The sequence below is a fragment of the Ranitomeya imitator genome, chromosome 2 (genome assembly GCF_032444005.1).
Source record: "Ranitomeya imitator isolate aRanImi1 chromosome 2, aRanImi1.pri, whole genome shotgun sequence".
Classification (NCBI taxonomy): domain Eukaryota; kingdom Metazoa; phylum Chordata; class Amphibia; order Anura; family Dendrobatidae; genus Ranitomeya; species Ranitomeya imitator.
The window spans coordinates 161,291,333-161,435,511 of record NC_091283.1 but is presented as its reverse complement, the minus strand read 5'-3'; the positions used below and the strand labels follow the sequence as shown (position 1 = coordinate 161,435,511).

At 44.7% G+C, this 144,179-nt stretch overlaps 2 protein-coding genes across 4 annotated transcripts; both read left to right on the top strand.

Moving 5' to 3' along the window:
* Positions 1–22,783: 22,783 nt before the first annotated feature.
* LOC138662272 (ectonucleoside triphosphate diphosphohydrolase 8-like) lies at positions 22,784–84,049 on the top strand. Of its 2 annotated transcripts, XM_069747680.1 has the most exons (12): positions 22,878–22,915; positions 36,672–36,751; positions 36,850–36,891; positions 48,834–48,960; positions 53,043–53,160; positions 54,409–54,559; positions 71,278–71,437; positions 71,756–71,986; positions 72,819–73,088; positions 73,616–73,726; positions 73,809–73,946; positions 82,358–84,049. In XM_069747680.1, exons 4-12 carry the CDS (start codon positions 48,835–48,837, stop codon positions 82,535–82,537), a joined length of 1,485 nt encoding a protein of 494 aa, XP_069603781.1. In that variant the 5' UTR covers positions 22,878–22,915; positions 36,672–36,751; positions 36,850–36,891; position 48,834; the 3' UTR covers positions 82,538–84,049. The 2 variants fall into 2 exon arrangements, with proteins under 2 accessions (XP_069603782.1, XP_069603781.1); XM_069747681.1 differs by lacking the exons at positions 36,672–36,751; positions 36,850–36,891 and having other exon boundaries at positions 22,784–22,915; positions 82,358–82,671.
* Positions 84,050–97,096: 13,047 nt separating this feature from the next.
* Positions 97,097–140,089, top strand: LOC138662271 (ectonucleoside triphosphate diphosphohydrolase 8-like). 2 transcript variants are annotated; one of them, XM_069747678.1, is made up of 10 exons: positions 97,097–97,194; positions 97,597–97,734; positions 110,814–110,931; positions 122,717–122,867; positions 134,257–134,416; positions 134,495–134,725; positions 136,095–136,352; positions 136,436–136,546; positions 137,721–137,858; positions 139,533–140,089. In XM_069747678.1, the coding sequence occupies exons 2-10, from the start codon at positions 97,609–97,611 to the stop codon at positions 139,746–139,748; spliced, it is 1,509 nt and encodes a 502-aa protein (XP_069603779.1). In that variant the 5' UTR covers positions 97,097–97,194; positions 97,597–97,608; the 3' UTR covers positions 139,749–140,089. The 2 variants fall into 2 exon arrangements, with proteins under 2 accessions (XP_069603779.1, XP_069603780.1); XM_069747679.1 differs by lacking the exon at positions 97,597–97,734 and having other exon boundaries at positions 97,142–97,194.
* Positions 140,090–144,179: the final 4,090 nt, after the last annotated feature.

Genomic DNA, 144,179 nt, shown 5'->3' with positions numbered 1-144,179 from the left:
CCCAGGGGGGGCCACAGCACCGACAGAGGCAGCAGGGAGGAGGGGGGCCAGACCCTCCAAATCACAAGCACCAGTAGCGCAAGTGTCCTCCAGATAGGGGAACGCGGGGCCCAATTTTCCAAAGCACTCAGCGCTTGTCCCCTCAATATAGGATGCGTGCTCACCTCCCAGGCAGCGCTGCAAATGCAATGCTCAGCGCTGCCAGCACCGCCGACCAAGTTCCTCCAATTCCTGATGCACCAGAGCCCAGCCGCACACACCGTGTGTACCAGGGGGTTTTCAAGGCTCAAGGGGGAGTCCCAGCACTGATAAAAGCTGGCGCCGCTCTGTAGCTTATTAGAGTGTGCGCTTGTAAAATGGCCGCCATCTCACACTGGTCTCGTTGCTCCTGCAAGCTCCACCGGCTCTCAGCTCTCCTCCGGACCTCACAGCGTCTCCCGCAGCAGCCACGCACCTTCCAGGGTCCAAGGCGACTACAAATCAACATGCAGCCCACACTTTAAAGGGGTCTAAGTGGCAGGATACCGGTTGGATATTGGGAGCTCTCCCAGGGTACATCTTCTCTCTTCAGCTACATAGCCACGCCCCCCTGCTCTATGACATTTACACATGCAGTGGGGGAAATAAGTGTTTGATCCCTTGCTGATTTTGTAAGTTTGCCCACTGACAAGGACATGAACAGTCTATAATTTTAAAGGGTAGGTTAATATTAACTTTGAGAGATAGAATGTAAAAAAATAAAATCCAGAAAATCACATTGTATAAATTATATAAATTTATTTGCATTTTGAAGTGAGAAATAAGTATTTGATCCCCTACCAACCATTAAGAGTTCTGGCTCCTACAGACCAGGTAGACGCTACTAATCAACTCCTTACCTGCATTAAAGACAGCTGTCTTACATAGTCTCCTTTATAAAAGACTCCTGTCCACATACTCAATTAATGAAACAGACTCTAACCTCTACAACATGGACAAGACCAAAGAGCTTTATAAGGATGTCAGGGACAAGATCATAGACCTGCACAAAGCTGGAATGGGCTATAAAAACCATAAGTAAGGTGCTGGGTGAGAAGGAGACAACTGTTGATGCAATAGTAAGGAAATGGAAGAAATACAAAATGACTCAATTGACATCGATCTGAGGCGCTATGCAAAAATCTCACTCGGAGATCCCACCCTGTGTCGGGGGTTAATTAACCAGCGCACGCTGCACTTTGAACTCTTGGCTCATCAGTTCATCTCGGACCGAGCCAAAGTCACCTTCATCATGTCACATCTATCTGGTGAGGTCCTAGCTTGGCTCAATCCTCTGTGGGACCTTAACCAAATCATGGTAAAAAATAAGTACCCCTACCCCTGATCACTAAGCTGTTTGATAATCGGAAGGGTTCCAGAGCCTTCACGAAGCTTGGCCTATGAGGGGCATACAACCTGGTTTGAATTCGCCAGGGAGATGTGTGGAAGATGGCTTTCAACACCCGCAATGGTCATTACGGGTTTCTCTTATGCCATTTGAACTCGAACTCTGTAATGCCCCATCCGCCTTCCAAGAAATGGTGAACAACATCTTCTGTGACCTGCTCTATACGTGTGTGGTAGTATACCTGGACAACATCTTGGTATTCTCTCCTGATCTGCGGACACACAGGAGGGATGTTGGCCAGGTTCTACTAAGGTTAAGAACGAACCGTCTCTACACCAAAAATGAAAAGTGCGTCATCGAACAATCCTCCCTTCTGTTTCTGGGGTACATAGTTTCTGAGACCGGTCTAAAGATGGATCCTGAGAAGGTATCCACTGTCATGAAGTGGCCCATTCAGACGGTCTTAAGGCTATCCAGCGGTTTCTCGGGTTTGCAAATTATTATCGCCAATTTATTTAGCATTTTTCTTCCGGGACTGCTCCTATTTCTGCCCTGACCCGCAAAGGAGCCAATCCTAAGGAATGGACTCCTGAACCAGAAGACACCTTTGTATCCCTCAAGCAGGCATTCTCCTTGGCTCCAGTGCTGCATCACCCAAACCATAACAAGCAGTTCTTTCTGGAGACGGATGCATCTTCCACAGGGGCCGGAGCCGTCCTGACTCAGAAGTCTTCATCCAGTCGCATGGTATACTGCGGCTTTATCTCTAAACTCTTCTCGGCACCAGAACGTAATTACTCTATTGGCGATAGAGAACTACTCGCAATTCAGCTGGCTCTGGAGGAGTGGCAGTACTTGCTTGGAGGAGCATTGCTTCCTGTAGTAATTTACACTGACCAAAAGAATCTGGCTTATCTGCAATCTGCTCAGCGGCTTAACCCCCGTCAAGCCAGGTGGTATTTGTACTTCACTTGCTTCAACTTCACACTCCACTTTCTGCCAGCTGATAAAAACGTTAAGGCGGACGCGCTCTCCAGGTCCTTCCAGGCCTCCGACCAGGAGGAAGAGCTTAAACATATCATCAAACCCTTCAAAATAATCACAGTTGCTCCGCTAGACTTATCTCATCTACCCTCCAGTAAGACTTTCGCGGCTGAACCGGAAAGTAAGCGGATTCTTCTCTGAGGACATTCTTCTAAGGTGGCAGGCCATGCCGGACAGAAAAAGACTACTCTGCTTATCTCTCGACACTATTGGTGGCCGACTGAGCAGAGATGTTGCAAATTTAATTTCTGCTTGTCCTTCCTGTGCCTGAAATAAGACTCCCAAACAGCTTCCGACTGGTCGGTTGCTTCCCTTGCCTGTGCCGTCTGCTCAATAATTAATTCTTCAGATTTTTCATCTCCATGGTCTACCGCTTCACATAGTCTCCAATAGAGGTGTCCAGTTTACCTCTCGTTTCTGGAGGGCCACCTGTAAGTTACAGGATGTTACTTTGGATTTCTCATCTTCTTACCATCCTCAGAACAATGGCCAAGTGGAACGAGTCAATCAGATCCGGACTAATTTTCTCCGGCATTTTGTCAATGCTCATCACAGTGATTTGGCTGAGCTCCTTCCTTGGGCTGAATTCTCTTACAATAACCACGCGAGCAAGTCTTCAGCCAAATATCGGTGTGTTTTTTTTGTCTACGGTCAACACCACAAAGTGCCGTTCCCCGTGGCTGTCACCTCTGATATTCCTGCTGTTGATTCCCTCGTCATAAACTTTTCTAAAGGTACCTTCACACATAACGATATTGTTAACGATATCGTTGCTTTTTGTGACGTAGCAACGATATCGTTAATGAAATCGTTATGTGTGACAGCGACCAACGATCAGGCCCCTGCTGGGAGATCGTTGGTCGCTGAATAATGTCCAGAACTTTATTTCATCGCTGGACTCCTGCTGACATCGCTGGATCGGCGTGTGTGACACCGATCCAGCGATGTCTTCACTGGTAACCAGGGTAAACATCGGGTAACTAAGTGCAGGGCCGCGCTTAGTAACCCGATGTTTACCCTGGTTACCAGCGTAAAAGTTAAAAAAAACAAACAGTACATACTTACCTACCGCTGTCTGTCCCCGGCGCTCTGCTCTGCACTCCTCCTGTACTGGCTGTGAGCGTCGGTCAGCCGGAAAGCAGAGTGGTGACGTCACCGCTCTGCTTTCCGGCCGCTGTGCTCACAGACAGTACAGGAGGAGTGCAGAGCACAGCGCTGGAAGACAGACAGCGTTAGGTAAGTATGTACTGTTTGTTTTTTTTTACTTTTAGGATGGTAACCAGGGTAAACATCGGGTTAATAAGCGCGGCCCTGCGCTTAGTTACCAGATGTTTACCCTGGTTACCGGCATCGTTGGTCGCTGGAGAGCTGTCTGTGTGACAGCTCTCCAGCGACCAAACAGCGACGCTGCAGCGATCCGGATTGTTGTCGGTATCGCTGCAGCGTCGCTTAATGTGAAGGGGCCTTAAGATTTGGGAGGACACCAAAGCGTCTTTGGTAAAAATCCTCCAAATGGATGAAAAGACACGCAGGTAAGAGACGTCTGGATTCACCTCTGTTTCATCCTGGAGATAAGGCCTGGCTATCATCTAAGTATATCTGCCTCAAGATACCATCCTATAAAATGGGTCCTCGCTTCATTGGTCCCTTCGAGGTGTTGAAACGGATTAATCCAGTAGCCTACAAACTCAAACTCCTAGCCTCCTTGCGAATCTCCAATTCCTTCCATGTGTCTCTTCTCAAACCTGTTGTCCTGAGTTCTTTCTTCAAGAATCCTGGTGCAACTCCAACTCCTGTCAGCACTGAGGATGTTTTCCAGGTAGAGAACATTTTGGCCACCAAGAAGATAAGATCAACGACCTTCTTTTTTGTGGATTGGAAGGGGGTTGGTCCTGAATAGAAGTCCTGGGAGCAAAATCTGGGAGCTCCTGTCCTGCTCCTTCTGGGTCCACTGCTGCCCGAGGTGTGTGCACTCCTAGAAGGTCACCAGGCACCGTGCTTAGAGCGCATGTGCGCACACTTCCTCTTTTTTAAAGGGGCCGCGTGCATTCCTCTAAAGTGTCCCCAGCCAATAGCTGGAGGTCTCTTACTAATTAAAGCGCCTCCTCCATCATGGAGGTGCCTGTGCAATGTTGCGAGTTTGTTGCTAACATGCTTGTCAGTTCTCAGGTCCCATTACTGGTATCTTAGCCTGCTGCACCTGCCAGAGCTTTCCTCAACGGCAGCTGAGCCAGCTGCACCCGCCAGTGCTTTCCTCAACGGCAGCCGAGCCAGCTGCACCCGCAAGTGCTCATCTCTCCGTCAGACTGCCCTGTCTGCACCTGCGGTTCCTGTCATCTTCTCTTCCTGCGTCTGTTGGACATTTCCCTGGGCCATCCCAGCTATCCGTTCCTAGGGGTCAGCTGCCATCTACCCAAGGTCAGTCCTGGAGTAGCACCTGGATCACATCCCTTGTCTCACCACAGACCTCGGTGTCGTTAGCTGATGCAGGTCCGTGGTCAGATTGGGTGAGGCTCCTAGTCCCGCCCCTCCAGGTCTTCCTTGGGCTTTGGCACAGCCAGCCCATTACACCTAATAAAAACTTAAGTTTAGTATACAGTATATTAAAGGGACACTGTAAGTAAGTATGTACTGTTTGTTTTTTTTTACTTTTAGGATGGTAACCAGGGTAAACATCGGGTTAATAAGCGCGGCCCTGCGCTTAGTTACCAGATGTTTACCCTGGTTACCGGCATCGTTGGTCGCTGGAGAGCTGTCTGTGTGCCTGCGCAAGGCAATGTTGCCTTGCGCAGGCATGTACTATAGAGGACAGAGAATGAACTTCAATCCAATATTGCAGCCAGCATGCAGCCAGCGGGTAAGAAAAGGGTGAATCAAACACCCAAAAACCCCGCCTCCATGGCTGAAGATTGTTCCCTCCAAATTCAGGTGACAGTGTCCCTTTAACATGAGAATAAATGTATGTATTGTATAATATTCACAATCCATTATATTCAAAGAAATAAATCAGAATTAGCTAATAATAAATAAAATTGATAATTCACGATGCATAAAAAGACCTAATAAACAAGATGGAACAATAGAAGGTGACAAATCAATTTAAAAAGTGCAAAACGTGATGAAAAGTCAAGGAATTATCACTCAAATAATAACCCCAACAAAAGGAGTACTCAATAAGGTCCTCAATGCATAAGTCTAAAAAGGAATATACATACAGTGGGGCAAAAAAGTATTTAGTCAGTCAGCAATAGTGCAAGTTCCACCACTTAAAAAGATGAGAGGCGTCTGTAATTTACATCATAGGTAGACCTCAACTATGGGAGACAAACTGAGAAAAAAAAATCCAGAAAATCACATTTTCTGTTTTTTTATCATTTTATTTGCATATTATGGTGGAAAATAAGTATTTGGTCAGAAACAAACAATCAAGATTTCTGGCTCTCACAGACCTGTAACTTCTTCTTTAAGATTCTCCTCTTTCCTCCACTCATTACCTGTAGTAATGGCACCTGTTTAAACTTGTTATCAGTATAAAAAGACACCTGTGCACACCCTCAAACAGTCTGACTCCAAACTCCACTATGGTGAAGACCAAAGAGCTGTCAAAGGACACCAGAAACAAAATTGTAGCCCTGCACCAGGCTGGGAAGACTGAATCTGCAATAGCCAACCAGCTTGGAGTTAAAAAATCAACAGTGGGAGCAATAATTAGAAAATGGAAGACATACAAGACCACTGATAATCTCCCTCGATCTGGGGCTCCACGCAAAATCCCACCCCGTGGGGTCAGAATGATCACAAGAACGGTGAGCAAAAATCCCAGAACCACGCGGGGGGACCTAGTGAATGAACTGCAGAGAGCTGGGACCAATGTAACAAGGCCTACCATAAGTAACACACTACGCCACCATGGACTCAGATCCTGCAGTGCCAGACGTGTCCCACTGCTTAAGCCAGTACATGTCTGAGCCCGTCTGAAGTTTGCTGGAGAGCATTTGGATGATCCAGAGGAGTTTTGGGAGAATGTCCTATGGTCTGATGAAACCAAACTGGAACTGTTTGGTAGAAACACAACTTGTCGTGTTTGGAGGAAAAAGAATACTGAGTTGCATCCATCAAACACCATACCTACTGTAAAGCATGGTGGTGGAAACATCATGCTTTGGGGCTGTTTCTCTGCAAAGGGGCCAGGACGACTGATCCGGGTACATGAAAGAATGAATGGGGCTATGTATCGTGAGATTTTGAGTGCAAACCTCCTTCAATCAGCAAGGGCATTGAAGATGAAACGTGGCTGGGTCTTTCAACATGATAATGATCCAAAGCACACCGCCAGGGCAACGAAGGAGTGGCTTCGTAAGAAGCATTTCAAGGTCCTGGAGTGACCTAGCCAGTCTCCAGATCTCAACCCTATAGAAAACCTTTGGAGGGAGTTGAAAGTCCGTGTTGCCAAGCGAAAAGCCAAAAACATCACTGCTCTAGAGGAGATCTGCATGGAGGAATGGGCCAACATACCAACAACAGTGTGTGGCAACCTTGTGAAGACTTACAGAAAACGTTTGACCTCTGTCATTGCTAACAAAGGATATATTACAAAGTATTGAGATGAAATTTTGTTTCTGACCAAATACTTATTTTCCACCATAATATGCAAATAAAATGTTAAAAAAACAGACAATGTGATTTTCTGGATTTTTTTTTCTCAGTTTGTCTCCCATAGTTGAGGTCTACCTATGATGTAAATTACAGACGCCTCTCATCTTTTTAAGTGGGGGAACTTGCACTATTGCTGACTGACTAAATACTTTTTTGCCCCACTGTAAATATAATGAAATATCCTAATGATGTGAAACATCAGGGGGTAAAACAAGCAAACAAAAAAAAACAACATTTAAATAAAGTAGTGGAAGGGAGCGGCTATGGATATTTAATCCATGAAGAGATATGACAGTCTTAGATTAGAAGCCAATGTCATAACCATTTGATGCAAAAAAAATCAGACATTTGAAACACTTATGGTAGATACAGTTTATTCAATGAAAAACCCTCCGAGTCTTCATGGCCAATCGTGTGGATACACAGAGAATCAGTGAAATGGCTTCAAAGGGTTATCCACTATCTGGACAACCCCTTTTTAAATGAAGTGGCCCCCATGTAATAACAAACAAACAAACAAAAAAACAAACCAGATACTCCCCTCCAGTATATGTTATTTACCAATTCCAGTTATTTATTAAATCAATTTATTTCATCAGTCTCCATATTGTTACTTTTATTTCACAATTAAAAAGAGGTTCGCCGGGTAGTCGACAAACCCTTTCAATACTATAGAGAGCAAGTAGCACAAAATAAATATCAAACAATCTAAAAATAAATAACCCCTTAAGGATACCATTTACATTTAGTAGTTACAGAAATTACTAGAAATTTACAGTCTTATTTAACCTCTTAGTCCCATATGACGTACTATCCTGTAGAGGTCACCTGGGACTGAATTCCCAGGGATGGGATAGTACGTCACAGGCGATCGGCCGCACTCACGGGGGGAGTGCGGCCGATCGCCGCTGGGCGTCAGCTGATTATTACAGCTGACATCCGGCACTATGTGCCAGGAGCGGTCACGGACCGCTCCCGCCACATTAACCCCTGGAACACTGTGATCAAACATGATCGCAGCGTTCCGGCGGCATAGGGAAGCATCGCGCAGAGAGGGGGCCCCCTGCGTGCTTCCCTGAGACCCTCGGAACAACGCGATGTGATCGCGCTGTTCCGAGCGTCTCCTCCCTGCAGGCCCCGGATCCAAAATGGCTGCGGGATTCCTTCCGGGTCCTGCAGGGATGTGGCTCCGAGCAGGTGTCGGCAAGCCTGGAGCGCTGCCTGTCAGACTGCTGATCTGACACAGTGCTTTGTGTGATGTCCCACACTGGGACAAAGTAAAAAATTAAAAAATATTTACTTGTGTAAAAAAAAAATAAAAAAATTCTAAATAATGAAAAAAAAAATATTGTTCCAATAAATACATTTCTTTATCTAAATAAAAAAAACACACAATAAAAGTACACATATTTAGTATCGTCACGTCTGTAACAAGCCAACCTATAAAAATGTCCAACTAGTTAGCCCCTTCAGTGAACACCGTAAAAAAAGAGGCAAAAAACGCTTTATTATCATACCACCGAACAAAAAGTGGAGTAACACGCGATCAGAAAACGTATATAAATAACCATGGAACCGCTGAAAACGTCATCTTGTCCCGCAAAAAACGAGCCACGATACAGAATCATCAGCGAAAAAATAAAAAAGTTATAGTCCTCAGAATAAAGTGGTGCAAAAATAATTATTTTTTCTATAAAATAGTTTTTATTGCATAAAAGTGCCAAAACATAAAACATGATATAAATGAGATATCGCTGTAATCGTACTGACCCGAACAATAAGACTGCTTTATCAATTTTATCAAACATGGAATGGTATAAATGCCCCCCCCCCCCCCAAAAAAAAAAAAAAAAAAAAAAAGAAATTCATGAATAGCAGGTTTTTGGTCATTCTGCCTCACAAAAAGCGGAATAAAAAACGATCAAAAAATGTCACGTGTCCAAAAATGGTACCAATAAAAACATCAACTCGTCCCGTAAAAACAAGACCTCACATGACTCTGTGGACCAAAATATGGAAAAATTATAGCTCTCAAAATGTGGAGACGCAAAAACTATTTTTTACAATAAAAAGTGTCTTTTAGTGTGTGACAGCTGTCAATCATAAAAATCTGTTAAAAAAACCCGCTATAAAAATAAATCAAACCCCCCCTTAATCAATCCCTTACTTAGGGAAAAATAATACAATTAAAAAATGAATTTATTTACATTTTCCCATTAGGGTTAAGGTTAGGGTTAGGGATGGGGCTAAAGTTAGGGTTAGGGCTACAGTTAGGGTTGGGGCTGGGGCTAAAGTTAGAGTTAGGGTTGGAGCTAAAGCTAGGGCTAGGGTTGGGGTTAGAGTTAGGGCTAAATTTAGGGTTGGGGTAAGAGTTAGGGTTTGTTAGGTGTTGAGTTCCCGCCTCTGCACAGGGGGAATCTCGAACCATCTCTGCTGCGGTCTCCCATTCTTCTCCGGCCACAGTGGAGTCTGCTCAGCGGAGACGTTGTTCCCAGCGTCTTGCTCAGTCTCACTCTGTGCATAGGATTACTGCTGCTTTGCCTGCTTCTGCCATTGAAGCGAGTGCTGGGCAGCGGCGAGCAGACGCTTTTGGGATCTAGATCCTGCTTTTTCCCTTCTGAGCATGCCCAGGGTGAGATCTCCCATTGGAGATCGAGGGTCACATGCTCAGATGCTGCAGCGGTTCCCATTGGTCCTTTATTGGAAGGTCCTGAACGTGCTGCAGCTATATAAGCTGCGCAGGACCGCACGGCCATTAAAATCCCCTCCCTATTGGATGACTGTTCGCGGAAGGTGGGTGATTTCTATCTAGCGCCCGACTTAGCTACCAGCACGTTACACACCATACAGCGTCTAATTGCTGTGACCGCCAGTGCGGTGCCGTGCGCTTTCACAGCGCTTTCCTGACCCAAGCCTGGGTGGTTAGTGGCGCCCGCCAGTGCGGCACCGCATGCACTCTCGTGCATCTTTTATTATTACTTTGGTTACACTGACACCCCATTAGCGGTGTCGAGCGCAAGTAGTCTAGTCGGACTCGGATCCCAAGTCTTGGGACTGAGCTTTGTGACTCCTTGCTTGCGCTCTTGTGTGCGGTACCGCGGCCCTGTGACTTAACAGGGTTCGCTTCCTTCACACAGGGTGAAGTTAACCCATGTGTGTATTTACATTGTACCGCCATATAGTTCATCATTACTTGGCAGCAGGTTCCATCTCAGCACGGTGGACCCCGGGCTGTGAACGCACTTTAATCTATCTTATTATTTGGTGCGTTCCGCTAGCCCTAACAGGGTTGGGGCTAAAGTTTGGGTTTGGATTACATTTACTGTTGGGATTAGAGTTGGGATTAGGGTTAGGGTTATGGTTAGGATTAGGGTTAGGGATGTGTTGGAGTTAGGGGTGTGGTTAGGGTTGGGATTAGGGTTAGGGGTGTGTTGAGGTCAGGGGTGTGGTTGGGATTAGGGTTAGGGGCATGTTCGGGTTAGGGGTGTGGTTAGGGTTATGGTTAGGGTTGGGATTATTATTAGGGTGTGTTTGGGTTAGGGTTTCAGTTAAAATTAGGGGATTTCCACTGTTTAGGCACATCAGGGGCTCCAAACGCGACATGGTGTCCGATCTCAATTCCAGCCAATTCTGCGTTGAAAAAATAAAACGGTGCTCATTCCCTTCCGAGCTTCAACACACGGGTTTACCACAACATATGGGGTATCAGTGTACTCAGGACAAATTGGACAACAAATTTTGGGGTCCAATTTCTCTGGTTATCCTTGGGAAAATAAAAATTTTGGGGGCTAAAAAAAATAATGTTTGTGGAAAAAAAATGATTTTTTATTTTCACGGCTCTGCGTTATAAACTGTAGTGAAACACTTGGGGGTTCAAAGTTCTCACAACACATCTAGATAAGTTCCTTAGGGGGTCTACTTTCCAAAATGGTGTCACTTGTGGGGGGTTTCAATGTTTAGGCACATCAGGGGCTCTCCAAACGCAACATGGCGTCCCATCTCAATTCCTGTCAATTTTGCATTGAAAAGTCAAACGGCGCTCCTTCCCTTCTGAGCTCTTCCATGCGCCCAAACAGTGGTTTACCCCCACATATGGGGTATCGGTGTACTCAGAACAAATTGTACAACAACTTTTGGGGTCCACTTTCTCCTGTTACCCTTGGTAAAATAAAACAAATTGGAGTTGAATTAAATTTTTTGTGAAAAAACGTTAAATGTTCATTTTTATTTAAACATTCCAAAAATTCCTGTGAAGCACCAGAAGGGTTAATAAACTTCTTGAACATGGTTTTGAGCACCATGAGGGGTGCAGTTTTTAGAATGGTGTCACACTTGGGTATTTTCTATCATATAGACCCCTCAAAATGACTTCAAATGAGATGTGGTCCCTAAAAAAAAATGGTGTTGTAAAAATAAGAAATTGCTGGTCAACTTTTAACCCTTATAACTCCCTAACAAAAACAAATTTTGGTTCCAAAATTGTGCTGATGTAAAGCAGACATGTGGGAAATGTTACTTATTAAGTATTTTGTGTGACATATCTCTGTGATTTAATTGCATAAAAATTCAAAGTTGGAAAATTGCAAAACTTTGAAAATTTTCGCCAAATTTCCATTTTTTTCACAAATAAACGCAGGTAATATCAAATAAATTTTACCACTATCATGAAGTACAATATGTCATGAGAAAACATTGTCAGAATCACTGGGATCCATTGAAGCGTTCCAGAGTTATAACCTCATAAAGGGACAGTGGTCAGAATTGTAAAAATTGGCCCGGTCATTAACGTGCAAACCACCCTTGGGGGTAAAGGGGTTAAAATACTTACCCAGCTCCCTCGGCGCTTACATCCTTTCAGCGTCGCTGCTTGTCCTGTATGAGCGGTCACGTTGTGCCGCTTATTACAGTAATGAATATGCGGCTCCACCCCTATGGGAGGTGGGGCCGCATATTCATCACTGTAATGTGCGGCACCACGTGACCGCTCATACAGGACAAAAGGCTGAAAGGATGTAAGCGCAGAGGGAGCTGGGTAAGTATTTTAATGCCATTTTTTGGGTTATTCCTACTTTCTTAGAGATGCAGAATGGTTTACATATGACACTTTTTTTCCTGCCTTTTTTACTATTACACTTCAAAAAATGCTATAAAGCTGGAACAAAAAGACATTTTACAAAAGTAATAACAGATTTTTATTTTTTTTAAGAATCCAATGCACAAATGTGTGTGCCAAATAACTACTTTTTACAAGTGTGTGACCAAAGCCTAAGGGGCATGTTCACTTATGGTAGACAAGTGGAGGATTTTCTCTCCAGAGATAAAGGGGATGAGATGTAAATAATTTGTTCCATGATTTTGTCATCTGCTTTACAAAGCATGACATCTACAGTGCAGCACAAATTGATTTGTTGCAAATTTTAAACCTGCAGCCTTTCAGTTTATGCTGACTGCATGGATGGAACAGAAGTAGTGGTCGGTCAAGTAACTGATAATATTAAAACCACAGCTGGGCTGAAATAGTAATAGTAAAAGGATTGTGCAAAATGTGCAAGTACCAGAAGACCACCACTTAATACATGAATGGCAGACCATTCGGTGTACAGTCATGGACAAAAATTTTGAGAATGAGACAAATATTAATTTTTCCAAAGTCTACTGCTTCATTTTTTCTAATGGCAATTTGCATATACTCCTGAATGTCAGAGTGATCAGCTTAACAGCAATTACTCTACTTGCAAAGTCAATATTTGCCCAGAAAATGAACTTTAACCTCCAAAACACATTTCAACATCATTGCAGTCCTGCCTTAAAAGGAGCAGCTAACATCGTTTTAGTGATTGATCCATTAACACAGGTGTGGGTGTGTGTTGATGAGGACAGGGCTGGCTATCAATCAGTCATGATTAAGTAAGAATGACATCACTGGACACTTTAAAAGGAGGCTGGTGCTTGGTATCATTGTTTCTCTTCAGTTAACCATGGTTATCTCTAAAGAAACACGTGCAGCCATCATTGCACTGCACAAAAATGGCCTAACAGGGAAGAGTATCGCAGCTACAAAGATTGCACCTCAGTCAACAATCTATCGCATCATCAAGAACTTCAAGGAGAGAGCTTCCATTGTTGTCAAAAAGGCTCTGTCCGAAACGCACGTCGGGGTGCGCTGTACCTGGAGGACCAGACACTTAGTTGGCAGAGGTAATTATCTCTTGTGGCCGTATGGTATTCTCTGCATTGAGCAGCTTCTGTGATCTAGGGCTCATTTCTCACCACTCCTACACAGTGTACTTATGCCTGATCACTTAGCAGCCCTCCTTAACCCTTGTTCACACTAGCTTGAATTACTATTTCCTGCACTTTCATTTGCACCTTATTGCCATTGAGGACACCGTATACGTATTGTGTTTTTTAATATATTTACACGTTTTTTCGTATTATATTTTTTTATATTGCTCAGGTAGCCCTCATTTAGCTTGCTCAGTGCCCATTTCTCTCTTTTTTACGGCTATTTTTCTACATACGGATATTGAATAATTTATACTTATATTGCCATCTATATACATTGTATATATATATATTGCTCTTTATTTCTATAATATAATTTTTTATATTTCTCTTTTTTTATACACACCCAGCCCTCTCTGTGTCCGTTACAATATTGCTGCTATTTTTTGCTGCTATTTTTTATATATATATTCTGTCCTCCAGTTACAGGCACACTTTTGTGATTGCCTATTGTTGCCCTGTATAGTATACAATTATATATTTATGTAATAAAGGCATTTTAGTTTACCGTACCTTTCCTTGTTTTTACAATTTTATCTGGGTATTTTTTACACACCCACACAAGGTTTTATCATATATTTTGATTTCCATACTTTAGGTTCTTCATGACTGCATGGATGGCAGTCTTCACCCTTTGATGCAGAGGGTGAAAATTAGACAGACACACATCAAAATCTGCACTTAATGTGCATGTAAGAACACTTGCTGATTTTGTTGCAGATTTGCAGCAAAATCAACAGTTGATAAGAATGTGTATGTGTGAAGGTGCTCCATAGGCACTATGCAGCTGTATTCTAGAAATGTGAAGGCAAGCCTGCCTGATGCTGATGAGCCACAGATGACTCCATTGCTGAGAACATTTCTGACGTAGAAATAGTCCACTGTAAATAAATCCCTCTCTACATTGGACCGCACATTTACTGCCCTCCCGGAGACTGCAAAGTATTTATTTCACTGCCATTACTCCTACATTACAATGACTTGGCTCTGTATACTCAATTCTTAATGCCGGGATACACAATAGATGCAATTATTAACAATCTATTTGGGCGTCACGGTCTGCGAGTATGGCAACATCCACCCAAACTGAAAGAATACAAGAGTCACCAATCTTTGTATAATAGATATATTAGAGCTGCATATAAAATATTTTATAGTGAACCTACGGTTGGTCTTAAGACGGCCAGACACATTAGATGCATGTCGGTGTATTTCAGCAGCAACAGACAGCCATTTTATATTTATGGGATATCCCAAATATAGCTTGACAGCAAGTTAGGGGATAGGAGGATCAGATATGTTGGATAGCCGGTGCCAGAGGTCTCTCATCATACAAAAGGAATACACACTGGTCCAGAAATCGGGTCCTGGAGGCGGCCCTGCGCTTAGTAACCCGATGTTTACCCTGGTTACCAGTGAACACATCGTTGGATCGGCGTCACACACGCCAATCCAGCGATGACAGGTCCTGATCATTCCCAGCAACCAACGATCTCCCAGCAGGGGCCTGATCGTTGGTCGCTGTCAAGCATAATGATTTCGTTAACGATATCGCTGCTACGTCACAAAAAGCAATGATATCGTTAACGAAATCGTTACATAGTAACATAGTAACATAGTTAGTAAGGCCGAAAAAAGACATTTGTCCATCCAGTTCAGCCTATATTCCATTATAATAAATACCCAGATCTACGTCCTTCTACAGAACCTAATAATTGTATGATACAATATTGTTCTGCTCCAGGAAGACATCCAGGCCTCTCTTGAACCCCTCGACTGAGTTCGCCATCACCACCTCCTCAGGCAAGCAATTCCAGATTCTCACTGCCCTAACAGTAAAGAATCCTCTTCTATGTTGGTGGAAAAACCTTCTCTCCTCCAGACGCAAAGAATGCCCCCTTGTGCCCGTCACCTTCCTTGGTATAAACAGATCCTCAGCGAGATATTTGTATTGTCCCCTTATATACTTATACATGGTTATTAGATCGCCCCTCAGTCGTCTTTTTTCTAGACTAAATAATCCTAATTTCGCTAATCTATCTGGGTATTGTAGTTCTCCCATCCCCTTTATTAATTTTGTTGCCCTCCTTTGTACTCTCTCTAGTTCCATTATATCCTTCCTGAGCACCGGTGCCCAAAACTGGACACAGTACTCCATGTGCGGTCTAACTAGGGATTTGTACAGAGGCAGTATAATGCTCTCATCATGTGTATCCAGACCTCTTTTAATGCACCCCATGATCCTGTTTGCCTTGGCAGCTGCTGCCTGGCACTGGCTGCTCCAGGTAAGTTTATCATTAACTAGGATCCCCAAGTCCTTCTCCCTGTCAGATTTACCCAGTGGTTTCCCGTTCAGTGTGTAATGGTGATATTGATTCCCTCTTCCCATGTGTATAACCTTACATTTATCATTGTTAAACCTCATCTGCCACCTTTCAGCCCAAGTTTCCAACTTATCCAGATCCATCTGTAGCAGAATACTATCTTCTCTTGTATTAACTGCTTTACATAGTTTTGTATCATCTGCAAATATCGATATTTTACTGTGTAAACCTTCTACCAGATCATTAATGAATATGTTGAAGAGAACAGGTCCCAATACTGACTCCTGCGGTACCCCACTGGTCACAGCGACCCAGTTAGAGACTATACCATTTATAACCACCCTCTGCTTTCTATCACTAAGCCAGTTACTAACCCATTTACACACATTTTCCCCCAGACCAAGCATTCTCATTTTGTGTACCAACCTCTTGTGCGGCACGGTATCAAACGCTTTGGAAAAATCGAGATATACCACGTCCAATGACTCACCGTGGTCCAGCCTATAGCTTACCTCTTCATAAAAACTGATTAGATTGGTTTGACAGGAGCGATTTCTCATAAACCCATGCTGATATGGAGTTAAACAGTTATTCTCATTGAGATAATCCAGAATAACATCCCTCAGAAACCCTTCAAATATTTTACCAACAATAGAGGTTAGACTTACTGGCCTATAATTTCCAGGTTCACTTTTAGAGCCCTTTTTGAATATTGGCACCACATTTGCTATGCGCCAGTCCTGCGGAACAGACCCTGTCGCTATAGAGTCACTAAAAATAAGAAATAACGTGTGAAGGTACCGTGTGAAGGTACCTTTAGTCCATCGAGCATTTGTTAGACAGCTATCTTACTTCATCACCCTGTGGGACATCTGGAAATGGGAGATCTAAGAACCACAACCTAAGGAACCAACATGGAGTGGTGTACTGTTATGAAAGGTAATTCAGTACCACAATGGACATAGAGGTCAGTGCACATACAGTGACCTGGCAATAACCCAAAAAACAAGAACGAGCTCTGAGACGTGGGAACTCTGTTGACCGCAATCCCTAATCCTCTCCAACCACACTAAAGGCAGCCGTGGTTTGCGCCTAACGCTCCCTATGCAACTCGGCACGGCCTGAGAAACTAGCTAGCCTGAAGATAGAAAATAAGCCTACCTTGCCTCAGAGAAATACCCCAAAGGAAAAGGCAGCCCCCACATATAATGACTGTGAGTTAAGATGAAAAGACAAATGTAGAGATGAAATAGATTTAGCAAAGTGAGGCCCAACTTTCTGAACAGAGCGAGGATAGGAAAGGTAACTTTGCGGTCAACACAAAACCCTACAAAAACCACGCAAAGGGGGCAAAAAGACCCTCCGTACCGAACTAACGGCACGGAGGTACACCCTCTGCGTCCCAGAGCTTCCAGCAAGCAGTAAAAAACAAATTGACAAGCTGGACAGAAAAAAACAGCAAACAAATAGCAAAGAGGAACTTAGCTATGCAGAGCAGCAGGCCACAGGAACGATCCAGGAGGAAACAGGTCCAATACTAGAACATTGACTGGAGGCCAGGATCAAAGCACTAGGTGGAGTTAAATAGAGCAGCACCTAACGACTTCACCACATCACCTGAGGAAGGAAACTCAGAAGCCGCAGTACCACTTTCCTCCACCAACGGAAGCTCACAGAGAGAACCAGCCGAAGTACCACTTGTGACCACAGGAGGGAGCTCTGCCACAGAATTCACAACAGTACCCCCCCCTTGAGGAGGGGTCACCGAACCCTCACCAGAGCGACCAGGACGACCAGGATGAGCCATATGAAAGGCACGAACAAGATCAGGAGCATGGACATCAGAGGCAAAGACCCAGGAATTATCTTCCTGAGCATAACCCTTCCACTTAACCAGATACTGGAGTTTCCGCCTTGAAACACGAGAATCCAAAATCTTCTCCACAATATACTCCAACTCCCCCTCCACCAAAACCGGGGCAGGAGGATCAACAGATGGAACCATAGGTGCCACGTATCTCCGCAACAATGACCTATGGAATACGTTATGTATGGAAAAAGAATCTGGAAGGGTCAGACGAAAAGACACAGAATTAAGAACCTCAGAAATCCTATACGGACCAATAAAACGAGGTTTAAACTTAGGAGAGGAAACCTTCATAGGAATATGACGAGAAGATAACCAAACCAAGTCCCCAACCCGAAGTCGGGGACCCACACAGCGTCTGCGATTAGCGAAACGTTGAGCCTTCTCCTGGGACAAAGTCAAATTGTCCACTACATGAGTCCAAATCTGCTGCAACCTGTCCACCACAGTATCCACACCAGGACAGTCCGAAGACTCAACCTGCCCTGAAGAGAAACGAGGATGGAACCCAGAGTTGCAGAAAAACGGTGAATCCAAGGTAGCCGAGCTGGCCCGATTATTAAGGGCGAACTCAGCCAAAGGCAAAAAGGACACCCAGTCATCCTGATCAGCAGAAACAAAGCATCTCAGATATGTTTCCAAGGTCTGATTGGTTCGTTCGGTCTGGCCATTAGTCTGAGGATGGAAAGCCGAGGAAAAAGACAAGTCAATGCCCATCCTACCACAAAAGGCTCGCCAAAACCTCGAAACAAACTGGGAACCTCTGTCAGAAACGATATTCTCTGGAATGCCATGTAAACGAACCACATGCTGGAAAAACAATGGCACCAAATCAGAGGAGGAAGGCAATTTAGACAAGGGTACCAAATGGACCATCTTAGAGAAGCGATCACAGACCACCCAAATGACTGACATCTTTTGAGAGACGGGAAGATCTGAAATAATATCCATAGAGATATGTGTCCAAGGCCGCTTCGGGACCGGCAAGGGCAAAAGCAACCCACTGGCACGAGAACAGCAGGGCTTAGCCCGAGCACAAATCCCACAGGACTGCACAAAAGCACGCACAACCCGCAACAGAGATGGCCACCAAAAGGATCTAGCCACTAACTCTCTGGTACCAAAGATTCCAGGATGACCAGCCAACACCGAACAATGAACCTCGGAGATAACTTTATTCGTCCACCTATCAGGGACAAACAGTTTCTCCGCTGGGCAACGATCAGGTTTATTAGCCTGAAATTTTTACAGCACCCGCCGCAACTCAGGGATGATGGCAGACACAATTACTCCCTCTTTGAGGATACCCGCCGGCTCAGATACACCCGGAGAGTCGGGCACAAAACTCCTAGACAGAGCATCCGCCTTCATATTTTTAGAGCCCGGAAGGTATAAAATCACAAAGTCAAAACGGGCAAAAAACAACGACCAACGAGCATGTCTAGGATTCAACCGCTTGGCGGACTCGAGATAAGTCAAGTTCTTATGATCAGTCAAGACCACCACGCGATGCTTAGCTCCTTCAAGCCAATGACGCCACTCCTCGAATGCCCACTTCATGGCCAGCAGCTCTCGATTGCCCACATCATAATTTCGCTCAGCAGGCGAAAACTTCCTGGAAAAGAAGGCGCATGGTTTCATCACCGAGCAATCAAAACTTCTCTGCGACAAAACAGCCCCTGCTCCAATCTCAGAAGCATCAACCTCGACCTGGAACGGAAGCGAAACATCTGGTTGACACAACACAGGGGCAGAAGAAAAACGACGCTTCAACTCTTGAAAAGCTTCCACAGCAGCAGAAGACCAATTGACCAAATCAGCACCTTTCTTGGTCAAATCGGTCAATGGTTTAGCAATACTAGAAAAATTGCAGATGAAGCGACGATAAAAATTAGCAAAGCCCAGGAACTTTTGCAGACTTTTCAGAGATGTCGGCTGAGTCCAATTATGGATGGCTTGGACCTTAACAGGGTCCATCTCGATAGTAGAAGGGGAAAAGATGAACCCCAAAAATGAAACCTTCTGAACACCAAAGAGACACTTTGATCCCTTCACAAACAAAGAATTAGCACGCAGGACCTGAAGCACCGTTCTGACCTGCTTCACATGAGACTCCCAATCATCCGAGAAGATCAAAATGTCATCTAAGTACACAATCAGGAATTTATCCAGGTACTCTCGGAAGATGTCATGCATAAAGGACTGAAACACTGATGGAGCATTGGCAAGTCCGAATGGCATTACTAGATACTCAAAATGGCCCTCGGGCATATTAAATGCAGTTTTCCACTCATCGCCTCGCTTAATACGCACAAGATTATACGCACCACGAAGATCTATCTTGGTGAACCAACCAGCCCCCTTAATCCGAGCAAACAAATCAGATAACAATGGCAAGGGGTACTGAAATGTAACCGTGATCTTATTTAGAAGGCGGTAATCTATACAAGGTCTCAGTGAACCATCCTTCTTGGCTACAAAAAAGAACCCTGCTCCTAATGGCGACGATGACGGGCGAATATGCCCCTTCTCCAAAGACTCCTTCACATAACTCCGCATAGCGGCGTGCTCAGGCACAGATAAATTAAACAGTCGACCTTTTGGGAATTTACTACCAGGAATCAAATCGATAGCACAATCACAATCCCTATGCGGAGGTAGGGTATCGGACTTGGGCTCATCAAATAAATCCCGGTAATCAGACAAGAACTCAGGAACCTCAGAAGGGGTGGATGACGAAATAGTCAGAAATGGGACATCACCATGTACCCCCTGACAACCCCAGCTGGACACAGACATGGATTTCCAATCTAATACTGGATTATGGACTTGTAGCCATGGCAACCTCAACACGACCACATCATGCAGATTATGCAACACCAGAAAGCGAATAACCTCCTGATGTGCAGGAGCCATGCACATGGTCAGCTGGGTCCAGTACTGAGGCTTATTCTTGGCCAAAGGCGTAGCATCAATTCCTCTCAATGGAATAGGACACTGCAAGGGCTCCAAGAAAAACCCACAACGCCTAGCATACTCCAAGTCCATCAAATTCAGAGCAGCGCCTGAGTCCACAAATGCCATGACAGAATACGATGACAAAGAGCAGATCAAGGTAACAGACAGAAGAAATTTTGACTGTACCGTACCAATGGTGGCAGACCTAGCGAACCGCTTAGTGCGCTTAGGACAATCAGAGATAGCATGAGTGGAATCACCACAGTAGAAACACAGCCCATTCAGACTGTGTTCTTGCCGTTCAACTCTGGTCAAAGTCCTATGGCACTGCATAGGCTCAGGTTTAAGCTCAGGTAATACCGCCAAATGGTGCACAGATTTACTCTCGCGCAAGCGTCGACCGATCTGAATGGCCAAAGACATAGACTCATTCAGACCAGCAGGCATAGGAAATCCCACCATAACATCCTTAAGGGCTTCAGAGAGACCTTTTCTGAAAATAGCTGCGAGCGCACCTTCATTCCACTGAGTGAGTACGGACCACTTTCTAAATTTCTGACAATATACCTCTATTTCATCCTGACCCTGACACAGAGTCAGCAAATTCTTCTCTGCCTGATCCACAGAATTAGGCTCATCGTACAGCAATCCGAGCGCCAGGAAAAATGCATCGATATTACTTAATGCAGGATCTCCTGACGCAAGAGAAAATGCCCAGTCCTGAGGGTCGCCACGCAAAAAAGAAATAACGATCCTAACTTGTTGAACTGGGTCACCAGAGGAGAGAGGTTTCAAAGCCAGAAATAGTTTACAATTATTTTTGAAACTCAGAAATTTAGTTATATCTCCAAAAAACAAATCAGGAATAGGAATTCTCGGTTCTAACATAGAATTCTGAACCACAAAGTCTTGAATACTTTGTACTCTTGCCGTGAGCTGATCCACACATGAAGACAGACCTTTAATGTCCATTGCTACACCTGTGTCCTGAACCACCCAAATGTCTAGGGGAAAAAAAAGGCAAAACACAGTGCAAAGAAAAAAAAATGGTCTCAGAACTTCTTTTTTCCCTCTATTGGGAATCATTAGTACTTTTGGCCTCCAGTACTGTTATGAAAGGTAATTCAGTACCACAATGGATATAGAGGTCAGCGCACATACAGTGACCTGGCAATAACCCAAAAAACAAGAACGAGCTCTGAGACGTGGGAACTCTGTTGACCGCAATCCCTAATCCTCTCCAACCACACTAAAGGCAGCCGTGGATTGCGCCTAACGCTCCCTATGCAACTCGGCACGGCCTGAGAAACTAGCTAGCCTGAAGATAGAAAATAAGCCTACCTTGCCTCAGAGAAATACCCCAAAGGAAAAGGCAGCCCCCACATATAATGACTGTGAGTTAAGATGAAAAGACAAACGTAGAGATGAAATAGATTTAGCAAAGTGATGCCCAACTTTCTGAACAGAGCGAGGATAGGAAAGGTAACTTTGCGGTCAACACAAAACCCTACAAAAACCACGCAAAGGGGGCAAAAAGACCCTCCGTACCGAACTAACGGCACGGAGGTACACCCTCTGCGTCCCAGAGCTTCCAGCAAGCAGTAAAAAACAAATTGACAAGCTGGACAGAAAAAAACAGCAAACAAATAGCAAAGAGGAACTTAGCTATGCAGAGCAGCAGGCCACAGGAACGATCCAGGAGGAAACAGGTCCAATACTAGAACATTGACTGGAGGCCAGGATCAAAGCACTAGGTGGAGTTAAATAGAGCAGCACCTAACGACTTCACCACATCACCTGAGGAAGGAAACTCAGAAGCCGCAGTACCACTTTCCTCCACCAATGGAAGCTCACAGAGAGAACCAGCCGAAGTACCACTTGTGACCACAGGAGGGAGCTCTGCCACAGAATTCACAACAGTGTACCCATTCTACATGGGTCCTATGCCACATTTACCACTAGGTGTGGAGCCCACACTAAAAAATGTTTTGTATGAAAGATATATTTTTTAGTTGGAAGCAGAGTAAATGGAGAATGTCCCATATCATGGATCAGAACAGACCCGCCATACTGTTGCTGGGGTTTCATACCCACCACAAAGCCCTTGTTTACATTGGCGAGCTCTGCACAGGTTATTTAGCATCGGACCAACCAAGTCTGGGCACAGTTTATATGAAGATATTGTGTGCATGTGTAAGGAAGTGTCACACTCGCTGGTTAGACACAAAAAAAAGATTATAGATTTTAGTAGTGAAGGAAGCCAAGGTCATAGCCATTCTTGCACTGTAGATGTGGGCAGGTTGCTCGGCCGCTCCCTGCTCACTCAGAGGATTTCTTATAGAAAGATAAACAACTATGTGGAAGAGACGTCCGGATTCCTCAGGTGACTCACACTTGGTCTGAGACCCTTAAGGAGTAAGTGTGCTTCTTATCATTTTTTATTTTCCGAGGGGCTGGATTTGGGAGATGACGAACACACACAGCTGCCATTTCTCAGACTCTACCTGAGGATGGGAGCCCTTTACTGCCCAAGACTACCAGGGACTATAAAATTAATCTCTTTACTACCATAGAGTACAAGGAATTTACATTTACCCTAGTATCCAAAAAGGCTGAGCACGGGGTCACTACTTGACTTATTGCCCAGGACCCCTGCTGAATAGTGCTGCATGGATTTTGACCTTTTGGCATTGCAAGATGATTAATTAAAGAGTAACCGTCATTTTAATTTTTATATCCTAAATCAATAGAACACGTGAAAATAAGCAGCTTTGTAATTTATGTTATCAGAGAAAATGGCTTCTTGCTCCAACCTCTCTCAATTCAGGAATAAAATCTGACTTCAGTGAATACAGACTTTCCCTTTACAGAGGAGGAGACATTTTGTGCTTATAATGTTCAATGCAGAGGGAAGGAGGGAGGAGCAATAGGCAGGCAGACATGCTGCTACAAGTTCTCCGACAGTTAGGCTATGTGTACATGTATAATGGTCCGCAGCGGATTTGATAAATCTGCAGGGCAAAAACGCTGCGTTTTTGCTGCAGATTTATCGCGGATTTACTACAGTTTTTCTGCGGATTTCACTGCGGTTTTACAACTGCGGTTTTCTATAGGAGCAGCTGTAAAACCTCTACGGAATCCGCAGAAAGAAGTGACATGCTGCGGAATGTAAACCGCATGCAGCATGTGCACAGCGTTTTTTTGTTTCCCATAGGTCTATATTGTAATGTAAACTCATGGGAACCTGCTGCACATGGGAACCAGTGCACATACCCGAACTGTAAGGGTATGTGCACACGTAGAAAGCTCCTCTGCGGATTTTTCCTCAGCGGATTTGATAAATCCGCAGTGCAAAACTGCTGCGGTTTTCCCTGCGGATTTATTGCGTTTTCTATTGCGGATTCCGCTGCGGTTTTACATCTGCATTTTTCTATTGGAGCAGGTGTAAAAACGCTGCGGATTCTGCACAAAGAATTGACGTGCGTTTCCACGCGTTTTTTTCCGCAGCATGTGCACTGCGGATTTCGTTTCTCATAGGTTTACATTGTACTGTAAACTCATGAGAAACTGCTGCGGATCCGCAACATGTGCACATACCCTTACAGTTCTCCAAAGAAGTTTGCGAGCACCAACTGTCATCTCCTATCTAAGTAATGGGAAAGTTTGTATTCATGGTCAAGGAATGCACGGATCCAGGAAATGTTTTTTTAGTTGGAATCGGCAGGAGGAGGAAAGGGCTTGGATATGTGGCTTGAAAGAGAGGGTAGAGTCAAGGATCACCCCGAGGCACCGAGCGTGCGGGACCGGGGAAAGTGAGCAGCCATTGACATTGATGGATAGGTCTGGTGGAGGGGTAGAGTGAGGTGGGGGAAAGATGATGAATTCTGTTTTGTCCATGTTCAGTTTTAGAAAACGAGCAGAAAAGAAAGATGAAATAGCAGACAGACATTGCGGGATGTTAGTCAGTGAGGTCAGGTCCAGATAGGTAGATCTGCGTGTCATCAGTGTAGAGATGATATTGTAAACTGTGGGATTCTATGAGCTGTCCCAGGCCGAAGGTGTAGATGGAGAAGAGTAGTGGTCCTAGAATTGAGCCCTAGGCTAGGTTCACATTGCGTTAACAGCAGCCCGTTCAACACATGCGTTAACGGGCTGCTGTTAACGCAAGTGCCGAATTTCGCTTGCGCTAGCACAGATAGAGCTAGCAGATGCTCTATCTGCGCTAGCAGTGACGGACCCGGAAACTCTACAGCCCGCGTCCCAGGGTCCTTCACTGAATAGCCCATTGTGGGCGTGCGCTAGCGATGCGTCTGACATAGGGATTAATGGCGGCATTAACGGATTGCGTAACATCGCGTTATGCCGCGGTGTAACGCAGTCCGTCTAACGGACTGCCAAAATGAAATGTGAACCCAGCCTTAGGGAACACCGACAGACAGGGGGTGAGATGAGGAGGTGGTTGGGAGAGGGAGACACTGAATGTTTGGTCTGTTAGATATGATGAGATCCAGGCTAGGGACAAGTCTGTGATGCCAAGAGATGAGAGGGTCTGTAACAGGAGGGAGTGGTCCACAGTGTCGAATGCAGAAGACAGGTCCAGGAGGAGGAGGACAGAGTAGTGTCGCTTGCTCTTGGCGGTTAGTAGGTCGTTGGTCACTTTAGTTAGGGCAGTTTCAGTTGAGTGATGTGGTCGTAAGCCAGATTGCAACCAGTCAAGGAGGGAGCAGCAGGAGAGGTGGGAGGACAGTTCAAGATGGACATGCTGTTCCAGTAGTTTAGAGGAAAAAGGAAGAAGTGATATCGGGTGATAGCTGGACACAGAGGATGGGTTGAGGGAGGTTTTTTGAGGATAGGTGTGACTGATGCATGTTTGAAGGATGAGGGAAAGACACTGTTTGTAAGTGAGAGGTTAAAGAGTTGTGTTAGGGTTGGGATGAAGACTTTGCAAGGTTAGGGATGAGGTGGGACGGGAGCTGGTCAAGCGTGCAAGTGGTGAGATGTGATCTTGACAGAAGGGTGGAGATCTGATCGTCTGTCATGGTGGAGAACTGGCTTTGGAACAACAGGGCTGAGAAGTCAAGAGGAGAGGCATAGAGGGCTGCGGGCCAAAGGTTTGTCTGATGTTATCAGTCTTCTGCTTAAAGAAAGAGGCAAAGTCTTCAGCAGAAATGAGATGAGAGGGAGGAGGTGCTGGGGACAGAGTAGAGAATTGAAAATGTTGAAGATCTATTTAGGGTTGTGAGTCAGGGAGAATATGAGAGTTGAGAAGTAGGTTTGTTTTGCGGCAGTGAGAGTGGACTTAAAGCTGGTGAGGGACTGCTTGCATGCAATAAAGTGCTCAGCAGAACGAGATCTCTTCCATCTCCGCTCAGTGACCCTGGAAGCCCGTCTCAGTACTTTGGTCAGGCTGGTCAGCCAGGGCTGCCTGTTGATTGTACAAGTTTTGCTATGTGTGAGGGGGCGGCCAAATCAAGTGTAGCTGTTATTGTGGTGTTATAAAAAGTGGTAGCAGCATCTGTGTCATGGAAGGAAGCTATGTCTGTAAGAGGGAGAAGGGACTCAGAGAGTGAGTGTAAATTGAGCTGTTTGAGATTTCTGTGAGGATGAGTGAGTTTGTGGAGTGGGGGTTGCGCACTAGAAAAGGAGAGGGAAGAAAATGTCAGTAGGTTGTGGTCAGACAGGGGGAGGGTGAGTTAGTGAGATTAGTAAGATAACAGAGGCGGGTGAAGATGAGGTCCAGTGTGTGGCCATCTTTCTGGGTGGCTGCGGATGACCATTGAGTGAGACCAAAGGAGGCAGTGAGCATTAAAAGTTTAGAGGCGGCTGAGGTGGAAGTGTCAATAGTTGACTCCAAGTGTAGCAAACTACTACTCCCATCATGTCTAACAGCAGGAGATTGAAGATCACGGAGCTAGGAACCATTTACAATATATTTTAGATTTGTACAGTGTTAAAGTAGTCACAGGAGGCGAGAAGATGTGAGCCCTTGAAAACAGGAATACCCCTTAAATGTAGGTTATGTAGACAGCTGAATGGCAGAGGTGTTACAGAGGAGGACAACGTGTAATTTCAGGTGTGTAACTGCGCCCTTAGTTCAGTTTGTCAGGCTGTCTAGTGGTGGGGCAATTCCTAACGGTCATAATAAATAGTTCACAGAAGGCATCATTGTGTGTACTGCCCTAATCCCATACTTTCATTACTATCATATGGCCCCCATGAATACGTCACCATGCATATAATATATAGCAAGGTCTAGTCCACTAAAGAGGGAGCCAGTTCTACTAACTAAACAGGGGACTGCCTTGACCACGTCGCAAACGGATAAGCACATATTGTTTTTACCAGGTAATCATACCTGTGGCCAACACCCTGTACTTCTGGGTCTCCTGAGTGCATCCTGGCAATACCTACAGACACTGAGATTCATGGCAGATGAATTTACTCTTAGGCAATATTTGGCATTGATTTCAGTATAACGTGTGGCTAATAAAACATCCTATTACACAATGTCTGCGTCACTATTAATATGTGTCGTTACTGAAGTATTCTTGTACAACATGAACTAAATGAGACCTCGGGATCTGGGGTCCTTCTGATGAATATATCTGTTCCAAACACCAGCACAGGTCCCATTAGATCAGGTTATTGGGCGCAAATACATTCATTAAAGAAGCAAAACCATGAACATTTTTATTCTCTTAATATATTACACATTATATAGCACTGTGTACTTACAATTGCTCAGTTTGCCTTTCTACCCAGTAATTCTCTGTTTCATTAGGTCAATGACATCATGTGATTATAAACTGACCAGCTGAATCCTTCTATGTAGAAACAGGAGGAGAAGTTTCCTTGTATGAGTCATAAGTCACTGCAAAACTCCCTGGGAGGGAGGAGCGGAGCAGATTGGTTAGGAGTTGAAGAGGGGGGTGATAATTACAGGGTAAAGAGATTTCCTTATCCTACATAAAGCAGAGAAAAGAGAAGAATTAGCTGCGCAGAAAGGCAAAATGAGCAATTGTGAGTACACAGTGCCATATACTATGATTGCAATTAAAGACACACTCCCTTCAAAGTTTTTATTCTCTTAAATACATGCTCCCCTTTCCCTTCTTGCACAAGACATATGGCAATAAGATAACCTCAGTTTTTGCAATGAACTGAGTAAAAGTGAAAGCAAAAGAATGCAATATGGTGTCAATGTGCAAACTTTTCCATAAGCACCATCTATTCCACAAGCTTTTCAAGCCATGCAGCATTAACAGAAGGTTATAGTTGTTACCGTACATAGCCCTAAAAATGGTTGGCTGCATGATTGGACATGGGGAGGAAATTTCTAGCTCCACATAGAAAAAAATCCCATAAAAACAATCAGAGCAAGGATGTGGTCATAAAAATTGCTTTATTAATTACATAAAACTCAGACTATACCATACAATAACAAAAAAATGCATATATATAAAAAAATGTATCACAATTATATATAAAAAAATGTATAAGTGCCTGTAGTTAACTGATGTCCATATATGTAAATCCTGTGTCCGTTATAACATGTCAATATGGCCCATAAAAAATACAAAAGATGAGAGGAAACACAACTATGAAAAAAAGTGTCACCCCCTGACGAAGGATTGTGCGTCCGAAACGCGCGTCGGGGTGCCCTGGATAGTGACTGGTGGTCCCTGGAATCGGATTTATATATATAGTAAGTGTCCCCTTATATTGCCCATTGGCTCATGCACTTTATTGTTTGCTGCCGCTTGCAGTGTTTGGTTGCTTCACATATATGCACTATTTGCACATTAGATTGAGTATCGTTTACACTCCCATTATCGCAGATTTCTGCTTTTATCTGACACTTTTTTTCATAGTTGTGTTTCCTCTCATCTTTTGTATTTTTTATGGGCCATATTGACATGTTATAACGGACACAGGATTTACATATATGGACATCAGTTAACTACAGGCACTTATACATTTTTTTATATATAATTGTGATACATTTTTTTATATATATGCATTTTTTTGTTATTGTATGGTATAGTCTGAGTTTTATGTAATTAATAAAGCAATTTTTATGACCACATCCTTGCTCTGATTGTTTTTATGGGATTTTTTTCTATGTGGAGCTAGAAATTTCCTCTTCATTATATGTAGTGTCCCACTGCGATACTTACACACTGGATGTCCTTGGGGTAGTTTTATTTATTTATTTATTAATATATATTGATATATATATATATATATATATATATTTTGGTTAATTTTTACCCTGTGTGCACTAGTGTGTTTTTTAATTTTTTAAATGATTGGACATGATATAGTTGGCATCCTATAAAGTGATGGCAAGATGCTTAGACCCCCACTGATTCTGAGAATCAGGGGCTGTTGTAATGCTTCAGCACTTTGTCCCATTAATTGCTTTTTCTTTGCAGAAATCCTAGCGACCTTTTGCTACCTGCAAAGTTGGTGACGCCACCACAATGGTAGAACTTAAAAGGGGGATACAGCACTATACCAGGCCTTGGCCCTTTAATTCTTAGGATCGGTGGGGGTATGGCAGTATGCTATTACAATTAAGATTTTACTGTTTAGTAAAGCACATTTGTGCACATTTCACTTCAGCTTTCATCACCTTCATTTTTTTGGCATGTGTCTGGAATCTTTTATAATATTCAATAAAGGGCTGGGCCATGGCTTACAATATTACTTTATTTTTTTTGTGCAATGTACTATTTGTGTGTTTATGTCTTCACTCTCCTGCAACCTCTGGGGCTTCTGTTTCTGGAGGATAATTTTGATGAGACAGTCAAAAAAATAGCAGAAATCTGGATGTGGAAATACTCCTTGAACTTCATCAGAACTTCATCAAAGGGGTGCTAGTATTTGCCCCTAATTCTGGCCCTCTAACAGTTTGGAGACAGGGTCCAGGGGTAAAACTCATGTCTTCTCAGCCCCAATAAAAAAATCTGTTATCAGGCCCCAATACACCCATATAGGTGAAAGCAACTTCTACATCTATAGCTTGCAATCAGAGAGTTTGCCATAGACCACATCCTGTTGACACCAAGTGTGAATCACTTTGAGCATAAAGTAAAAAGTATAATCTTTAGGGCATTGTGCATTTGTGTCTGATACTTGTGATATCCCTGGAGTTGGCACCAGTGCCTGAATTGGTGCTTACATAGCCATTGCTTGTGCTATGGTTTATCTCTGTGACATAGATGCACACTAGTGATGAGCACATGTGCTCGGATAACGTATTATCCGAGCATGCTCTGGTGTTATCCGAGTATCTTGGGCGTGCTTGTATATTATGTTCAAGTTCCAGTGGCTGCATGTCTCACAGCTGTTAGACAGCCTCAACACATGTGTTTGCAGTGCCCCAGAGTCCTGGTCGTTGCAGTAATGTCGCTCTTCCACCAGGGGGAGTGATGTTACGTCTGATGGCACCAAAGGAGTTCACAGCCACACACACACTTCACACTCCAGTCCACCAGGGGGAGCTAAGGGTTCTATCCACTAGGCCACTCCTCACATAGGGTAAAACTGGTGGGTTGGTTAGGAAGTTAGTGAGTTGGAGGAGAGAAGAGTTCCTGGCTGCGGACCGACAAGGAAAGGTCTCCCGGTCGAGTTGGCTGGGGTGATCCCTGGTCAGATCCAGACTGAAGTCTGAGGAGGAAGGAAAGAAGGACACGGAGCTGCGCCTGCAACCCATGCGGCAGCATCCTAAGAAAGGACAAGAAAGGAATTGTGCTGTAGTGAGTGAGAAAAGAAGTCATAGCAACAGGAGTGAAACATCAGTGGCAGACCAGCTATAAGCAGGCTGCCTCCATCTGAAGCGCAGATCCGGTGGCCAGAACACCGAGGGAGTAATAGACTCTACGCTTTACTTCAGAGACCGGCAGGGCAGTGAATTCCAAGTTGGCTGTCCGACCTAAACACCTAAGCAGACACGGTAGCAATTGTGGAGGAGGGGCGTCTCTAGGGTCCCTATAAAATAGCCTCTGGCCATCAGTCATACGGGTTTGTCCTATCCATCTGGAGGACAGAGAGAGAGAAGTAACAACAGTGAGGACCTTATGGTAGCTAATGCAAGTAGGGACCTACTGTATTACTGTGCGCAAGGGGAAGGCTACTGATTTCCACCTGGATAAGGGGACTCTGGAATTGCCATCAGACCGGCCGGACTCTGCCTACCCTGTCATCCGGCACTCTGGACTGTGGATGCTGAAGCCTTCAGTAAAGGTAAAGAGACTGCACCCATTGTGTCCTTGTTATTCACTGCGCCGTGCACCACCCACCATCACCATCTACACTTCTGGGAAGCATTGGGGATATACTTCACCTGTGGGAAGGTATACCATGTAGCTGCCATAACATCACCCCAGCGGACCCCTGAGCAGCGTCGGTCACTCTGACCGAATACCACAGGTGGCGTCATGAAGACTACCGTTATCTACGAACTCTGCCTTTTATTGGGCGCCCCTCATAGGGCCACGGTCCGGGTCGGGCCACCATGACATCCTCGCTGAGGGAACTGAAGGACCCGGTACCGAGTACCCCATTGCCCTTACGTGGGGGGGTCCATGTTCACTGAACCGTGCGGATTCACTGCGTGCAGTACATTCTATCGGTGAAATTTCTCTTGCGGAGACGCAAAAGAAATTGACATGCTGCGGTCTGGAGAGACGCGTCATATGTCTGTCTAAAATCCCATCCATTATGCTGTAACAGCTGGACGCTGTGGGTTGGACACTGCGCAAATACGCAGCGTCTACTGATTGTCTGCACATAACCTAACAGCCGCAAATCACACGGCCGTAGAGACTCGACTCAAACATAATATACGAACACGTCCAAGATACGCGGATAACGCGTTATCCAAGCACATTCGCTCATCACTAATGCACACGCTTCCATATTGCTTCGATGTTTCATTATATTGGCAAAGCTACTGAGCTGACACTTCTCCAAGCAGCTATAGAGATGGTTGGAGGGATAACGGTTTGTTTGGAATTTTAGGGACAAAAATAAACAATAAACTCTGGAATCTACAGATTATAGGAGATGTCTGAATATTTGGAGCCTTGAGGAGTGATCTGATAGCTTAGCAAGGTGAAATTACAGCTCAGAATTCCACAACCTGAACTTAGCTTGCTCCTGACCTTCCCATTGAATTCATTGAAATCATTTAGAACTTTCTGTCTCCCGCCTCTAAAAGTCATTGTATCGCAATAAATTTCCTGCAACACTCGATTAATGACATTAAATAATAAACACAAGCTTCTAATAGGGACATGGGGTAAAGAGCATAATAAAACAAGTTAGGAGTCCAGACGGGACGAGATTATAAATGTACCTCTGTAATGGCTCCAAGTATCCTATACAGACAACATACCCCTTGTTATAGGGATGGAGGCTTTGCTATTTTACAACAAAGGGATTACTTGGGGGGAACTGAAATTTATGTATAAAAAGACTTACAGTAATTGCAACTGTAAAAATGCCATTAACTTATAATAGTGCAATAGCATAATAAGAGGAGCTTATATCAGTCACATAGGGATGTCAGCATTTCTGGAGGCTCTTAAGACTGGTGATATGTGACAAGAATTGGTGTTCATGGCAGGGTGGGGAGCACTACTGTGAACCTCTCCCCAGTCTGAAATTGCTGATAACAAATAGAAATAGATTGCACTAAACCGCACAGAAAACTTTAAATAAGATAGATCTTATTTTGTGTTCAGAGTTAGAGTTGGATTCAGTATTATGGAAGTGGTGCTGTATAGCAGTCCCATACAGCGACACATAAAGTGCTTACAGCACCCAGTACAGAACTGCAGGGACTCCGTTTGCCTAAATACAGCCTCTAAGTGTACAGCTCAGTCATATGTATGATGTCTTAAAAGAATCTGTCAGTAAAATCAACCCTTCTAGCCTTCTATTTGGCCATGCAGGTCATAGAAAGTTGAATAAAATGATACCTTGATTCTTGGAGAGATCTATGCCCAGACCATAGGTCTTAATAGCTCATTTGTATATAAGAAAATTTCTCTGGAAAAAAAAAATATTTAGAATTGAGAGTCCTCAGTGGTTGATATTGAGTGTCCTCAGTGGTTGATATTGAGGGTCCTCAGTGGTTTATATTGAAGGTCCTCAGTGGTTGATATTGAGGGTCCTCAGTGGTTGATATTGAGGGTCCTCAGTGGTTGATATTGAGGGTCCTCAGTGGGTGATATTGAGAGTCCTCAGTGGTTGATATTGAGGGTCCTCAGTGGTTGATATTGATGGTCCTCAGTGGTTGATATTGAGGGTCCTCAGTGGTTGATATTGAGAGTCCTCGGTGGTTGATATTGAGGGTCCTCGGTGGTTGATATTGAGGGTCCTCGGTGGTTGATATTGAGGGTCCTCAATGGTTGATATTGAGAGTCCTCAGTGGTTGATATTGAGAGTCCTCAGTGGTTGATATTGAGAGTCCTCAGTGGTTGATATTGAGAGTCCTCAGTGGTTGATATTGAGAGTCCTCAGTGGTTGATATTGAGAGTCCTCAGTGGTTGATATTGAGGGTCCTCAGTGGTTGATATTGAGGGTCCTCAGTGGTTGATGTTGAGGGTCCTCAGTGGTTGATGTTGAGAGTCCTCAGTGGTTGATATTGAGAGTCCTCAGTGGTTGATATTGAGGGTCCTCAGTGGTTGATATTGAGGGTCCTCAGTGGTTGATATTGAGGGTCCTCAGTGGTTGATATTGAGAGTCCTCAGGGGTTGATATTGAGAGTCCTCAGTGGTTGATACCTTTTAATGGCTAACTGAATAGATGGTAACAAATTGCAGGCTTTTGAGACTCCTCGGGACTCTTCATCAGACATAGACTAATAGAAATTCTGAAGAATCACATATTTATGCACAACACAGCCCAGAAAAATGCCATAGATAAGAAAGGTGACGTGAAGCATCTCTGGAATAAGACATTGGATCGCACATATCAAGGTATCATTTTATTCAGCTTCCTATGGCCTATATGGCCATATACAGTGGGGCAAAAAAGTATTTAGTCAGTCAGCAATAGTGCAAGTTCCACCACTTAAAAAAATGAGAGGCGTCTGTAATTTACATCATAGGTAGACCTCAACTATGGGAGACAAACTGAGAAAAAAAAATCCAGAAAATCACATTGTCTGTTTTTTTTTAACATTTTATTTGCATATTATGGTGGAAAATAAGTATTTGGTCAGAAACAAAATTTCATCTCAATACTTTGTAATATATCCTTTGTTGGCAATGACAGAGGTCAAACGTTTTCTGTAAGTCTTCGCAAGGTTGCCACACACTGTTGTTGGTATGTTGGCCCATTCCTCCATGCAGATCTCCTCTAGAGCAGTGATGTTTTTGGCTTTTCGCTTGGCAACACGGACTTTCAACTCCCTCCAAAGGTTTTCTATAGGGTTGAGATCTGGAGACTGGCTAGGCCACTCCAGGACCTTGAAATGCTTCTTACGAAGCCACTCCTTCGTTGCCCTGGCGGTGTGCTTTGGATCATTGTCATGTTGAAAGACCCAGCCACGTTTCATCTTCAATGCCCTTGCTGATGAAAGGAGGTTTGCACTCAATCTCACGATACATGGCCCCATTCATTCTTTCATGTACCCGGATCAGTCGTCCTGGCCCCTTTGCAGAGAAACAGCCCCAAAGCATGATGTTTCCACCATCATGCTTTACAGTAGGTATGGTGTTTGATGGATGCAACTCAGTATTCTTTTTCCTCCAAACACGACAAATTGTGTTTCTACCAAACAGTTCCAGTTTGGTTTCATCAGACCATAGGACATTCTCCCAAAACTCCTCTGGATCATCCAAATGCTCTCTAGCAAACTTCAGACGGGCCCGGACATGTACTGGCTTAAGCAGTGGGACACGTCTAGCACTGCAGGATCTGAGTCCATGGTGGCGTAGTGTGTTACTTATGGTAGGCCTTGTTACATTGGTCCCAGCTCTCTGCAGTTCATTCACTAGGTCCCCCCGCGTGGTTCTGGGATTTTTGCTCACCGTTCTTGTGATCATTCTGACCCCACGGGGTGGGATTTTGCATGGAGCCCCAGATCGAGGGAGATTATCAGTGGTCTTGTACGTCTTCCATTTTCTATTTATTGCTCCCACTGTTGATTTCTTCACTCCAAGCTGGTTGGCTATTGCAGATTCAGTCTTCCCAGCCTGGTGCAGGGCTACAATTTTGTTTCTGGTGTCCTTTGACAGCTCTTTGGTCTTCACCATAGTGGAATTTGGAGTCAGACTGTTTGAGGGTGTGCACAGGTGTCTTTTTATACTGATAACAAGTTTAAACAGGTGCCATTACTACAGGTAATGAGTGGAGGAAAGAGGAGACTCTTAAAGAAGAAGTTACAGGTCTGTGAGAGCCAGAAATCTTGATTGTTTGTTTCTGACCAAATACTTATTTTCCACCATAATATGCAAAAAAAAATGATAAAAAAAAACAGACAATGTGATTTTCTGGATTTTTGTTTTCTCAGTTTGTCTCCCATAGTTGAGGTCTACCTGTGATGTAAATTACAGACGCCTCTCATCTTTTTAAGTGGTGGAACTTGCACTATTGCTGACTGACTAAATACTTTTTTGCCCCACTGTAGAAGGCTCCAGAAGGTTCATCCTACTGACAGATTTCCTTCAAGGTTCACACTTGCACATTAGATGAAAATAGTCTGAACCCTACGATTTTTACAGGACTGACAAACTGTGTAATATGTAAGTGTACGGCGTGCTTCCGACTCTTTCCTGACAAATGATTAAAGAGGGAGAGAAGGATCAGGGAGTTGCAATTTCAACAACTGATCATTTTGTTTTCAGGTGAGATGAGCCACTGTCAGCACTGTCACAAAACACACAATTGCCAAACTGAGAGTTCATGTGTAAGGGGGAGAAGGAGAGATGGAACTAATGTTTTACAGACACCGGAAGTAATGTGTCTGCAACTGTGTACATGGCCAGCTTAAGAGTTGTTAGCCGCCATTGAGGTACATCTTACTGACAGGGGTATCCAAACATGGGCAACATAGGGGCTTAGTGGTTAGCAGTGCATAATCTGAGGCTTGGGTGCCCCAATGCAAAATCTACAACAGGTCCCCTAATTACCACAGCATTGCGCTTCTCCTGTGCCCTAAAGAGAACTTTTGGTCTGAACTGTGCTCCAGGATCCAGTGTGGCTGCAACCCCTGTCCCCACTAAAGTTACACCCAGTTACTATGCATGGAGTTTGCATGTTCACTCCCTATTTGTGTGGGTTTCCTCCAGGTTCTCCACTCCCACTAAAAATTGGATTGTTGTGGGGCCCACTAGAGAAAATTAGTGATCACATCTATGTAAAATGCTGCGGAAAATATTGTTGCTATACAGTACAGACCAAAAGTTTGGACGCACCTTCTCATTTAAAGATTTTTCTGTATTTTCTTGACTATGAAAATTGTACACCGAAGGCATCAAAACTATGGATTAACACATGTGGAATGATATACTTAACAAAAAAGTGTGAAACAACTGAAATTATGTCTTATATTCTAGGTTCTTCAAAGTAGCTGCTTTTTTCTTGCCATAATACAAATTGTAACAGTCTATTCAGTAGGACTATCAGCTGTGTATCCACCAGACTTCTGCACAACACAACTGATGGTCCCAACACCATTTATAAGGCAAGAAATCCCACTTATTAAACCTGACCGGGCACACCTGTGATGTGAAAACCATTTCCGGTGACTACCTCTTGAAGCTCATCAAGAGAATGCCAAGAGTGTGCAAAGCAGTCATCAAAGCAAAAGGTGGCTACTTTGAAGAACCTAGACTATAAGACATAATTTCAGTTGTTTCACACTTTTTTGTTAAGTATATAATTCCACATGTGTTAATTCATAGTTTTGATGCTTTCAGTGTGAATTTACAATTTTCATGGTCACGAAAATACAGAAACATCTTTAAATGAGAAGGTGTGTCCAAACTTTTGGTCTGTACTGTATATGCAACAGAAATAAATAATAGAGAAATTACACTGCTTATGGCAATATCAAAATAAGAAATGCTAGTAAAACTGCTCCTTGCAGTATCTGCCTGTGAGAGATAGCACAGGCTGGGGCCTCTCACCCTTTTGCAACTTGTGTTTTTAATAGGCTAAAATGAAACAGGGAAGAAAGGAGTTAACTGTCTTTACCTAAGTGAAATCCCACTTGTAGTGACTGAACAGCACTAGGTATGGCCAAACTTTCGCTGCGCAAAGTGGGAGGGGAAGTGGAGAATTTAAATTGGGATTTGGAGAACCAGCCTCTCACTTGTCTTCTGCCTCCTCAGCATCTCAGGAAGGAGCGACTCTGGGTCTGTTCCAGGTTCCAGGTATGTGGTAATGAGATCTACAAACACTCCTTGTTTGATCTCAGATTTATTCTTCAGATTATAGCTTATTTTCTCAGCTATGCAGCAACGGCGAAGTAAAGCTACGTTCACACTAGCGTCGGGCGACGCAGCGGCGACGCACGCGTCATGCGCCCCTATGTTTAACATGGGGGACGCATGCGTTTTTGCTTGTTGCGTTTTCCGACACGTGCGTCTTTTTTGACGCTAGCGTCGGACCAAGAAAACGCAACAAGTTGTATTTTTCTTGCGTCCGATTTTCGTCAAAAAACGACGCACGCGTCGAAAAACGCAGCGTTTTTGCGTGCGTTTGCACGCGTTTTTCGGTGCGTTGTGCGTCGCGTCGCCGACGCAGCGGCGCACAACGCTAGTGTGAACGTAGCCTAATATGGGTGCAATATTATCTACCTCCCTCCTCAATAATAATAATAATATTGTCTTAGGGATCGGAAACTTTACCAATGAAGAAGCTGCATTTCATTACTTTCTTAATCTATTTTACACTGGTTCGCCCCATGGGTTCCTGTGTCAGCAGAGCTTACAGTCTAATTTCCCATGTTTCACATTAGTCCAAGGGTTATCAATGTGTTGAGACTGGTAAGAAACGCACAATAGGAAAAAAAAACAAAACTCCATAAAGATGTAACAATGGGCTGGATTTTAACTTCGGAACCTGGTGGATCATGTTTTGAGAGACAAATAAGCTTTTATACCATAACTTCTATTACCTTACTGTTAATGTTATTGGATTATACATTTTATGTAAAACCACTCCATGCTGCTGAAAGGCTTTCTGGCAGACTCAGTCACTAGTCACTACACAAAGAATCAATATATAATATGAAGAAGTCCTGTTTCTGGTCCTACACAATAAATAATAGGGAGCCCCACAATGGATTTGTCTCAGTCTTGTTAGAAAATGAAGTTTAACTTATTGGATTCTTTCCCATAGTAAATCTGGCACTTTTCTGTGAAGGTTATGTGTTTTATGAGATACATTGTTTCATAGTGCAAATATTGTGTTAGTGACGTTTACAGGTGCTTGGATTCCCATGGAAAAGTCCTGTTCTACCAGACTGCAGCCCTGTGTTAGCCATGTGGAGGTGGCCATGACAGCTGTGTGCATGATAATCTGTATATTAGTAAATATGATACTTTACAGAAGATACCCAGGTTACACCAGCATGCTCCATATCACTAGATAAAGAAGAGATATACAACTTATACCAGCTGTACAGAAGATACCCAGGTTACACCAGCATGCTCCATATCACTAGATAAAGACGAGATATAAAACGTATACCAGCTGTACAGAAGATACCCAGGTTATACCAGCATGCTCCATATCACTAGATAAAGAAGAGATATACAACTTATACCAGCTGTACAGAAGATACCCAGGTTACACCAGCATGCTCCATATCACTAGATAAAGACGAGATATAAAACGTATACCAGCTGTACAGAAGATACCCAGGTTATACCAGCATGCTCCATATCACTAGATAAAGAAGAGATATACAACTTATACCAGCTGTACAGAAGATACACAGGTTATACCAGCATGCTCCATATCACTAGATAAAGAAGAGATATACAACTTATACCAGCTGTACAGAAGATACCCAGGTTACACCAGCATGCTCCATATCACTAGATAAAGAAGAGATATACAACTTATACCAGCTGTACAGAAGATACCCAGGTTACACCAGCATGCTCCATATCACTAGATAAAGACGAGATATAAAACGTATACCAGCTGTACAGAAGATACCCAGGTTATACCAGCATGCTCCATATCACTAGATAAAGAAGAGATATACAACTTATACCAGCTGTACAGAAGATACACAGGTTATACCAGCATGCTCCATATCACTGTATACAATAGGATGTATGACATACCAGCTGTACACATATAATTATATACAGAAGCCACCAGGTTAAACCAGCTGTACATATATAATTATATGCAGGAGATGCCCAGGTTATACCAGCTGTACATATATAATTATATGCAGGAGATGCCTAGGTTATACCAGCTGTACACATATAATTATATACAGAAGCCACCAGGTTAAACCAGCTGTACATATATAATTATATGCAGGAGATGCCCAGGTTAAACCAGCTGTACATATATAATTATATGCAGGAGATGCCTAGGTTATACCAGCTGTACACATATAATTATATACAGAAGCCACCAGGTTGAACCAGCTGTACATATATAATTATATGTAGGAGATGCCCAGGTTATACCAGCTGTACATATATAATTATATAAAGAAGCTACCCAGGTTATACCAGCTGTACATATATAATTATATACAGGAGATGTCCAGGTTATACCAGCTGTACATATATAAATATATACAGGAGATGCCCAGGTTATACCAGCTGTACATGCATAATTATATACAGGAGATGCCCTGGTTATACCAGCTGTACATATATAATTATATACAGGAGATGTCCAGGTTATACCAGCTGTACATATATAAATATATACAGGAGATGCCCAGGTTATACCAGCTGTACATGCATAATTATATACAGGAGATGCCCTGGTTATACCAGCTGTACATATATAATTATATACGGGAGATACCCAGGTTATACCAGCTGTACATATATAATTATATACAGGAGATGCCCAGGTTATACCAGCTGTACATGCATAATTATATACAGAAGATGCCCAGGTTATACCAGCTGTACATATATAAATTATATACAGGAGATGCCCAGGTTAAACCAACTGTAAATGTATAGTTATATACAGGAGATGCCCAGATTATACCAGCTGTACATAAATAATTGTGTACAGTTGATGCCCAGGTTATACGAGCTGTACATATATAATTATATACAGAAGTCACAAGGTTATACCAGCTGTATATATATAATTATATACATGACATGCCCAGGTTATACCAGCTGTACATATATAATTATATATGGGAGATCCCCAGGTTAGACCAGCTGTACATATATAATTATATACAGGAAATGCCCAGGTTATACCAGCTGTACATATATAATTATATACAGGAAATACCCAGGTTATACCAGCTGTACATATATAATTATACACAGAAGTCACAAGGTTATACCAGCTGTACATATATAATTATATAAAAGACATGCCCAGGTTATACCAGCTGCACATATATAATTATATATGGGAGATGGCCAGGTTATACCAGCTGTACATATATAATTACGGTATATATAGATGATGCCCAGGTTATACCAGCTGTACATATATAATTATATATAGACGATGCCCAGGTTATACCAGCTGTACATATATAATTATATACAGGACATGCCCAGATTATACTGGCTGTACATACTGTATACTGTAGGGAAACTAAGTACCAGTAGTTGATCCCTTGCTGATTTTGTAAGTTTGCCCACTGACAAAGACATGAACAGTCTATAATTTTAAGGGTAGGTTAATTTTACTATTGAGAGATAGAATATCAAAAATAAAATCCAGAAAATCACATTGTATGAAATATATACATTTATTTGCATTTTGCAGTGAGAAATAAGTATTTGATCCCTCTGGCAAACAAGACTTAATACTTGGTGGCAAAACCCTTGTTGGCAAGCACAGCAGTTAGACGCTTTTTGTAGTTGATGAGGTTTGCACATGTCAGGAGGAATTTTGGTCCACTCCTCTTTGCAGATCATCTCTAAATCATTAAGATTTTGAGTCAGTCGCTTGGAAACTCAGAGCTATAACTCCATCCATAAGTTTTCTATAGGATTAAGATTTGGAGACTGGCTAGGCCACTCCATGACCTTAATGTGTTTCTTTTTGAGCCACTCCTTTGTTGCCTTGGTTGTATGTTTTGGGTCAGTCTTGCTGGAAGACCCAGCCATTACTCATTTTTAACCCATTTCTGACCTCGGATGGGATAGTATGTCCGAGGTCAGAACCCCCAGCTTTGATGCGCGCTCCGACGGTGAGCCCGCATCAAAGCCGGGACATGTCAGCTATTTTGTACAGCTGACATGTGCCCGCAATAGCGGTGGGTGGAATCACAATCCACCCGCTGCTATTAACTAGTTAAATATTGCTGTCAAATGCTGACAGCGGCATTTAACAAGTGCTTCCGGCCATCGGGCCGGAAATGAGCACATCACTGACCCCCGTCACGTGATCGGGGGTCAGCGATGCATCGGCATGACAAGCAGAGGTCTATTGAAGACCTCTATAATTGTTGATGCCGGATCGCTGTGAGCGCCACCCTGTGGTTGGCGCTCATAGTAATGCAGTAAATCTACTACATAGGAGCGATCTGAGCATCGCACCTATGTTTCAAAGCCGATCAGGCTATGCCAGCCTCTAGCCTCCCATGGAGGCTATTGAAGCATGGCAAAATTAAAAAAAAAGATGTTTTAAAAAATATGAAAGAAAAATATCTAAAAGTTTAAATCACCCCCCTTTCACCCCAATCAAAATAAAAAAAAAATCAAACCTACACATATTTGGTATCGCTGCTTTCAGAATCGCCCGATCTATCAATAAAAAAACGGATTAACCTGATCGCGGAACGGCGTAGTGAGAAAAAAATCGAAATGCAATATCGGGCGATCAAAAGAACGTATCTGCACCAAAATGGTATAATTAAAAACATCAGCTCAGCACGCAAAAAATAAGCCCTCGCCCAACCCAAGAACATGAAAAATGGAGACGCTACAGGTATTGAAAAATTACGCAATTTTTTTTTTTTTTAGAAAAGTTTTGAATTTTTTTTTTACCACTTAGGTAAAAAATAATCTAGACATGTTTGGTGCTTATGAACTCGTAATGATCTGGAGAATCAAAATGGCAGGTCAGTTTTAGCATTTAGTGAACCTAGCAAAAAAGCCAAACAAAAAACAAGTGTAGGATTGCACTTTTTTTGCAATTTCACCGCACTTGGAATTTTTTTCCCCATTTTCTAGTACATGACATGCTAAAACCAATGGTGGCGCTCAAAAGTACAACTTGTCCTGCAAAAAATAAGTCCTCAGGAGGGTGTCACTCAGGATTTTACGGTACATGGCTCCATCCATTCTCCTATTGATGCTGTGAAGTAGACTTGTGCCCTTAGCAGAGAAACACCCCCAAAACATGTTTCCACCTCCATGCTTGACAGTGGGGATGGTGTTCTTTGGGTCATAGGCAGCATTTCTCTTCCTCCAAACATGGCAAGTTGAGTTAATGCCAAAGAACTCAATTTTTGTCTCATCTGCCAACAGCACCTTCTCCAATCACTCACAGAATCATCCAGATGTTCATTGGCAAACTTCAGATGGGAATGCACATGTGACTTCTTGAGCAGGGGGACACTGCAGGATTTTAAACATTTACAGCGTAATGTGTTACCAATGGTTTTCTTGGTGACTGTAGTCCCAGCTGCCTTGAGATCATTAACAAGTTCCCCCTATGTAGTTTTAGGCTGATCTCTCACCTTCCTCAAGATCAAGGATACCCCACAAGGTGAGATTTTGCATGATGCCCCAGATCGATATCGATTGACAGTCATTTTGTATATCTTCCATATTCTTACTATTGCACCAACAGTTGTCTTCTTGTCACCCAGCGTCGTACTTATGGTTTTGTAGCCCATTCCAGCTTTGTGCAGGTCTATGATATTGTCCCTGACATCCTTATAAAGCTTTTTGATCTTGCCCATGTTGTAGAGGTTACAGTCTGACTGATTAATTGAGTCTGTGGACAGGAGTCTTTTATAAAGGTGGTTATGTAAGACAGCTGTCTTTAATGCAGGTAATGAGTTGATTGGGAGGGTCTAACTGGTCTGTAGGAGCCAGACTCTTAATGGTTGGTAGGGGATCAAATACTTATTTCTCACTGCAAAATGCAAATAAATGTATATAATTTATACAATGTGATTTTCTGGATTTTATTTTTGATATTCTATCTCTCAATGTTAAAATTAACCTACCCTTAAAATTATAGACTGGTCATGTCTTTGTCAGTGGGCAAACTTACAAAATCAGCAAGGGATCAGATACTTATTTCCCCACTGTATAATTATATACAGGAGATGTCCAGCTGTACATCTATAATTACTTGCGAAAGTATTCACCCCTTTGGCTTTTTTCATTATATTACAACCTGTATTTAAATATTTTTGTAATCCGATTTGTGTGTGATGCATCAGCACTAAATAGTCTAAGTTTGTGAAGTGAAGTGAGAAAAATAGGCATAAATTACATTTATGGGATCAAATAACTAAAATTTGGCATGCATATATATTTTTACACCTTTTGCTATGAAGCCCCTATAAATTTCTGGTGCAAGTAATTACCTTCATAAGTCCCATGCTTAGTGACAGGACATTCCCATGAGCAATCTGTGTCACACGTCTGTCAGTATATACACTTTACCTTTTCTGAACACCATTAAACACTAACCACTAACACCATGAAGACCAAGGAGATCTCCAAACAAGTCACGGACAGAGTTGTTGAGAAGTACAGGGTTGGGTTATAAAAGGAAATTCCAGTCTCTGAACCTACCAAGAGAGAGTCACCCATCAAAACTCTCAGCCAGGCAAAGTGGGCATGAATCAGAGAGGCAGCACAGAGACCAAAGGTAACCCTGAAGGAGCTGCAGAGTTCCCAAGCAGAAATTGGAGTAATGTGTCGATACGACCACAATAAGCCATACACTCCATGGAGTTGGCCTATGTGCAAGAGTGGACAGAAAAAACCCTTACACACAAAAAATGTAAGGCTCGTTTTGAGCTTGCCAAAAGACATGTGGGAGACTCACCAAATGTATGGATGAAGGTGCTGTGGTCAGATGAGACCAAAATTTTACTTTTTGGCTACAAAGGTAAACGTTATGTCTGTTGCCAAACCAACACAGTTCATCACCCCGAGAACACCATCCCCACAGTGAAACATGGTGGTGGCAGCATCATGCTGTGGGGAAGTTTTTCGGCAGCAGGGACAAGGAAAATGGTCTGAGTTGAGAGGAGGATGAATGCTGCAAAATACAGGGATATTCTTGAGCAAAACCTGTTTCTGTCTGTCAGTGATTTGAGACTGGGATGGAGGTTCACCTTCCAACAAGTCAATGACCGAAAGCATACTGCTAAAGGCACACTCAAGTGGTTTAAGGGGAAACATGTAAATCTTCTGGGGTGGCCTAGTCAAAGCCCAGACCTTAGTCCAATTGGGAATCTGTGATCAGACTTGAAGATTGCTGTTCACTAGAGGAAACCATCTACCTTGAATGAGCTAGAACAGTTTTGCCTTGATGAATGGGCAAAAATCCCAGTGGCAAGATGTGGAAAGCTCATAGAGACTTATCCAAAATGAACTGCAGCTGTAATTGACACAAAAGGAGGCTCTACAAAGTACTGACTTTAGATGGGGGGATGGAAGGGGAAATAGGAGAAAATAGCTGAAAACTTCAGTGTGCATAACTATTTGTGGTTTGCTTCACAATAAGAAGAAAACCAAATGTTCACAGTTACAGGCATGTTCTTTACGTGAACTGATGCAAACCTTCAAAACAAAAAAAACAAACAAAAAAATGTGAAATTCCAGGTTGTGAGATAGCAAAACACGAAAAAAAAATGCCATGGGGTGAATACTTTCCCCAGCCACTGTATACAATTATATATAGAAGATGCCCAGGTTATACCTGCTGGACATATAGAGTTATATAGAGATGATGTCCAGGTTATACCTGCATGGTGCTTATATCATTGCATGGATAGTTCTACACCTGCTGATACTTTGTGCTTATTATGGTTATGTATAGGATGTATATTTTGTCTTGTTTAGTATTGCTGCAGTCGGGAGTTGTTTCTTTTCTATATAAGATTGATTAATCTTGTTCCAGCTACATGGTAACACCTCTATTCGGCCCAACCAAACAACACAGACTTGTAAATAGGTCACACTTTGCAGCGCTCACAGGCACGTGCAAATTCGCCACGTGTAACAGAAATACCTGCCCTGGAATCTCATAGATTTCAGTGGATTGATTACGACATGTACATGGTATGGTTACACATACTGTAATGTGGGCTTGGTTTATAAGGCTTAGGGCTCATACTCATCTGCGTTTAAACCGGACGAGTGCAATCCGAGAACAAAAATTGGATTGCACTTGTACCAATGTTATTCAGTAGTGTTATAGTGCTGATCTGTGAGGTCTTTCTCACCTGGAATCTGGATAAGAAAAAAAAATGGCAGCATACCTACCGGGAGTGACTGTGTATATCGGATGAGACTCACCAATGCAAGTGTCAATGGGTGCAAGAAAACAATGGATGGCACACAGACCAATGTTTCTCTATGGTGCCGCTCACATCTGCATATGCCAATTCAGCATGTGAAAACTACTGCAGCATGCTGAGATTGCATCCGAGAATAGGATTGCACCACCCATAAAAGTCTTTGGGTACATGTGGAACATCGCAGGGCACGCTGATATCACCCGAATGCAGTGCGATTTCCGCAGACTCCAGCAATGGAGTAGATGGAGAAATTACTTTCTCAGTCTCCTCCGTGCCTGTGCTCCAATTCTCGCATGTGATCGGAGCATAGAGCGCTGACACTCGGATCACGCATCCGGCAGAGCTGGAGCCGAGTGTCATTAGCATATCACATCAGGTTCTTTTGCATTGGATGCCATACACTAGTGTGACTCCAGCCTAATCCTGCAGTCTTATATTCATACATTGGGTTGATTAGCCATAACTAGAGGAAAGATAGAAGGTAACATGACCGCAACATCTGACTATAAAAAGTTTGCTTGATGTCTGTTACCATGGAGAAGCGTAGTCTTCAAAAGGAATTGTAGACACAACATTACAAAAAAAGGCTAATTAATTTATTATATATTGTAAAAAAAATAAAAATCTATTTCCCAAGGAGGAGAGAGACTGTCCAGAGAGGTCCACACACACAATACTTATTTACTGAGGCATCTTAAGAACTGATACATCTTCCTGGATCTGCCTCACAGAAGCCATTAAAGTTTTTGTCCCCCGACAGCAGCTGTTTGCAAAATCTTCCTAGTACTTTTATCTCACTTGCAAATGCTGTCTGTGCTGGGTGGGTGTACTGGATCTGGTATTTACATGGCTTATTTCTGAATTACGCAGCGTTAATCTCACTTCCTTCTGTTACTTCTTTGCAATATGCTAAGAATCAGGATACTATATGTGGAAAGGCTAATATTAGTTCTCCAGTTTCAGCAAATAACACTGGTTCAATCTGTTATGTAAAGTTGCTCAATTTTGTCACATACTCTAAATACTGTATATTACTAAGGATTTTTCATGACCGCTGCTTGTGGTAAGTGAATAGGTGAAAATCTGTCCTGGCCATGTTGTGACGATCGCACAAGTTCTTGGTTTACTGAATATTATTATGAGGTGTGGAGACGATCATCTGATGAACAGGACAGAATTTTATCCTTTTGCAGACACAAGTAAAGAATTTCTCTAATTCCAGTAGGCAGAGATCTCGACCAAGTAAATTAGAAAATTGCACAGTTGTCTGCAAAATTTAAGAATCAGCTGTACCGCCACTGCAAATACAGTCAGCTGTGGGGTTTCTGCTGTTGTCATGGAATATGATGGGCACGATTAACTAATTAATTACACACTAAACCAAGATCTCACCCAATATCCTGGTGCTGGCAATACCTTAGTTTTACTCCACACTTGTGCACTTAGTAGCTCCTGCAGGCAGGCATGATTTTTGCCCAAATACGGTGGTGAATGTACAATCATATCCTTAAAGGAGTTGTCCTCACAAACAAAGTCCATTCTAATCAATAGAACTTGGAATAATAATAATGTGTTTCACAATTGGATGTGTTAAAAAAATATTCCTGTGCTGATGTAATCTTATAAATGTGTTCTTGCAATGTACTGTGTAATAGCTGTGTCCTTCCATGCAGAGCTGCTCCAGTTCATGGTCAGCACATACTACAACTTAAGGTCGGGTGGGGAAGCATAAGTCAATTGTGATGAGCGGCGAGCGCACATAAAAAAAAAAAAACAGTAGGGGCTCACAGCTGGTACTGTTTTTTTTTCTCTTTTTCAACAAACTTTATTAAAATTTTTAAGTTAAATGGGCTCAGCGCACGAGCCCACATCAAAGGGGGAGACACGACATGCACTGTACTAGTATGCCGCATGTCATGAAGAGGTTAAGTATCAATCCCAGTTTTAAGTCACTGGCAGTTGTCCATCGCAGATGGAAACTAAGGCTGGCTATACACGTTAGATGGCTGTCAGCTGAAGGAAGCTTCAATTGATTGTTTGGCTGAGCTGACTCTCCCATACACTGGAGTGCTCGCTTGGCCAAGTGCTCCTATGTTCTCAATGAGAGTCACTGGCACGTCGGCGGACGGCTTATCTTTGAACAATGCGAACGGCAGTCCTACATCAGATATGCACAATCAACATCTCTCCCAAGCAGCAGTCAGCGGTGACCCTATACACATCAGACCATCGGTCAAACCTGTCGCTACCAGCGGGTTCAGCTCATAGTACTTTAATGTGCATGGAAGCCCCAAAAATTAGGTGTGATATCAATAAATATCTGAGCAGTCAGTATAAAAGGGACATTTTTTCAGTAATGTCATGTGATTTGCGGTTTCCCTTCTCGTCCTGAAGTCATAGAGCAGATGTGGTAAAATTCATCTTGATGTATGATCCCCATATGAAAACATAACGTGAGAGAGGTATTTGGGAGCGGGTCAGACGCGGTCTCAGATTACTACTGTAAACAGCTGGAGTTTAATGGATGGAAGATTAAAAGGTCTTAGATGCAAACTCCAGCTGATGGGTGACTGGTCGCCCTCCTTTATCGGAGCCGGCGATTAATATTTTATGCAACTCCGGTCATAGCATATTTTGGTCTACTCAATATATCTACCAGTGGTTTAATAACGATTTCAAAATTATAAAATCCCCATACGTGAGCAAATGGGAATCTACTTTGAATCTTTCTGTAGCTCTAGATGATTGGGAACTGGCCATGTCCTTGACGTATTCTGCCACCATGTCCATGGCTCTTCATGAGTCTTATTTTAAGCTTGTCTCTAGATGGTATTATTCACCGTCTCGCTTAGCATTTATTAATCCTTCCAATTCCCCTCTCTACTGGAGGGATTGTGGACATTATGGTAGCCTTTCCCATTTGTTTTGGTTTTGTCCACGTATTAGACCTTTTTGGGATGAAATCTCTTCTCTTATTTCTATTATATTAAAACGTTCGGATTTTTCTCTGTCTCCTCCGTTGGCTCTGCTCTCGTTGAATGCAGATCAATTGACTCCACCTTTTAGGAAACTTGTTATACATCTGCTTTTAGTTTCTAAGAATGCTATTGCTTTTTTTGGAAATCTTCTAAAATACCCTCTTCACAAGAAATTATTGACAAACTGGCTTTGCATAAATCCTATGAACAAAAATTGGCGTTACTGAATGGCTGCTTTCCTTCCTTTTTGAAAAAAATTGTCTCTCTGGCTGGAAATATTTCCATAAGAATTTACTGCATTTATTGTTGTGTTATTTTATTTTATTCTGTTTTTACTTTTATGCTTCATGAATGTTTCATGCCATTGCATTTACGTTAACCTTGCTCTCTCTATATCTTGTTTTGCTTGAAAATGTTAATAAAATTGTTTGGAAAAACAAACTCCAGCTCAAGGAATGGGAAACATTACAGAAAGGCACTAATTGCACAGAGTATCCCTATACTAAGTGCAATTGTTTGTGATTTAATTCACAGCAAACCTTAAGAGTTGTTATTATGATTTGCTTTATTTGTCAAATCACCCTTTACTCTGGGGCCCCTCTGGGGTTTATGGTTTTAGCCTTTATAATGACGATATATAATCTCCTCCCTTTATCTCGTGCAGGATGGGATTAGACGCCAAGCAGATCGGCATCCTGGTGCTTTTGGCGGTGTTGGTCGTATCTGTAATAATTGCTCTTATTTTGTCCCTGGTAAAAAGTGGTGAAGTCCCTGTTACCCCTGGAATCAAGGTAATTACCAGTTGAGAACTACAGTGCTCCATAAACTCCTTCAAGCCGTTTTTTTTCTGCCATGACTCCAGAACAGCATCTGGTTACTCATAAAATCGTAACTCATAAAATGAATGTTTTATGAGTCCAGCTATAGTTCTAACTGGACTCATAAAATGCACATTTTAGCTTCAAAAGTGTTATTGTTCATTATTTCAGGAGAAAATGGTCAACAATAACGTCAGAATGCAGTGTGCCAATCTCAGCATTCCCTGTTCAGGGAGATCAAAGATAATAGTACAAAAGAAAGAAAAGAAAGGAGAACTTATCCAGAAGAAACCTAGCAGAGAAAGCAAGGGTAATGCTGGGTTTAGATCACTCGACCTGTGGCATTAAATGGTCACAGTTCAGCTATTTGTTTAATTTAATAACAAATTGAACTACTTAGACCTTCATATAAAAATCATGCTAGTACTATAGTTTTTAATATATTTCTAGAATCTAAAGAGAATTTAACCACATATGTAAATGAGGGGGATTCAGTGCATCCTTGGCATGGCCAAGTGCTTGGTGCAAAATTCTGCCCTCTCAGTTACTATCCTCACCCCTTATGGTGATTGACAGAGCTCACTTTGGAGCACTGCCTGATAAAGATCCATAGCCCTTCGCAGACTGACACTGTAGGGTCCGGGTTGTCATCCCCCTCTCCTGTATGTAGTGGCCACTCACTGCACACAGGATCATAAAGCAGTGGGAGGCCGATGGTGACACTGCAGGGAAATGAGAACACGCACAGTGTTAGTGTGTGTGTGTGCACCCAAATCCCTCTCCTATGTATAGAGAGCATCTACTGCTGTGTGATCCTGCGTGCAGCGAGCAGGTAGTCTAAATCTGGCACTATTCTTCCGCATACCCTTTTCCTTTTTTTTGTACTATTATCTTTGAACCCTTGTAAAGAATATATTGGTGCACTATGGATGTGCTTTTATAAGGTTGCTTTCAAACTGCGATTTGGCACCTGTTAATTGGCTCTGTCAGGGTTTAATCCGAACCAATGCAAAATGAAATTTAGGCGTATGTGCTGACAGGACCATAGACTATCGTGGTGCCAACAGACTGAAGGTGCACCATGTCATGCATCGTTTTTTCCGGTGCATATGCCTACTGGAGGCGGGCACCCAGATGTACTCTACTATGTCTAAGGCCGGGATCACACATGCGAGAAACACGTCCGTGTCTCGCATGTGAAATCCAAGCTCTGGCACCGGCACTCCAAAGCGGAGCATGCGGCCGCATAGCAACACATGGAGCCGCACCCTCCGCTCTGAAGTGCCGGCGCCAGAGCTTGGATTTCACATGCGAGACACGGACGTGTTTCTCGCATGTGTGATCCCGGCCTTAGTGTTTATCTTCAGTAGGTGTACACACCCGAAAATGCACATGTTCACTCTGTCGATACCATTATAGTCTAATGTCCCGTCAGCGCATACACCCGAAACCCATTTTGCTAGTGGTTTGGATGTAAACCCCAACAGGATTAACGAATGGGTGCTAAAGCACAGCTTGAAAGCATCCTAATCAGACAGTGTAAATCCAACATAAGAAATTGGACATCGAATAGGATTAAACTAACAAAAGATGTTGAGCCGTTTGTCAAACATTTTATCTATCATGTCAAGAAGCCAATTCCAAAAATCTTTTACTAACGAGCAGGTCCACCATATGTGCCTTAGAGGAGGGATCCTTTTTGCTCAGCATTTAAAATTGCAGGGGCTTGGGTTTGCACAAGGGCTCGGTAGTGTGGTGACTTTGTAATAAATGGAAGGATTCTTGATGAGGAAGAGAGAATTTCTGAGGGTCTCAGGTGGTAAAACAGCAGAACTTATGTAACCTAAGAAGTCGAGTAGCTTCCCACCACTGAAATGACAGACATGGAGGAAACATCAGCTTGTGATACAGATTCAACACAGAGATGACATTTACAATGTAAATGAAAAGTGGACAGAAAGCCAAAGTTGTAAAGAGTGTAACGTAAAAGAGTTATTTAAGATTTTAGTGGGAAGGGGGGCTATAATCCACAGAAGGCCACCATAAGTGGAAAGGACTATCAAGGGAAGTTCAGCACTTAATATATGGATCCTCTATTGTTTTACAATAGAATATAGCCTATAATAAGGCTGTATTATGAAGCTGTCCTTATTATATAGAAAATGTCTGTATTATCCTCCAGATCCTGCAACTCTGAAATCTCTCAATGTTCCCTACTGACTGGATGTCTGTACACAACATTTTCTAGTGACGTTGTGTCTTGTGCTCTTCTTTATACTTTATGGAAACCTGATTTTATAAGAACTATGGGTACGTCTGAAACTTTCTGACAGTTTCCAATAACTAGCAGAATTATAAAACCAAGCTCTGGAGTACTAAGCAAACTGTAAATGAGGTTTATCATAGGATTATTATTATTATTATTTATTATTATAGCGCCATTTATTCCATGGCGCTTTACATGTGAGGAGGGGTATACATAATAAAAACAGGTACAATAATCTTGAACAATACAAGTCACAACTGGTACAGGAGGAGAGAGGACCCTGCCCGCGAGGGCTCGCAATCTACAAGGGATGGATGAGGATACAGTAGGTGAGGGTAGAGCTGGTCATGCAGCGGTTTGGTCGATCGGTGGTTACTGCAGGTTGAAGGCTTGCCGGAAGAGGTGAGTCTTCAGGTTCTTTTTGTTCTTTTTGAAGGTTTCGATGGTAGGTCAGAGTCTGATATGTTGTGGAGAGAGTTCCAGAGTAGGGGTGATGCGCGAGAGAAATCTTGTATGTGATTGTGGGAAGAGGAGATAAGAGGGGAGTAGAGAAGGAGATCTTGTGAGGATCGGAGGTTGCGTGCAGGAAAGTACCGGGAGACGAGGTCACAGATGTATGGAGGAGACAGGTTGTGGATGGCTTTGTATGTCATGGTTAGGGGTCTAAGGGGTAACGTTTCTCCTTATGGAGAGTGACATACCAGCTGGCTTGTCAAGGTAAGGAGGCTTATTCGCCATGCAATCCTCCTCTGGGAAATTAAATATGCAAATTAGCTCTTCTGAGAATAAGAGGACTTAAAGAGGACTTCCAACAGGTGGCGCTATAGAGTTTAAGTCCTCTCAGAAGAGGCAATTTGCATATGTCATGGTTAGGCTTTTGTGCTGGAGTCTCTGGGTAATGGGGAGCCAGTGAAGGGATAGACAGAGGGAAGAGGCCGGGGAATAGCAGGGGGACAGGTGGATTAGTCAGGCAGCAGAATTTAGAATAGATTGGAGGGGTGCGAGAGTGTTAGAGGGGAGGCCACAGAGCAGGAGGTTACAGTAGTCGAGGCGAGAGAAGATGAGGGCATGGACCAGGGTTTTTGCAGATTCTTGGTTTAGGAATGTGCGGATCCGTGAAATATTTTTGAGTTGAAGGTGGCAGGAAGTGGAAAGGGCTTGGATATGCGGTTTGAAGGAGAGATCAGTGTCAAGGATTACCCCGAGATAGGATAACTAATGTCTTATTATGAGCATGCCATTTAAATGTCTGAAAGTACCCTTGCAGTATTATAGCTTGGCCATGTGGTCTAGAGTCACTTGATATACGACATAATTGCAGATGTGTCAGAACAGTCAAAATCAAAGTTCAAACAATATAAATAACCAACAAAAGAATCACATAATAAAGTTGGAGAAGTTGACGTTCCTTTGATTTACAACTGTGCTCAAGTTTTTTCCTGTGTAGATGGACTGTAGGTAGTGAGGTGTCTCCAGGCCGTGGGAACTCGGCAAGCTCGCAGAAAGTCATGTGCTTTTGGAGGACATAGCACATGAACTAATATTTATAAAATTTTAGTAGGTTTCTGCAGAATTGCAAATTGTAAATTGCACATGGGGTATGACACCACCCAGATATTAAACAGTCACTGGAATCATGTAGCTCTGGCCTACAAAGAATGTGAATACAGTGATATTCTGATAATCCAGCATCACAAATTGTGATATCACCATCAATTACTATAATAATGATAGATTGCCTTTAGAGATGCCGATGTTACACTGTACATATCGCTTGTGTCTTTTCCAGTATGGGATGGTGTTTGATGCCGGTTCGTCCCACACATCGCTTTTCATCTATCAATGGCCTACAGACAAGGAGAACGACACTGGGATTGTGAGCCAGACTCATGTGTGCGATGTGGATGGTGCGTGTGATGGATCTTAAGTCATGTAAAAGTTTTACATGTTTGTTAATGTTGTTAATGTCTATGATTGAATCCTAAGGGAGATGTAGCATCAGAGATTTGTCTGCTCCAAAAGATATGTAAAAGGAGGTTTTATAATATTCATTTGCTGTCAGAACAGGACTAACTGCAAATCATCTCATGGCTAGTCCTGTCCTGAGCTGACAAAAGGATCCAGGCAATACTCTATGAGCTCCTCTATCATTGTTTGCTACAGTGTATCAGTTTGTAATCTAGTGTGTTGCTAAATATCGGTAGTACCTTTTCCCCTTGGTCACTACTTTAAAAATTATATGTCCAGTGCGGAGACCCTCAGAGACATGTATGCGTGTATATTAGCAGCTTGTATTATAATGCTGTACTGTGATAAGCTGCTGACCTGAGATTTAGCGACCAGACATTTATGGCATTGCCATAGTTGGATAATGAGGTACCTTCACCAATCACTAAAATATGTGATCCCCAATCCCTGTCCCTCCTGCATCCAGGCAAAGAAAACAGACAATTATGTCAAATCCATGCTGACTTGGTTAATTAAGGAATGGTGTAGACTAGTATTAGATTCTCATGAAATCCTCGTGTTAGCCTTAGATATGTTAAAAATAGCATTTTCTCATAATATATATATCTCGTATAATTATAATTATCTTTAAATCTTTCCACAAAACCTCAGCTCGTTCCTCTAGTTTTCGGCTCACATTCCAGGATCTGAGTCTTGTCCATCTGCTCTATGTAAGGCTCAGGGTCATCATTATTCTCATCACTCCCTGGTCTCCTCTATTCGGATTCTGCCCCATATACACATCTGGATTTCCTAGAGACAAGTCTCTACAGTCTAGCAATACAATGAGCAGACTTCCGCCCATTGACTGGTGTAATAAGCTCCATATGCCCAGCTTTCTACATTCAACCTTCCACCTGCCTGGTGTGTTCTTCATATGTTTCTAATTTGTTCATTTAAATCATTTAGGTTGCATGGAAAAATTTCTTTTAAAACGCCCTTTAGTAATGGATAAGTGTTTCCAGGAATCCTCTATTTTAGTCATGTTCATAGCTGATCCCTACTCTGGTTGATTGCCGATACCCATTGAACTCAATGGTTGGCACCAAGACGGGGTCCTAACTGTAGTTTGATGTTATATCCAAACCTAGTAACCATATGACACTGGGTGACAGTACGATCATGTATTTTAATGTATTGTTTTGCAGGTCCTGGTATCTCCAGTTATGCCAGTGACCCTCCTGGTGCTGGCAAGTCCCTGGTTCACTGCCTGGATGAAGCGATGTCTATTATAGCTACAGAAAAGCAGAAAGCGACCCCTGCTTATCTTGGAGCCACAGCAGGGATGAGACTGCTGGAGTAAGGGGGTCTCATTTATTTTTTCTGCATGCTTGTCCTGGGGCCGATAAAATGCCAACAGTACCTCTAAGCACAGTTTTGTGGTTGTCACTTTCAATTTCCCATATGGCCCGCCGCCAATGAGAGGAAATGATTCATTTTTCTATATAGCTCAATAGAGGAACATCATAAAATACATTTTGCATTTTTGTAAATCGCCCTTGACTACTTCTTTCAGCCCCCCCCCCCCCCCCAGAAGTATAGTGAGTAGGAGCAGAATGTTTTCCCCTGTATAAGACTTTCCATAAGATTTTTAATTAAATAGTAGAAACTAAAATACTAATTTGGATGGAGGCCAACGGCGAGGCTGGCCCGATTCCCTGTGCACCTCTCTGCGACCAGGGATAGACTTAAAGTCTGTGGGAATACAAGTTACACAGTGGTGCCAGATTACAGGAAATCTGTTTAACCCCTTGGTGACTTGTTTACCGGGGTGTGAGTGTAATAATTCTGTGTGGTTTATGGGATGTCATACCTGAGGAGTATTGCAGCAAACAATGTATGGCTTGTTATAGCCTTTAGGTTTCTTCTCATTATGTCAAGACTTTCTGCCTTTAATTAGTCATGTAAAGTTTATACTTAGGATTATGCATTGCAATAATAGAATAATTTACCTTACATGGGCTCAGCTCCGTCTACCCAAGGCAAACAAAAAAAAAACGAGAAAGAAAACACAGATCCGCTATCTAATTTTAGCAGTAAGTCAGTATATTATTTATTCTCTGCAGGAAGGGGAAATCTCCTCAGGGTGGTTTGCCCCCATCACATTCACCCACTAACATGCTACACCACCGTTAACCTCCCACCCCCGTTGGAATTGTTATGTCTGCTAAGGCTGTACCCCTATAATAAGTATTATCTGTAGGTACGGCTAAATTAGTCAACACCATTTTAAGACCCTTGATGATCAGTGGTATATTCAGATCCTGGCGGTCAGCGGTATCTATAGACACTGATAGTCCATGGTATATATAGTCAGTGGTGTATATAGACCTTGATAGTCAGTGGTGTAGTCTGATCCTGGTGGAAAAAGGGATCTACATACCCTGATAGTCCGTGGTATATATATATATATGGATCCTGATGGTCAGTGGTATAATCAGATCATGGCGGTCAGTGCCACATTTAGATGGTTAATGATAGTCTGATACTGGTGGTCAGTGGTATCTAGAGATCCTGATAGGCAGAGTTATAGTGTGATTCTTGTGGTTGGTGGTATAATCAGGCCTTCATGTTCAGTGGTATAGTCAGATCCTGGTGGAGAGTGGTATCCATAGACCCTGATGGTCATTGGTGTACATAGACCATGCTGGTCAGTGGTGTAGTCCGATCCTAGTGGAGAGAGGTATCTACAGTGTGTCCGTAAAGTCATGGTGCACTTTTGAGAAGTCACTTGAAAGCAACAAAAAATGATAGAAATGTGAAATCTGCTACAAATAAAAAAAACTCTCCCAGTTTCATACCTATTCAGTGCAGTTCGATGTGGGCTCCATTTGTTGTCCTACACACATCCAAACGATAGCATAAGCTTGTGGTTGCATGATGTCACAGACCTGGCAGTGTATTAATCAGAGTTCTGTTTATCAGGGGTTAATCTGACTGGGGGCTCAGCAACAGCTAAATGAGTTTGTGTTGTTTGATTGGTTCTTGCTATCTCTCCTCATGACCAGGTCTGATATGATTGGGCCAGAGTAAGGGCGCCAAAACGTAAACTATAAAAGTGCACCATGACTTTACGGACACACTGTATATATCCTGATGGTCAGTGGTATATTTGGACCCTGATTGTTAGTGGTGTCTAAACATCCTGATAGTTGTACAGTAGGTGATCTTTCAGCTTTCATTCCCGATTATTTTCAGAATCTAATATAGAATGATGACCTTCGGCACTCTAAGTCACAAAGAGATTTAAGTTTCAAGTGGTTTCCAATGTAATAAACAGGCGACATAGTAGGATAGACAGACATAAATCCATCCAACGTTTCAGCGTAAATGCCTTTATCAAGGGTGTCTATAGGTATATTAACAAAAATAGAAAAATGATTAACATCATCAAATAAGTTTGGTATACATACAACTGAAATAATTTTCATACAGTTTGATATAAATGTACACAAAATCATATACTGATAATCAGCGGCTGTGTATTATCATATGAACAAGCTAACCACCAAAGAGGAAAGGAAATGAGTGGAACAGTCTAAACGTGTTCATAGCTTGTCCCTATTCTTCTATGCTTCAGCTATGAACACGTTTAGCCTGTTCCCCTCATTTCCTTTCCTCTTTGGTGGTTAGTTTGTTCATATGATAATACACAGCCGCTGATTATCAGTATATGATTTTGTGTACATTTATATAAAACTCTATGAATATTATGTCAGTTGTATGTATACCAAACTTATTTGATGATGTGAATCATTTTTCTATTTTTGTTAATATACCTATAGACACCCTTGATAAAGGCATTAACGCCGAAACGTTGGAAGGATTAATGTCTGTATATCCTACTATGCCGGCTGTTTATTAAATTGGAAACCACTTGACACTTAAATCTCTCTGACTTATGGTAAGCTATAGGCTGGACCACGGTGAGTCATTGGACGTGGTATATCTCGATTTTTCCAAAGCGTTTGATACCGTGCCGCACAAGAGGTTGGTACACAAAATGAGAATGCTTGGTCTGGGGGAAAATGTGTGTAAATGGGTTAGTAACTGGCTTAGTGATAGAAAGCAGAGGGTGGTTATAAATGGTATAGTCTCTAACTGGGTCGCTGTGACCAGTGGGGTACCGCAGGGGTCAGTATTGGGACCTGTTCTCTTCAACATATTCATTAATGATCTGGTAGAAGGTTTACACAGTAAAATATCGATATTTGCAGATGATACAAAACTATGTAAAGCAGTTAATACTAGAGAAGATAGTATTCTGCTACAGATGGATCTGGATAAGTTGGAAACTTGGGCTGAAAGGTGGCAGATGAGGTTTAACAATGATAAATGTAAGGTTATACACATGGGAAGAGGGAATCAATATCACCATTACACACTGAACGGGAAACCACTGGGTAAATCTGACAGGGAGAAGGACTTGGGGATCCTAGTTAATGATAAACTTACCTGGAGCAGCCAGTGCCAGGCAGCAGCTGCCAAGGCAAACAGGATCATGGGGTGCATTAAAAGAGGTCTGGATACACATGATGAGAGCATTATACTGCCTCTGTACAAATCCCTAGTTAGACCGCACATGGAGTACTGTGTCCAGTTTTTTTGCACCGGTGCTCAGGAAGGATATAATGGAACTAGAGAGAGTACAAAGGAGGGCAACAAAATTAATAAAGGGGATGGGAGAACTACAATACCCAGATAGATTAGCGAAATTAGGATTATTTAGTCTAGAAAAAAGACGACTGAGGGGCGATCTAATAACCATGTATAAGTATATAAGGGGACAATACAAATATCTCGCTGAGGATCTGTTTATACCAAGGAAGGTGACGGGCACAAGGGGGCATTCTTTGCGTCTGGAGGAGAGAAGGTTTTTCCACCAACATAGAAGAGGATTCTTTACTGTTAGGGCAGTGAGAATCTGGAATTGCTTGCCTGAGGAGGTGGTGATGGCGAACTCAGTCGAGGGGTTCAAGAGAGGCCTGGATGTCTTCCTGGAGCAGAACAATATTGTATCATACAATTATTAGGTTCTGTAGAAGGACGTAGATCTGGGTATTTATTATGATGGAATATAGGCTGAACTGGATGGACAAATGTCTTTTTTCGGCCTTACTAACTATGTTACTATGTTACTATGTTATTGAGTGCCGAAAGTCATCATTCTATATTGTATACTTTTTTCCTTCGGGCACCATTCTCTTATATAGAGTGCACCACTTCTGACCAACTTTATTTTCAGAACCTATCACAGATAGTCCTATGGCCAGCTGACCAAATACGGTAAAATGTGCATCTCCTATGCTGCATGCCCCAGGCCATGAATAGAAATGCTACTTGTAGACGAGTGGAAGTAATCACGGTTTTTATGCCTAATCTTTGGATATAAATATTCCTTGGGAAGCTGTCTGTCTGGTTGCACAGGGCAGGGCACAAGGAATATTTTATTTTACTCCATTGTACTTTTCTTCCCTATATTCATTTTATTTTAAGAAATAACTGAATGGTTTAATAATGCTATAAAGTATTTATACAAAGCTGTTGTAAAAATAGCTGCAGGCAGAGTGACAGCATATGTAGAAGGTCATCTCACTTGGCCATTATACTAAGACTAGATGGTGGCCCGATTCTAACGCATCGGGTATTCTAGAATATGCATGTCCACGTAGTATATTGCCCAGTCACGTAGTATTTTGCCCAGTTACGTATTATAATGCTCCATGCAGTTATGGCCCCATAGATGCCCCATATAATGCTCCATGCAGTTCTTTATGGCCCCATAGATGCCCCATATAATGCTCCATGCAGTTATGGCCCCATAGATGCCCCATATAATGCCCCATGCTGTTCTTTATGGCCCCATAGATGCCCCATATAATGCCCCATATATTGCTCCATGCAGTGGAGGACAACGATGATTCCAGAATTCGCGGCAGACTGTGCCCGTCGCTGATTGGTCGAGGCTGGCTGGCCTCGACCAATCAGAGACTGTGCCCGTCGCTGATCAGCGACGCGGGATTTCCAGGACAGACAGACAATTAAACCCTTAGACAATTATATATATAGATACAAGTCTAGGGCAGCAAATTAAGTCTTTGCCACAGGAAACAAAAGTCTTACTATGACTGGCAAAAATTAGAGTCAGCCCTACATTATATGGTACACAGACTAGTGGGTTGGTATAATTATCGGTCTCTTACAATAAGCTGCCTAGAGAACCATACTAAGTATTACTGCCACCAGTATACGCTGTACAAATGATATACCAAGTAGCAGAGCCACACTATGCCGACTGTTGTGAATTCTGTGGCAGAGCTCCCTCCTGTGGTCACAAGTGGTACTTTGGCTGATTCTCTCTGTGAGCTTCCGTTGGTGGTGGAAAGTGGTACTGCGGCTTCTGAGTTTCCTTCCTCAGGTGATGTGGTGAAGTTGTTAGGTGCTGCTCTATTTAACTCCACCTAGTGCTTTGATCCTGGCCTCCAGTCAATGTTCTAGTATTGGACCTGTTTCCTCCTGGATCGTTCCTGTGGCCTGCTGCTCTGCATAGCTAAGTTCCGCTTTGCTATTTTGTTTGCTGTTTTTTTCTGTCCAGCTTGTCTATTTGTTTTTTCCGGCTTGCTGGAAGCTCTGGGACGCAGAGGGTGTACCTCCGTGCCGTTAGTTCGGTACGGAGGGTCTTTTTGCCCCCTTTGCGTGGTTTTTGTAGGGTTTTGTGTTGACCGCAAAGTTACCTTTCCTATCCTCGCTCTGTTCAGAAAGTCGGGCCTCACTTTGCTAAATCTATTTCATCTCTACGTTTGTCTTTTCATCTTAACTCACAGTCATTATATGTTGGGGCTGCCTTTTCCTTTGGGGTATTTCTCTGAGGCAAGGTAGGCTTATTTTCTATCTTCAGGGTAGCTAGTTTCTCAGGCTGTGCCGAGTTGCATAGGGAGCGTTGGGCGCTATCCACGGCTGCCTCTAGTGTGGTTGGAGAGGATTAGGGATTGCGGTCAGCAGAGTTCCCACGTCTCAGAGCTCGTTCTATGTTTTTGGGTTATTATCAGGTCACTGTATTTGCTCTGATCTCTATGTCCATTGTGGTACTGAATTACCTTATCATAACAGATCTCTATGTCCATTGTGGCACTGAATTACCTTATCATAACAGTACTGGAGGCCAAAAGTACTAATGATTCTCAATAGAGGGAAAAAAGAAGTTCTGAGACCATTTTTTTTTCTCTGCACTGTGTTTTGCCTTTTTTTCCCCTAAACATTTGGGTGGTTCAGGACACAGGTGTAGCGATGGACATTAAAGGTCTGTCTTCATGTGTGGATCAGCTCACGGCAAGAGTACAAAATATTCAAGACTTTGTGGTTCAGAATTCTATGTTAGAACCGAGAATTCCTATTCCTGATTTGTTTTTTGGAGATAGAACTAAATTTCTGAGTTTCAAAAATAATTGTAAACTATTTCTGGCTTTGAAACCTCGCTCCTCTGGTGACCCAGTTCAACAAGTTAGGATCATTATTTATTTTTTACGTGGCGACCCTCAGGACTGGGCATTTTCTCTTGCGTCAGGAGATCCTGCATTAAGTAATATCGATGCGTTTTTCCTGGCGCTCGGATTGCTGTACGATGAACCTAATTCAGTGGATCAGGCAGAGAAAAATTTGCTGGCTCTGTGTCAGTGTCAGGATGAGATAGAGGTATATTGTCAGAAATTTAGAAAGTGGTCCGTACTCACTCAGTGGAATGAAGGTGCGCTCGCAGCTATTTTCAGAAAAGGTCTCTCTGAAGCCCTTAAGGATGTCATGGTGGGATTTCCTATGCCTGCTGGTCTGAATGAGTCTATGTCTTTGGCCATTCAGATCGGTCGACGCTTGCGTGAGCGTAAATCTGTGCACCATTTGGCGGTATTACCTGAGCTTAAACCTGAGCCTATGCAGTGCAATAGGACTTTGACCAGAGTTGAACGGCAAGAACACAGAAGTCTGAATGGGCTGTGTTTCTACTGTGGTGATTCCACTCATGCTATCTCTGATTGTCCTAAGCGCACTAAGCGGTTCGCTAGGTCTGCCACCATTGGTACGGTACAGTCAAAATTTCTTCTGTCCGTTACCTTGATCTGCTCTTTGTCATCGTATTCTGTCATGGCATTTGTGGATTCAGGCGCTGCCCTGAATTTGATGGACTTGGAGTATGCTAGGCGTTGTGGGTTTTTCTTGGAGCCCTTGCAGTGTCCTATTCCATTGAGAGGAATTGATGCTACGCCTTTGGCCAAGAATAAGCCTCAGTACTGGACCCAGCTGACCATGTGCATGGCTCCTGCACATCAGGAGGTTATTCGCTTTCTGGTGTTGCATAATCTGCATGATGTGGTCGTGTTGGGGTTGCCATGGCTACAAGTCCATAATCCAGTATTAGATTGGAAATCCATGTCTGTGTCCAGCTGGGGTTGTCAGGGGGTACATGGTGATGTCCCATTTCTGATTATTTCGTCATCCACCCCTTCTGAGGTTCCAGAGTTCTTGTCTGATTACCGGGATGTATTTGATGAGCCCAAATCCGATACCCTACCTCCGCATAGGGATTGTGATTGTGCTATCGATTTGATTCCTGGTAGTAAATTCCCAAAAGGTCGACTGTTTAATTTATCTGTGCCTGAGCACGCCGCTATGCGGAGTTATGTGAAGGAGTCCTTGGAGAAGGGGCATATTCGCCCGTCATCGTCGCCATTAGGAGCAGGGTTCTTTTTTGTAGCCAAGAAGGATGGTTCACTGAGACCTTGTATAGATTACCGCCTTCTAAATAAGATCACGGTTAAATTTCAGTACCCCTTGCCGTTGTTATCTGATTTGTTGGCTCGGATTAAGGGGGCTAGTTGGTTCACCAAGATAGATCTTCGTGGTGCGTATAATCTTGTGCGTATTAAGCGAGGCGATGAATGGAAAACTGCATTTAATACGCCCGAGGGCCATTTTGAGTATCTAGTAATGCCATTCGGACTTGCCAATGCTCCATCAGTGTTTCAGTCCTTTATGCATGACATCTTCCGAGAGTACCTGGATAAATTCCTGATTGTGTACTTGGATGACATTTTGATCTTCTCGGATGATTGGGAGTCTCATGTGAAGCAGGTCAGAACGGTGTTTCAGGTCCTGCGTGCTAATTCTTTGTTTGTGAAGGGATCAAAGTGTCTCTTTGGTGTTCAGAAGGTTTCATTTTTGGGGTTCATCTTTTCCCCTTCTACTATCGAGATGGACCCTGTTAAGGTCCAAGCCATCCATGATTGGACTCAGCCGACATCTCTGAAAAGTCTGCAAAAGTTCCTGGGCTTTGCTAATTTTTATCGTCGCTTCATCTGCAATTTTTCTAGTATTGCTAAACCATTGACCGATTTGACCAAGAAGGGTGCTGATGTGGTCAATTGGTCTTCTGCTGCTGTGGAAGCTTTTCAAGAGTTGAAGCGTCGTTTTTCTTCTGCCCCTGTGTTGTGTCAACCAGATGTTTCGCTTCCGTTCCAGGTCGAGGTTGATGCTTCTGAGATTGGAGCAGGGGCTGTTTTGTCGCAGAGAAGTTCTGATTGCTCGGTGATGAAACCATGCGCCTTCTTTTCCAGGAAGTTTTCGCCTGCTGAGCGAAATTATGATGTGGGCAATCGAGAGTTGCTGGCCATGAAGTGGGCATTCGAGGAGTGGCGTCATTGGCTTGAAGGAGCTAAGCATCGCGTGGTGGTCTTGACTGATCATAAGAACTTGACTTTATCTCGAGTCTGCCAAGCGGTTGAATCCTAGACAGGCTCGTTGGTCGCTGTTTTTTGCCCGTTTTGACTTTGTGATTTCGTACCTTCCGGGCTCTAAAAATGTGAAGGCGGATGCTCTGTCTAGGAGTTTTGTGCCCGACTCTCCGGGTTTATCTGAGCCGGCGGGTATCCTCAAAGAGGGAGTAATTGTGTCTGCTATCTCCCCTGATTTGCGGCGGGTGCTGCAAAAATTTCAGGCTAATAAACCTGATCGTTGCCCAGCGGAGAAACTGTTTGTCCCTGATAGGTGGACGAATAAAGTTATCTCTGAGGTTCATTGTTCGGTGTTGGCTGGTCATCCTGGAATCTTTGGTACCAGAGAGTTAGTGGCTAGATCCTTTTGGTGGCCATCTCTGTCGCGGGATGTGCGTACTTTTGTGCAGTCCTGTGGGATTTGTGCTCGGGCTAAGCCCTGCTGTTCTCGTGCCAGTGGGTTGCTTTTGCCCTTGCCGGTCCCGAAGAGGCCTTGGACATATATCTCTATGGATTTTATTTCAGATCTTCCCGTCTCTCAAAAGATGTCAGTCATTTGGGTGGTCTGTGATCGCTTCTCTAAGATGGTCCATTTGGTACCCTTGTCTAAATTACCTTCCTCCTCTGATTTGGTGCCATTGTTCTTCCAGCATGTGGTTCGTTTACATGGCATTCCAGAGAATATCGTTTCTGACAGAGGTTCCCAGTTTGTTTCGAGGTTTTGGCGAGCCTTTTGTGGTAGGATGGGCATTGACTTGTCTTTTTCCTCGGCTTTCCATCCTCAGACTAATGGCCAGACCGAACGAACCAATCAGACCTTGGAAACATATCTGAGATGCTTTGTTTCTGCTGATCAGGATGACTGGGTGTCCTTTTTGCCTTTGGCTGAGTTCGCCCTTAATAATCGGGCCAGCTCGGCTACCTTGGTTTCGCCGTTTTTCTGCAACTCTGGGTTCCATCCTCGTTTCTCTTCAGGGCAGGTTGAGTCTTCGGACTGTCCTGGTGTGGATACTGTGGTGCACAGGGTTGCAGCAGATTTGGACTCATGTAGTGGACAATTTGACCTTGTCCCAGGAGAAGGCTCAACGTTTCGCTAATCGCAGACGTTGTGTGGGTCCCCGACTTCGTGTTGGGGACTTGGTTTGGTTATCTTCTCGTCATATTCCTATGAAGGTTTCCTCTCCTAAGTTTAAACCTCGTTTCATTGGTCCGTATAGGATTTCTGAGGTTCTTAATCCTGTGTCTTTTCGTCTGACCCTTCCAGATTCTTTTTCCATACATAACGTATTCCATAGGTCATTGTTGCGGAGATACGTGGCACCTATGGTTCCATCTGTTGATCCTCCTGCCCCGGTTTTGGTGGAGGGGGAGTTGGAGTATATTGTGGAGAAGATTTTGGATTCTCATGTTTCAAGACGGAAACTCCAGTATCTGTTTAAGTGGAAGGGTTATGCTCAGGAAGATAATTCCTGGGTCTTTGCCTCTGATGTCCATGCTCCCGATCTTGTTCGTGCCTTTCATATGGCTCATCCTGGTCGTCCTGGGGGCTCTGGTGAGGGTTCGGTGACCCCTCCTCAAGGGGGGGGTACTGTTGTGAATTCTGTGGCAGAGCTCCGTCCTGTGGTCACAAGTGGTACTTCGGCTGATTCTCTCTGTGAGCTTCCGTTGGTGGAGGAAAGTGGTACTGCGGCTTCTGAGTTTCCTTCCTCAGGTGATGTGGTGAAGTCATTAGGTGCTGCTCTATTTAACTCCACCTAGTGCTTTGATCCTGGCCTCCAGTCAATGTTCTAGTATTGGACCTGTTTCCTCCTGGATCGTTCCTGTGGCCTGCTGCTCTGCATAGCTAAGTTCCGCTTTGCTATTTTGTTTGCTGTTTTTTTCTGTCCAGCTTGTCTATTTGTTTTTTCCCGCTTGCTGGAAGCTCTGGGACGCAGAGGGTATACCTCCGTGCCGTTAGTTCGGTACGGAGGGTCTTTTTGCCCCCTTTGCGTGGTTTTTGTAGGGTTTTGTGTTGACCGCAAAGTTACCTTTCCTATCCTCGCTCTGTTCAGAAAGTCGGGCCTCACTTTGCTAAATCTATTTCATCTCTACGTTTGTCTTTTCATCTTAACTCACAGTCATTATATGTGGGGGCTGCCTTTTCCTTTGGGGTATTGTATTTCTCTGAGGCAAGGTAGGCTTATTTTCTATCTTCAGGCTAGCTAGTTTCTCAGGCTGTGCCGAGTTGCATAGGGAGCGTTGGGCGCTATCCACGGCTGCCTCTAGTGTGGTTGGAGAGGATTAGGGATTGCGGTCAGCAGAGTTCCCACGTCTCAGAGCTCGTTCTATGTTTTTGGGTTATTGTCAGGTCACTGTATGTGCTCTGATCTCTGTTATGGCTGGCAATCAGGCAACACAGCGTGCAGTAATCAGCGCACATACAGAGATCTGGCAAAAACCCAAAACAATAGGACGAGCTCTGAGACGTGGAATCTCTGTAGACTGCAGTACCTGAACTGTCCTCACACAACTGGAAGCAGCAGTGGATTGCGCCTATCACTACCTATGCAACTCGGCACTGCCTGAGGAGCTGACTAGCCTGAAGATAGAAATACAAGCCTGACTTACCTCAGAGAAATACCCCAAAGGAATAGGCAGCCCCCACATATAATGACTGTTAGCAAGATGAAAAGACAAACGTAGGAATGAAATAGATTCAGCAAAGTGAGGCCCGATATTCTAGACAGAGCGAGGATAGCAAAGAGAACTATGCAGTCTACAAAAAACCCTAAAACGAAAACCACGCAAAGGGGCAAAAAAGACCCACCGTGCCGAACTAACAGCACGGCGGTGCACCCCTTTGCTTCTCAGAGCTTCCAGCAAAAGATAATAACAAGCTGGACAGAAAAAACAGAAAACAAACTAGAAGCACTTATCTAGCAGAGCAGCAGGCCCAAGGAAAGATGCAGTAGCTCAGATCCAACACTGGAACATTGACAAGGAGCAAGGAAGACAGACTCAGGTGGAGCTAAATAGCAAGGCAGCCAACGAGCTCACCAAAACACCTGAGGGAGGAAGCCCAGAGACTGCAATACCACTTGTGACCACAGAATTCACAACAGTACCCCCCCCTTGAGGAGGGGTCACCGAACCCTCACCAGAACCCCCAGGCCGACCAGGATGAGCCACATGAAAGGCACGAACAAGATCTGGGGCATGGACATCAGAGGCAAAAACCCTGGAATTATCTTCCTGAGCATAACCCTTCCATTTGACCAGATACTGGAGTTTCCGTCTAGAGACACGAGAATCCAAAATCTTCTCCACAATATACTCCAATTCCCCCTCCACCAAAACAGGGGCAGGAGGCTCCACAGATGGAACCATAGGTGCCACGTATCTCCTCAACAACGACCTATGGAATACATTATGTATGGAAAAGGAGTCTGGGAGGGTCAGACGAAAAGACACCGGATTGAGAATCTCAGAAATCCTATACGGACCAATAAAACGAGGTTTAAATTTAGGAGAGGAAACCTTCATAGGTATATGACGAGAAGATAACCAAACCAGATCCCCAACACGAAGTCGGGGTCCCACACGGCGTCTGCGATTAGCGAAAAGCTGAGCCTTCTCCTGGGACAAGGTCAAATTGTCCACTACCTGAGTCCAGATCTGCTGCAACCTGTCCACCACATAATCCACACCAGGACAGTCCGAAGACTCAACCTGTCCTGAAGAGAAACGAGGATGGAACCCAGAATTGCAGAAAAATGGAGAGACCAAGGTAGCCGAGCTGGCCCGATTATTAAGGGCGAACTCAGCCAACGGCAAAAATGACACCCAATCATCCTGGTCAGCGGAAACAAAACATCTCAGATATGTTTCCAAGGTCTGATTGGTTCGTTCGGTCTGGCCATTAGTCTGAGGATGGAAGGCCGAGGAAAAAGATAGGTCAATGCCCATCCTACCACAAAAGGCTCGCCAGAACCTTGAGACAAACTGGGAACCTCTGTCAGAAACAATATTCTCAGGAATGCCATGTAAACGAACCACATGCTGGAAGAACAAAGGCACCAAATCAGAGGAGGAAGGCAATTTAACCAAGGGCACCAGATGGACCATTTTAGAAAAGCGATCACAGACCACCCAAATGACAGACATCTTTTGAGAAACGGGAAGGTCAGAAATGAAATCCATCGAAATATGTGTCCAAGGCCTCTTCGGGACCGGCAAGGGCAAAAGCAACCCACTGGCACGTGAACCGCAGGGCTTAGCCCTAGCACAAATTCCACAGGACTGCACAAAAGCACGCACATCCCGTGACAGAGATGGCCACCAGAAGGATCTAGCAACCAACTCCCTGGTACCAAAGATTCCTGGATGACCGGCCAGCACCGAACAATGAAGTTCAGAGATAACTTTACTAGTCCACCTATCAGGGACGAACAGTTTCTCGGCCGGACAACGATCAGGTTTATTAGCCTGAAATTTCTGCAACACTCTCCGCAAATCAGGGGAGATGGCAGACACAATGACTCCTTCCTTGAGGATACTCGCCGGCTCAGATAACCCCGGAGAGTCGGGCACAAAACTCCTAGACAGAGCATCCGCCTTCACATTTTTAGAGCCCGGAAGGTATGAAATCACAAAATCAAAACGAGCAAAAAATAACGACCAACGGGCCTGTCTAGGATTCAAGCGCTTGGCAGACTCAAGATAAGTAAGGTTCTTATGATCAGTCAAAACCACCACGCGATGCTTAGCACCCTCAAGCCAATGACGCCACTCCTCGAATGCCCACTTCATGGCCAGCAACTCTCGGTTGCCCACATCATAATTACGCTCAGCAGCAGAAAATTTCCTGGAAAAGAAAGCACATGGTTTGAACACTGAGCAACCAGAACCTCTCTGTGACAAAACCGCCCCTGCACCAATTTCAGAAGCATCAACCTCGACCTGGAACGGAAGAGAAACATCAGGTTGACACAACACAGGGGCACAGCAAAAACGACGCTTCAACTCCTGAAAAGCTTCCACGGCAGCAGAAGACCAATTAACCAAATCAGCACCCTTCTTGGTCAAATCGGTCAATGGTCTGGCAATGCTAGAAAAATTACAGATGAAGCGACGATAAAAATTAGCAAAGCCCAGGAATTTCTGCAAACTTTTTAGAGATGTCGGCTGAGTCCAATCCTGGATGGCCTGAACCTTAACCGGATCCATCTCGATAGTAGAAGGGGAAAAGATGAACCCCAAAAATGAAACTTTCTGCACACCGAAGAGACACTTTGATCCCTTCACGAACAAGGAATTAGCACGCAGTACCTGGAAAACCATTCTGACTTGCTTTACATGAGACTCCCAATCATCTGAGAAGATCAAAATGTCATCCAAGTAAACAATCAAGAATTTATCCAGATACTCACGAAAAATGTCATGCATAAAAGACTGAAAAACAGATGGAGCATTGGCAAGTCCGAACGGCATCACCAGATACTCAAAATGACCCTCGGGCGTATTAAATGCCGTTTTCCATTCATCTCCCTGCCTGATTCTCACCAGATTATACGCACCACGAAGATCAATCTTAGTAAACCAACTAGCCCCCTTAATCCGAGCAAACAAGTCAGAAATCAATGGCAAGGGATACTGAAACTTAACAGTGATCTTATTAAGAAGGCGGTAATCAATACACGGTCTTAGCGAACCATCCTTCTTGGCTACAAAAAAGAACCCTGCTCCCAATGGTGACGACGATGGGCGAATATGTCCCTTCTCCAGGGACTCCTTCACATAACTGCGCATAGCGGTGTGTTCAGGTACGGACAAATTAAATAAACGACCCTTAGGGAATTTACTACCAGGAATCAAATCGATAGCACAATCACAATTCCTATGCGGAGGAAGGGCATCAGACTTGGACTCTTCAAATACATCCTGAAAGTCCGACAAGAACTCTGGGATGTCAGAAGGAATGGATGACGAAATAGACAAACATGGAACATCACCATGTACTCCCTGACAACCCCAGCTGGTTACCGACATAGAGTTCCAATCCAATACTGGATTATGGGTTTGTAGCCATGGCAACCCCAACACGACCACATCATGCAAATTATGCAGTACCAAAAAGCGAATAACTTCCTGATGTGCAGGAGCCATGCACATGGTCAGCTGGGCCCAGTACTGAGGCTTATTCTTGGCCAGAGGTGTAGCATCAATTCCTCTCAACGGAATAGGACACCGCAAAGGCTCCAAGAAAAATCCACAACGTTTAGCATAATCCAAATCCATCAGATTCAGGGCAGCGCCTGAATCCACAAACGCCATGACAGAATATGATGACAAAGAGCACATTAAGGTAATGGACAAAAGGAATTTGGACTGTACAGTACCAATAACGGCAGAGCTATCGAACCGCCTAGTGCGTTTAGGACAATTAGAAATAGCATGAGTAGAATCACCACAATAGAAACACAGTCTGTTCAGACGTCTGTGTTCGTGCCGTTCTACTTTAGTCATAGTCCTGTTGCACTGCATAGGCTCAGGCTTACTCTCAGACAATACCGCCAGATGGTGCACAGATTTACGCTCGCGCAAGCGACGACCGATCTGAATGGCCAAGGACATAGACTCATTCAAACCAGCAGGCATAGGAAATCCCACCATTACATCCTTAAGAGCTTCAGAGAGACCCTTTCTGAACAAAGCCGCTAGTGCAGATTCATTCCACAGAGTGAGTACTGACCATTTTCTAAATTTCTGACAATATAGTTCTACATCATCCTGACCCTGGCATAAAGCCAGCAGATTTTTCTCAGCTTGATCCACTGAATTAGGCTCATCGTAAAGCAATCCCAGCGCCTGGAAAAATGCATCAATATTACTCAATGCAGAATCTCCTGGTGCAAGAGAAAACGCCCAGTCCTGTGGGTCGCCGCGCAAAAAAGAAATAATAATCAAAACCTGTTGAATAGGATTACCAGAAGAATGAGGTTTCAAGGCCAAAAATAGCTTACAATTATTTCTGAAGCTCAGGAACTTAGTTCTGTCACCAAAAAACAAATCAGGAATCGGAATTCTTGGTTCTAGCATCGATTTCTGATCAATAGTATCTTGAATCTTTTGTACATTTACAACGAGATTATCCATTGAGGAGCACAGAGCCTGAATATCCATGTCCACAGCTGTGTCCTGAAGCACTCTAATGTCTAGGGGAAAAAAAAGACTGAAGACAGAGCTAAGAAAAAAAAATGATGTCAGGATTTCTTTTTTCCCTCTATTGGAAATCATTGAATCGTCTCCTTGTACTGTTATGGCTGGCAATCAGGCAACACAGCGTGCAGTAATCAGCGCACATACAGAGATCTGGCAAAAACCCAAAACAATAGGACGAGCTCTGAGACGTGGAATCTCTGTAGACTGCAGTACCTGAACTGTCCTCACACAACTGGAAGCAGCAGTGGATTGCGCCTATCACTACCTATGCAACTCGGCACTGCCTGAGGAGCTGACTAGCCTGAAGATAGAAATACAAGCCTGACTTACCTCAGAGAAATACCCCAAAGGAATAGGCAGCCCCCACATATAATGACTGTTAGCAAGATGAAAAGACAAACGTAGGAATGAAATAGATTCAGCAAAGTGAGGCCCGATATTCTAGACAGAGCGAGGATAGCAAAGAGAACTATGCAGTCTACAAAAAACCCTAAAACGAAAACCACGCAAAGGGGCAAAAAAGACCCACCGTGCCGAACTAACAGCACGGCGGTGCACCCCTTTGCTTCTCAGAGCTTCCAGCAAAAGATAATAACAAGCTGGACAGAAAAAACAGAAAACAAACTAGAAGCACTTATCTAGCAGAGCAGCAGGCCCAAGGAAAGATGCAGTAGCTCAGATCCAACACTGGAACATTGACAAGGAGCAAGGAAGACAGACTCAGGTGGAGCTAAATAGCAAGGCAGCCAACGAGCTCACCAAAACACCTGAGGGAGGAAGCCCAGAGACTGCAATACCACTTGTGACCACAGAATTCACAACAGATCTCTATGTCCATTGTGGTACTGAATTACCTTGTCATAACAGATCTCTATGTCCATTGTGGTACTGAATTACCTTATCATAACAGCCGACATAGCCTGCTCAACTAAGTACCAGTATACAGTGACCAACTAAAAGCGCCATATATTTCCCATTCGAGGTTGTTCTTTCCGGATCCGTGCACATCCAGTACATGCTGTGCGGACTATGACATGACTATCGCTCTCTTTCTAGTCTGCAGAATAAGGCTGCATCAGATAAGGTACTTGCAGAGGTGTCCAAGACCATAAGCCGCTACCCCATTGATTTTCGTGGTGCTCGGATCATCACTGGACAAGAAGAAGGCTCCTATGGTTGGATCACTATTAACTACCTCTTGGAGTCCTTCATGAAAGTAAGTTTTATTTTTTATGCAATAACAAATTAATAGCTTGATATAAGTTTCATTTTTTATGCAATAACAAATTAATAGCTTGATTTGGCCTTCAGATTCCCAGCAGGATTCTTCCTTGGGTGAATATAGGGAGATAGCCATTGACAAGATATTTTTGCAGCAGTTCCTACCGATCTCGCTAACCTTGCTTCTAATTTTCTATGACTATGAAAAGATGTATTTTCATGAAATCATTTTTCTGTGATTACAGCTCTATTTCTGTTCGTATCATTGTTTTCTGATTATGGTATAGTATTCTGTGCCATTATTTCTCCACAGTATTCCTTCAGTGGACATTGGATAAGACCAATCACTTCCAAAATATACGGTGCTCTGGATCTTGGTGGCGCTTCCACACAGATCAGCTTTATCCCAAACGTGAAAGTCGAGGACGCAAAGGAAAAAGCAGAGTTCAAACTATACGGCTTCCCATACACTATCTACACTCACAGCTTCCTGTGCTACGGGCAAAACCAGGCGCTGAAGAAGATGATGGTGGCGGTGACAAAAGTGAGCAATGGAAACCTATAACAATAAATATCTGCAGGCAGATAGCCACTGTTAGGGCCAGAAATATTTGGACAGTCAGTCTCCGAATCTTCGTGATTTCAGCTCTGCAGGCCACTAATTTTTATTTAAATTTAAACAACTAAGATGCAATTGAATTGTGGACTTTTGGGTTTAATTAAAGGTCTTGAACAAAAATATCTGAAACATTGAGGAACTGCAACCATTTTTCTACGAGGTCTCCTTTCATGGCCTCAAAAGTTAGTGGATAAAAACTTTACTATATGTAAAACGTTTCATAGTTTTAAGGATAAAGGTAGATAAAGGAGTTTTTCTAAAATAAAGTTAAGTTTAAAGTTAATTTTAATCAATAGTTCTTGGAACAATAATAATTTCCACAATTGGATGTGTTTAAAAAATATTTCTGTGCTGAGATAATCTTATAAATGTGCCCCTGCTGTGTATTATGTAAGGTCGGTAGGGGGGCTGTCTTATATTTCAGCATCTGCCTATAGGGGGGCTGCCTTATACTTCAGAATCTGCCTATAGGGGTACTGCCTTTTACTACAGGGTCTGCATATGGGGTGCTGTCTTTTACTAGCATCTGCCTATGGGGGGCTGCCTTATACTACAGGGTCTGCCCCGAAACGTTGCCTAGGATGAGTGGGGCAGAATAAAGTTCTTTCACCTTTTTCCACCTGAAACAATTGGAGTACTGCCTTTATTTTTTCTGATAGATAGATAGATAGATAGATAGATAGATAGATAGATAGATAGATAGATAGATAGATAGATGTTAAATTTTAAAATGTTAAATGCTTTCTTTTTTTTCCAGGGAAAGGACCTAGCCAATTCTGTGAACATCCCTTGCTATCCAAAGGGATATCAGGAGACCCTCAGCCTTCAGTCTCTGTATAACAGTCCATGCACTGTCAAGTCTGCCCCATCCACGTCGCTAACGCAAACATTCAATATTACTGGTACTGGCAATGCTAAGGAGTGCTATCAAATTCTCAAAACCATCTATGATTTTGATTCCTGTGCTGGTAATCAGTCTTGTTCATTTGATGGAATCTTCCAGCCGCCGGTCGTGGGAAACTTTTTCGTAAGTAACTCTGCAGTTTACAGTAAACAGGAATATCACGTCATATATTAAAGACAATAAATGTTTTAGTATATAGAGAACATCACCGGAAATTATATAACCATCACAGTGACAGGGCTGAGCAATTGACATGTCATACACAATTGTATTCCATCCACTTGACTGAATGCTCATGCCTGCGCCGCTAGACAATGTAACAGAGTTGACCTTTTCCAGAAGAAAGGCTGTTCTGTGCCTATTCTGGGGGAAACTGTGCATCTACAGGATTACATGTAGGGCAGCACTGACAATCAATGAAAGGGAGAGGAGTTGAATGGCCAAATTAACTAATGGAAGGTCCTCTGGAACACAAATGGTGGACCGACCACCTAATTTAAAAGATCATTTCTTAAATAGCAGCCCAGGGATTTTGGAACTACAGGTATGCTTCTTCTCAGAGCAGGTTACGCTTCAAGGTGATGTGCTTACTTCACAATGTAATGATGATGCTCTTTAATTGGCATGTGTTTGTGTTTCCCTTCGACCAGGCTTTCTCCGCTTTCTTCTACACTTTCGACTTTCTCAACTTGACATCAGGACAGAGTTTATCTACAGTTCAGAGTACGGTGGAGACTTACTGTGCCCGAGATTGGAGCGAGGTAAAGTGAGCCTCCGATAGAGACATGACACATACAAAAGTATCACACGTCTTCATCATATGGTTTTTTTTTTTCTTCACAGCTTCAGTCATCTTTCCCGAAGGAAAAGAAAGATCGTCTTCGAGATTATTGTGCTAATGCTAACTATATCCTGTCTCTGCTGCTGGAGGCCTACAAATTCAGAGAGGAGTCCTGGACATCCATCAGCTTCATGAAACAGGTGAGCGCAGATCTGGTGTCAAGAAGGACTTTTTAATGCATAAGCAGGTCATTTTCGGTGATCTTCATTCAACACGACTGTGTTGGAGAAAGCGGTGGGACATTTGAAGTGCAGTCAGGGCTGTATGGTGGCTCACTGGTTTACAGCACTGGGTTCCAGGTCTAAGCATCTATCTAAGGGTAATTGAGAAGGTAATCTATATATGGTTTTACAGAATAGTCTGCGGCTGTTTTTCTGGAGCTACAAAATGTGCCTATTGTTATGATAAGGTAATTCAGTACCACAATGGACATAGAGGTCAGAGCACATACAGTGACCTGACAATAACCCAAAAACATAGAACGAGCTCTGAGACGTGGGAACTCTGCTGACCGCAATCCCTAATCCTCTCCAACCACACTAAAGGCAGCCGTGGATTGCGCCTAACGCTCCCTATGCAACTCGGCACAGCCTGAGAAACTAGCTAGCCTGAAGATAGAAAATAAGCCTACCTTGCCTCAGAGAAATACCCCAAAGGAAAAGGCAGCCCCCACATATAATGACTGTGAGTTAAGATGAAAAGACAAACGTAGAGATGAAATAGATTTAGCAAAGTGAGGCCCGACTTTCTGAACAGAGCGAGGATAGGAAAGGTAACTTTGCGGTCAACACAAAACCCTACAAAAACCACGCAAAGGGGGCAAAAAGACCCTCCGTACCGAACTAACGGCACGGAGGTACACCCTCTGCGTCCCAGAGCTTCCAGCAAGCAGGAAAAAACAAATATACAAGCTGGACAGAAAAAACAGCAAACAAAATAGCAAGCGGAACTTAGCTATGCAGAGCAGCAGGCCACAGGAACGATCCAGGAGGAAACAGGTCCAATACTAGAACATTGCCTGGAGGCCAGGATCAAAGCACTAGGTGGAGTTAAATAGAGCAGCACCTAACGACTTCACCACATCACCTGAGGAAGGAAACTCAGAAGCCGCAGTACCACTTTCCTCCACCAATGGAAGCTCACAGAGAGAATCAGCCGAAGTACCACTTGTGACCACAGGAGGGAGCTCTGCCACAGAATTCACAACAGTACCCCCCGCCTTGAGGAGGGGTCACCGAACCCTCACCAGAGCCCCCAGGACGACCAGGATGAGCCATATGAAAGGCACGAACAAGATCGGGAGCATGGACATCAGAGGCAAAGACCCAGGAATTATCTTCCTGAGCATAACCCTTCCACTTAACCAGATACTGGAGTTTCCGTCTTGAAACACGAGAATCCAAAATCTTCTCCACAATATACTCCAACTCCCCCTCCACCAAAACCGGGGCAGGAGGATCAACAGATGGAACCATAGGTGCCACGTATCTCCGCAACAATGACCTATGGAATACGTTATGTATGGAAAAAGAATCTGGAAGGGTCAGACGAAAAGACACAGGATTAAGAACCTCAGAAATCCTATACGGACCAATGAAACGAGGTTTAAACTTAGGAGAGAAAACCTTCATAGGAATATGACGAGAAGATAACCAAACCAAATCCCCAACACGAAGTCGGGGACCCACACAGCGTCTGCGATTAGCGAAACGTTGAGCCTTCTCCTGGGACAAGGTCAAATTGTCCACTACATGAGTCCAAATCTGCTGCAACCTGTCCACCACAGTATCCACACCAGGACAGTCCGAAGACTCAACCTGCCCTGAAGAGAAACGAGGATGGAACCCAGAGTTGCAGAAAAACGGCGAAACCAAGGTAGCCGAGCTGGCCCGATTATTAAGGGCGAACTCAGCCAAAGGCAAAAAGGACACCCAGTCATCCTGATCAGCAGAAACAAAGCATCTCAGATATGTTTCCAAGGTCTGATTGGTTCGTTCGGTCTGGCCATTAGTCTGAGGATGGAAAGCCGAGGAAAAAGACAAGTCAATGCCCATCCTACCACAAAAGGCTCGCCAAAACCTCGAAACAAACTGGGAACCTCTGTCAGACACGATATTCTCTGGAATGCCATGTAAACGAACCACATGCTGGAAGAACAATGGCACCAAATCAGAGGAGGAAGGTAATTTAGACAAGGGTACCAAATGGACCATCTTAGAGAAGCGATCACAGACCACCCAAATGACTGACATCTTTTGAGAGACGGGAAGATCTGAAATAAAATCCATAGAGATATGTGTCCAAGGCCTCTTCGGGACCGGCAAGGGCAAAAGCAACCCACTGGCACGAGAACAGCAGGGCTTAGCCCGAGCACAAATCCCACAGGACTGCACAAAAGTACGCACATCCCGCGACAGAGATGGCCACCAAAAGGATCTAGCCACTAACTCTCTGGTACCAAAGATTCCAGGATGACCAGCCAACACCGAACAATGAACCTCAGAGATAACTTTAATCGTCCACCTATCAGGGACAAACAGTTTCTCCGCTGGGCAACGATCAGGTTTATTAGCCTGAAATTTTGGCAGCACCCGCCGCAAATCAGGGGAGATGGCAAACACAATTACTCCCTCTTTGAGGATACCCGCCGGCTCAGATAAACCCGGAGAGTCGGGCACAAAACTCCTAGACAGAGCATCCGCCTTCACATTTTTAGAGCCCGAAAGGTACGAAATCACAAAGTCAAAACGGGCAAAAAACAGCGACCAACGAGCCTGTCTAGGATTCAACCGCTTGGCAGACTCGAGATAAGTCAAGTTCTTATGATCAGTCAAGACCACCACGCGATGCTTAGCTCCTTCAAGCCAATGACGCCACTCCTCGAATGCCCACTTCATGGCCAGCAACTCTCGATTGCCCACATCATAATTTCGCTCAGCAGGCGAAAACTTCCTGGAAAAGAAGGCGCATGGTTTCATCACCGAGCAATCAGAACTTCTCTGCGACAAAACAGCCCCTGCTCCAATCTCAGAAGCATCAACCTCGACCTGGAACGGAAGCGAAACATCTGGTTGACACAACACAGGGGCAGAAGAAAAACGACGCTTCAACTCTTGAAAAGCTTCCACAGCAGCAGAAGACCAATTGACCACATCAGCACCCTTCTTGGTCAAATCGGTGAATGGTTTAGCAATACTAGAAATATTGCAGATGAAGCGACGATAAAAATTAGCAAAGCCCAGGAACTTTTGCAGACTTTTCAGAGATCTCGGCTGAGTCCAATCATGGATGGCTTGGACCTTAACAGGGTCCATCTCGATAGTAGAAGGGGAAAAGATGAACCCCAAAAATGAAACCTTCTGAACACCAAAGAGACACTTTGATCCCTTCACAAACAAAGAATTAGCACACAGGACCTGAAACACCGTTCTGACCTGCTTCACATGAGACTCCCAATCATCCGAGAAGATCAAAATGTCATCCAAGTACACAATCAGGAATTTATCCAGGTACTCTCGGAAGATGTCATGCATAAAGGACTGAAACACTGATGGAGCATTGGCAAGTCCGAATGGCATTACTAGATACTCAAAATGGCCCTCGGGCGTATTAAATGCAGTTTTCCATTCATCGCCTCGCTTAATACGCACAAGATTATACGCACCACGAAGATCTATCTTGGTGAACCAACTAGCCCCCTTAATCCGAGCAAACAAATCAGATAACAACGGCAAGGGGTACTGAAATTTAACCGTGATCTTATTTAGAAGGCGGTAATCTATACAAGGTCTCAGTGAACCATCCTTCTTGGCTACAAAAAAGAACCCTGCTCCTAATGGCGACGATGACGGGCGAATATGCCCCTTCTCCAAGGACTCCTTCACATAACTCTGCATAGCGGCGTGCTCAGGCACAGATAAATTAAACAGTCGACCTTTTGGGAATTTACTACCAGGAATCAAATCGATAGCACAATCACAATCCCTATGCGGAGGTAGGGTATCGGACTTGGGCTCATCAAATACATCCCGGTAATCAGGCAAGAACTCTGGAACCTCAGAAGGGGTGGATGATGAAATAGTCAGAAATGGGACATCACCATGTACCCCCTGACAACCCCAGCTGGACACAGACATGGATTTCCAATCTAATACTGGATTATGGACTTGTAGCCATGGCAACCCCAACACGACCACATCATGCAGATTATGCAACACCAGAAAGCGAATAACCTCCTGATGTGCAGGAGCCATGCACATGGTCAGCTGGGTCCAGTACTGAGGCTTATTCTTGGCCAAAGGCGTAGCATCAATTCCTCTCAATGGAATAGGACACTGCAAGGGCTCCAAGAAAAACCCACAACGCCTAGCATACTCCAAGTCCATCAAATTCAGGGCAGCGCCTGAATCCACAAATGCCATGACAGAATATGATGACAAAGAGCAGATCAAGGTAACGGACAGAAGAAATTTTGACTGTACCGTACCAATGGTGGCAGACCTAGCGAACCGCTTAGTGCGCTTAGGACAATCAGAGATAGCATGAGTGGAATCACCACAGTAGAAACACAGCCCATTCAGACGTCTGTGTTCTTGCCGTTCAACTCTGGTCAAAGTCCTATCGCACTGCTTAGGCTCAGGTTTAAGCTCAGGTAATACCGCCAAATGGTGCACAGATTTACGCTCACGCAAGCGTTGACCGATCTGAATGGCCAAAGACATAGACTCATTCAGACCAGCAGGCATAGGAAATCCCACCATGACATCCTTAAGGGCTTCAGAGAGACCTTTTCTGAAAATAGCTGCAAGCGCACCTTCATTCCATTGAGTGAGTATGGACCACTTTCTAAATTTCTGACAATATACCTCTATCTCATCCTGACCCTGACACAGAGCCAGCAAATTTTTCTCTGCCTGATCCACTGAATTAGGTTCATCGTACAGCAATCCGAGCGCCAGGAAAAACGCATCGATATTACTTAATGCAGGATCTCCTGACGCAAGAGAAAATGCCCAGTCCTGAGGGTCGCCACGTAAAAAAGAAATAATGATCCTAACTTGTTGAACTGGGTCACCAGAGGAGCGAGGTTTCAAAGCCAGAAATAGTTTACAATTATTTTTGAAACTCAGAAATTTAGTTCTATCTCCAAAAAACAAATCAGGAATAGGAATTCTCGGTTCTAACATAGAATTCTGAACCACAAAGTCTTGAATATTTTGTACTCTTGCCGTGAGCTGATCCTCACATGAAGACAGACCTTTAATGTCCATCGCTACACCTGTGTCCTGAACCACCCAAATGTCTAAGGGAAAAAAAGGCAAAACACAGTGCAGAGAAAAAAAAATGGTCTCAGAACTTCTTTTTTCCCTCTATTGAGAATCATTAGTACTTTGGGCCTCCAGTACTGTTATGATAAGGTAATTCAGTACCACAATGGACATAGAGGTCAGAGCACATACAGTGACCTGACAATAACCCAAAAACATAGAACGAGCTCTGAGACGTGGGAACTCTGCTGACCGCAATCCCTAATCCTCTCCAACCACACTAGAGGCAGCCGTGGATTGCGCCTAACGCTCCCTATGCAACTCGGCACAGCCTGAGAAACTAGCTAGCCTGAAGATAGAAAATAAGCCTACCTTGCCTCAGAGAAATACCCCAAAGGAAAAGGCAGCCCCCACATATAATGACTGTGAGTTAAGATGAAAAGACAAACGTAGAGATGAAATAGATTTAGCAAAGTGAGGCCCGACTTTCTGAACAGAGCGAGGATAGGAAAGGTAACTTTGCGGTCAACACAAAACCCTACAAAAACCACGCAAAGGGGGCAAAAAGACCCTCCGTACCGAACTAACGGCACGGAGGTACACCCTCTGCGTCCCAGAGCTTCCAGCAAGCAGGAAAAAACAAATATACAAGCTGGACAGAAAAAACAGCAAACAAAATAGCAAGCGGAACTTAGCTATGCAGAGCAGCAGGCCACAGGAACGATCCAGGAGGAAACAGGTCCAATACTAGAACATTGACTGGAGGCCAGGATCAAAGCACTAGGTGGAGTTAAATAGAGCAGCACCTAACGACTTCACCACATCACCTGAGGAAGGAAACTCAGAAGCCGCAGTACCACTTTCCTCCACCAACGGAAGCTCACAGAGAGAATCAGCCGAAGTACCACTTGTGACCACAGGAGGGAGCTCTGCCACAGAATTCACAACAGCCTATAAGCAGAAAATGTACTGAAATACATAACCTACTATATCTAGTGCTGATGCTGGTGGTCTCAATTAATTTGCGGCTGTCAAACTTCCTAAAGATCCATTTAAGAACTCTCATTCATAATCATTATCCCATGTAAATGGAGTGCCCCCATGGGGCCGTGGGGTACTAGGTACCAGGTCCTTCGGTTCACAGGGGGATGTCACGGTGGCTGAACCGGCCCGTGGCCCTGGGACGTCCGTGTAAAAAGGAAAGGTCTTTAAGGGAATGTTCGTAACGCCACCTGTGGTATTCGGTCAGGGTGACCGACGCTGCTTTAAGAGGTCCGCTGGGGTGATGTTATGGCAGCTAGATGGTATACCTTCCCACAGGTGAAGTGTATCCCCAGGGCTTCCCGGTGTGTAGATGGTGAATGATGAATGGCTCAGTGAAGAATGAGGACACAAGGTGGCATTCTCTTTACCTTTACTGAAGACTTCAGCATCCACAGTCCAGGGCACCAGATCACAGGGCAGGCAGAGTCCGGCCGGTTTGGAGGCAAGTCCAGAGTTCTCTTGTCCAAGTGGAAATCAGTAGCCTTCCCTTGCGCTGCAGTGGTGTAGTCCCTTACTGCCTATGGCTTCACATAAGGGTCTCACAAATGCGATGTTTCGCTCTCGCGGTCCCCCATATAGGATAGGACAAAACCCGTACGACTGGTGACTTGAGCCTGTTTATAGGGTCTCTTAGATAACCCGGCTCTGTAGATGTCACCGTGCCTCCTGGCTGTAAGTGCGGACAGGTAACTTGCAATTAGCTGTCCTGCCGATCTCTGGCATAGAGGTCCTTACTACCTCGGTGTTCCGGCTACCGGGATGTTGCGCCTCAGAAGGAGACAGCTTGAGCAGGGCTGGTCCCCTTCTGGTATCCTCTCCTTTGCTGCGACTCCCTTCATGCTCGCTGCAATACAGTTCTGCCTTTCAATGTTTCTTTCTGGGAGCTGCATCTCTGAGGGCATGTACAGCTCCTTGGACCCTCTGTCCACCTCAGACTACTGTCTGGAACTTTCTAACTTTCCCTACAGACTACCAGTTTTATATATATATATATATATATATATATATATATATATATATATATCAACACACTCCAAAAGAACGATACTTAAGTCAAAGTTCTATAGACAAAAATACAAAACCCTTTATTGTTTAAAAATACATAAGACACTGTGAATAGGAGTCAGATAACACAACCTAAAAAATGCTATGCGACAAAACGCAGGGGGCACAAACCCTGGACAAATCCCATCCCATATAGAACAAACCATATGGCCACCATCATGATTCTAAGGCATATTGCCACTGCACAGACCCACTAAGGAGCCAATGCTCCAAGGAATGCCTCACGTATTAATATCACAGATGACAAGGTATTAGTCTAATAATTACCTATGGCTGATGCAGTAAGGATGTCCAGGGGATGTGCGCCCGCCCCAACGCACGTTTCGGTGAACCACCTTCGTCAGGGGGCAGACCATTAAGCAAACAAGGTGAGTTTAAAAAGGCCGCGCCCGGAAGTACGTGTACAGCAAAACCTTGTTTGCTTAATGGTATTGGTTACAACATTGGCGACTAAGTCATACTGTCCTCCGCTTGTTTGTTACATCTAAGACTAGCTTTATAATGCGGACAAGTTCTATGAGTTATCACTATATATATATATATATATAGGGAGTGACCTAATAAATAGGGTCAGGAGCTCCCCCTGGTGGTCTGGAGTGTGAAATGTGTTGCATGTTTTGTGATACCTGGATGCAGTTATCCTTCTTTGCCTCCAAACGTAATATCACTCTCCCCGAGAGGAAAGGAATACCACTACGACAACCAGGACCCTGGGGTGCCGCATAAACATACCGCAGGTTGGCAGCAAACAAAATGCTGGCAGAAAAATCATTGTTGTCTGCAGCACATTGCTCCTTGTAAATAGGGGATGGGATTCTGGCCCCCTGCATGCTGTATGGGGACAGAACAATTGTGAAATGATCATTCTGTCCGTACAGGTTGTATCAGCCCATGTGGCCAGGAGCGTACACAGGCAGGAGAGGCCCCTGTGCAAGAACAGTATATGGGCCCTTTGCAGTCCACCTTAGTGGTGATAGTGGCCCATTATCTCTTAGGGACCTGGTTTTCACAGATTGCACCAATATCTCTGCCCATGCATGCGACTGTGTGTATGGCAAATCGGTGCTCATTTATGGGCAGAAATATGACAGTGTACAGGGACCATTGGTCCTAGAATAGGTATAGCCTGACAAGTTTTCTGCTGTCACTCATGTGTAACTTTTTCACTTTTATAGGCTGCGAACACAGACATTGGCTGGACGTTGGGCTACATGCTGAACCTGACCAACATGATCCCATCTGAAGCCGCATCCACCATGAGAGTACAGACATACGATGTCTGGGTGGCGGCTGTGTTCTTCATCGTCTTCAGTCTGGCTCTAGTGTTGATCATGCTGTTGTTACATTTTCAATAGCTGAGAGCTTCCATATAATTAACGGAACGTGAAGGATGAACTGAGCTGCACACCACATCATAGACTCATATATTTAGTTATGTTGAAGCCAGAATCCAATGGCCTTTAAATCACCGATATTGGAAGCAAGCCAGGTGTAGCCAAGCTATATACTCCATCTATAGAAACCAAAGTTGGCTGCAAAATCTCTTTACAATCTACCCCTCATTGTCAGTACGGGTATCACCACCTGAATTTCCTTTACTCCCTGTGGATCCTTTGAAACAGAAAGGAGTAGAAACTTCCATAATCTGATCCGGATGGCCCCAAGCAGTTCTCAGTGTCAGGACTTCTGGCTCTCGATGACTGATTCTTGGATCAGTCCGAGGACATGAACTGTCACCTTTCCAAGGACAAAAGCTTCAAGTTCCTGAATCATCATCTTGGAGCTTAAACAGACTCCATCAAACTGGAAAGAAATGAGAAACAGAGATGGAAGTTGATGTGACTATATATACAACTGTGATGAAAGAAACAAATGGTAACATGAAAGATTTGCAGGTCATACATAGAGAATTGGTATCTTCAGAACCACTGGATGGCCCTCAGTTCTGGTCCAGAAGGACTTTGTGCTTGTACATCCCTGCTATTCCATTCAGGGGAGGAACACAATTACCCTCTTTTCTTGTTTGCAAAAATTGTGGTACATGGGTAAGTTGTGCACAAGATGACGTACAGAAGGGGAATTTCATCACCCAGAACTAGAATTTTAAAGCTACCTATATGGTACTTGCACCCCTTTATTTGTATTCCACCACAAAATCAAATTCATAAAAAAGTCATCCTTGAATTAATACTTTAACAAGGACACTAATTTTTTTTTAATTATTCATATCCCCTCGATAGCGTAAAAAAGTATTGCAATATTTTATTGCAATCACCACTAGGGGGATCTTAGGACGCTCACGGCATACTGTTTTACAGTATGCTCCTAAGCTCCCCCTAGTGGTTAGCTAGCAGAATTTTATTATTCACGGGGATTCTGATGCAATTTGTTTAAAAAAAAATGCAAGAAAAAAAGTTATGCTGGTTTGGCATATGTCAAAAGGACATTTTTTTGTAGTCTATGGATGCATTTGGCATGTGCGCCAAAGGTGTTCCAGACACATACCCCAAATGTAACAAGAAAACGAGGTCTGAACAGAGCTCTACTCCCAGCCCAGGGTCATCATGTTGGTGCCACAGGAGGATGACTTTATGGGTACCCTGTCAACAAATGGCATTGAGAGTTTCTCCTCACTGACTTTTTTGCTTATTCTACTTGCCACAGAAGTGCAGATTGTTTCAGTTTTAGCTTTGTGCTTTACATCACTAGATTACCTCTAAGTAACTTTTATGGTGTTTTTTTTACGCTAGTTTTACAAATTGATCGCATTACTTGAATGTACAAGACGACCGCTCCTCTCCAGTGATGGCAGATGTTTACAATGAACTGAGCGGCATTAAATACATTTTCACTGTTTTCTATTTGCATCACTGCCTCTACGACTCTTATATGGAAGTGACTGCGCGTTCTGGCAGCTGCAATATATGAACAGAAACGTGTCCATAAATTAGTAGTGTGAAAGCGGGGAGAATTCAGAAATTTAGGATAGATCATCATTTTTAGATCTGGGCGATTATAGGCAATCTCCACTGATTTTGCTTTTTTATGGGGGCCATTCATTGTAGACCCAGAATGATGTAAACAATCAACGCCCACAGGAATGCCGTAGCCCCATGCAAACTGCTTATTGGCATGGGTGACAAAAGTCAGACTCCTACAAATATAATATATTCTGTTCTGCACATTTGCTAGAAGTATAAAAACCAAAAGGTACCTTCACACTGAACAACATTACAACGATAACGATAGCGATCCGTGACGTTGCAGCGTCCTGGATAGCGATATCGTTCAGTTTGACACGCAGCAGCGACCAGGATCCTGCTGTGACATCGCTGGTCGGAGCTAGAAGGCCAGAACTTTATTTCGTCGCTGGATCACCCGCTGACATCGCTGAATCGGCATGTGTGACGCCGATCCAGCGATGTGTTCACTGGTAACCAGGGTAAACATCGGGTTACTAAGCGCAGGGCCGTGCTTAGTAACCCGATGTTTACCCTGGTTACCATTGTAAATGTAAAAAAAAAAAACCACATACTCACATTCCGGTGCCTGTCACCTCCCCGGCGTCCGCTTCCCTGCACTCCTCCTGCATCCTGTGTCAGCGCCGGCCGGCCGTAAAGCAGAGCACAGCGGTGACGTCACCGCTCTGCTTTACGGCCGGCGCTTACACAGGATGCAGGAGGAGTGCAGGGAAGCGGACGCTGGGGACGTGACAGGCACCGGAATGTGAGTATGTGGTTTTTTTTTTTTACATTTACAATGGTACCCAGGGTAAACATCGGGTTACTAAGCGCGGCCCTGCGCTTAGCAACCCGATGTTTACCCTGGTTACCCGGGGACTTCGGCAACGTTGGTCGCTGGAGAGCTGTCTGTGTGACAGCTCTCCAGCGACCACACAAGGACTTTCCAACGATCACGGCCAGGTCGTATCGCTGGTCGTGATCGTTGGAAAGTTGCTGAGGGTGACGGTACCTTAAAGGTCACATCTTATCACTGGAAATTTGTGATGTAAGATAGCGAGATCGTGAGGATAGGATGTTTATTGCATTTCCTGTCAATCATCCCATAAAACGTCATCACAGTCCACCCATCCCCCCTTCTTCACGCTGCTGATAAAAGAAAGCAACAGATGTCAGATGGTGATAGGTAGTCATGTCCTCCAAATTTGACACAAATACATAAAAATGTCCATTTTTTCTCATTATATCCAGGCAGAGCAGTATTTCTTTCCTTTGTTTTTGTTGTAATCTGGCTCTTGTCAGCCCTCCAGTGATATGGCATTTCCATCTTGAAGTCATCTGCTCGATCAGAGGTCAAATGCTGCAAGATCTCGTCAGTGTAATGTGTTGTGTAACTTTTCAGTTTTGTTTTATAACACTTGTAAACATTTCACACAAGTGCAGAGTTCTTCATGTCCACAGACCTTCCCAGGAACGAGGAGGAACCATTTTTATGGGAGTAAAACAATTTCTTAGGAAATTTTCATCAAAATTTATCATCAGATTTCACAATACAAACATCTCACAAACCTGAAGAGGCTGATTTACTTACTGTGAAAATTTAAACTCAGCCACTGCCCACTTAGCCTTTTTGACCGCTCCTCTGAGTCCCTCGTCTCTGCCGCTGCGGACATCTCACACTGCTCAGTACAAGCTGCAGCTGTCAGTCAGGCTGGATTGGGTGGAGACTTAATGCACTTGGACTCACAAGTTCTCTCCCTCGTTAGCTGGGCTCATAAAATGCTCATTTTAATATAAGAATATAGCCAGACTGACATGAATTTTGAAAGCGAGTACACCAGACTCATCAGGTCTAAGACGGTTATTAATGTACGCAGTTTATACTGTGGAATCTGGTGAAAAGACCACTGTAAGAGTTCATACCGGTTCATACATGGTTTCTACCATGTACAATACTGTTTCACTTGCCTTATTGGTCCACACTAGAAGGACTTCCAAACTCAGGGTCTCCCTTAATGCCAGCATATACTAGTAGATGACCATTCAGTTTAAAGTCATTATAATGGACAATCTCTTTTCAGGTGGTAACGAGATGTTGTATAGGTTAGCTCATTCACTTGCCAATGGATCAGCTAATCGCTGCGCCACTTGCAAACCCAATTTTGTAGCTTATCTGTCATTTTAGGTGGATTTTCAGAATGATCTCCTGTGTATGTGTACATGAGGAATAACAATACTTTTGGTCATTATATGGCTCTCTCATTTTCAGTTGTCTCTTAGCTTGTAGGTGAAGACTGGTGCTATGATGTCTCCCATACCCAGTAAACTGACACATGAGAGATTCCTGCTCTCCTGTTTTTATGTAGCACACCCTCAAAAGCAACAGCAGCATGGAGGAGGTTATACAGTAGTACTGAGCAATGTAGCTGTGAATTCAGCTCGGTGTTGAGATAAAACACGCAGTGGTGTGCCTCTCTACCTCTCTTTGTGGCTGCTTCCTTATCTTCTCTTCATAAACATCTAAGGGCAGCATATAAGCTGATCACTAAGCTAGATGAAAGGCTTTCTCCTTAATGGCGGCAGGGTCCTACATAGTAGTCATCATGATGCTGCCAGATAGAGATGAGCAGATTGCTTTAAGTAAGCAAAGTCTAAGTCAGTGCTCTCTGGCTATGGACAGTAGCTGCGCAAATTTCCTTAGGGTGCTTTCACATTGCGTTCAGGCACCCATTCGGTGGCCCTGTCGGGCTTATGTCTGATTGCTCCGCAAAACAGGATTCGGCGTATGCACCGACGGGCCATAGACTACTATGGTGCCGGCAGAGCGAACGTGGGGTCTGCATCATTTTCGAGTGTGTATGCCTACTGGAGGTGGACAATCAGATATAGTAGAGTACGTATGAGCGTCCGCCTCCAGTAGGTATATACGAAAATGATGCACGACAGAGCGCAAGTTCTAAATACTGTTTTGCAAGGGGGTTCGGACCACTGGCAGACACAGACAGATGAGGGTCCCTGTGAAAGAACAATATATGGGCCCTTTGCAGTCCAATAGCTGCTTTGGAAGTGTAAATGGACCATTTTGCACCTGCACAGGTTGCAGCAATGATATGTCCACCCCTGGTTCAGACATAAGCCCCGATAGGGCCACCAAACAAGGGCCTGAACGCAATGTGAAAGCATCCTTACCCTCCTGTATCGCAGGCTCTTTTTATAATTAGGTGGGCTGGTGAGACGCAACCTGTGCACTGTATGCTGTAAACATGATGTCACGTCAAGCCGACAAGTCAAGTGTTGAGCTGAGGAGCCCGGCAGCTCAGGAAATAGGAACAGCTCCTGTTCATGGCCAGAGAGCATTGAAATCGACCAGGGTTGTGCAATGCAATCAGCTCATCTCTACTGCCAGGTCATAAAAGTCAGAGTGGCCTTCAAATTAATTACTGTATTAGAAATTGAGTGGCAATTAATTGCTAATTATTAATGTCTATGAATTCGTGGCTGAAGCGGAAAGAGGCTTTTTTTCTAAAATAACATCACAAATTTTCTTACATTTGCTTGAACGATTCATACAAAGTCTGATTAAAGGGACTCTGTCACCTGAATTTGGCGGGACTGGTTTTGGGTCATATGGGCGGAGTTTTCGGGTGTTTGATTCACCCTTTCCTTACCCACTGGCTGCATGCTGGCTGCAATATTGGATTGAAGTTCATTCTCTGTCCTCCATAGTACACGCCTGCACAAGGCAAGATTGCTTTGCGCAGGCGTGTACTATGGAGGACAGAGAATGAACTTCAATCCAATATTGCAGCCAGCATGCACCCAGTGGGTAAGGAAAGGGTGAATCAAACACCCGAAAACTCCGCCCATATGACCCAAAACCAGTCCCGCCAAATTCAGGTGACAGAGTCCCTTTAAACAACACTGACCATTTAATCTAACAGCCATTCCCATGTCTCTAACTATATACATTTATACCTGTAGTAATCATAAAGTGCCAGCAGGTGGCATAGCAGTCCCCTGCATGCATGTAGTAGAACTAGGGCTATGCTGCAGAAACGTGTAAAGGCATAAATTACTGCAGTGCTAGCAATCTGCAAATTGAGATACTGATCTGGCTTTTATCCTAAGTCATATTGCAAAACTCGTTAAAGGGTTGATTATATAGAAATTGCCTCTTCAGAGAAAAAGAGGACTTAAACTCTATTGCGCCACCTGTTGGAAGTAGCGATCCTACAAGTCACAATCAACCCTTTAACGAGTCGTGCAATATCACTTAGGATAAAAGCCAAATCAGTATCTCAATTCGCAGACACGGTGTTTTGGGCTGTTGACCCTCGTCAGTGCGAAGCATGAGAACTGATTTGGCTAGGTGAGAGGCTCTGGACTGGGGTCTACGGGGCAACGTTTCTCCTTATGGAGAGTGACATACTAGCTGGCTTGTCAAGGTAAGGAGGCTTATTCGCCGTGCAATACTCCTATTTCCCAGAGGAGCATTGCTCGGCGAATAAGCCTCTTTACCTTGACAAGCCAGAGCCGGTATGTCACTCTCCATAAGGAGAAATGTTGCCCCGTAAAGGGTTGATTGTGACTTGTTGGATCGCTACTTCCAACAGGTGGCGCTATAGAGTTCAAGTCCTCTTTTTCTCTGAAGAGGCAATTTGCATTCTAGCAATCAGGAATTTAGAGCCAGAAAATGTCATGGATATTTGAGGATATTCGGAAACTACAATATCAGATTCCTCCAAACCATGGCAATGCAGGAGGATTACAGGCTGTCAGAAAACAATTATGTTACTTATATGTAACCCCTTTACACACCCAAGTGTACATTTACAGTGGGTACGGAAAGTATTCAGACACCTTTAAATTTTTCACTCTTTCATTGCAGCCATTTGTTAAATTCAAAAAAGTTAATTTTTTTCTCATTAATGTACACTCTGCACCCCATCTTGACTGAAAAAAAAAACGAAATGTAGAAATTTTTGCAAATTTAATAAAAAAAGAAAAACTGAAATAACACAGTCATAAGTATTCAGACCATTTGCTCAGACACTCATATTTAAGTCACTTGCTGTCCATTTCCTTGTGATCCTCCTTGAGATGGTTCTACTCCTTCATTGGAGGCCAGCTGTGTTTAATTAATCTGATAGGACTTGATTTGGAAAGGCGCACACCTGTCTATATAAGACCTCACAGCTCACAGTGCATGTCAGACCAAATGAGAATCATGAGGTCAAAGGAACTGGCCAAGGAGCTCAGAGACAGAATTGTGGCAAGGCACAGATCCGGCCAAGGTTACAACAAAATTTCTGCAGTACTCAAGGTTCCTAAGAGCACAGAGGTCTCCATAATCCTTAAAGGGAATCTGTCACCTGAATTTGGAGGGAACAATTTTCAGCCATAGAGGCGGGGTTTTCGGGTGTTTGATTCACCCTTTCCTTACCCGCTGGCTGCATGCTGGCTGCAATATTGGATTGAAGTTCATTCTCTGTCCTCCGTAGTACATGCCTGCACAAGGCAATCTTGCCTTGCGCAGGCGTGTACTATGGCTGCATTGAAACAAAGTGAAAAATATAAAGGGGTCTGAATACTTTCCGTACCCACTGTACATCAGCATCAGGGTGCAGGCATATTGCTGTGCAAAAAAAAGGCCATATTCAGTGCACAAGGTAAACGTTATAAAGAAAAAAACAAAACAAATCAGAATCGCCAATTTTTGGTTACCATTAGAGAAGCGAACCAGAACTGTAAAGTTTGTGGTTTGTCCCAGTCACTAGGTGCTGAACTCTAAACACGGACTTCTCCTGGAAGTCTGATTAAGGGTATGTGCACATGTTCAGGTTTTTTTCGAGATAAAAATGCATTAAAAACGCATACATATGCATCCTATCATTTAGAATGCATTCTGCAGTTTTTGTGCACATGATGCGTTTTTTTTCCACGCAAAAAAGCGCGTTTTTAATCACAAAAAAGCGAAAAAACCTGAACGTGTGGAGATACCCTAATGCATTGGGAAAAACGCAAAAAAAACGCATGCGGATTTCTGGCAGAAATGTCCGGATTTTGTCAGGAAATTTCTGCAAGAAAAACCTGACGTGTGCACATACCCTTACAGTTCGGGAGTATTGAAAGAAAGATTTTCCAGCTCCAAAGTTCAGGTCCTCATTGATTTCAATGGGATTCGGGTTCAAGTTGTACAGTTCTGGTACCCAAAACGAACTTAGGACTAAAGTTCGGCCGGGTACCTTAACCCGAACTTCCACGGGTCCACTCATTCCTAGTTACCATATTCTTTCAAATCATTGCAACAAAAAGTCATTAGAACGTTGCATGTACTCCATAACAGTACCGATAAAAACTCCAGATCACCAAAAAAACAAGCCCTCATACAGCTATATGAACGGAAAAATAAAAAAGGGGGTCTCAAAAAATGTCGACAAAACAATTTTCTTCTCCTACAAAGTCTTTAAAAAAAATTTAACAGCTAAAAAAAAAAAGAAGACTCCAAGGTTTGATAACGCTGTAATTATACTGACCTATTGCCAGGCAATTTTTACTGCGCATTGGACGCTGTAAGATCTGAACCCCAAAACAATGACAGAATTGTATTTTGTTTTTCTTCACTATTTCACCCAACTTGGATTTTTCAGAACATTATATGAGAGTGAATGGTGCCATTCAAAGCTACAGCTAACAAGTGAAGTTCCTTTATGTGGTTAAGTTAAACTAAATTAAAAAAAAGTTCTAACTCTTGGAAGAAGAGGAAGAATACATGGAAAAAAAATGAAAAAATGTAAAATGATCCCTTTAATAATAACCTCCTGTGCTACAAAATCAACATTAGTGCAGGACTTCCTCAGATGAGTCAGTACCCAGAGGAATAAAGTTTCTGCAGATGAAGCAGGGGAAATGTAATGGGAGGCGCAGTGATTTTGTTTGCACCATAATAAGGTTGTGACAATTCTGCCATTGTCTGTGCTGTGTGTACTGGGAGAGGGAGAAATGAAGATACTTAACCCATTACCAAGCACAAGAATACCATGGCAATACCAGCCTTGCCAGGCAAAATGTATTTTTTCCTATGTACGATATCTCCCGTCCACTCACCCCAAATGCGCCCGGATCCCGCTATTGAGGAAACAAACCTACTTGTAGGGGTGTAGCTATAGGGGGTGTAGAGGGCGTAGTCACACATCCTGAGCTCCGGTACACGAGAAGGGTCTCAATGGCCCCTCTGCCACATAGAATGAACATGGCAGGAAAGGGGTCTTGTCACAGATTGTGAGTGGGGATCTATATCTGGCTTTGGGTTGACAGATGATAAGACCCCAATGACCAGTGCTGGCTGAAAGGCAGTGGTGACACTGCCAATAATCCCCAGATGTGCAAGTTTGTGTTGTCGCGATAATGGCTGTAAACTAATGCGTCCATATGATATTTAGCCACAAAATCACTCAGCCGAACAAGTGGGAGAGATGGCCATCTAATGTGTACAGGGCCTTTAGAGGATTACCACCCTGTAGTCAAATGTGAATTTATAATAGAGGCAGACCCTACAGTAATATAGGGTCTGCAGAGTACAGAAAGGGAGCAGTGTGAATGAGCACTGAACCCCTTCAGTTTAAGAAAACAGAATGTGTCCAGGTGAACCAGAGATGAGGTGGTGGACAGATCTCCATTATTAGTAAGGAGTCCATTTTCCACTGTATGACATGTGGATCGCCCCCCAAGGGCCGTGGGGTACTCGGTACCGTGTCCTTCGGTTCACAGGGGGATGTCACGGTGGCTGACTCGGTCCGTGGCCCTGGGACGTCCGTGTAAAAGGAAAAGGTATTTAAAGGGATAGAGTTTATGTTCGTGATGCCACCTGTGGTATTCGGTCAGGGTGACCGACGCTGCTTTAAGGGGTCCGCTGGGGTGATGTTATGGCAGCTAGATGGTATACCTTCCCACAGGTGAAGTATATCCCCAGGGCTCCCGGTGTGTATATGGTGCTATGGTGAATGGTGCAGTGAAGAACGAGGACACAAGGTTGCAGTCTCTTTACCTTTACTGAAGATTTCAGCATCCACAGTCCAGGGCACCAGATCACAGGGCAGGCAGAGTCCGGCCGGTTTGGAGGCAAGTCCAGAGTTCCCTTATCCAGGTGGAAATTAGTAGCCTTCCTTTACGCTGCAGTGGTGTAGTCCCTTACTGCCTATGGCTTCACATAAGGGTCTCACAAATGCGATGTTTCGCTCTCTCTGTCCCCCATATAGGATAGGACAAAACCCGTATGACTGGTGACTTGAGCCTGTTTATAGGGTCTCTTAGATAACCCGGCTCTGTAGGTGTCACCGTGCCTCCTGGGTGTAGGTGCGGACAGGTAACCTGCAATTAGCTGTCCTGACGGTCTCTGAAATAAGGCATAGAGGTCCTTACACCCTCGGTGTTCCGGCTACCGGGATGTTGCGCCTCTGAAGGAGACAGCTTGAGCGGGGCTGGTCCCCTTCTGGTATCCTCTCCTTTGCTTCGACTTCCTTCACGCTCGCTGCAATACAATTCTGCCTTTCAATGTTTCTTTCTGGGAGCTGCAGCTCTGAGGGCATGCAGAGCTCCGTGGACCCTCTGTCCTCCTCAGACTCTATGCATGTGTATATTTGCGCTGGAGGTCCCAATAAATCTAAAAAATAATTAGTGACAAGGCTGTCTACATAGGGTGATATTACTTATACCATGTCCAAACGATTACCTTATTGGCATATTATTTTCCTACATCTATGCAGTCCACACGATTTAGCAGGTGTTCACATATATGTGCACGTGCTGCAATCTCCCAAATATGTGCACAGCAGTGACTTTTCCGAAGATGTGTGAGGAAAGGGTGTTAAACCTGTCCCGGCCGGTGACAGTCACCCCTTACCTCACAGGCGATGCTCCCGGATCTTCAGCGGTGAGACCGCGCTTCCCCAGACAAGTTCCCGGCGATGATCCCGGATCTTCAGCGGTAAGACCGCGCTTCTACAAGCAAGTTGCCGGCGAGGTGCAGTGAAGCTGCAGGACCTCGCGTGACGTCACATGCACGTGATGATACACGTGATCGGCTGACGGAATGCACCTAGGACCAAAAGGCTTAATCCAACGCGTTTCGGAGTCGGCAGACTCCTTCAAGTTGCTTGTGTTTTTTTACACTTTTATACCGGACATTTTGGTAGTTGTGTCCGTTTATTTGCAGCAGGGGGAAAAATTAAGGAATAACCCTTTGTGCAGCGCCCTTAGTTGTTTTTATATTTTGGCTCCTCAGACTCTGGTCTGGAACTAACAAAACTCCTGTCTGGAGCTCTGCCAGGAACTGAACTAACTTTCCCTACAGACTACCAGTTATATATATACATGGGGAGTGACCTAATAAATAGGAGCAGGAGCTCCCCCTGGTGGCCCGGAAAGTGAAGTGTGTTGCATGTTTGTGATACTTGGATGCAGTTATCCTTCTTTGCCTCCAAACATAGCATCACTCTCCCTGAGAGGAATGCAATACCACTGCGACGACCAGGACCCTGAGGTGCCGCCCATGTTTGTTTTGAGCATATAAAATGTAGCACAATAGTCACATATTGTGACAAATATTACATTATCTTCATTAACCTGCAACTGTAAATATCAGCTTCTTCTCTAATAACAACTTGGGAATGGTAATAACATACACTGCTCAAAAAAATAAAGGGAACACTTAAACAACAGAATATAACTCCAAATAAATCAAACTTCTGTGAAATCAAACTGTCCACTTAGGAAGCAACACTGTTTGTCAATCAATTTCACATGCTGTTGTGCAAATGGAATAGACAACAGATGGAAATTATTGGCAATTATCAAGGCTCACTCAATAAAGGAGTGGTTCTGCAGGTGGGGACCACAGACCACATCTCAGTATCAATGCTTTCTGGCTGATGTTTTGGTCTCTTTTGAATGTTGGTTGTGCTTTCACACTCGTGGTAGCGGACTCTATAACCCACACAAGTAGCTCAGGTAGTGCAGCTCATCCAGGATGGCACATAAATGCGAGCTGTGGCAAGAAGGTTTGCTGTGTCTGTCAGCGTAGTGTCCAGAGGCTGGAGATGCTACCAGGAGACAGGCCAGTACACCAGGAGACGTGGAGGGGGCCGTAGGAGGGCAACAACAAAGCAGCAGGACCGCTATCTTAGCCTTTGTGCAAGGAGGAACAGGAGCAGCACTGCCAGAGCCCTGCAAAATGACCTCCAGCAGGCCAAAAATGTGCATGTGTCTGCACAAACGGTTAGAAACCGACTCCATGAGGATGGTCTGAGTGCCCGACGTCCACAGATGGGGGTTGTGCTCACAGACCAACACCGTGCAAGATGCTTGACATTTGCCACAGAACTCCAGGATTGGCAAATTCGCCACTGGCGCCCTGTGCTCTTCACAGATGAAAGCGGGTTCACACTGAGCACATGTGACAGATACTAAGAAGAAAGGCGTGCACTCTGGGGGTGTGAGGCTGGTGCAGGCTGGACGTGGACTGGATCCAGTAGGCTCATATATTCGAAGAAACAACCGCACTCAGAGGATGAATTTAGAATGCATCACATACGTGAAATGTGTCAGTCTCCAGGACGGCGTCCTCCTCTTTCTCTATTACTTTTCACCTTTAAGTGAGGTTTGATAAAGACCCATCAAGGGGTCGAAACGTTACCTCAACACTTTATTAATTACTGTGGTGTTCATCAATAAAATTTCATGTATGTAACGCATTCTAAATTCATCCTCTGAGTGCGGTCGTTTCTTCGAATATATGAACAGATGTGACAGAGTCTGGAGACTCCATGGAAAGCGATCTTCTGCCTGCAACATCCTTCAGCATGACCGGTTTGGCAGTGGGTCAGTAATGCTGTGGGTGGCATTTCTTTGGAAGGCCGCACAGCCCTCCATATGCTTGCCCAACGTAGACTGACTGCCATTAGGTACCGAGATGAGATCCTCAGACCCCTTGTGAGACCATATGCTTGTGCGGTTGGCCCTGGGATCCTCCTAATGCAGGACAATGCGAGACCTCATGAGGCTGGAGTGTGTCAGCAGTTCCTACAAGTTGAAGGCATTGAAGCTATGGACTGGTCTGGCCGTTCCCCAGTCCTGAATCCTATTGACCACATCTAGGACATCATGTCTCGCACCATCCACCAACGTCACGTTGCACCACAGACTGTCCAGGAGTTGACGGATGCTTTAGTCCAGGTCTGGAAGGAGATCCCTCAGGAGACCATCCGCCGCCTCATCAAGAGCATGCCCAGGCATTGTAGGGAAATCATACAGGCACATGGAGGCAACACACACAACAGAACATCATTTCCTTGTCTTGAGGCATTTTCACTGAAGTTGAACCAGCCTGTAATTTGATTTTCCACTTTGATTTTGAGCATCATTCCAAATCCAGACTTCCACGGGATATTAATTTTGACTTACATTGATCATGTTTATGTTTTATTGTTCTCAACACATTCCACTATGTAATGAATAAAGATTTCCAACTGGAATATTTCATTCAGTGATATCTAGGATGTGGTATTTTAGTGTTCCCTTTATTTTTTTGAGCAGTGTGATAAATATTCCTAAGGTTTGGAGCAGAGCTGTGTCTGGTTTGAAGCCCCGCCACTAGGGGGGTGTTAATGAGCAAATAGATTCCTCATTGAGTTCAATGGCAGCTGTATGGATCTATATACAGGGAGCGCTCTAGTATTGGTGTGGTGTGAAGAGAAGCAACTGAATCCTAAATGTAGATGAGTAACAGATGAAATTAATGAAAAAAATGACAGAATTCAATTTTGCACATTTATAATTTTCCCTCGTCCCAGATTCATTGGGTGAATCCATGAGCTACATTTACTTTTAGCTGAGAAAAAAATGTGTATGTAAATCTATTGTGTGATACTGTCCGTTGAGCAGTGTATCTAATCCTATGTGATATGGTCTGCAGAGCCAGGTATCTAATCCCATCCTGTTTGATACTGTCTGCTGAGCTGTGCATCTAATCCTATCCTGTGTGATCCTGTGTGTTGAGCTGTATATCTAATCCCATCCTGTGTGATACTGTCTGCTGAGCTGTGTATCTAATCCTATTCTGTGTGATACTGTCTGCTGAGCTGTGTATCTAATCCCATCCTGTGTGATACTGTCTGCTGAGCTGTGCATCTAATCCTATCCTATGTGATCCTGTGTGCTGAGCTGTGTATCTAATCCTATCCTGTGTGATACTGTCTGCTGAGCTGTGTATCCAATCCTATCCTGTGTGATCCTTTCTGCTGAGCAGTGTATCTAATCCCATCCTGTGTGATCCTTTCTGCTGAGCTGTGTATCTAATCCCATCCTGTGTGATACTGTCTGCTGAGCTGTGCATCTAATCCTATCCTGTGTGATCCTGTGTGTTGAGCTGTGTATCTAATCCCATCCTGTGTGATACTGTCTGCTGAGCTGTATCTAATCCTATCCTGTGTGATCCTTTCTGCTGAGCTGTGTATCTAATCCTATCCTGTGTGATACTGTCTGCTGAGCTGTGCATCTAATCCTATCCTGTGTGATCCTGTGTGTTGAGCTGTGTATCTAATCCTATCCTGTGTGATACTGTCTGCTGAGCTGTGTATCTAACCCTATTCTGTGTGATACTGTCTGCTGAGCTGTGTATCTAATCCTATCCTGTGTGATACTGTCTGCTGATCCGTGTATCTAATCATATCCTGCGTGATACTTTCTGTTCTTCGTGTTCAGATATTGTAAAGTCAACATTTTAAGAAGTAAATTACTAACTGTAGCACATAGAAAATTTGGAATTGGACTATAATTGTGCCTAACAGCTTCTCTTGGCAAGTCAGTGTTTTGAAACCTTGTGCCAGGCTAGAAGAAGTTGGCACCAGTCCTGCCCAGGTGATTGGATGCCTGCTGGCTTGGAGGGAGGGGTTGTGAACCTGCGGCATCAAACACACAGTGACACTACAAGCATTGCACCTTGACCCAAGAGAAGAGGACGGGAGATCTCTCCGGACTGTCACTAACAAGGACAGGTACGTTGCCTTTCTGCTCACCACTTATGGCATTATACCATGGTCCCGTGGCTTCTCCAACCCCAAACGTCTTCGTTCCCAGATCAGTTCTTCTTGTCACTGTCACCTGTGCTCCTGATATTTTGCTGGCTCCCTTTTTGTCACATGCCCTTTTCGGATATGTTTCGTAAGCGGGGAAGCCACTAAAACAACTTCCTTCCTAGTTATTGGCACTGCCTGATCCCAAAGACGTGCATTGTGAGCTCCACATGGCAGGCAGCCTTTCCATATTCTCTCTTCGGTATTATTCTTATCGCCATTGTTAGTATGTTTCATGTTGGATATATTATGTATTTGCTTAGAAACAAAGTAGCCGTTGTCCTTAATACTTCAGACTCTGAGCCTACGTCTACTGTTCTGCAGGTCGATGCTGTCATGTGCAGAAACCGCAAGGGTCTGGTGGTAGGATGTCTGATCTGCATCTCCATTGTGTCTGGGATTATTGCTCTTATACTCAGTGTAGTGGGTAGCAGAAACATATATCAGCCATCACCTAACAAGGTAAGATCCCGCCATCAACCATTGCTGGCAGCGATGTCACCAGCTCTTCCAGAATTGTGATATTGGAATAAGGGATCGATCATTAATTAGGCAGGATCCCTACACTGCAGCTGCTGTAAAGGCGGTCGTACTGGTTGGTTGAGATAGAACTTATAGATTTTACAGTAACTTGATGGACAAAAGAGGAACTTATGGTGGAAATGCTCATTATTATTATTCATTTTTATAGCGCCATTTATTCCATGGCGCTTTACACGTGGAAGGGGCAATTATAGACAAGTACAATAAACATGAGCAAAACAAGGCACAAACAGGTACAGAAGGAGAGAGGACCTTGCCCGCGAGGGCTCACAGTCTGCAGGGGATGTGTGAGGATACAATAGGAGAGGGTAGATCTGGCTGTGCGGGGGTTCAGCAGACTAAGGATCACTGCAGGTTGTAGGCATGTCGGAAGAGCAGGGTCTTCAGGTTCTTTTTGAAGGTTTCTATGGTAGGTGACAGTCTGATGTGTTGTGGTAGAGTGTTCCAGAGTATGGGGGAAGCACGGGAGAAGTCTTGTATGCGGTTGTGGGAAGAAGACATAAGAGGGGAGTAGAGAAGGAGATCTTGTGAGGATCGGAGGTTGCGTGTAGGTAAGTACCGGCAGACGAGGTCACAGATGTATGGAGGAGACAGGTTGTGGATGGTTTTGTATGTCATAGTTAGGGTTTTGAACTGGAGCCTCTGGACAATAGGAAGCCAGTGAAGGGCTTGGCTGAGAGGGAAGGCTGGGGAATAGCTGGGAGACAGGTGGATTAATCGGGCAGCAGAGTGTAGGATGGATTGGAGTGGTGCCAGAGTGCTAGAGGGGAGGCCGGAGAGTAGGAGGTTGCAGTAGTCGTGGGAGATGATAAGGGCGTTCACTAGTGTTTTTGTGGTTTCATGGTCAAGGAATGCACGGATTCAGGAAATATGTTTGAGTTTGAGTAGGCAAGGGATGGGATATGTGGCTTGAAAGAGAGGGTAGAGTCGAGGATCACCCGAGGCACCGAGCGTGTGGTACTGGGGAAAGTGAGCAGCCATTGACATTGATGGATAGGTCTCGTGGAGAGGCAGAGTGAGAAGGGGGAAAGATGATGAATTCTGTTTTGTCCATGTTCAGTCTTAGAAAGAGAGCAGAAAAGAAAGCTGAAATAGCAGACAGACAGTGTGGGATTTTGGTCAGAAAGGAAGTGAGGTCAGGTCCAGAGAGGCAGATCTTTAAAGAGACAGTCCACTTTAAAATTAATAAATAAACATACATTACTGTGAAAGGCTTAAGCCCCCGTCACACATAGCGAGATCGCTAGCGAGATCGCTGCTGAGTTTTGTGACGCAACAGCGACCTCAGTAGCGATCTCGCTATGTGTGACACGTAGCAGCGACCAGGCCCCTGCTATGAGATCGCTGGTCGTGTCGGAATGGCCTGGACCATTTTTTGATCGTTGAGGTCCCGCTGGGTAGCACACATCGCTGTGTTTGACACCTTACCAACGACCTCGTTGACAGGACGTCCCATTGAATCATCATGAAATAGCATCGTGCTACAGGTCGCTACAGTTCGCCGCATCGCTGCTGCGTCGTTGGGGAGATCGCACTGTGTGACATCTCACCAGCGACCACATAGCGACGCAGCAACGATCCCTGACAGGTCGTATCGTTGTCGGGATCGCTTAAGCGTCGCTATGTGTGACGGGGCCTTTAGGCAGGTGTGGAATAAATGCTGCAGAGAAAGAAGCTTTGAAAAAAAGTAGTTTAATGCAAACAAAGTGAACAAAACAAATATAAATCCCATCAATAATTGGTGACCGCCCGTCGCCTTCATCACTCCTTTTTGGTATAGTTCACCTAGTTTTTCTTTCATTTAATTTTTATTTTGCTTTCTCAAACAAACACTTTTGTAACTGTTTATAACAAAAGAATATAGTTTTTGAAGGGGCTCAGCAGGGAGAACAGAGAACTGACCACAGAAAGAGGAGTCTAGGGTGGATGATCCGGCCCCACAGCCCTGATCTCACATAATCCAGTCTATCTAGGCTCATCTGAAGACACAGAAGGATCTGCGCACACCTCATGCATAGAAGAACTGGGGTCAGTTCTCCAAGGTGTTTGGAACAACCTACTGCCAAGTTTTCTCAAAATCTGCATTCAAGTGATGAGAAGAAGTCATGGAGGCGATAGTCGGTTGATATCGATGGGATTTACATTTCTCTTTCCTTCATTCACATTGTATTTTGTTGATAAGCTATTAACGCTTCTGTTACTGAAAGCTTCTTAATTTCAAGCATTTTTTCCACACCGGCCTGGCCTACAAGTTTTTGCATAGTACTGTATATTAAAATGTGCAATTATGTATACTTTCGTATTATAAGCAAAGGTCCATCTCACCTCTAGTCCTGATTCCTACTAGCTTCTCCTCCCGCACTTTGCTTGTTACAGAAGAGTGTTTCCTGTGTTGGACACATCATTAGATGTGTGTGGAGGGGGCTAGCTGGGTGCTTATTTCATAAGCTAAAGGTACCGTCACACTAGACGATATCGCTAGCGATCCGTGACGTTGCAGCGTCCTGGCTAGCGATATCGTCCAGTGTGACAGGCAGCAGCGATCAGGCCCCTGCTGTGCTGTCGCTGGTCGGGGAAGAAAGTCCAGAACTTTGTTTCGTCGCTGGCTCTCCCGCTGACATCGCTGAATCGGCGTGTGTGACACCGATTCAGCGATGTCTTCGCTGGTAACCAGGGTAAACATCGGGTTACTAAGTGCAGGGCCGCGCTTAGTAACCCGATGTTTACCCTGGTTACCATCGTTAAAGTAAAAAAAAACAAACGCTACATACTTACCTACCGCTGTCTGTCCCCGGCGCTGTGCTTCTCTGCTCTGGCTGTGAGCACAGCGGCCGGAAAGCAGAGCGGTGACGTCACCGCTCTGCTTTCCGGCTGCCCGGCGCTCACAGCCAGAGCAGAGAAGCACAGCGCCGGGGACAGACAGCGGTTGGTAAGTATGTAGTGGTTGTTTTTTTTACTTTAACGATGGTAACCAGGGTAAACATCGGGTTACTAAGCGCGGCCCTGCGCTTAGTTACCCGATGTTTACCCTGGTTACCGGCATCGTTGGTCGCTGGAGAGCTGTCTGTGTGACAGCTCTCCAGCGACCAAACAGCGACGCTGCAGCGATCCGGATCGTTGTCGGTATCGCTGCAGCGTCGCTTAGTGTGACGGTACCTTAAGCCAGCTCCCATCAATCATGACTGAGAACAGCTTCAAATAATTAACTGAGCAATCAGCCAGCCCCCTACATGGTTGAAGATGGTTGGCTTAGCTAATGAAATTAACAGTAAGCCAACTATGCTGATGTAATAAGGCTGGATTCACACTTATCCTGTCCTCTACACTGAGCACTGCCTTGTAGGTATCCCTATAAAACTTCTGAAAGACATGATCCAGATGGAGCCAGGTTTCTTGGGAGATACTACTGTGTTTTCTCTTTTTAAATCATAATGACAACCCAAAACATCCAAATGACCCTGATCAAAAGTTCACATAACCTGGTAATTTTGGCCTGATAACATGCACAGAAGTTGACACAAATGGGTTTGCATGGCTACTAAAGGTAACATCCTCACCTGTGACCTGTTCGCTTGTAATCAGTGTGTGTGCATAAAAGCTGAGTGAGTTTCTGGGATCCAGACATACTCTTGCATGTTTCATCCAGCCACAGACGTTTCTGGATTGTGAGTCATGGGGAAAGCATAATGCCAATCAGCAGCATTCAAACTGTGATTAACAAATGGAAAATCAGGGGCTCTGTAAAAACAAAACCACGGTCAGGTAGACCAACAAGGATTTCATCCACAACTGCCAGGAAAATTGATCGGGATGCAAAGAAAAACCCACAAATAACATCAGCTGACATACAGGATTCTGAAAACTAGTGGTGTGTCTGTTTCAAGATGCACAATTAGAAGGCACTTGAAGAAAAATTGGCTGCATGGTCGAGTCGCCAGAAGAAAGCCATTACTGCGTAAATGGCACAAAGTATCTTGCCTACAATACACAAAACAGCACAGAGACAAGCCTCAAAACTGCTGGAACAAGGTAATTTGGAGTGACGAGACCAAAATTAAACTTTTTGTCCACAACTATAAACTTTACATTTGGAGAGAGGTCAACAAGGCCTATGATGAAAGGAACACCATTCCTACTCTAAAGCACAGAGGTGGATCACTGAAGTTTTGGGGATGCGTGGGCTACAAAGGCACAGGAAACGTGGTCGAAATTGAAGGAAAGATGAATGCAGCGCATTATCAGCAAATACTGGAGGCAAATTTGCACTCATCAGCCTGGAACCTGCGCATCGGACGTACTTGGACGATTCAACATGACAACGATTTAAAACACAAGGCCAAGTCGACCTTTCATTGGCTACAGCAGAACAAAGTGAAGGTTCTGGAGTGGCCATCTCAGTCTCCTGACCTCAATATCATTGAGCCACTCTGGGGAGATCTCAAGCGCGCAGTTCAAGCTAGACAGAACAGGAATTTACAAGGAACTGGAGACTTTTTGCCAAGAAGAGTGGGCAGCTTTACATTTGAGAAAATAAAGAACTTCATCCACAACTACAACAAAAGACTTCAAACTGTCATTGATGTTAGAGGAGGAAATACATGGTATTAAGAAATGGGGTATGTGAACTTTTGATCAAGGTCATTTGTATGTTTTGGGTTGTCATTATGATTTAAAAAGAGAAAACACAGTAGTTTGACAATGAATGGCTTCACCCAACCGCTAACCATGAGTGGAAAAAAAGTTTAGGTGTTATCATTCATATTCCCTGAAAAAAGGCCAAAAAAGCAAAAATACTGCCAGAGTATGTAAATATTTGAGCACAACTGTACTTTGAAATCAGTTTGGCCTCTTCTCCCTGGTTTCCATAATTTTAAGTAGACACAAAAGGTCGGTTTATCCGGCTATTTGGAGGTCTTGAGTGGAAATGCAAGTGCTCAGCGTAGACCACAGTGTAAGGGTAGCGTCACACAGTGGCATTTTGATCGCTACGACGGCACGATTCGTGACGTTCCAGCGATATACTTACGATCTCGCTGTGTCTGACACGCTCCTGCGATCAGGGACCCCGCTGAGAATCGTACGTCGTAGCAGATCGTTTGAAACTTTCTTTCGTCGTCTAGTGTCCCGCTGTGGCGGCATGATCGCATGGTGTAACAAAGGTGTGCACGATATTGTATACAATGTGCGCATAGTAACCAACAGCTTCTACATCGCAAATACATCGTGAAGTTATCGCTCCAGCGTCGTGCATTGCGAAGTGTGACCGCAGTCCACGACGCTGGAGCGATATTGGAGCGATGCTGGAGCGTCACGGATCGTGCCGTCGTAGCGACCAAAGTGCCACTGTGAGACGGTACCTTAAGTGTGAATGAGGCAAAGAAATAACATAATCAGAAAATATTTATTTCTGTTTTAGGATTTATTGTCACATCCACGGGGGATCACTTTCTTATTCCATGCAATTAAAGGATTTCCTGCATTGTGACATGTGAAATTTGTATCTGCTCCACAAGAGTTACGGCTCTATTTACAACCTTGTGGGACTGGTAGAAACTTCCTCCTTTCAATTACGTCCTTCCTGCAGCCCTCTGACTCCAGTCTCTGGCTCTTGTTGGCATATAATGTAACCTTTAAATTATTATGAAAATTTGTTGTTTTTTTTCAGTTTTAGGTTTTAAAAAACACCTTGTGCAAAGAAAAAAACGGGGGGGAATGTAATTTCTGTGAAGCGAATCCTAATGGAAAAATGCTACAAACTAAGCACTGTCCAATCATAAAGCTGAATAAAAAAAAGAAAAAAAAAGAAAAGAAGGAATTAAACTGTTAGAAAAACGGCTTCAGGAAACAAAAAAACTTCCCAAACAAGGAGGGTTTCTTGAGGTGGTTTCCTTTCCTGAATCGCCTGAAAAAAAAAAAAAACTACATGGGCACATATTTATTTTTTCTAAAGCTTTTTTTTTTTGCAGACTTCTGATTGGATAGCGCCTAGTTTGGACCTTTTTCCATCTGGAGCCGCATCACAGAAGTGACAGGCGCTTTTGTTTGGTGGAAGAAAAATGTGTTTTGGGGGGAGTACAGCAGCTCAGCTCCACATCATACGGAGCTCTGCTGTTTATAACTAGCCACCACCAGAGTAGAAAACAGCTGTTTGGTGGGGTTTTGTGAGTGTTGGACCCCCACTGATCCAGAATTGTTCTAAGCTTTGTATGTCGGGCAACATCATCCACAGAAAATGATGAGAGTGCTTAGCCCCACCAGGACCTCAAACGAAATCAATGCCCTGGGGTCCCAGAAACCTAGCTTTGTTTCACGTGTCAAATAGTAGTCTGCCATCGATCTGATTATAAAGACCTATCCTAAAGAAGAGTCATCAGTATCTTAGTCCCAAAAACCCTTTAACCCCTTCCCGACCTTTGACGCCACGTAGGCGTCATGAAAGTCGGTGCCAATCCGACCCATGACGCCTATGTGGCGTCATGTAAAGATCGCGTCCCTGCAGGCCGGGCGAAAGGGTTAACTCCCATTTCACCCGATCTGCAGGGACAGGGGGAGTGGTAGTTTAGTCCCCCCCCCCCCCCCGTGGCTACGATCGCTCTGATTGGCTGTTGAAAGTGAAACTGCCAATCAGAGCGATTTGTAATATTTCACCTATTATAACGGGTGAAATATTACAATCCAGCCATGGCCGATGCTGCAATATCATCGGCCATGGCTGGAAATACTAATGTGCCCCCACCCCACCGATCTCCACCCCAGCCCCCCGATCTGTCCGGTACACTGCTCCGGCTCCCCTCTGTCCTGTGCTCCGCTCCCCCTGTGCTCTTGTCCGCTCCCCCCGTGCTTCAATCACCCCCCCCGTGCTCCGATCACCCCCCTTGCACTCCGATCCACCCCCCTCCGTGCTCCGTTCCACCCCCCCGTGCTCCGTTCCACCCCCCCGTGCTCCATTCCACCCCCCCGTGCTCCGTTCCACCCCTCCTGCGCTCCGATTCACCCCCCCATGCTCCGATCCCCCCCCTCGTGCTTCCCCCCACCCTATCATACTTACCGATCCTGCCGGGGTCCGTCCGTCTTTTCCCCGGGCGCCGCCATCTTCCAAAATGGCGGGCGCATACGCAGTGCGCCCGCCGAATCTGCCGGCCGGCAGATTCGTTCCAAAGTGCATTTTGATCACTGAGATATAATCTATCTCAGTGATCATAATAAATGACCCCCCCCCCCCTTTGTCACCCCCATAGGTAGGGACAATAAAAATAATTTTTTTTTTTCCACTAATGTTAGAATAGGGTTAGGGTTAGGGGTAGGGTTAGGGTTAGGGGTAGGGTTAGGGGTAGGGTTAGGGTTAGGGCTAGGGTTAGGGTTAGGGGTGGGGTTAGGGGTAGGGTTAGGGTTAGGGCTAGGGTTAGGGGTAGGGTTAGGGTTAGGGCTAGGGTTAGGGGTAGGGTTAGGGCTAGGGTTAGGGCTAGGGTTAGGGTTAGGGGTAGGGGTAGGGTTAGGGGTAGGGGTAGGGGTAGGGTTAGGGTTTCGGTATGTGCACACGTATTCTGGTCCTCTGCGGATTTTTCCGCTGCAGATTTGATAAATCCACAGTGCTAAACCGCTGCGGATTTATGGCGGATTTACCGCGTTTTTTCTGCGCATTTCACTGCGGTTTTACAACTGCGATTTTCTATTTGAGCAGTTGTAAAACCGCTGCGGAATCCGCACAAAGAAGTGACATGCTGCGGAATGTAAACCGCTGCGTTTCCGTGCAGTTTTTCCGCAGCGTGTGTACAGCGATTTTTGTTTCCCATAGGTTTACATTGAACTGTAAACTCATGGGAAACTGCTGCGGATCCGCAGCGTTTTCCGCAGCGTGTGCACATACCTTTAGAATTAGGCCATGTGCACACGGTGCGGATTTGGCTGCGGATCCGCAGTGGATTGGCCGCTGCGGATTCGCAGCAGTGTTCCATCAGGTGTACAGTACCATGTAAATATATGGAAACCAAATCCGCTGTGCCCATGGTGCGGAAAATACCGCGCGGAAACGCTGCGTTGTATTTTCCGCAGCATGTCAATTCTTTGTGCGGATTCCGCAGCGTTTTACACCTGTTCCTCAATAGGAATCCGCAGGTGAAATCCGCACAAAAAACACTGGAAATCCGCGGAAAATCCGCAGGTAAAACGCAGTGCCTTTTACCCGCGGATTTTTCAAAAATGATGCTGAAAAATCTCACACGAATCCGCAACATGGGCACATAACCTTAGGGTTAGGGTTGGAATTAGGGTTGTGGTTAGGGGTGTGTTGTGGTTAGGGTTGTGATTAGGGTTATGGCTACAGTTGGGATTAGGGTTAGGGGTGTGTTGGGGTTAGGGTTAGGGTTAGGGCTGTGATTAGGGTTATGGCTACAGTTGGGATTAGGGTTAGGGATGTGTTGGGGTTAGGGTTAGGGCTGTGATTAGGGTTATGGCTACAGTTGGAATTAGGGTTGTGGTTAGGGTTAGGGGTGTGTTGGGGTTATGGTTGTGGTTAGGGGTTTGTTGGGGTTAGGGTTGTGATTAGGGTTATGGCTACAGTTGGGATTAGGGTTAGGGGTGTGTTGGGGTTAGTGTTGGAGGTAGAATTGAGGGGTTACCACTGTTTAGGCACATCAGGGGTCTCCAAACGCAACATGGCGCCACCATTGATTCCAGCCAATCTCGTATTCAAAAAGTCAAATGGTGCTCCCTCAATTCCGAGCCCTGACGTGTGCCCAAACAGTGGTTTACCCCCACATATGGGGTTCCAGCATACTCAGGATAAACTGCGCAACAATTACTGGGGTCCAATTTCTCTTGTTACCCTTGTGAAAATAAAAAAATGCTTGCTAAAACATCATTTTTGAGGAAAGAAAAATGATTTTTTATTTTCACGGCTCTACGTTGTAAACGTCTGTGAAGCACTTGGGGGTTCAAAGTGCTCACCACATATCTAGATAAGTTCCTTGGGGGGTCTAGTTTCTAAAATGGGGTCACTTGTGGGGGGTTTCTACTGTTTAGGCACACCAGGGGCTCTGCAAACGCAACGTGACGCCCGCAGACCATTCCATCAAAGTCTGCATTTCAAAAGTCACTACTTCCCTTCTGAGCCCCGACGTGTGCCCAAACAGTGGTTTACCTCCACACATGGGGTATCAGCGTACTCAGGAGAAACTGAACAACAACTTTTGGTGTCCAATTTCTCCTGTAACCCTTGGGAAAATAAAAAATTCTGGGCTAAATAATTATTTTTGAGGAAAGAAAACGTATTTATTATTTTCACGGCTCTGCATTATAAACTTCTGTGAAGCACTTGGGGGTTCAAAGTGCTCACCACACATCTAGATAAGTTCCTTTCGGGGTCTAGTTTCCAAAATGGGGTCACTTGTGGGGGGTTTCTACTGTTAAGCCACATCAGGGGCTCTGCAAACGCAACGTGACGCCCACAGAGCATTCCATCAAAGTCTGCATTTCAAAACGTCACTACTTCACTTCCGAGCCCCGGCATGTGCCCAAACAGTGGTTTACCCCCACATATGGGGTATCAGCGTACTCAGGAGAAACTGGACAACAAATTTTGGGGTCAAATTTCTCCTGATACCCTTGGGAAAATAAAAAATTGCAGGCTAAAAGATCATTTTTGAGAAAATAATTTTTATTTTTATTTTCATGGCTCTGCGTTATAAACTTCTGTGAAGCACTTGGGGGTTCAAAGTCCTCACCACACATCTAGATTAGTTCCTTTGGTGGACTAGTTTCCAAAATGGGGTCATTTCTGGGGGATCTCCAATATTTAGGCACACAGGGGCTCTCCAAACGCGACATGGTGTCCGCTAACAATTGGAGCTAATTTTCCATTCAAAAAGTCAAATGGCGCGCCTTCCCTTCCGAGCCCTGCCGAGTGCCCAAACAGTGGTTTACCCCCACATATGAGGTATCAGCGTACTCGGGAGAAATTGCCCAACAAATTTTATGATCCATTTTATCCTATTGCCCATGTGATAATGGAAAAATTGAGGCGAAAAGAATTTTTTTGTGAAAAAAAAGTACTTTTTCATTTTTACAGATCAATTTGTGAAGCACCTGAGTGTTTAAAGTGCTCACTAGGCATCTAAATAAGTTCCTTGGGGGGTCTAGTTTCCAAAATGGGGTCACTTGTGGGGGAGCGCCAATGTTTAGGCACACAGGAGCTTTCCAAACGCGACATGGTGTCTGCTAACGATGGAGATAATTTTTCATTCAAAAAGTCAAATGGCGCTCCTTCCCTTCCGAGCCTTACCATGTGCCCAAACAGTGGTTTACCCCCACATATGAGGTATCAGTGTACTCAGGAGAAATTGCCCAACAAATTTTAGGATCCATTTTATCCTGTTGCCCATGTGAAAATGAAAAAATTGAGGCTAAAAGAATTTTTTTGTGAAAAAAAAGTACTTTTTCATTTTTACGGATCAATTTGTGAAGCACCTGGAGGTTCAAAGTGCTCACTATGCATCTAGATAAGTTCCCTGGGGCGTCTAGTTTCCAAAATGGGGTCACTTGTGGGGGAGCTCCAATTTTTAGGCACACGGGGGCTCTCCAAACGTGACATGGTGTCCGCTAAAGTGTGGAGACAATTTTTGATTCAAAAAGTCAAATGGCGCTCCTTCCCTTCCAAGCCCTGCCGTGCGCCCAAACAGTGGTTTACCCCCACATATGAGGTATCAGCGTACTCAGGACAAATTGGACAACAACTTACATGGTTCAGTTTCTCCTTTTACCATTGGGAAAATAAAAAAATTGTTGCTAAAAGATAATTTTTGTGACTAAAAAGTTAAATGTTCATTTTTTCCTTCCATGTTGCTTCTGCTGCTGTGAAGCACCTGAAGGGTTAATAAACTTCTGGAATGTGGTTTTGAGTACCTTGAGGGGTGCAGATTTTAGAATGGTGTCACTTTTGGGTATTTTCAGCCATATAGACCCCTCAAACTGACTTCAAATGTGAGGTGGTCCCTAAAAAAATGGTTTTGTAAATTTCGTTGTAAAAATGAGAAATCGCTGGTCAAATTTTAACCCTTATAACTTCCTAGCAAAAAAAAATTTTGTTTCCAAAATTGTGCTGATGTAAAGTAAACATGTGGGAAATGTTATTTATTAACTATTTTGTGTCACATACCTCTCTGGTTTAACAGAATAAAAATTCAAAATGTGAAAATTGCGAAATTTTCAAAATTTTCGCCAAATTTCCGTTTTTATCACAAATAAACGCATAATTTATTGACCTAAATTTACCACTAACATGAAGCCCAATATGTCACGAAAAAACAATCTCAGAACCGCTAGGATCCGTTGAAGCGTTCCTGAGTTATTACCTCATAAAGGGACACTGGTCAGAATTGCAAAAAACGGCAAGGTCTTTAAGGTCAAAATAGGCTGGGTCATGAAGGGGTTAATCCAGAAAATGGTGCAAATTTTGGTGCAACTGCACTTGCTGATAGCTAATGTAGGTTTCATTTTCTGATTTAAAAATCTTGGTGTACTTTGGATGGTTCTTAAGAGGCAAGCGCATTTAATGGCCTATTTAGACGGTCTGATATTCAGATTAATAAAAACTCTTGATTCTGATTAGTGGCCCGACTACATCAGCAGGCAAACACCTGACAATGGGGAAGACGCTCACTCGTAGGAGTGGAGGAGGGGGGGGGATGAGTTTAAAGGGGTTTTTCAGTGAAAAATAAGGATAACTTATTGAAAGGTGGAGGTCTGACCACCAGGAACTTCACGAATCAGCAAAATGGGGAGTGGTTATCTCCATTAGTCGGGAGTTGACTTCCTGACCGCCATCCATTCATTCTCTATGAGGCGACCAGAAAAAGCTAAGTGCAGCCCTCTGAGGAATGAATGTAGAGCCGGTCAGGCATGCTCACTGACACGACGCCATCTTATGGGGATAAAAGAGACCCATTCTGACAATCGGCGCTGGTCCAGCAGCTGGATCCCCTCCCAACAGTAAGTGATCACCTAGCCCATGGATGAGCCATAAATGGTTTTCACTGAACAATCCCTTTAAGCAAGCTCGTTCTTGGTAGCACATTGGACTGGGTAAACAGGTGATGTACTGCTAATAACAATGCTAGTTTATGGGCACAGAAAGATTGTTTTAATGATCGTCCTGTGCACATAAAAGTGCGTTCAGCCTGTCCAAACCAGCTATTAAACACACTGCTGTCTGGCAGGTCTTAAATCCTCTGCAGCACTGTGGATAGAGCCTTAATTAGATCTGATATTAATTAATGCCTCGTTATTGGATGAGGAGCACACGCCCTTTCTGGTTATTTGCACATATTATATAGAGCAGGATATACGCAGCTCGCGGGCGTCACACGCCCTGTGGTGTCAGGGTATAAACAAACACAAAAAGGCTTATAAAGTCATAGTCGTAAAAGTGGCTCCTCCAAGTTATCACTTCTCGTATATGATTTACAAGAAAACATCTGAGTGCTAAATGGAGGAAGTAGAGAGAGATTGCTGCAACCGACCACATTGTCACCCATTTGTATTTATGGTCACTTTATAGCAGTGGATGTCTTAAGGGCAGAGACAGACTGCCATATTTCTCGTGCGAGAATCGCATGGCATTGTACGCACTGGCCTGGCACCTCTCCTGACCTGAGCAAGACAGCATCATGGATTACTATGCAGCCGTCAAGCTCAGGTCAGGAGAAGCGACAGCCAGTATGAGGTTTACGATGAGGTTCTCGCACCAGAAATACGGCAGTCTGTCTCTGCCCTTATAGTGCATCACATAGTATGCGGTATTACGTCATGTGTTACACCAGGCGTTATGTCATTATATTGCCCATGGTCAGTACTTATTAGTGTTATTTCTGGATTATGCTTTATTATGAGGCATCTTCTCCTCTGCGGCCTTTTATAACCTGCTATATATATTTATATATTCAGATATTGTTATTGGATTGTGTTTCTATATGACCGTATATTTTGTGGGTCATGTCTTGCAGTACGGCTTGGTGTTTGATGCCGGATCATCTCATACTTCACTCTACCTCTACCAGTGGCCGGCACACAAGGAGAATGACACTGGGATAGTTTCTCAGATCCACATGTGCGAGGTTCACGGTACAGTTTTCCCGTTATACAACACCAGGGAGTATTGAATGTCATTTGTTACCTGGTGTAAATGCCACTGTTCTGCTGAATCAGACAATGTTTTGCTTTTTTCCTGCGCCTCTCCGTTTCCAAGATAAGACCTTTTCTTCATTGTACCTAAAATTCTAGTCTTATTAGTCAAATGGGCGTCATCTTCAACACTTTTGTGGGCGTGTCCACGAGGTTCATGCCCACTTGCCTAACAAGTTTAGATTTATAAAAAGGAAAGAAAGGCTCATCTCGCAGGAACAGAGAGGATCAGGAACAAAAGGAAAACTACACCGGATTCAGGAGAACAGCGGTATTTACACTAAATAACCCTTTGGGGTGTATGCAAGCACCATGCAAAACAGAGCTGTACCACGTCCATGGGGCTGGGACAACATGGCAACTTTGGCCGCAACAGCTGTCGTGTGACCAAGGTTTGCTAGGTATCGCCGCAGAATAAAAGTGGAGTCAGATTGCGACCACCAGGGGTAATGCGACTAGGAAGTCGCAAAAAATCCAACGCGGATGGACTTCTTGCAACTTGCCTGTTGGGGTATCATCAGGGTCCCAACGTGACCCCATTCACTTGTATTGCATTGCGATAAATCAGCGACACCTAGCAAACTTTGGTCATGCAACAGGTGTAGCGACCAAAGTTACTGGGTAGCCCGGCCTTACGGTCACCTGCCATAAATGTGTAATTTTTTGTTACCGGATGTAAATGCTGCTGTGCTTCTGAATCTGGTCTGTCTTACATGGCCATTTAAAATATATATTAACACACGTGGAATTATATACTTAACAAAAAAGTGTGAAACAACTGAAATTATGTCTTATATTCTAGGTTATTCAAAGTAGCCACCTTTTGCTTTGATGACTGCTTTGCACACTCTTGGCATTCTCTTGATGAGCTTCAAGAGGTAGTCACCGGGAATGGTTTTCACTTCACAGGTGTGCCCTGTCAGGTTTAATAAGTGGGATTTCTTGCCTTATAAATGGGGTTGGTACCATCAGTTGTGTTGTGCAGAAGTCTGGTGGATACACAGCTGATAGTACTACTGAATAGACTGTTAGAATTTGTATTATGTCAAGAAAAAAGCAGCTAAGAAAAACGAGTCGCCATCATTACTTTAAAGGGCCACTGTCACCTCCTCCAGCTGTTATAAACTAAAAGAGCCACCTTGTGCAGCAGTAATGCTGCATTCTAACAAGGTGGCTCTTTTAGTTTTTGGTGCATTTATTCCCAGGCTCACTGCGCCTGCACCAGACAGTACTACACAGCGCAGGCGCCGGATTTCATGCGAAAACAGCGCAGAGGGGGCGGCGCCCGGCGCCCCTGAAGATCTGAGTGACGGCAGTGTGGCGTTTCAAGCAGGGGGGGTGAGGAACTGCCTCCCTGTCTAAAGACAGGTATTTTGGAGAAGTTATAAAACGCTTTATTTTGGGAATAAATGCACCAAAAACTAAAAGAGACACCTTGTTAGAATGTAGCATTACTGCTGCACAAGGTGGCTCTTTTAGTTTATAACAGCTGGAGGGGGTGACAGTGGCCCTTTAAGAAATGAAGGTCAGGCAGTCCGAAAAATTGGAAAAACTTTGAAAGTGTCCCCAAGTGCAGTTGCAAAAACCATTAAGCGCTACAAAGAAACTGGCTCACATGAGGACTGCCCCAGGAAAGGAAGACCAAGAGTCACCTCTGCTTCTGAGAATAAGTTTATCAGAGTCACCAGCCTCAGAAATCGCAGGTTAACAGCTGCTCAGATTAGAGACCAGGTCAGTGCCACACAGAGTTCTAGCAGCAGACACATCTCTACAACAACTGTTATGAGAAGACTTTGTGCAGCAGGCCTTCATTGTAAAATAGCTGTTAGGAAACCACTGCTAAGGACAAGCAACAAGCAGAAGAGACTTGTTTGGGCTAAAGAACACAAGGAATGGACATTAGACCAGTGGAAATCCATGCTTAGGTCTGATGAGTCCAAATTTGAGATATTTGGTTCCAACGACTGGGTCTTTGTGTGATGCAGAAAAGGTGAACGGATGGACTCTACATGCCTGGTTCCCATCGTGAAGCATAGAGGAGGAGGTGTGATGGTGTGGGGGTGCTTTGCTGGTTACACTGTTGGGGATTTATTCAAAATTGAAGGCATACTGAACCAGCATGGCTACCACAGAATCTTGCAGCGGCATGCTATTCCATCCGGTTTGCGTTTAGATGGACCATTATTTATTTTTCAACAGGACAATGACCCCAAACACACCTCCAGGCTGTGTAAGGACAATTTGACCAAGAAGGAGAATGATGGGGTGCTACGCCAGATGACCTGAACCCAATCGAGATTGTTTGGGGTGAGCTGGACCGCAGAGTGATTGCAAAAGGGCCAACAAGTGCTAATCATCTCTGGGAACTCCTTCAAAATTGTTGGAAGACCATTTCCGGTGACTACCTCTTGAAGCTCATCAAGAGAATGCCAAGATTGTGCAAAGCAGTCATCAAAGCAAAAGGTGGCTACTTTGAAGAACCTAGAATATAAGACATATTTTCAGTTGTTTCACACTTTTTTGTTAAGTATATAATTCCACATGTGTTACTTCATAGTTTTGATGCCTTCAGTGTGAATGTACAATTTTCATAGTCAGGTTATTAAATCAGGTAATGTCTGAGAGACTCGCAAAAATGAAAGATTGTACAAAATGGTGGTCACTACCCACAGCAGCCAATCAGAGCACTTGTTTTGTTTTTGTAAGCTGTTCAGGAAAAATTAAAACTGAGATCTGATTGGTTGCTATGGACAAACAACACCATGATATGTCTACATTGGTTTCTGTTCACAAGACTAATGTTCTTCACTATTATTTTCAAGCATAGAGAATGGAGAGGTTATCTGATGGTATTACACAGGATGGGCTTAGATACACAGCTCTGCAGCCAGTATCACCAAAAATGGGATTATAAAGCAGCTCAGCAGTTGGTATCACACAGGATAGGATTAGATACTCAGCTCAGCAGACAGTATCACACAGAATAGGATTAGATACACAGCTCAGCAGTCAGTGTCACCCAGGCTGTGATTAGATACGCAGCTGAGCAGCTAGTTTCACCCAGGATGGGATTAGATACACCAGCATCACACAGGACAGCATTAGATGCACACCAGACAGTATCACCCAGGATAGAATTAGATATACAGCGGGGTTAAGGGGTCCTCTGGGGTGATGTTATAACAGCTAGATGGTATACCTTCCCACAGGTGAAGTATATCCCCAGGGCTTCCCGATGTGTAGATGGAAGATGGTGAGGGGTACTGTAAAGAACGAGGATGCAGGTTTGCAGTCTCTTTACCTTGGTTTACTGAAGACTTCAGCATCCACAGTCCAGGGCACCAGATCACAGGCTAGGTAGGGTCTTGCCGGCTTGAAGGCAAGTTAGGAGTCCCTTTACCCAGGTGGAAATCAAAAGCCTTCCTCTATCGCCGTGGTGGTGTAGTTCCTTACTGCTTAAAGCTCCACATAAGGTAATCACAGATGTTATCGATCTCTCTGTCCCCCGGATAGGATAGGACATTACCCGTATGACTGGTGGCTTGAGGCTGTTTATAGGGACTCTTGGATTGGCCCCAGACACAGGGCCACGGGTTCTCGGTACCGGGCCTCCCTGGTTCGGTTCTGAGGCTGTCACGGTGGCTAGGCCCAGTCCGCGACCCTGCTAAGGGGCGTCCAATGAAGGTGGTGATACAGTCTGTCAGGAGTTCGTGACGCCACCTGTGGTGTTCGGTCAGGGTGACCGACGCTGCTGTGGGGTCCGCTGGGGTGATGGAATGGCAGCTGGATGGTATACCTTCCCACAGGTGAAGTATGTCCCCAGGGCTTCCCAGTAAGGTGGATGGTGATGGTGTGAGGTGCAGTCAATAACGAGGACACAGGGTTGCAGTCTCTTTACCTCTTTACTGAAGACTTCAGGACCCACAATCCACAGCACGTTTAACAGGGCTATCAGAGACCGGCCGGTCCGATGGGCACATCTGGAGTTTCCTTCGCAGATGGAAATCGTTGCCTACCACTAGCGCCTGTGTGTTGTAGTCCTACCCTGCTGAGCATTCGGAATAGTCCTCACAACTGCTGTTCTCGTTCGTTCGTTCTCTACAGCTCTCTCTCTCTTCAGTTCCAGATGTTACTAGTTTCTCGTCCCCCAGTATGTTTTGGCTAGGATGCACCCGTATGACAGGAAGGCTTGGAGGTCTTCCGGGACCCTAGAGACGCCCCTCTCCCAATGTTGCCCCCTATGTCTGCTTAGGAAATTTAAGGTAGACAGCCAACCTATAATTGACTGTCCGGCGGAGTTTGAAGTAAGGCTTGAAGTCAGTTACTCCTGCGGTGTTCTGGCCACCAACTACGTGCCTCAGTAAGATGTTGCCTCTCTCTCTCAGCACAACTCTTACTGGCTCTCCTTTGTGCTTGATCTCGTTTACACTGTTCCACAATATCCTTCCCTTCGTGTCTCTCTCCTGGATACCGCCGCAGGGTGTGCAGGCGTGGTTCCGTTACGTTCTGTTCTGTTCGCTAGGCACCTGCCAGGTTCCCACGCCTGACAGGGACCCCCCTGTGTCTTCTCCCTGCAACACCCCCTGCCACGGGATGTTGCCTGGTTCCAACCCAGTCAGCTTCTGACTAACTTCCTCCCCAGCCCCTAGTTTTAACAGTGTGAGGAGTGGCCCAATAAATAAAGCCTTTTTCTCCCCCTAGTAACCGGAGTGTGAAGTGTAATGTGTTCTGGTGATACCTGGCAGGAGAACTCCTTAGTGCCATCAGACGTACCGCCACTCTCCTTAGCGGCAGAGTGCCATACTGCAACGACCAGGTCTCTGGGGCGCTACACTCCCCCCCGGTTAAATCCAGTACTCCTGGACTGGGAAGAAGAACAACAATATAATGCAGCAAAAGACATACAAAGTTTTTGAAATGCTTAGAACAAGTAAATAGAAAAGGTGCTTCCCTTTATGGGAGGTAAGGACACTTGAACGTTACAAACAAGAAAACAAGATTAAATATTTTTAAATAACATTTTGACTATAAAATAACTCTCAGTACCCAGCCGGGTATTCTACTAAGTGCAAACTTTTGAACAATAAGTTAACTTTCCTTTAAGGGCGTATACGCTGAACCCACTAAAGGCCTACCATACAATGCTATATAAATAACTCAACTTTCTTTCCATTCTAACTTCACCAATGCAGGACCACCTAGCTCCTTGGCTGGGCCTACGGTCATTGTACCGACCATCTTTCTACATCTCTCAGGAGGACTCTCACTCTAACCCCTACGGGTTCACTTTCAAGCTTTCCTGTCCTCAGTCTCTGTCAACATTATCAAACTTTCTAAATTTTCAACATTATTAACGTTTCAACTTTTATTAAAGCAATCGTGTAACCATTCCCTTTAAGAGGTACCCAAGTCTCTAGTGCAGATTCTCTCTGTCTGCAAGTCCACTGCAAGCAAGACCTTCTGCATCATGTCTTTGCAAAGTCTTCTCTTGCTTGTAAAACCAGTAGGGAGCACCTTTAAGAAGGTGCAAACTATATACAAAGCAGTTCTGAATCATTCACCGTCCATGATCCGGCAGTCTTTAAAACAATGATAAACTTGGTGCAACAGTAGAAAAACAGTAGAAAACAATAGGGATCCCGGGTAAACAAAGGGATCCCTAGGAGTTAACCCTGGACGGGTTTAAGGTAGCAGCAGGAAACAGTGAACTATATACAATTCGGGTCTCCAAGGTTTATTTTTGCTCTGGTGGCCTCTGCCAGGGCCTAACCGGACAGGTAGACCTCCATGGTCTGGGAAGCCTCAAATCCCGGCCTATTTCCAGCAGTGCGGGAGTCCAATGAGCGATCCGAGGAACAGCAGCAGCGGCTGCCGCTGCTTCGGCCAGTTCTTCCTCCAAGGACTTGGCAGCAACCAGGATGGAGGTACAGCGCTGGATATCCCGAGCCCACCAGCCGTGGCCCTTCTGGTATCTGCAGTAGCTTACCGCATCTCCCGGCAGCAGGACGGGACCCTTACTGTCGCCCCGCAGGCCAGCCTCCACCACCTCCCGGGTGATATGGACCCTTATCGTCGATCCAATTTCCTGGACAAAGCCTCTTCCTCTCTGGGGCTGGTAAATGATCACCACTCCCCATTTCGGCAATGACCCATCCAGCAGCTCACCGCGGGCCTCCCGTTCCACGTCCCTGGCATGCTCAGCTATGAGGTGCTTCCGATAATCCCCCCAGGGGAAGGAGCCCATGTCCCACTCACGCGTTTCCGGGTCGAATGATGCGGACTCCGGAACTCCACCAACCGCGCCGGTGGTCGGGTCATGCGTCGGCGGAACACCGATCCCCGATCGGCCAGGGTACCAAACTCGCCCGCAGGTGGGGGCTCTGGCAGCTCCGCACTGTTCCTCAGGGGCAGCCACCTGGTCTGGTGCAGGCAGCGGGGGCTCCGCGGACAGCTCCCAGGGCTCGTTCTCCTCCAGTGGCGGCATGCTGGTGTAATCCTCCGGTGATGAGGACCTAGACTGGGCCATCTTTCTCCGCAAGCCTCCTCGGCTTTCCAGCTCCACTCCGTCTGAGTCATAGTTTCGTTTCTTCAGCCTCCGCCCGCCATAGAAGATGAGAAGGCGGACCTCAGCCACTGACGGACCCGCCCTCAGGATACAGCAATGTTTAGACTGGGCGGCCATTATCTTTCACGCTCTCCAGCTTACTCACACCCACTTCCATGCCCTTCTTCTTCTCTTGCGCTCCTCGTGGCGCGGCAATGGCGGCAGTTTCGGCGGGAATCTTGCGGCAGATAGCAATACACAGTCCTTGCAATAAAGCACAGTCCAACATGTTTCAATCACAGTTCCAAGGCACACATGACCCAATTCTTCAGGCTTAAGAACGATCCTGTTCGTGACGCCAAGTTGGATCGCCCCCAGACACAGGGCCACGGGTTCTCGGTACCGGGCCTCCCTGGTTCGGTTCTGAGGCTGTCACGGTGGCTAGGCCCGGTCCACGACCCTGCTAAGGGGCGTCCAATGAAAGTGGTGATACAGTCTGTCAGGGGTTCGTGACGCCACCTGTGGTGTTCGGTCAGGGTGACCGACGCTGCTGTGGGGTCCGCTGGGGTGATGGAATGGCAGCTGGATGGTATGCCTTCCCACAGGTGAAGTATGTCCCCAGGGCTTCCCAGTAAGGTGGATGGTGATGGTGTGAGGTGCAGTCAATAACGAGGACACAGGGTTGCAGTCTCTTTACCTCTTTACTGAAGACTTCAGGACCCACAATCCAGAGCACGTTTAACAGGGCTATCAGAGACCGGCCGGTCCGATGGGCACATCCAGAGTTTCCTTCGCAGATGGAAATCGTTGCCTACCACTAGCGCCTGTGTGTTGTAGTCCTACCCTGCTGAGCATTCGGAATAGTCCTCACAACTGCTGTTCTCGTTCGGTCGTTCTCTACAGCTTTCTCTCTCTCTCTTCAGTTCCAGATGTTACTAGTTTCTCGTCCCCCAGTATGTTTTGGCTAGGACGCACCCATATGACTGGAAGGCTTGGAGGTCTTCCGGGACCCTAGAGACGCCCCTCTCCCAATGTTGCCCCCTATGTCTGCTTAGGAAATTTAAGGTAGACAGCCAACCTATAATTGACTGTCCGGCGGAGTTTGAAGTAAGGCTTGAAGTCAGTTACTCCTGCGGTGTTCCGGCCACCGACTACGCGCCTCAGTAAGGTGTTGCCTCTCTCTCTCAGCACGACTCTTACTGGCTCTCCTTTGTGCTTGATCTTGTTTACACTGTTCCACAATATCCTTCCCTTCGTGTCTCTCTCCTGGATACCACCGCAGGGTGTGCAGGCGCGGTTCCGTTACGTTCTGTTCGCTAGGCACCTGCCAGGTTCCCACGCCTGACAGGGACCCCCCTGTGTCTTCTCCCTGCAACACCCCCTGCCACGGGATGTTGCCTGGTTCCAACCCAGTCAGCTTCTGACTAACTTCCTCCCCAGCCCCTAGTTTTACCAGTGTGAGGAGTGGCCCAATAAATAAAGCCTTTTTCTCCCCCTAGTGGCTGGAGTGTGAAGTGTAATGTTTTCTGGTGATACCTGGTCAGGAGAACTCCTTAGTGCCATCAGACGTACCGCCACTCTCCTTAGCGGCAGAGTGCCATACTGCAACGACCAGGTCTCTGGGGCGCTGCACTCTAGCATGCCCCAGCCTCTGAGGGGTGCCACCGTGCCTCCTGGGTGTTAGGTCAGACAGGTAACGTAGAGTTCAGCTGTCCTGCCGGTCTCTGATGTAAGTCATAGAGGTCCTTACAACCTCGGTGTTCTGGCTACCGGTCTCTGCGCATCAGAAGGAGGCAGACTGGTCAGGGCTGGTCTCCCCCTGGTATTCTCTACTGTGCTTTGCTCTCCTGCTCGTTCGCTGCAATCAATTCAGCCTTCTAAATGCCTTTTTCCAGGAACTGCTGCACTGCAGCGGCACACATGTGTAAAAACTTCCTCTGCCTCAGACTGATCCAGTCTGTTTCCTGGCAAAACTGAACTCTCCTTTCCCTCTGTGTCTCTGGCAGGAACTAACTAACTTTCCCTCCAAAACTACCTTATATATGGGGAGTCATCTAGCAAGTAAGATCAAAAGCTCCCCCTGGTGGCCTGGAGTGTGAATGTGTTGCATGTTTGTGGTACCTGGTTACAGTTATCCCTTCTTGCCTTCAAGCGTAGCATCACTCTCCCCATGAGGAAGGCAATGCTACTGTGACGACCAGGACCCTGGGGCGCCACACTAACCACAGTCACAATGCATCGGCAGGGTGGGCGGCCGGATGCCTCACAGCCCCATACTGCAAGACTGAGTCCCCACCACCACACAAGCTCAAAACCACAGAGACAAAAGCCACCACAAAGCACCAAGTACAACTCACACAACTCACCTTCATCAAGCTCTCACATGAGAGCAAAAATAGGCTGGACCTTTTTTTTCTTCTTTTCTTCAGTCTCCTGCTAATTAAAATCACTTGTGCCAAATGGGAGGAGTGCTGGTCCAAGAAAGGGGACAGATCATGCAATACGCTGAAAAGAGCATGGACCGCATTCATCAAATGGCGCTGGGCAAAATATACATTACTGAACCGAACAGCATATTGCAGGATCTGTCCTTTTTCTGGATGTGCACTCCTCCCATTTGGCACAGTTGATTTTAATTAGGAGACTGCAAACAAAGGGGAGCTTGATGAAGGTGAGTTACATGGCTCCTTTCATTTGTTGCTTTCTGTCGGCCATTGTTGATGTGGTTTTGTGCTTGTGGGGCATTGCGGTCTGGAGTCATGGGGACTCAGTCTTGCAGCATGGGTTCTGAGAGGCACTGGGCCGTCCGCCCTGCTGGTGCATTGTCACTGCGACGGTGGTTAGCGCACGACACCGCCGCCGCTCCTTTAAGGCAATAAATGTAACTTAGGACCCAAGGTGAGGTCGCTGTGATGTGACAGCGGCTTCATCCAGTCTGATCACAATGTTACACTGAGAACCTCATGTACAGTTATATATATATTTGCCTAGTGACGATGATTTATGGAGGTGCTGTCCATTTTCTTTTTTTTTTCTCAGTATCACACAGGAAAGGATAAGATACACAGCTCAGCGTTCCGGATTACACAGGACAGGATTAGATACACAGCTCAGCAGACAGTATCACACAGGATAGGATTAGATGCACGGCTCAGTAGACAGTATCACACAGGATAGGATTAGATACACAGCTCAGCACACAGTATCACACAGAATAGGATTAGATACACAGCTCAGCAGACAGTATCACACAGGATAGGATGCACAGCTCAGCAGACAGTATCACACACGACTCAGCAGACAGTATCACACAGGATAGGATTAGATACACGGCTCAGCAGACAGTATCACACAAGATAGGATTAGATACACAGCTCAGCAGACAGTATCACACACGACTCAGCAGACAGTATCACACAGGACGGGATTAGATACACAGGTCAGCAGACAATATCACACAGGATAGGATAAGATACACGGCTCAGCAGACAGTATCACACAGGATAGGATTAGATACACAGCTCAGCACACAGTATCACACAGAATAGGATTAGATACACAGCTCAGCAGACAGTATCACACAGGATAGGATGCACAGCTCAGCAGACAGTATCACACACGACTCAGCAGACAGTATCACACAGGATAGGATTAGATACACGGCTCAGCAGACAGTATCACACAAGATAGGATTAGATACACAGCTCAGCAGACAGTATCACACACGACTCAGCAGACAGTATCACACAGGACGGGATTAGATACACAGGTCAGCAGACAATATCACACAGGATAGGATAAGATACACGGCTCAGCAGACAGTATCACACAGGATAGGATTAGATACACAGCTCAGCAGACAGTATCACACAGGATAGGATAAGATACACGGCTCAGTAGACAGTATCACATATGATTAGATACACGGTAGTGGAGAATGTTAGTCTTGCACAGGTTACAATGTGAATTAGGCTGTTACTGGCTGATTGTACATTTGTGTGCCATGTCTGTAGATCCCTGCGTCCCGGCCGCCGTCTGTGGCTTGCACTGAAGTCTATGGGGACATTGCAGGAGCGTCTCTAGGTGCTGTGCCTTCATGACGTTGTGTATCACCAGGACACGCTCACTGGCATTAGACGTATGATGACGCCAAATACTCCATGATTACCGTGTAGTAAATAGGGTGATGTGGTTGTTGGGGGCTTCGAGAAGCCCTCGCTCCAGTGGGGGACTGTCAGACACAACTTCCCTATGGCAGGTAAGTGTCTGGCGTCCATTGTGCTCCTCTGGTGATGGAGCCAAGTTCAGGTAATTAATCAATAACGTGTAAAGGTCTCGGAAAGTCAAATATTGACAGGGCAATCCATGCCTGACATTCATTCTGTGCCATCCAGGGAATTCCTCTACCTCATGGTGGACTCTTAAAAGGGCCATAACATTAGTAAAGTAGACGTCCTGAGTGGGTCCAGTTTTCCATGAGTTTACAGTACCATGTAAACAGAATCCGCAGTGCACATGCTGCGGGAAAAACATGCGCGGAAACTCTGCGTTGTTTATTCCGCAGCATGTCAATTCTTTGTGCAGATTCTGCAGCGGTTTACACCTGCTCCATATTAGGAATCCGGAGGTGTAAAACCGCAGGTGGAATACGCATAAAAACCGTCACTCTGGGTCTGTGCGCGTCGGGCGCTGCCTCCTCTTTCAGCTTTATCGTCCCCGATGCCTGCGCATTAAGTTCTTTTGGGGGGCGTGCGCAGCTGCGCTGCCCTTTGTACTTACAGCGCAGGCGCCGGGGACGATAATGCATCAAGAGGAGGAGGTGCCCGGCGCGCACAGGCCCGGAGTGACGGCTTTGCTGCGTCTGATTAGGAGGGAGAGACCCGCCTCCGGGAACATTTCAGGGTATGAAGGGGCACATTTTATAAACGTTTATTTCAGCGTGTGCAAGGAGCATAACTAAAAGAGCCACCTTGTCAGAATGCAGCATTTGTGCTGCACAAGGTGGCTCTTTTAGTTACAAACGCCTGAGGGGGGTGACAGGTTCCCTTTAAACTTGTCTATTGTACTGTAATTTAAGGAAACGTCCACTAATGAGCAGTTTTGGCCTCCTCCCACTGCAGACAACCTATATGTTATATATATAATATATACCATATATATGTTTTGTCGTTACATCCTTAGGGTCAGGACTTTCTTCTTACGCTGATAATCCCTCCCAGGCCGGGGAGATCCTGAAACCCTGTATGGACGAGGTTCTGAAAATCATTCCCTCCAAGCAGCACAAAGAGACCACGACATTACTGGGAGCGACAGCCGGGATGAGGCTTCTCAAGTAAAGTATTAAATGTTGCATAAAACACATTGTAGTCCAATAGTAACGTTATATTACAGGGCTACTACAGCAGAGTGTCTCTTTAAATGCAATAATAAACATGAATTGTTATAATAAACGGATTATATCCTTATCTCCGTTAACCCCTGACATCACCATTTACCAAACATACTAATCAAATGGTCCATGAATTGTGCAAACAGCGGTGAGAGGCGTCCTTATCATAGTCCACAAATGGGCGCCACCGGCTCATTTACATACAGAACTGCCCCATCTATAAGCCGGGTGCTGCGGCATTTATAGGTGCAGACTTCATGGACCCCAAAATGAGGGTAACAGACCTCGCTCAGGTCTCTTCTGTGCTTAGAAATTTGACAATATATCTTTAATAAAAAAATCCTCATTTTACCAATCTTTGTTATTTCTTTACAAGTAAGTGTTAAAGGGTTTGCCTAGTAAAGCGAAGTTAACACATGAAAGTGACTAATAAAATGTTATGGGCTCATCTTGGGAGCGGGATTCCCTAAGATGTAGGTCAAGGTGAGCAGCAGGACTGAAAGTGATGATGCAGTGGAGTTAGACCTGACAATAGAAGGAACAGCAAACATCAGTAGAGCTGGGTATGCAGGATGGCACGTGCAGTAGGATAGTAAGAAATATTCACCTTAGTGTAGCAGAACCGAGTTTGCAGACAGCACCTCACAACAGAGACTAATACCGTGATGTAGCAGATCTAAGTGTGCAGACAGCAACTTGGAATGGCTGAGCCGAGTTGGCAGACAAGCACATTAACCCCTTCCCGACCCATGACGCCACGTAGGCGTCATGAAAGTCGGTGCCAATCCGACCCATGACGCCTATGTGGCGTCATGGAAAGATCGCATCCCTGCAGATCAGGTGAAAGAGTTAACTCCCATTTCACCCGATCTGCAGGGACAGGGGGAGTGGTAGTTTAGCCCAGGGGGGGTGGCTTCACCCCCCCGTGGCTACGATCGCTCTGATTGGCTGTTGAAAGTGAAACTGCCAATCAGAGCGATTTGTAATATTTCACCTATTATAACGGGTGAAATATTACAATCCAGCCATGGCCGATGCTGCAATATCATCGGCCATGGCAGGAAATACTAATGTGCCCCCACCCCACCGATCGCCCCCCCAGCCCTCCGATCTGCCCGGTACACTGCCCCGCTCCTCTCCGTCCTGTGCTCCGCTCCCCCCCGTGCTCTTGTCCGCTCACCCCCGTGCTCCAATCACCCCCCGTGCTCCAATCACCCCCCCTGCACTCCGATCCACCCCCCCGTGCTCCGTTCCACCCCCCCGTGCTCCGTTCCACCCCTCCCGCGTTCCGATCCACCCCCCCGTGCTCCGATCCCCCTCCCGTGCTCCCCCCCACCCCATCATACTTACCGATCCTGCCGGGGTCCATCCGTCTTCTCCCTGGGCGCCGCCATCTTCCAAAATGGCGGGCGCATACGCAGTGCGCCCGCCGAATCTGCCGGCCGGCAGATTCGTTCAAAGTGCATTTTGATCACTGAGATATAATCTATCACAGTGATCAAAATAAAAAAATAATAAATGACCCCCCCCCCTTTGTCACCCCCATAGGTAGGGACAATAAAAAAATAAAGAATTTTTTTTTCCCTTCCCCCATGACGGCACACCTGAGAGAGGGGATCCGCCCAGCCAGGACAGGAAACCCTACTGAAAATAAAAGGGCGGTACCTCTCCCTCGCTTCAGTTGGGTTTCCTGTCCTGACAGGGACCCTCTTACTGAACACGGCGGTTCACTTACCCAGGTCCCGTCCCGGCGTGGAAGAACAGGCAGCGCCTGTGCGTCGGGTTCGGGGGTCTGGAAGCACCGTCCGCAGGTCCTCCGGGTCTCTGCGTCCGAGCGGGCGTTGAGCAGCGTGGTCAGAGGGCTGGGTTCCCTTCCATGGCTGCCACGCCGCCCTCCCCTCTCTGCCGGCGTCCAGGTGCGGTGGCCGCTTCCGGGTCGCTCGTCTGACGTCACGCGCAAGGCACGCTGGGAATGGGCGTGCCCGCGTGACGTCGGGGGCGGGCGCCGGATCCAAGATGGCGGCGCCCATGATGAGAACGCCGGCCGGTGAAAGGGAACTCCGGCGGCACGGCAGAGAGTGGGAGGGGGTTAATTTGGGCACCGAAGGAGGCGGGGAGTGCAGTGGTCCCCCCATAAAAGGGGGTTAGACCACAGAAGACGTGCTCATGTCCATAAACTTCACCATGGAAGTAGGACAACAGGAGCAGCAGCAGCAGCAGCCGCCTTCACAGCAGCAGCAGCAGCAGCAAATGGAGCTCTCACCAGATGCCTTGCCGAGCCACCAGCATACCAACAGCAGCCACTCAAGTGGTAGAAACAGCAGTCGTTCTGTCCGGCAGGATTCGTTGGCGTCCAGGAGGGACGCTTCACGTGCATCTGTCCAGCCTCCAAAATCGATACCCTTGATTGTCGGTAGTGGTGAGTGATCTACGCGAATGTCACCCTTATGGTAACAGGGTCCATTTTTGTCTGTTTTGATCACTAGGGGTCCAGGAAAGCGGTTGGTAAAACAAAGAACCGAGAGTGTGCCCTTTGTAGAAACCCGCTTGCAGTTCAGTGGCAGAAGGATCTCTGTGCTGACTGCATTACTAAAACCATACAAGAAGAGACCCCTAATTTTGCCACTAGCCTAAAAGCCATAATACAGGCTGAAATAAAAGACTCCTTGAAATTGGCCGTTAGCGAACCAAGAAGGAGAAGCCGTAAGGCGTCCACAGACTCAGATGCCTCTCAGAGACAGGGGAGTCATAAAACATCCCGGTCTCCCTCTACCTCCTCGGCCTCTGTCCAGTCTTCAGATTCCTCCTCGGACAGTGATTCTTTGCTACAAGGAGCAGCAGCTTTTTTGGCAGACTCTTCTGCGGATTCCGCAAGACTAACCGCAAGAGCCGCGGGTTTGTCCAACGCGGCAAGAAGAGCCCTTTGGCTCAAAGGCTGCCCGGGGGATTTGCCATCTAAACACAAACTGTGTTCTATTCCATGTGACGGCCAACTTCTCTTCGGGAAAAAACTTGAAGACATCCTGGAACATGCAGGAGATAAGAAGAAAGGTTTTCCCAACATCCCTAAAGATCCTAAAAAACCTTTTTTTCGGAGGAGAAGATATAATAGAGGTCGCCCCCCAGGGGAGAGGAAAAATTGGGACTTTAGAGATAAAAGAGGATCGGGCTATATGTAAAGGCCCCTCCACATCGGCAAAAAAATCCCCCCAATGACATTACGCCAGAAGTGGGAGGAAGACTCTCCCTCTTCTTTCTGGCCTGGGTAAATATCTCCCCCAGTATCTGGGTCACGAACATCATCAGAGACGGCCTAAAAATAAATGTCCTCCCAGATGAAACTTCATAATAACTCCTCGTCGGAAGTCTCAGCAGGAACAATCTGCCCTAGAAACCGAGATCTTGGGACTTGTCCACAAAAAGGTTCTTCAGGAAGTCCCGGTTCAGGAAGAGGGAGACGGGTTTTACTCCCCCCTCTTCTTGATCCAAAAACCGGATGGTTCTTGGAGAACTGTTATAAATCTAAGGAAGCTCAACCAATCCATAGAGAACGACACTTTCAAGATGGAGTCTATAAACACGACCATAAAACTTCTCTTCCAGCACTGCTTCATGGCAGTAATAGACTTAAAGGATGCTTACTACCATATACCAATACATCAGGAATATCGGAAATACTTGAGAGTAGCTCTCTATATTCAAAATCAGGTAAAGCATTATCAATATATAGCATTATCAATATACAGCTCTTCCATTCGGCCTGTCTACAGCCCCCAGAGTTTTCACCAAAGTGATGGTGGAAGTAATGTCATACCTCCGGTCCCGGGATGTAGTAATTGTCCCATATCTGGACGATTTCCTGGTAATAGGGAGGTCAGAGTCCCACTGCACTCATCAAGTATCAGTGGTAACATCAACTCTAATGGAGCTCGGTTGGATAATAAACATCCCCAAATCCAGACTACTGCCAGTAAAAATACAGTCCTTCCTGGGGTTAATACTGGACTCCGAGCGTCAGCTCTGCCTCCTTCCACAAAACAAAGTGGACAAGATAATAAACCTGACCAGTACAGCAATACGTCAACCCGCAATGACTCTCAGAAAGGCGATGTCCCTTCTAGGCTCGTTAACATCGTGTATACTGGCAGTAGAATGGGCAGAATTCCACCTAAGACATCTACAGTGGGAAGTTCTCTCAGCTCAAAGACTGTTAAGAGTTCATTTAGAAGGAAATCAATGTCTCTCCCTGAGCGTAAGGGTTTCCCTAGCTTGGTGGACTGTAGAACACCACCTGACAAAGGGGGTCCGGTGGAAAAATCCGGTCATAGACATCATCACGACCGACGCAAGCGGTACAGGTTGGGGAGCTCATCTGAGATCTCACTCTGTACAAGGTACCTGGTCCATACGAGAAAAAAAACTATGGATCAAACGAAAAAGAGCTATGGGCAGTGGAGAAAGCCCTAAGACATTTTCTCCCTTTACTCCAGGGTCGCCATACTCGAATCCTAACAGACAATCGAGCAGTGGTGGCGTATGTCAATCTTCAGGGGGGAACGAGGTCCAAAGGCCTCATGAATGCGTCAAAACTCCTCTTCCAACTGGCGGAACAACACCTGTTATCTCTGTCGGCACTACACATCAGGGGCATAGAAAACACTCAAGCAGACTTCCTGAGTTGCAGAGGCTTAAGACAGGGTTAATGGTCCTTAAACCCCCAGATATTTCAGCAAATAGTCCAAGCCTGGGGCTCACCAGAAATAGACTTGTTTGCCAACTCACACAACAAAAAAGTCAGAAAGTTCTGCTCCTTAAATCCAAAAGAACATCCCTTCGCAGTAGATGCCCTACTAATACCTTGGAAGTTTTCTCTAGCCTACGCATTCCCCCCGATAGTGATGATCCCAGCTGTGATCCGGAAGATGAGAGAGGATCAGGCGAAAATTATCCTCATAGCTCCATTTTGGCCAAGGAGACCATGGTTCTCCCTTCTAAGGCAGATGTCGGTAACAGATCCATGGATTTTGCCAGAAATTCCGGACCTACTAACCCAGGGCCCAGTAACCCACTCTCAGGTGAAGGGCTTCCATCTGGCAGCCTGGAATTTGAGAGGGCGTTACTAAGTCGCCATGGATTCTCACCAGGATTAATCTCCACCCTGTTGAAAAGCAGAAAACCCATAACTTCTAGAATCTATGGTAGGACATGGAAAAAATTTCTTGACTTCCTGGGTGAACCATTGGGGGAGGTGGCTCCAGTGGGTCCTATCCTAGAATTTCTGCAAGCAGGATTACATCTTGGGTTAGCAACCAGCACCCTTAAAGTTCAGGTTTCAGCCTTGGGGGCCCTGTATAACTGTAATCTTGCCTCAAATAGATGGGTTTCACGATTCATAAAATCTTGCAGTAGATCTCGGCCGGTCGTTATCCCAAAAATCCCTCCTTGGGATCTAAATTTGGTCTTAGAAGCTCTAACTAAACACCCTTTCGAGCCCTTACAGGAGTTATCACCTAAGTTACTTACCCTTAAAACAGTTCTTCTAGTAGCCCTAACATCGGCACGTAGGGTAAGTGATTTGCAAGCCCTGTCAATATCCCCTCCTTATACTCAGGTTTTTGATGACAGGATCGTTCTAAGACCAGACCCGGCTTATCTCCCCAAGGTGGTTCAAAAGTTCCATAGGAGTCAAGAGATTACCTTACCATCTTTCTGTAGTAATCCTAGAAATCCAGGGGAACAAAAGTTCTACATGCTAGATGTGAGAAGATCTATGTTACAATACATATCTATGACTAGTCAGTGGAGGAAAGACCAAACCCTATTCATAGCCTTTCAGGGTAGCAAAAGAGGGTGTGGGGTAGCTAAAAGTACTATTGCTAGATGGATTAGGGAGGCCATTAGTTTATCCTACTCTGCGGGTGGCACTCCGGTTCCTGAAGGCATCAAGGCTCACTCTACCAGAGCCATGGCTACCTCCTGGGCGGAAAAGGCTGAGGTATCAATTGATCAAATTTGCAAGGCTGCTACCTGGTCCTCACCCTCAACTTTTTTCAAGCACTACCGGCTAGACCTTTCCTCCTCTGCTGACCTAACCTTTGGTAGAAGGGTACTCCAAGCGGTGGTCCCTCCCTAAGGTTTCATTCTACAAAAGTCTCTCAGGTGTGCCGTCATGGGGGAAGGGAAAACACCAGGGTTACTTACTGGTAACAGGTTTTTCCGGAACCTATGACGGCACCTGTATATTCCCCCCCCCTTTATCACCTTTTCGGTGTGCACTATTGTTTTGGGTGCTTTTTTAGTTAATATGATGTGGTGTTGGATTGCCATGTGTACTAACCAGGGGGGCCTCTCATGCTCTGAAAACCAACTGAAGCGAGGGAGAGGTACCGCCCTTTTATTTTCAGTAGGGTTTCCTGTCCTGGCTGGGCGGATCCCCTCTCTCAGGTGTGCCGTCATGGGTTCCGGAAAAACCTGTTACCAGTAAGTAACCCTGGTGTTTTTCCACTAATGTTAGAATAGGGTTAGGGTTAGGCTTAGGGTTAGGGGTAGGGCTAGGGGTAGGGGTAGGGTTAGGGCTAGGGTTAGGGCTAGGGCTAGGGTTAGGGTTAGGGTTTCGGTATGTGCACACGTATTCTGGTCCTCTGCGGATTTTTCCGCTGCGGATTTGATAAATGCGCAGTGCTAAACCGCTGCGGATTTATCGCGGATTTACCGCGTTTTTTTCTGCGCCTTTCACTGCGGTTTTACAACTGCGATTTTCTATTGGAGCAGTTGTAAAACCGCTGCGGAATCCGCAGAAAGAAGCGACATGCTGCGGAATGTAAACCGCTGCGTTTCCGTGCAGTTTTTCTGCAGCATGTGTACAGCGATTTTTGTTTCCCATAGGTTTACATTGAACTGTAAACTCATGGGTTTCCGCAGCGTGTGCACATACCTTTAGAATTAGGCTATGTGCGGATTTGGCTGCGGATCCGCAGCGGATTGGCCGCTGCGGATTCGCAGCAGTGTTCCATCAGGTTTACAGTACCATGTAAACCTATGGAAAACCAAATCCGCTGTGCCCTTAGTGCGGAAAATACCGCGCAGAAACGCTGCGTTTTATTTTCCGCAGCATGTCAATTCTTTGTGCGGATTCCGCAGCGTTTTACACCTGTTCCTCAATAGGGATCCGCAGGTGAAATCCGCACAAAAAACACTGGAAATCCGCGGAAAATCCGCAGGTAAAACGCAGTGACTTTTACCCGCGGATTTTTCAAAAATGATGCTGAAAAATCTCACATGAATCCGCAACGTGGGCACATAGCCTTAGGGTTAGGGTTGGAATTAGGGTTGTAGTTAGGGTTGTGATTAGGGTTATGGCTACAGTTGGGATTAGGGTTAGGGGTGTGGGGGGGTTAGTGTTGGGGTTAGTGTTGGAGGTAGAACTGAGGGGTTTCCACTGTTTAGGCACATCAGGGGTCTCCAAACGCAACATGGCGCCACCATTGATTCCAGCCAATCTTGTATTCAAAAAGTCAAATGGTGCTCCCTCACTTCCGAGCCCCGACGTGTGCCCAAACAGTGGTTTACCCCCACATATGGGGTACCAGCATACTCAGGATAAACTGCGCAACAATTACTGGGGTCCAATTTCTCCTGTTACCCTTGGGAAAATAAAAAAATGCTTGCTAAAACATCATTTTTGAGGAAAGAAAAATGATTTTTTATTTTCACGGCTCTGCGTTGTAAACATCTGTGAAGCACTTGGGGGTTCAAAGTGCTCACCACATATCTAGATAAGTTCCTTGGGGGTCTAGTTTCTAAAATGGGGTCACTTGTGGGGGGTTTCTACTGTTTAGGCACACCAGGGGCTCTGCAAACGCAACGTGACGCCCGCAGACCATTCCATCAAAGTCTGCATTTCAAAAGTCACTACTTCCCTTCTGAGCCCCGACGTGTGCCCAAACAGTGGTTTACCCCCACACATGGGGTATCAGCGTACTCAGGAGAAACTGGACAATAACTTTTGGGGTCCAATTTCTCCTATAACCCTTGGGAAAATAAAAAATTCTGGGCTAAATAATTATTTTTGAGGAAAGAAAACGTATTTATTATTTTCACGGCTCTGCATTATAAACTTCTGTGAAGCACTTGGAGGTTCAAAGTGCTCACCACACATCTAGATAAGTTCCTTTCGGGGTCTAGTTTCCAAAATGGGGTCACTTGTGGGGGGTTTCTACTGTTTAGCCACATCAGGGGCTCTGCAAACGCAACGTGACGCCCAAAGAGCATTCCATCAAAGTCTGCATTTCAAAACATCACTACTTCACTTCCGAGCCCCGGCATGTGCCCAAACAGTGGTTTACCCCCACATATGGGGTATCAGCGTACTCAGGAGAAACTGGACAACAACTTTTGCGGTCAAATTTCTCCTGATACCCTTGGGAAAATAAAAAATTGCAGGCTAAAAGATCATTTTTGAGAAAATAATTTTTTTTTTTTCATGGCTCTGCGTTATAAACTTCTGTGAAGCACTTGGGGGTTCAAAGTCTTCACCACACATCTAGATTAGTTCTTTTGGGGGTCTAGTTTCCAAAATGGGGTCATTTGTGGGGGATCTCCAATGTTTAGGCATACAGGGGCTCTCCAAACGTGACATGGTATCCGCTAATGATTGGAGCTAATTTTCCATTTAAAAAGCCAAATGGCGTGCCTTCCCTTCCGAGCCCTGCCGTGCGCCCAAACAGTGGTTTACGCCCACATATGGGGTATCAGCGTACTCAGGACAAACTGGACAAGAACATTTGGGGTCCAATTTCTCCTATTACCCTTGGCAAAATAGGAAATTCCAGGCTAAAAAATCAATTTTGAGGAAAGAAAAATTATTTTTTATTTTCATGGCTCTGCGTTATAAACTTCTGTGAAGCACCTGGGGGTTTAAAGTGCTCAATATGCATCTAGATAAGTTCCTTGGGGGGTCTAGTTTCCAAAATGGGGTCACTTGTGGGGGAGCTCCAATGTTTAGGCACACAGGGGCTCTCCAAACGCGACATGGTGTCCGCTAACAATTGGAGCTAATTTTCCATTCAAAAAGTCAAATGGCGCGCCTTCCCTTCCGAGCCCTGCCGTGTGCCCAAACAGTGGTTTACCCCCACATATGAGGTATCGGCGTACTCGGGAGAAATTGCCCAACAAATTTTATGATCCATTTTATCCTATTGCCCATGTGAAAATGAAAAAATTGAGGCGAAAAGAATTTTTTTGTGAAAAAAAAAGTACTTTTTAATTTTTACAGATCAATTTGTGAAGCACCTGAGGGTTTAAAGTGCTCACTAGGCATCTAGATAAGTTCCTTGGGGGGTCTAGTTTCCAAAATGGGGTCACTTGTGGGGGAGCTCCAATGTTTAGGCACACAGGGGCTCTCCAAACGTGACATGGTGTCCGCTAAAGAGTGCAGCCAATTTTTCATTCAAAAAGTCAAATGGCGCTCCTTCCCTTCCAAGCCCTGCCGTGCGCCCAAACAGTGGTTTACCCCAACATATGAGGTATCAGCGTACTCAGGACAAATTGGACAACAACTTTCGTGTTTCAGTTTCTCCTTTTACCATTGGGAAAATAAAAAAATTGTTGCTAAAAGATAATTTTTGTGACTAAAAAGTTAAATGTTCATTTTTTCCTTCCATGTTGCTTCTGCTGCTGTGAAGCACCTGAAGGGTTAATAAACTTCTGGAATGTGGTTTTGAGTACCTTGAGGGGTGCATTTTTTAGAATAGTGTCACTTTTGGGTATTTTCAGCCATGTAGACCCCTCAAACTGACTTCAAATGTGAGGTGGTCCCTAAAAAAAATGGTTTTGTAAATTTCGTTGTAAAAATGAGAAATCGCTGGTCAAATTTTAACCCTTATAACTTCCTAGCAAAAAAAAATTTTGTTTCCAAAATTGTGCTGATGTAAAGTAGACATGTGGGAAATGTTATTTATTAACTATTTTGTGTCACATAACTCTCTGGTTTAACAGAATAAAAATTCAAAATGTGAAAATTGCGAAATTTTCAAAATTTTCGCCAAATTTCCATTTTTATCACAAATAATCGCAGAAGTTATTGACCTAAATTTACCACTAACATGAAGCCCAATATGTCACGAAAAAACAATCTCAGAACCGCTAGGATCCGTTGAAGCGTTCCTGAGTTATTACCTCATAAAGGGACACTGGTCAGAATTGCAAAAAACGGCAAGGTCTTTAAGGTCAAAATAGGCTGGGTCATGAAGGGGTTAATGTTTCTAAGTCAAATATGTGTTTAGCACTTTAGAACAACAGAGCTGAGACGGCAGACAGGCCCCTAGATATAGCAGAACTGAGTATGCGGACAGCAGCTTGGAATCATAGAGCTGAGGCGGCAGTGAAGCACTTGGATGTGGTAGAGCCAAATGTGCGCATAGCACCTTTAGGAGAGTAAAGGGAATATTTAGGATAACAGTAGCTGGGGCAGGCAAGAGCAGATCTGGGTTTAATAAATGTCAGAGTATTGTGAACACGTGGTTGCAGTGTGTCCTAATACCTGAATACTCTATCAACATAAAGGGGGTGACACGAGAGGCACACGACACGAGCAGAGTATGTTGGTACAGAAGAGGCAAGAGGCGCAAAACGGAGCTGGAGCCAGGACAGGTAACAAAAACTCTGGCTTACTACAGCCACCACCAGAGGGAGCTCACTACATACTGTTATAATTGGGCTCAATACATTATCTGTATTCAGTGAGCTCCCCCTAGTGGTGGCTGCAAGTGGAAAAAAAAATAGGACAATGTTAATGGAAAAGATTTGGAGCTCTGTATCAAAATTTAATAAGCCCTGTATGCTACAAAGATATAATTAGAAATGGAATTACGTCTTGGACATAAAGCAATGACACTGCGGCTGATTATCTATATAGCTTGATGATTTCACTAATAGAATAATCAATGTGTCACTTTTGATCCCTACATTGCATATCTCACTTTTGCATGAAGCAATGGCCTTGGTAAGATGTTGACCTTGGTATTGTTACAGTAATTCCACTTGACCCCCTTTTTTCTGTTTTCAAGCATTGGAAGCAAAAAAATAGATTATCTTGTACCGAAAGACAAGTCAGAAATCAATTTTTAAAGTGTTTCATTATTGCAAAACAGAGGTCAAATCACTCTGCCCAACTCATCATTGATAGAAACCTCTGAGTAGCTGAGAAATTATTGATTAGGTAGTGTTCCTTTAAGAGGTATTATATTGCTTATAAAAGCCATGATTACATATTTACTATAGAAAAGTTACAATTGTCTTTCAATAGACTGCAATAATTTAATTATGTTCATAGGTTGCAGAATGAGACCAAAACTCAGCAAATCTTTCATGAAGTTTCTAAAACTCTCCGTGAGTATCCGGTGAACTTTCAGGGAGCTCGAATATTAGATGGTAAAGAAGAAGGATCGCTAGGCTGGGTCACTGTCAACTATCTTCTGGGCACCTTCATACGGGTCAGTAGTGAAATCCATTCCTCCGTTCCATCAAGTCACTCCTGATTTCTTGACCTGCTCCTTTTTTCCTTGGAGCAGTATTCTTATATAGAGAGCTGGTTCCATCCCAAACAAGCTCAGATGGTCGGTGCCATGGATCTAGGTGGTGCCTCCACCCAAATGACTTTCCAACCTTCAGGGACTATCGAAGACAAAAGCACAGAGATGATCTTCAAACTCTACGGCTATGACTACACCATCTACACTCATAGCTACCTCTGCTACGGCCAAGACCAGGCGCTGAAGAAGCTGCTGGTGCACCTCATCGAGGTAACATTTCCAAAGTGCATGGACATGACGGGTTGTTACATTCATTTCAGGAATACAATCCTCCCATCCCCTACCCTAAAAAATGGCTAAAATACAATGCGTCCCTACCAAACACCTGATACAATTTGAGTCTGAAATTAAGTGACGATAACTCTGATCCTGGCTGTTAAACCCCTTAGATTCTGCGGTCAATAGTGACCATCGCATCTAAGTGGTTAGATGTTTGTCTACAGCTTAAAGATAACCTGGCCATGCCTAAAATATAAATAGACTGTGTCAATTACGCAGCTGAACCACTGTCCCAAAATAAAATGGACTGGGATGTCCTATGTTGGGTGCACGAAGCATGCTCAGGAGCTGAGCCTGCTTTATACCTGGTATGTGCCAGCAGTGTTATACAGCCAGCAGCATCAACTGGAGCTAGCACCAAATTAAATACTGATGTCAATCACTAAAAGCATTTAAACGGTCATAGTTAAAACTGAAAACCCCTGTGGCCACCTCATGGTGCTCCTATAAAGCCAAGTCCAGCAGTATGTGGAAAAAAAAAAAAAAAAAAGAAAATTGCCACCTTTTCCTGTTTAAAAAAAATATTTAACCCATACACTAAACTCTGTAAAGAGAAAAGAAATTCCCATGTTAGAATCGCCATTTTTTTTATTAAAGTGCCGCAAAAAAGGCAATAAAAAGTGATCAAAACATTGTATGAGCCGCAAAGTGGTATGAATAAAATCTACAACTCACTGCTCAAAAAACAAGCCCTCACACAGCTCCATCAACCAAACGAAAAAAAGAAAGAAAAAAAGTCACAGAAAATAGGCACACAAACCAAACTTTTTATTTTACATAGTTCTGAATTATTATTTTTTAACCTATAAAATCTGAAAAGAAAACCTTAGAAGTTTGGCATCACTGTAATCTGACTGGTGTGGAGAATCCGATAGCAAGGTCATTTTAAGAATGAGCGCCATAAAAACGAAACAAAAAAAAACGACGAAATGTGGGTTTTTGCACCACTTCACCATTCTTTGTTTGACATTATATCTATCATTATATAATTACATTATCGTTAAATGAACAGTGTGACTGGAAAAGTCGTTCTGAAAATAAAAAGCCCTTGTATGGCCAAGACAATTAAAAATGAAAAAAAAAAAAAAAAGTTATTGCTCCTAGCAAAAGAATGGAAAAACAGCGCAAAAAACTGAAAAATTGCCAAGTACTTAAGGGGTTAACAAATGTTGCTGATCCTGCCATGGCTATATTGTGGGAAAAAATGCTGCATCCTTAGAAGGGTTAAAAGCATATACACACATAGATATCTGAAATCGCTAATATCGATAAACAGCGAATTCCTCTGTGTTCTCGTTAGACTCGCGGCCCAGGGAATGTCCAGCACCCGTGTTATCCACGAGGTTACACCACCAACGTCTCTCTGTCCTCAGTCTATGATAGTCCCTGCGTCCCGACACCCTCAGGCAATGAAGAGGTTAATGTCACCGTGGTGGGAACCGGGGACTCGTACCAGTGCCTGCTCTCCGTCTCGCAGATCTTCAACTTTTCAGCCTGCGGTAAAAGCTCCTGCTCCTTTAATGGAGTCTATCAGCCGCCAGTGTATGGCGAGTTCTACGTGAGTATATGTGATACAGGACATTATATGCAAGTCACATGATCTGCAGAAACTGCGACTACCACTATGTCCTCTCATTGCAGGCGTTCTCCGCCTTTTACTACACATTCAACTTCCTCAATCTGACATGTGGACAATCCCTGAGCGAAACCAACAGCTCCATCTGGGGATACTGCTCCCGGGAATGGACCGAGGTATGGAGGAACAGAGCTCCGCTGACAATATCACACAGGATAGGATTAGATGCACCACTCCGCTGGCTATCACACAGGATAGGATTAGATACACGGCTCAGTAGACAGTATCACACAGGATAGGATTAGATACACAGCTCAGCAGACAGTATCACACAGGATAGGATTTGATACTCAGCTCAGCAGACAGTATCACACAGGATAGGATTAGATACACGGCTCAGTAGACAGTATCACACAGGATAGGATTAGCTACACAGCTCAGCAGACAGTATCACACAATAGGATTAGATACACAGCTCAGCAGACAGTATCACACAGGATAGGATTAGATGCACGACTCTGCTGGCTATCATACAGGATAGGACTAGATACACAGCTCAGCAGACAGTATCACACAGAATAGGATTAGACACTCAGCTCAGCAGACAGTATCACACATAATAGGATTAGATACACAGCTCAGCAGTCAGTATCACACAGGATAGGATTAGATACACAGCTCAGCAGACAGTATCACACAGAATAGGATTAGACACTCAGCTCAGCAGATAGTATCACACATAATAGGATTAGATACACAGCTCAGCAGATAGTATCACATAGGTTAGGATTAGATACACGGCTCAGCAGTCAGTATCACAGGATAGGATTAGATACACGGTTCAGCTGACAGTATCACACTTAGATACAATGGCTTTAGTCCAAGGTCTGCGTTCCCTTTTTATATAGTAACCTGCCGTTCGGTTGATTGTAGCTTATACTGTAAGTAGATATGGAATAATAAAACATAACTTTTAATGATGTACAATCTAAAAATGCCTCCTGACTATGAAAAGACAAACACAACAAAGACCATTATAAGGTCAAAATATGCCACAAAAAACCTTTATTAATATTGCAGGCAAACTACTGCCACAAAGGAAGGAGCTACAGTGTTATAGCAGGTAATGGTGCCTTGGCCAAACAAAGTAATATTACTGCCGGCCTTTTTGTGGCATATTTTGGCCTTTTAATTATTCTGTTTGTCTTTTCATAGCCAGGAGGTTTTTCCAGAGTGTGCTTTATTAAAAGTTATGTTTTATTATTCCATATCGACCCTTGCTAGCACTTATTACCCTACCCAGGAGAAACAATGAATGTCCTGATTCGCCGTACTATTCTATAATTATAGCTCAGCAGCAGCTTTCCTTTGGAGAACCAGCGGCGTCTGGTGAATTACTGCAGCTCTGCCATGTATATCCTGACGCTGCTCCTGAATGGGTACAATTTCACCAGCGAAACATGGAACAGCATTCATTTCGCTAAGCAGGTGTGTAGTGTGACCGTATACAGCCATGTCTGCCTTATGGTAAGGTATCGCCAGCCTGTTATGCGCCAGCCCCTATTCCAACCATTAGGATGAATGTGAGCCGGTCCTGCTGATTTCATATGGTCCAGCCGACCACACAATGTGCACGAGGTGGGCTATCCTTCTCCTGATGGCAAATGTCAGGGAAAAGCTGCATCTATCTACAACGGCTTATCCCACTTTTCTCCGCAAGACCACGTACACACTCGTCCAACCCTGGCATGCATGTACAGGAATTTCTGGAGCCTGTACAATCAAATTGCTAGGGCCCTTGGGTTCTTTCACTATGTCAGTAAATAAAATCTGAAATTGTATTTCTATAGCCTGAACTCAAACCATATACATGTACTTATACATTCAGCAGTGGATAAATCGCATAGATATATATATATATATATATATATATATATATATATATATATATATATATATATATATATGCCAGCAGTGAATAAGCAGTGTATGTGTATGTGTATGTGTATATATATATATATATATATATATATATATATATATATATATATATATATATATATATATATATATTATACACACACATACAGTACAGACCAAAAGTTTGGACACACCTTCTCATTTAAAGGTTTTTCTGTATTTTCAGGACTATGAAAATTGTACATTCACACTGAAGGCATCAAAACTATGAATTAACACATGTGGAATTATATACTTAACAAAAAAGTGTGAAACAACGGAAAATATGTCTTATATTCTAGGTTCTTCACAGTAGCCACCTTTTGCTTTGATGACTGCTTTGCACACTCTTGGCATTCTCTTGATGAGCTTCAAGAGGTAGTCACCGGGAATGGTCTTCCAACAATCTTGAAGGAGTTCCCAGAGATTCTTAGCACGTGTTGGCCCTTTTGCCTTCAATCTGCGGTCCAGCTCACCCCAAACCATCTCGATTGGGTTCAGGTCTGGTGACTGTGGAGGCCAGGTCATCTGGCGTAGCACCCCATCACTCTCCTTCTTCGTCAAATAGCCCTTACCCAGCCTGGAGGTGTGTTTGGGGTCATTGTCCTGTTGAAAAATAAATGATGGTTCAACTAAACACAAACCAGATGGAATAGCATGCCACTGCAAGATGCTGTGGTAGCCATGCTGGTTCAGTATGCATTCAATTTTGAATAAATCCCCAACAGTGTCACCAGCAAAGCACCCCCACACCATCACACTTTTTTGTTAAGTATATAATTCCACATGTGTTAATTCATAGTTTTGATGCCTTCAGTGTGAATGTACAATTTTCATAGGAGGAGGCAGATTAAACACGTAAGGTCTTCATCACTGACCGTTGTGGCGCTGTCTTTCTTCTATTCTGGGATATGGACTTGCAGCCGGGCTGGACCCCTTGGCATTGACTTGCGCCAATATGCGAATGGAAGCTGTATGGACATAGGGTGCGGTTTTTCTCTTTTTGGATTTCTGTACAATTTTCATAGTCATGAAACTACAGAAAAATCTTTAAATGAGAAGGTGTGTCCAAACGTTTGGTCTGTACGGTATATGTATAATATGACCAGGCCTCCTACTTGAGCTCTGGTGACAGGACTGCCTCGTGCATGTGTGGGGATCTAGAGAGGACCAGTCATAATGTCTTGTCTTTCCTCCATTCAGGCTGGCAATGCTGACGTGGGCTGGACGTTGGGATACATGCTGAACCTGACCAATATGATCCCCTCGGAGGAACCTTCTCTATTTAAGGCTCATGAATACAACATGTGGGTGGCTGCGATCTTCTTCATCGTGCTGAGCCTGGCGGCGGCTCTGGTGGCCGCTCCGCTGCATTGCTTCTGCCGGAACGCGTGTGCAGAACAGGCCTGGTGGACATGAGACAGAATGTGGCTGGTGTGATCATTACTGACTCCAGAGACGTTCAATAAATAATTTATATGGCCTCATATGGTAACAGGGGAAATTCTATATGGGAAATGGTTGTCCGATTCTTCGTACTGTGCACAGATGGTGCAATTAGGGACATTACTATACGTTGTACATAAGCTTTCACCTGAGGCCCCAATAGTAAAGGATACAGTGCAGCATTCGGGAGGCTCAGACGATGCCAGCAAGCGGTATAAGCACTGGGCAAGAGTACAAATGCAATGCACTTATCACATGGAAGGTATATATGTTTTATGACAGGTTTTCTGCAATAAAACTAGACTCTAAATACGATGAATGGTTTATAATACATATGGTCATGTAATAGGAATAATTTATAAAGTGTACTTATGTTATTGTGCCCCACCCCTAATAGCCCCAATATTGTCACACAGGTCGTCCAATGAAGCCCAGCCCATTGCACTATGCAGTATAAGTGGTCAAATGATCCGCTAAGTGGACTAGAAGTTTTAAACAAATTGAAAAAAGCAAAAAAACAAAAAAGCAAAATTCCCCTTTCCAAGTTCAAAAATAAAACTAAAAAACGCCAACAAAAAAACTTTTAACGCCAATATTAGATATGTCTGAGCAGTAGAGGATCTGTGGAGGTGAAGAGCAATGTCTCTCCCTAGTGGCTGATCAAGATAATACAACGGTTTCTGAATTCTTTCTTATAAAGACAAGCACATTACTGACATTAACAATAATAACTAACACGCTATCAATTTTGATTAACATTAATGTGAAATTTCTTGGCCCAAGTTATACCGGCATACTCCATATCACTATATACAGGAAGAGGTATAACCTATACCAGCTGCACATGTACACCCAGGTTATACCAGCTGTACATAACTATATAGAGGAAATTCCCAGGTTATACTGGCTGTACATATATAATTATATAGGAGATGCCCAGGTTATACCGGCTGTACATATATAATTATATACAGGAGATGCCCAGGTTATACTGGCTGTGCATAAATAATCATATACAGGAGATGCCCAGGTTATACTGGCTGTACATATATAATTATATACAGGAGATGCCCAGGTTATACCGGCTGTACATATATCATCATATACAGGAGATGCCCAGGTTATACCGGCTGTACATATATAATTATATACAGGAGATGCACAGGTTATACCGGCTGTGCATGTTTAATTCTATACAGGAGATGCCCAGGTTATACCGGCTGTACATATATACCGTAATTATATACAGGAGATGCCCAGGTTATACTAGCTGCACATATATAATTATATTCAGGATATGCCCAGATTATATCAGATGTACATACAGGGGTGGATTATAATAGGGTCAATCTGGGCGGTAGCCCAGGGCCCAGTGGTGTGGGGGGGGCCCTGGGCTACCGCTCAGATTGCCCGCCGCCATTAGGGCATTACTGCCCTGACTGGCGTATTGGCCCGGTGGGGCGCTGCGGCAGTTTCACCTATTGATGTGCGGGCACCAGCCCGCACGTCAATAGTTAACAACAGCCGCCAGCCAATTGGAGGCTGGCAGCTGAAGTCGGCCACAGGCGCAGCGCACACATCGCAGGTGTCTGACGTCATTGTCAGTCGCTGGCGAGTGCGCGCTGCTGGAGGGAGCTCGCCGCCTGGAGCGCAGGTCAGGTGAGGAGAACTCGTGTTTTTTTTTTGTTTTTTTTTGCCAACGGCAATTCGGGGGGCCCAGGCGGGCCAGAATGCTGGACACTGTCTGGGGGCAATATGCTGGAGACACTGGGGCAGATGATTGCTGGACACACTGGGGGCAATGCTGGAGACACTTTAGCAAATTGCTGGACACACTGGGGCAATGCTGGGCACACTGGGGCAGATTGCTGGACACACTGTCTGGGGGCAATGCTGTACACACTGGGGCAGATTGCTGGACATACCGGGGCAAATTGCTGGACACACTGGGGCAATGCTGGACACACTGGGGCATATTGCTGGACACACTGGGGGCAATGCTGAACACACTGGGGCAGATTGCTGGACACACTGTCTGGGGGCAATGGGGCAATGCTGGACACACTGGGGCAGATTTCTGGACACACTGGGGGTAATATGCTGGACACACTGGGGCAGATTGCTGGACACACTGGGGTAGATTGCTGGACTCACAGTCTGGGGCAATGCTGGACACACTTGGGCAGATTGCTGGACACACAGTCTGGGGCAATGCTGGACACACTGACTGGGGCAATGCTGGACACACTGGGGCAGATTGCTGGACACACTGGGGGCAATGCTGGACACACTGGGGCAGATTGCTGGACACACTGGGGCAGATTGCTGGACACACTGTCTGGGGCAATGCTGGACACACTGGGGCAGATTGCTGGACACACTGGGGCAGATTGCTGGACACACTGGGGCAGATTGCTGGACACACTGGGGCAGATTGCTGGACACACTGTCTGGGGGCAATGCTGGACACATTGGGGCAGATTGCTGGACACACTGGGGGTAATATGCTGGACACACTGGGGCAGATTGCTGGACACACTGGGGGCAGGACTGGAGGCATGGGCAGAATGTAGATACGGGGCATGATGAAAGACATGGGGCAGGATTGGATCATGGGGCAGGATGGATACGATGGAGACAGATGGGGCAGGATGGGGAGATCATATGGGGTAGAATGGATACTCATGAGGGCAAGATGCGAGAACATATGGCTGGAGCTAGGAATGAGATAAATGGGGCCAGGTTGGGAAATATTATTACCATAGGGACTAATTAAGGGATATTATTACTGCAGTGATGTATTTATTTTATTTTTTGAGTATACTGTTTTAAATGGGGGGGCGGTCCTGTTACTGTGCAGAGTGACACTATATCGCCTTTTTTTCTTCATGTGGTGTAATGTAGAAGTTGTGAAAAATTAAGTAATGTGTTCTGCAAGCGGAGCTCGAGATAACTGTGTTATTTCCTGCAGAAAAGAGTCCTGGCTGGAAGAAATGATGGCGGTCTGTGCTGGATGAAAGATGAAGGACTTCACCTAGAGATGTCACTGCTGAGTCAGTGTTACCTATACACTGACACTATACACTATACCTATATACAGAGGTCCTGTGTACAATGTCACCAGTAGTGTTGAGCATTCCGATACCGCAAGTATCGGGTATCGGCCGATATTTGCGGTATCGGAATTCCGATACTGAATTCCGATACTTCCCGCGTATCGGATACCGGAATCGGAAGTTCCCAGAATTCAAATTGAACGCAGCAGCCAATGAGGAATGAATGAAAGTGTGGGCACATCCTGTTTAGCATGGTGGGCATGTAAGTACTGGCAAGGCTTGGATTGGCTGCTGAAATGATGTCACTCTGCACTATAAAAAAGCGCTGCCGCCATTTTGCGCTCACTCTGCTGTGATTTCAGTTAGGGACAGGACGCTGTGTTCTAACTGAGGGCCAGTTGAGCTTGCTAATTGCTTTATTTTCCTTTCCAAAGGCTAATTTAGCAAAACGCTGTGTGTTCTTCACTGTTCACCTTGCTCTTGCCTTGCAGCGCTGTTTTAACAGCGTTCTGCAAGGTCTCTGTGTGTGTGCGTGTGTGTGCAGCTCACTCTGTAGTCTGTGTGCAGCCATATACCCGGTTGTATTCAGCTCAGGGGGGGTTCACACTGCCTCACACAGTTGTTCTTTTTTGCTCTTAGTGCAGCCTGCTGCACATTTTTTCTCAAATTTCCTATTAGTGTTTTTCCACCAGTCTCCAGCTCTATTGTGGAAAAACACTACATAGGATAACCTAGAGGGGGGTTTTTGGGCCTTGCAGCGCCGTTTACGGCTGTCTGCACGGTCTCCGTGTGAGCCCAGCTCGCCCTGTAGTCTGTGTGCAGCCATAGCCGGTTGGATTCAGCTCAGGGTGCGTTACTGCCTCATACCTTGAAAAACAATTTCCTTTTTTTCAAATAGTGCAGCCAGTTTAAAATTTGAAAAAAAAAATTCCTATTAGTGTCTTTCCACTTGTATCCAGCTAAATAGTGGAAAAACACTATATAGGATAACCTAGAGGAGGGTTTTTTGGCCTTGCAGCGCCGTTTACGGCTGTCTGCACGGTCTCCGTGTGATTTAAACTAGCTCTGTAGCCCGATCTGCACCAAAAAAAAGGTTAAGTTCACCAAACACAACTTAACACTTGTGTAGGCCACATTTGAAAAATAATAAAGTTTAGTCCACAATTTACAACATTAGTGTTTCTTACACCTGTTAGGAGGAGCATTACAGGAATAAGCACACTAAGGCCTTAGTACTTTTCTGCTTATCTTTATCTGTCAACCAAGATGAAGAGGGCAGGGAGTAAGGCACGTGGGCGTGGGCGCGGAGCAGGGAGAGGAGCAGGGAGAGGACGTGGTGATTCTGTGC

Coding starts and splice junctions, on each gene's coding strand:
- LOC138662272 (XM_069747680.1), top strand. CDS start 48,835: ATGGGATTAGACGCCAAGCAGATCGGCATCCTGGTGCTTTTGGCGGTG. Junction 54,560..71,277: donor GCAGGGATGAGACTGCTGGA/GTAAGGGGGTCT, acceptor CTCTCTTTCTAG/TCTGCAGAATAAGGCTGCAT. Junction 73,727..73,808: donor GTGCCCGAGATTGGAGCGAG/GTAAAGTGAGCC, acceptor TTTTCTTCACAG/CTTCAGTCATCTTTCCCGAA.
- LOC138662271 (XM_069747678.1), top strand. CDS start 97,609: ATGTGCAGAAACCGCAAGGGTCTGGTGGTAGGATGTCTGATCTGCATC. Junction 134,417..134,494: donor TTCTGGGCACCTTCATACGG/GTCAGTAGTGAA, acceptor TCCTTGGAGCAG/TATTCTTATATAGAGAGCTG. Junction 137,859..139,532: donor GCATTCATTTCGCTAAGCAG/GTGTGTAGTGTG, acceptor TCCTCCATTCAG/GCTGGCAATGCTGACGTGGG.